At 56.0% G+C, this 137193-nt stretch overlaps 5 protein-coding genes across 14 annotated transcripts; 3 read left to right on the forward strand and 2 right to left on the reverse strand.

The window, feature by feature from the left end:
- Nucleotides 1-2796: 2796 nt before the first annotated feature.
- On the forward strand, nucleotides 2797-33694 carry RILPL1 (Rab interacting lysosomal protein like 1). 6 transcript variants are annotated; one of them, XM_036014718.1, is made up of 8 exons: nucleotides 2797-3268; nucleotides 9235-9385; nucleotides 14954-15072; nucleotides 15872-16093; nucleotides 23492-23664; nucleotides 25471-25563; nucleotides 30019-30106; nucleotides 32100-32188. In XM_036014718.1, the coding sequence occupies exons 1-8, from the start codon at nucleotides 2966-2968 to the stop codon at nucleotides 32103-32105; spliced, it is 1155 nt and encodes a 384-aa protein (XP_035870611.1). In that variant the 5' UTR covers nucleotides 2797-2965; the 3' UTR covers nucleotides 32106-32188. The 6 variants fall into 6 exon arrangements, 4 of the variants coding, with proteins under 4 accessions (XP_035870611.1, XP_035870612.1, XP_035870610.1 ...); XM_036014719.1 differs by lacking the exon at nucleotides 32100-32188 and adding an exon at nucleotides 30412-30429; XM_036014717.1 differs by lacking the exon at nucleotides 30019-30106 and adding an exon at nucleotides 30412-30435 and having other exon boundaries at nucleotides 2799-3268; nucleotides 32100-33694.
- A 2051-nt stretch (nucleotides 33695-35745) lies between these two features.
- On the reverse strand, nucleotides 35746-39607 carry SNRNP35 (small nuclear ribonucleoprotein U11/U12 subunit 35). The gene is made up of 2 exons (XM_028528695.2): nucleotides 39151-39607; nucleotides 35746-36725 (listed from the first exon to the last, which is right to left on the reverse strand). Exon 2 carries the CDS (start codon nucleotides 36720-36722, stop codon nucleotides 35976-35978), a length of 747 nt encoding a protein of 248 aa, XP_028384496.1. The 5' UTR covers nucleotides 36723-36725; nucleotides 39151-39607; the 3' UTR covers nucleotides 35746-35975.
- Nucleotides 39608-51911: 12304 nt separating this feature from the next.
- On the forward strand, nucleotides 51912-62275 carry RILPL2 (Rab interacting lysosomal protein like 2). The gene is made up of 4 exons (XM_028528116.2): nucleotides 51912-52726; nucleotides 56090-56241; nucleotides 58162-58281; nucleotides 61792-62275. The coding sequence occupies exons 1-4, from the start codon at nucleotides 52400-52402 to the stop codon at nucleotides 61820-61822; spliced, it is 630 nt and encodes a 209-aa protein (XP_028383917.1). The 5' UTR covers nucleotides 51912-52399; the 3' UTR covers nucleotides 61823-62275.
- A 2807-nt stretch (nucleotides 62276-65082) lies between these two features.
- KMT5A (lysine methyltransferase 5A) lies at nucleotides 65083-81863 on the reverse strand. Its single transcript, XM_028527741.2, is given in 9 exon segments — nucleotides 65083-66071; nucleotides 66754-66944; nucleotides 68335-68394; nucleotides 72275-72362; nucleotides 72672-72840; nucleotides 72843-72884; nucleotides 75586-75748; nucleotides 76859-76986; nucleotides 81768-81863. Coding segments are annotated over 9 exon segments (1062 nt in total). The 5' UTR covers nucleotides 81778-81863; the 3' UTR covers nucleotides 65083-65860.
- A 5025-nt stretch (nucleotides 81864-86888) lies between these two features.
- Nucleotides 86889-133260, forward strand: SBNO1 (strawberry notch homolog 1). Of its 5 annotated transcripts, none has more exons than XM_028528164.2 (32): nucleotides 86889-87114; nucleotides 95327-95458; nucleotides 96649-96753; nucleotides 98054-98366; nucleotides 101426-101526; nucleotides 104708-104804; nucleotides 106214-106374; nucleotides 107202-107335; nucleotides 107540-107630; nucleotides 108776-108937; nucleotides 109790-109925; nucleotides 110005-110110; nucleotides 110242-110395; nucleotides 110833-111015; nucleotides 112018-112115; nucleotides 113947-114098; nucleotides 116486-116683; nucleotides 117072-117239; nucleotides 117334-117509; nucleotides 117944-118075; nucleotides 119669-119804; nucleotides 120385-120497; nucleotides 120589-120660; nucleotides 121084-121183; nucleotides 122551-122625; nucleotides 123644-123790; nucleotides 123875-123969; nucleotides 124062-124154; nucleotides 128141-128278; nucleotides 128881-128957; nucleotides 130485-130678; nucleotides 131738-133260. In XM_028528164.2, exons 2-32 carry the CDS (start codon nucleotides 95327-95329, stop codon nucleotides 131878-131880), a joined length of 4182 nt encoding a protein of 1393 aa, XP_028383965.1. In that variant the 5' UTR covers nucleotides 86889-87114; the 3' UTR covers nucleotides 131881-133260. The 5 variants fall into 5 exon arrangements, with proteins under 5 accessions (XP_028383965.1, XP_035870209.1, XP_035870207.1 ...); XM_036014316.1 differs by having other exon boundaries at nucleotides 104711-104804; XM_036014314.1 differs by having other exon boundaries at nucleotides 98057-98366.
- Nucleotides 133261-137193: the final 3933 nt, after the last annotated feature.

The raw sequence follows: 137193 nt of genomic DNA on the forward strand, positions 1-137193 counted from the left end.
GAGGTGGCCCGTCCCTTGGAGCCTCCCCAGGGAGCTCAGCCCTGTGACACCTTGGTTCCAGACTTCTGGCCTCCAGAGCTGGGAAAGAATAAGTTTCTATTGTTTTACGTCACCAAGCCTGTGGCAATTTGTTACAGTAGCTGCAGGAAGCTAACGCCCCTCCCTGCTCCTCACTGTCCACCTTCCCGAGCTGCAGTGCATGGATCTGACCTCTGACCTGCGGGTGGCACTTCCCAGCTGCCTGGCCTTGGGCAAGGGCTCTGATCGCTCTGTGCCTCAGTTTCCTCACTTGTAAAATAGATAATCATACTTCTTAGGATGTTGTAAGGCAGCAGTTTTCAAACCTTTGGGTCTCTAGAACCCTTTTCTAAGGGTACTTTTAAGAACTATTGGAGTCCTGGCTGGTGTGGCTCAGTGGCCTGAGTAACAGCCTGAGAACTGAAAGGTCGCTAGTTCGATTCCCAGTCAGGGCACGTGCCTGGGTTGTGAGCCAGATGCCCAGTAGGGGGCATGTGAGAGGCAACCACACATTGATGTTTCTCTTTCCCTGCCTTCCCCTGTCTCTAAAGATAAATAAAATCTTTTTTAATAAAAAAAGAAAAAATTATTGAAGACCTTTGAGATTTTGTTAGGTGCCTTAGATCTATAGATATCTGTTGTGACTAGAAATTTAAACTGATTTTAAAAAATATTATTTTAAAAATAGACATTATGCCCTGGCTGGCATAGCTCAGTGGACTGGGCGTGGCCTGCGAACCAAAGCATTGCAGGTTTGATTCCCAGTCAGGGCAATGTCTGGGTTGCAGGCCACGGCCCCCAGCAACCGCACATTGAGGTTTCTCTCTCTTTCTCTTTCTCCCTCCCTTCCCTCTCTAAAAATAAATAAAATCTTTAATAATAATGTCTTTAAAAAATAGACATTATAACATGTTTTTTATTTTTTAAATAATTCATTCATTTTTTTTCGAGAGAGAGGGGAAAGGAGGGAGACAGAGAGGGAAGAAACATCAATCAGTTGTACGCACTCTGACAGGGAATTGAACCCGCAACCTAGGCACACGCCCTGACCAGCAATCCAACCAGAGACCTTTCGCTTTGCAGGACAATGTCCAACCCACTGAGCCACACCAATCAGGGCTTACGTAAATATTTTTTTAATAAAAATAACTTTCCCCCCAAACAACAAAGTCCTGAGGGCAGAGACATTATTTATGTACCTGTAAATCTCTGTGATGCCTGGCCCCTTATAAAAGTTGGATCCTCCAATCTGCTGTGTCTTCAGTCTATGGCGATACACTGTTTCCTGCTGAGGACGCGAAGAACACACCTAGCCTCTCGCTCATACAGCGGACAAAAGGGACGACCTCAGGGAGACCCGTGGGTACTGGGGAACCTCAACAGTCCTCTGTCGTACTTTGAGGACGGATGGAGTAAGGATTCACTGAGGAAATATTTCGGAAGCACTTAGAATAATGCCTGACACATGGCAAGGATAAGCATTATATATTTTTAAATCAAAATAAAGCAAATGCCCTACACGTTTAAAAAAATTTTTTTTTAAGTTTCAGTCCACCTGCGTCAGGTCGCAGTGGGCTTCACGGCTCCAAGGGCGGGAAGGATTTCTCCTGCCCTCAAGGAGTTCCCAGGTTGCTGGGGGCGCCGCGTGTGTAGCCGCGCCGGTCACACATTGATGGGACCAGGCAGCGGGCTGTGGGCGCGCCGCAGGGTCCCCAACCCCTGCGGGAGGGGCAGGAAAGAGGGGCGGGGTTGCCGGTCCCGGAGAGGCTGTCTCGGTGGGGGTGGGATCTGTGGTGGGCCAGAGGATGTAGCCAAGTCAAAAGGCCCGGGGCTTGGGAAAAGGGAACTCGGGGTGCGGAGATCCAAACCCCGGCCTCGCCTTCTCCGTAAAGTGGCCTGTGTGTCACCAAGACGCCTCGAACCCTGCGCCCACCGCCGGGAGGTGGGGGTGGGGCACACCTCTCCTGGAGAGCAGGGCCCGGCGCCGCCAGGTCCGCCAGTAGCCGGCTTGGCGGGGAGGGTCTGCGGGAAGGGGGTGGCGGTCCCCGCTTCCTCCCCAGAATGGGCGCCAGCCTGGAGTCCACCTCACGACTCCCCCATTGCTCTCCAACGCAGGGGCCGCCTCCCGACCCGGCGAATCCTCTAGAAATGAGAGACCGCCGTCACCGTCGCCGCCGTCCCCCACCTCCGGGCGAGCCCGGACCCCTCCGGGCTGGGAGCCGGAGGGGAGGAGCCAGGATCCGGCCGGGGAGGGGGCGGCGCGTCGGGACGCGCTGGGGGCTCGGGTGGGTGGGGAGAAGGAAGGTCGGCGGGTGGAGCCGGGGTCTGCGGGCTGCGGAGTCAGCAGGTGAGAGGGGTCGTTGCCCGCGGGGACCTCAGGGCGCCTCCCGGAGGCGGAAACCCGGCGCCCCCCCCTCCAGGCCGGGATCGGGGCGGGGCGCGCGGCATCCCAGCGGGGGGAGCCGGCCACCGGGTCTCGCCGCCGCCAAAGTTTCCCGGAGCAGCGGCGGCCGCCCTTCCTCCCCAGGGCCGGGACCGGGCGACGACCCGCCGGCGGGAACTGTTTCCGAGGGCAGCGCGTCCCCGTCTGCAGCCAGACCCCGCGCCTCCATTGCTCCCAACTCGGATTCCCAACTTGGGAGGCGCCGCCGGCCTGCGCACGCGCGCCTTCCGCGCCCCCTCCTCCTCCTCCTCCTCCTCCCGGCTCTTGGAAGCAGGATCCGGGCCGAGCGGGCGCCGAGCCCCGCACCCGGCGCGTGGACCCGGCTCCCGGTGCGCCGCTCCGCCCATGCCGACGCCGGCCGCCCGCCCGGGACGCCCTCGCCTGAGGGCCAGCTAAGCGCGGGCCGGCGCGGGGTGGGCCCGGCCGGGCGCTGCCCTCGACAGCGGCAAGTTTGGGAGTTGCACTAGTTTGCGGGGTCGCGGGGCACAGGCCGCGCGGGGGGCTATGGAGGAGGACCCGGGGTCGGCCGCCGAGTCGGTGCTGGACAAGAACGTGGCGGAGCTGACCGTCATGGACGTGTACGACATCGCGTCGCTGGTGGGCCACGAGTTCGAGCGGGTCATCGACCAGCACGGCTGCGAGGCCATCGCGCGCCTCATGCCCAAGGTCGTGCGCGTCCTGGAGATCCTGGAGGTGCTGGTCAGCCGCCACCACGTCGCGCCCGAGCTGGACGAGCTGCGCCTGGAGCTGGACCGTCTGCGCCTGGAGAGGATGGACCGCATCGAGAAGGAGCGCAAACACCAGAAGGTGAGCCGCGGCCTCCGCCAGCCCCCGCGGGCCGCGGGGCCGCCGGACCCGAGGGCCTTTCAGCACCGAGCGCACGCCGGGTGTCCCGGGACTAGGTGGGAGGAGACCCGCCTGGGTGACGGAGCTGAGTTCCAGCCCCACCTTGACCATTGAGCAGCTCTGTGACCTCGGGCGAGTTCCTTAACCTCGCTGTGCCCTATCCCTCACCTGTCCAGCGGTGACAGGAACAGGACCCACCTTAGAAGAACTGCATGGGGTATTATCTAACGCGCCTACCTAGATAAGACGACCTTTTCTCAGAAACGAAATCGGCTTCCTGCCCTTCAGTGTTTACCTAAAAGACGGCGTCATTCCAGGCCCCTTTTCTCATTTTCCCTCTGAACCCCCCTCTCAGAGCGAAGGGACGGTGACCGCCAACCACTGAGCTCACCGACCCCCACCCCCCATCCCTGGGTTCTTGTTTGCAAACTGCTTGTCGGGGTTCCTCCTGGCTCAGTAGCCTGTGCTCAGAGGTGCCTCCCTCTCCCTGATTTTGTCTTGAATTCTCGCAGAACTCTGTGAGGGACGAGAATTGTTATCTTCATTTCACAGATGAGAAAACTGAGGGTCTGTGTGGGTGAGGGCATTCGCCGACCGAGCCCCCTGCCCAGGGGAGAGAGCTCTCCCGGCCCTTCCCCACCCCTTTAAACTGCGGGCAGATTGAAAGTTGAGCCTCTGTCCTGTGACCAGCCTGCCTTTCCCTGGACTCATGAATCAGGGCCGCCCCCCCACCCTGGGCCCGGAGTCCTGATGAGGTGCCTGGAGAAAAGGAAGTGGGTGGCTGTGGCTTCCTGTCCCAACCTCAGCCCAGGGAAGCTCTTGTCAGACCCTTCCGACCCGTAATAGGAGGAAACGCCTTTCCTCGGGGAACCGGGTGCCCGACAGGCTCTGGCTTGCTGTGTGGCCTCAGGAAATACACGTAGCCTCTCTGGACCTCCCGGGGAGGGCATCACCTGTTGTGCAGGCACCCTAAGGTCCCGGAGTTTTCACAGACAGTAGCCGGTCTGTGTCTGCCGTCCTCACAGGGCAGGGTAGGGCGTGGGTCGGGCAGGGCAGAGCGTGGTCGTGAAGGGTGGTGGGCTTTGTGAGGCTGGACTCTGTCCTCACGGGTCCCTGTGCCCTGGGGTCAGAAAGGAAACTCCGGCCCCGAGAGCCTTCGGCACCGTTTCCCAGGTCCCCGGGGCAGGTTCTGAACAGCCCAGCCCTGCAATCCCGGTCGGGGTGCCCAGGAGCAGGGACCTTGGAGCTAGACAGCCTGGTTTCCAGCCCCGCCGCTCACGGGCTCTGTGATGTTGGGCAAATCACCCCGCCTCTCTGTGCCTCAGTGTCCTCAGCTGTAAAATGGGACGGTAGCAGCACCCATCCTGTCGGGTGGGGGTGAGAATTAAAGTAGGGGCATATCCTGAAGTCCCCAGGACAGAGCACAGCTCACTGAGGTGGGGGTGGGCGACTTATAAGTGTTAATACTGCTTTTAGGTCTGGAGAGGCTGGTATTGGGGACCCCACCCCCATCCCAGGCACCCCCACTCCTACCCTGGATGCTTTCCGTCTCTCAGGGTGGGAAAGGATCTTTGAAACTCCCTTATGACTTTTATAAGCAAAGATCAAGGGGCCGAGCCCAGGTCACGCTGGTCCTGGCACCCAGGTCCCCACCCCTGGCTTTGAGTGCTGCAGGCGGGCTGGGAGGCGCCCCGTGGAGTCATCGGAGGCCACTGGGCCTGGCCTGGCCTGGGAGGGGACGGGATTCCCGGCCGGCTGCACTTGTCGCCTCTGGAACGCCGTCAGCTGGGGAGAAAACACCAGCGAGTGAGCGCAGAGGCAGGGATGGCAGGGATCGTTTGTAAACAGGAGGGTGAGCGCTCCTAAATCAGACAGCTCTCTCCCTTCCCCAGCCCAGCCCCCTTCGCTGTGTTCTTGGGGAACCCGGAGAGAATCATCTGGTCCGTCCCCCTGTGTCCCCACTGTCTCAGAGACTCTTCCAGGTGTTATTTCCACGAATGTGGAAAATGTCCTTGGTCTGATCTGTTTGTCCCTTCTTTCCTTCCTTCCTCCCTTCCTTTCTTCCTTGTTCTACCTGGGTATGGAGTCCAAAACCCCACAGACGAGCCACGGCATGCTAAGTGCCCTCCTAGGTGGCGTGGGCAGAGAGAGGAGAGGAGGGCCGGGCCCCCACCTCGGGCAGGGGGTGGGTGACGGGGGTGGGGGACAGGAAGCACACACAGATAGGGGTTCGAAGACAGCGGCTGTGTGGGTACAGTTGCATATAATGTAAATAGCATGTGTTGCTTACTTGTTCATTAAACAGATGCATTTACTGAGGACCTACTATGCACCGGGCACTGTTCTGGGAGACCAAGGTGACCGTAGATGAGGTCTTGGCCCTCAGGGACCCAAATTTCTAGTACGGAGCTGTCCCATAGACATAGAATGTGACTTGTCACACGAAGAAGGCACAGATGAGGTTAATTGTTAACATATCAAACCCAGTCCATCCAAAATACGGGAGGGGGAGCAGAAGCAGGGTGGCAGTGGTGAGCGGCATTGTTTCGAGTTCCCGGGCCGTTGTGAAAATCCCGACAGCCCTAACCTGGGCGTCTTTCTCTCCGTCCGAACAACCTTACACCTACCTCTGCCCACTCCTTTACGATTTCGACACATAATCAACCAACGTATCGAGTTCTTTTTATTGAGCTGTAACTGACCTACTGTGTCAGCGTCAGGAGTACAGCGTGAGGATTTGATGCATGTGTAGGTGGTGACATGATCACCAGAGTAAGTTAACAGTCCTCACCTCTCATAGTTACAAAACATATTGTTCATTAGATAGCTTGCTCTTTTGTTGTTGTTGTTGCACTGTCTCTCCTAAACCCAGTGCGTGTTTCACTCCTGTTGCCCGTTTCAGGCCAGCCTGCCCCAGCTGGTTGCACTGGCTGGTACGCGGTGGGGCCCTCCATGCGCTCGGCCAGTGCCAGGCGCGAGCGGAGAGGACCGGGACATGAGAGCCCCACCTCTCCCGGCCTCCCCGGCGGCGGCGTGCGGCAAGGTGGCCTGCCCACTCCATCCTCCCATCGCCACTTCCGCCCTCGGGCCCTGCCCTTCACCTCTCCCGCCGACCTTGAGCCAGCTGTGCGAACACTCGCTCATTACCCCTCATTTCCCCGGTGCTGCTGCGAGCCTCCGGACAAAGGCGGTGGGATTTAGGGGCTTATTTAGGAGAGGAACAGCGGGGGAGGCCGACGTCCGGCCGCCTGGGCGGGGCTGCGGGAGCAGCAGGAGTCCGCTCTCGCGGCCTCAGCCCCCTCCGGGTGCCGGGCGCTCTTCCAGACCACCTGCGTCTACAGACCATGCCGCCCTCGGAGGCAGCCGTCCCACCGCCTCCCCCATTTCCACGGCTCCCGCAGGCTGACTAACCTGCCCCAGAGCAGCTAGTGGGCGGCAGAAGCGCTTCGGATCGCACCCACGCCTCCAACGGCAGCGCAGCCCACGCAGGCACGGGCGATGATGCTCTCTCTGTTCAGTTCGGGGTTGCACAAAACACCTCTTTTTTTTTTTTTTTGGTAAGAGCTTTATTGAACATAATTTGCATGTTATGCAATCCACCCCTTGAAGGCATACAGTTCAGGGTTTTCAGTCCGCTCACAGGGTTGCGCCACCACCACTACAGACCGTTTCAGAGCGTTTTCATTCCCCGGGAAGAGCACCCCACACCCCTTAACAGTCGGTCGGTCGCTCCCCAGCGAGCCCGGCCCTCGGCCCGAGACGGCTGCCGTGGGTTTAATTCGCCTGGGTGTCGCACAGCAGTGGCACCCTGCCGCGTGTGGCCCTTGCTGTCTGGCGGCTGTCACTTACTTAGTATGACGTTCTCAGGGCTCATCCACGTGGTAGCAGGTGTCACTGCTTTGTTCCTTCTCACGGCTGAGTCGCAGTCCGCTGTGTGGGTGGATTACACTTTATTCACACGTGCAGCGCACCGATGGATGTTTGGGTCGTCCTGACCTTTTGGCTGTTGTGCGTAGTGTCACAGTGAACATCAGTTCACAGTACCTGTCTTCGTGTGGCCGTGTTTTCATTTCTCCTGGGCAGGTCCTAGGGGTGGACCTGCTGGATCATACAAGGGGGGCGGGACCCAAACAGGCGGAATTCATTTATTAAAAATTATGTATTCTTATATGTTTAAACTTCAGTCACCTTCAAAGTACTCTCTCCATTTGATGCAATACACCTATTGAGATTTTTTTCCCCACTGCTTAAAACTGTTATTTTTTAAGATTTTATTTACTTTATTTTTAGACAGAGGGGAGAGGAGGGAGAGAAACATCAATGTGTGGTTGCCTCTCACGTGCTCCCTACTGGGAACCTAGCCTGCAGCCCAGGCCTGTGCCCTGAGTGGGAATTGAACCAGTGACCCTGTGGTTTGCAGGTTTGCAGGCCAGCGCCCAATCCACTGAGCCACACCAGCCACAGTCAAAACAGTTTTTGAACTCATCAATTTTGATACTTTTTAGTGTTTGTGCTGGGTTTTTTTTTTTAAGATTTTTTTTTAGATTTTATTTATTTATTTTTAGAGAGGGAAGGGAGGGAGGGAGAGAGAGAGAGAGAGAGAGAGAGAGACATCATTGTGCAGTTGCTGGGGACCATGGCCTGCAACCCAGACATGTGCCCTGATTGGGGATCGAACCTGCGATACTTTGGTTCACAGCCCGCGCTCAATCCACTGAGCTATGCCAGCCAGTGTGCTGGTTTCTTGTTTCACCTCTTCTATGCCAGCAAAATGCTTTCCTCTGAGGACTTGTTTCATTCAGGAAAACCAAAAAAAACTCGCTCAGGGTGAGATCGGGTGAATAGGAAGGGTGGGGCACGGGGGTCACGCTGGTTTTGATGCAGAACTGCTGACCACTCAGCTCTGTGTGGGCCGGTGCGCTCATAAACCGCTTATCACAAAATAGGCAAATGTGTTGAAAGCCTGAACTACAAGGGGCCCACCCTCCGGAAGAGAATGCCGCTTTTGGGGGGATCCCCCTCGTATGCTAACTGTTGAAGGTTTTGAGGACCTGCCAGACTCCCCCCCATTTGGCACTCCCCCAGCAATGCACCGGGTTTGCAGTGTCTTCCTAGCCCTGCCGGTACTTGTTATTATGTTTCTTTGATGACAGCCATCCAGGAAATTGTTTTTTTACAGATTTATTTATTTATTTATTTATTTATAGACAGAGGAGAAGGGAGGGGGAAAGAGAGGAAGAGAAACATCCATGTGTGGTTGCCTCTTGCGCCCCCTACTGGGGACCTAGCCTGCAACCCAGGCATGTGCCCTGACTGGGAATCGAACCAGTGATGCTTTGGCTCACAAGTCGGTGCTCAACCCACTGAGCCACACCAGCCAGGGCCTGCAAAATTATTTTAATGGATGAAGCTTGTTTATCTTCCCATCACCCCGTGAGCCTCCGTGTGAGCCCCCTCACCGGAGGGGAACCGAGGCTCAGTGGTGAGGGGAGTCGCCCAGGACGGCTTGGAGCGATGTCTCTGTGAGGCGCACGAGGGGCTCTGGGGGCAGGCGGCCACCCCCGGGGTCCTTGCAGCCTCTGTCTCCCCTGGAGAGAGGTTTGTCCTGGCGGAGGGTCTGTCCAAAGGTCGGAGAGGATGGGGACGTGCGGGTCCCCACAGCCCGGGGCTGCTCGCTCCTCTCTGCTGTCTAGGCGGTGATTGACGGGCAGCGTGAGCTCGAGTGCTGCATTGACCTTGGGCCCTAACAGGGGCAGGGCACCTCTGTCGCTAGCGGAGTCGCCATGCGGGCCAGTGGTGGCTGCTCGTGGGGAAGGGGGTGTCCCGAGCCCTGGCAGCCCCGAGCTGCTCCTGAGGACTTGGGGCGGGGGGGTGGCTGCCGCCCGGCCAGCCGGCTGCCCCCCCACGCCAGCCCGTCGCCCCCGCAGGAGCTGGAGCTGGTGGAGGACGTGTGGCGGGGGGAGGCGCAGGACCTGCTGTCCCAGATCGCCCAGCTGCAGGAAGAGAACAAGCAGCTGATGACCAACCTCTCGCACAAGGACGTCAGCCTGTCGGAGGAGGAGTTCCAGAAGCACGAAGGTAGGAGCAGGGTCGGCGGCGGGGGGTCGGGAGGAGGCCGTTCCCGCCGTCCTCCCCGGGCGGGCGGGCGGTCGGGCAGGCAGCAGAGGCGGGCCCTGAGCTGAGGGGCTGTGCCTTCCAGCCTCCAAGCCTCTGTCTCCGACTGTCCCCACCCCCCCACCTGAGGGGTGCTGTGGTGCCTAGGTGACTCGTGCTGACAGTGAGAGGTCCGTTCGTCCAGTCGCCGCAGGTCCCCACCTGCCCGGGCACCGGGGCTGCACGGCGGGCTGGAGGCACCACCTGCCCGCAGGTAGCCTGTGCCCGTGCAGAGGGCACAGGTGATAAACCTGTACACGGACGGCGGGGGGACCCGGTGCCAGGAGGTGGCCGGCAGTGTGGGACAGGTGACACGGGGACGTGATGGGGGCGCTTTGGTGCAGGTTTTCTTTGCGTGCGTTGATCGGGGAAGCCTCCCGGAGGAGCGACATCCCAGCCCTCATGAAGTGGGTGGTGGCATGAGCCGTGCCAGTAGCCTGGGGGGGAGGTGCGTGCAAAGGCCCTGGGGCATCCGTTTTTATGGGAAACCAGGGCAGGGCCAGCGTAGAGGAGAAGACGGTTGAAGGTTCACAGAAGGGTCAGCAGGGGTCTGGTCGCACAGCCTCTCAGGGGCTCAGGCTCAGGTTTTACGCCAGGCACTTGTCCCGGGCCTGCGTGTGGCGATCAGCAGCCGGGCTCCGAGTGGTGCCCGAACTTCCCGCGTCACTTGCTCTCCCACAGCCACCCAGCTCCTCCGGTCCTGGCCCTCCGCTGGCGCTGGGGAAGCGCACAGACAGTGGGGTTTGGGCTCGGCCCCCCGTGGGCTCCTTCCCGCTCGGCCGCCTCTGATCCCCGAGGACTCTCAAGCCTGTGTCTTTCGTCCGAGTAAACGCCCTGGGTCCCTCCCCCAGCCCCCTCCCCATGTTTGATGATGTGGCGGGTGGGCGGACTTTCGTGGGGTGCCCGAAGTTCAGCACTGGTGGTTCCGACTCCTGGAGACGAGAGCGGCTCACCAGCGAGGGGGGCAGGGGCCTCGAGAAAAGGGGGCGTCTGGTGCAGGTCCTGCAATTTCTTCACCCCACGTTTCCTTTGTCGAGATGTGGCTCACGCAAGGAAGTCAAAGGTCTCGGTGGCCGTGAGCGTGGGCCCCACAGCCCAGGGGCCCGGGTGTGAATCCTGACCCCAGTATTCCCCTGCTGAGTGACCTTGAGGAAGCCACGTGACCTTGGTGTGCCTAGGTGCCCCCGGTAAAAATGGGAATAACCGGGTCTTCCTCGTGAGGCTGCCGGGAGGATAAAGCGGATTAACATGTGTCAGCAGATTGGCCTTGTGCCCGGGACACACACTCAGCAAGTGGGAGCTACCGTTACTACGAGTTACTGTATCCAGTCCGACCCCCTTATTGAGCAGCGGAGAAAGGCTGAGGCAGAGAGAGTTCATTATCCCTTTCTAGGGCTTAGTAACGTTCCGTTGGCTGGAGAGACCACAGTTTGCTCCTGCCTCCGTCTGCGGGTGGACTTCAGGGTCATTTCCGACGTGGGGCTGTTGTGAGTAGTGCTGCTGTGGACATTCTGGTGCAAGTTTTTTTTATGTCTGGGTGTCCTGTGGTAACTGCGTTGAGCTCATTGGGGAACCTTAGCCATCCTTTCACCTGCGACGTTTCTGCAGGGCCCCGCAGGCCTCTGGGGGTGACTGGGAAGCTCAGGGTCCCTGGGCTGCTGCCTTGCACACCGTTGCTCCGCGGGCACGCGGCTCCCCCTCCGTGGCGGGGCGGGGGGCTTGGCTCAGCTTCCCGCATCCTTGCCGAGCTTGTCGTGAAACCGCCCAGGTGGCGAGTTTGAGACGCACACACTTCACTGGCTTCTTGCGTGGCCCGGCCCCCGAAGGGTTGGCTGGGGGAGGCTGGGGTTTTCGCTCAGCAGCAGCCCCACCGGGTGGAGAGGCGGGGCGGGGGCTGGCGTGCCTTTCACGGCTCTTTGCATTTCACACAGAAAACCACGGGGATGTGAGGACAAAAGCATGTCCTCCTGTGGGAGGAACAGGCGCTGGGGCAGAGGGTCCCTGGACGCAGGTGTGGCCTGCAAAGTTAGATCGAGCGCCTCGGGGAGACGGAGGACTTAGGGGCGCAGCCATGAGGCGGGGTGAGAGGAGCCGGCCCCGTGGGCCCCCGTGTGGCAGAGCGCTGCCTTCTGGGTAATTAAACACTGGGCGCCACGCTCGGAGCCCCCGCGGCCTCCTGCTGCCTCCCACGCCCTGCCCTGCTCCAGGTTCAAGAGCATTTCCCTGCCCCCGTGTCTTCAGAAATCTGCCAGCCGGAGGGCAACGACGGGAACTACTTGTTAGCACACGCGGAAGTAAATTACAGGCGTCCGGGCCGTGGGCCCGGGCGGTGGGGGTGCTGAGATACACTCACCGGCCTGGGAAATCCTCGAGTTCTGGGCAGACAACTCCACCACCGGCCCCATCCCCTGCGGAGTGGGCGCGGCAGCTCCTGACTCCCGGGACGGCTGCGGAGAGGCATCAGACGCGGGGCCGCCCAGAGCAGGTGTGCCCGCGGGCCGGGACGCCGGCTTTTCCTGCCAGTGGCAACTCACTCGGAAGCCGAGAGCCCGTGGTGGGAATTTCGGCTCCATAAAAAGTTGCTGTGCACCCTTACCTCAAAAGGAGAGAAAGTAAATTTTTTCCATGTGTACTAAATTTACCGAGTGGCACAACCATGGTGACAGTCTAATTTTAGAACTTTCCAGCGCCCCCAAACGAAGCCCGATGCCCACGTACAGGCTGCTATTCATCGGCTTTCTGTCCCTATGGATTTGCCTGTTCCGGGTGTTTCCGATAAACGGAATCATAAAATACGCGGTCTTGGTGTCTGGCTGCTCTCACTCAGCGTCGTGTTTTCAAGGGTCGCCTGTGGTGTAGCGTGAATCAGTGCCTCACGCCTTTTTGTGGGTGAGTGATAGTCCATTGGCTGGACCACATTTGCTTATCCATCCTGCGATGGACGGTCGTCTGGGCTGTTTCTACAATATTCGGCCCCTGTGAGTGGTGCTGCTATGACTTTGTCACTTCCCGTTCCCATGTTACATTGTATCTCAGTCTTCGAACTGGCCACCTGGCGTCCCACTGTGTGGAGGGCCTTGTTTGTCTAATGACTTCCTTGCCGGTGGTCACTTAGATTGTTGCCATTTTTTTTGCCACTACAAAGGTGTCTCAACCTCTCTTTAAACCTCTGCGTCCAGAGTTGTGGTGGCGGGAGGGGCTAAGTGATTGCTGAGAAGTCTTCCAGCTTTTAACAGTGTCTGCGAGTCTGTTAAAGACACTTAACCCTCCTCTCGTTTTTCAGGGCTCTGTTGTAACCACTGCCAGACTTAATCTTAGCGCCGCCTTCGCCTCCGGGGCCGGGAGGCCTGGGATTTCCATTTTACGGGTGAAATGACAGCTGGCACTTGCTCCGTGCCAGGCCTTCCGCACGATTAGCCCGTGCACCCTCACGAGAGCGCCCCAGGTGGGGGACCCCACAGGACGCCCATTTGCAAGGACTGAGGCCAAGAAATCCAGCTTCACACACCTCAAGCTCTTGACCATTTTGTTTGGCACCTCTCGGCCGTCCGGCCACAGACGCTCATAAAGTGGGTGACGTGTAGCTGGTTACAGAGCTGGGGTTCCTTGCTTGGGTTCATGCTCCCCCCGCCCCCACTGAGCTGTTTTTCCTGCCGGACTTCTCCAGGAGTGGCACCTGCCCCCGGCCGGATGAAGGGAGCTCCGCCCACAGAGCCCCACCCAGAGCCTGCTGTCCAATGGGGGCTCAGAGGGCAGACTGCAGACTCCGCCCACAGCCCGTTCCAGCCCCGCCCCATGCAGTGCACACTGCGTCCCAGAGACACTTTGCAAGGGGTGTTAGCAGTGCCCTCTTGTCCTCCAAGCCATGGCCCCGGGGGTGTTGGGAACGCTCCTTCCTGGTGGCCACCGCCTGCTGGGGACTGTCCAGGGCAGGAGCGGGGAGGCCAGCGGGAAAGACACAGATGGGCGGGCAGCCTGGAGGAGGGAGTCACACCTGGGAAGTAGCTGAGGAGTTGCCCCCGTGGCCTGGCTGATCTGGCCAGGTGTCCCTGAGTCCCAGCGGGGAGGGAAATGGGGGGTGTCCCTCCCTTCTGCATCTGTGGTTGAGCCTGACCGCACCCCCAGCCCCGGTCTCCGGGGGAGCAGGGCTGGCTGTGCGCCCCAGCCTGTAGGAGGCTGCGTGATGGCCCCCAGCTTACCAGGTCCTCGTCCCTGGGACCCGTGGATGCTACTTTACATGGTGAAGTCTTTACGCACGTGATTCGGTTCAGGATCGCGAGGTGGGGAAGCCGCCCTGGACGACGGGGGTGAGCCCTCCGCGCCGTCCTGGGCACCCCTGTAAGAGGGAGGGAGGCGGAGTGATCTCGCGCAGACAGAAGACAGGTGGTGTGGCCACAGGGGAGGCAGAGCCCCGAGTGATGCGGCCACGGGCCAAGGCCCGCAGGCAGCCCCGGCCGCTGGGGGGCGGGCTGGGGGGCAGGAACCGACCCTCCCCTGGGCGGAGCCTCCAGAGCGACCTCGGCCCTGGCGACACCTCCATCATTCGGGACTGATTTAAACTCTCAGCTTCCGAAACGGTGAGAAATGAGTTCCTGCTAATCCTGAGCTGCCAGGCCGTGTTGGTCGTTTGTCCCAGCGGCCACGCGAGCCCAGTCCAACGCCCACGCTCCCGGCTCCTTCATCCACCCAGGCCCTTCGCGGGCACCTCCCGCGTGCCAGGCACTGCGCCAGCCCGGGGAATGGGCAGCGAACAGGCAGGGCGAGGACTTGCCTCCCGGGCCAGCCGTGCACTTGGTGGGTGGGGGGCAGGCGGGGCGGACAGTGAACGGGCGGCAGACAGCACTCCACGCGCCTGCGCTGGGCCAGCCACTGTTTTCCATGCTCCGTGTGTGTGTGGACGCGATCAGTCCTCGCAGCAGCTCCGTGGGTCCTGCTGGTCTCCTTCCCATTCTGTCGATGTGGAAACTGAGGCAGGAAGAGGAGAGACCTGCCCGGAGCCTGGCGGCAGCTGATGGTGGGGGAGCAGCCTCTGCTGTGTGTCACTCCGCGGCAGCGCCGCCTTTCCGTGGAGGGAAGAGCGAACACGACACCTAGCAACCGCGGCCCACGCCCGGAGGGTACTCAGTGGGGCCGTGGAGGGCGTTCCGTGGGGGTCAGGGAAGGAGCGGCCTCGGTGAGGAGGTGACGATCGGGCCGAGGCCCCGGGAGGAGGGGCGCCAACAGGAGAGAGGCTGGAAGGGAGTTGTAGGCACCTGGAACAGCAGCGGCTAAGGCATGGAGCCGGGAGGATGAGGTTGGAGGGGTGGAGGAGCGGGAGGCCTGCGCCGGGGGCTGGGGCGTGAGTAGGACTCGAGGGGGTGCCGGGGTCCTGGGGTCCTTTCTCATCTCAGCAGGATGCTAGCGGATGACTCCAGCAGGGCAGGGAGGTGGGCTCATCCGCCGGTCTCGCCCCCCATCACCCCCCCCCCCCCCCCCCCCCCCCCCCCGCCCCAGGCATGTCGGAGCGGGAGCGGCAGGTGATGAAGAAGCTGAAGGAGGTGGTGGACAAGCAGCGCGACGAGATCCGCGCCAAGGACCGGGAGCTCGGCCTGAAGAACGAGGACGTGGAGGCCGTAAGTGAGGAGCCCCGACCCCGTCCGCACCCATTCTCCGGCCAGCAGGTTCTGGCAGGAGACAGGACCCCCCCCTCGGGAGGTTCCTCTGTCCCCCCGGTCTCATTCTGTGGGCTCCGTGAGGCGGGGGTCCACCCGAGGCGTGGCAGCAGGGGTCCCGAGACAGCAGGAGGGAAGGTGGGCCCGCCCACTGACCTGACCCCAGCTGCACCCGCCCTGGGGATGTCCACAGGCCCCAGCAGCCTTTGCTCTGACCCTGAGGCTCCCCCCTTGAACACATGGTTCCCGGGGCCCACCCACTTCATGCCCACCAAGCTGCTCCAAGAGCCTATACAACGTCTTTGCTTGAATTAGAAAAAGACCCCAGCCCCTGGCCGGGTAGCTCAGTTGGTTAGAGCGTCGTCCCCATACGCCAGCGTTGTGGGTTCAATCCCTGGTCAGGGCACATACAAGAAGCAACCAATGAATGCATCAATACGTGGGATGATAAATCAATGTGTGTGTGTCTCTCCCTCCCTCCCTGCCTTACTCCCTCTCAAATCAGAAGAGAGAAAAGGACACCCCTTTCTCAAGGCATGTTACTTCCATCTGCTAGGGAAGTGTCCCAATATACTCACAAGACGCTTACCTTCCATCTGCCTTGAAATTGTCATAGTAAATACACGGACGCCCCACCCCTGGCGCCCACGCAGCCATGGGAACAGACGTGCGCAGTGCGCGTGGCACACACGTGCCGAGGGTGGCCGGCCCTGGGCCGCGTGCCGCCCGACGTGCAGCGGCCCCCCCTGTGTCTCTGCAGCTGCAGCAGCAGCAGACCCGGCTGATGAAGATCAACCACGACCTGCGGCACCGCGTCACCGTGGTGGAGGCCCAGGGCAAGGCCCTGATCGAGCAGAAGGTGGAGCTGGAGGCTGACCTGCAGACCAAGGAGCAGGAGATGGGCAGCCTGCGGGCCGAGCTCGGGAAGCTGCGGGAGCGGCTGCAGGGAGAGCTCAGCCAGAACGGCGAGCAGGAGCCCGAGGTGAGGTGGGCGCGCTGGCCCGCGGGCCGGCCCGGGGCTGCCGGGGCTGCCGGGCTGCCTTGCGTTCCATTGTCCCTGTTACACCTAAAGAAATGGGGCCCAGAGACAGCAAGCTGCTGCCTGGAGGACACACAGCAGGGGGAGGCAGACCGGGGCCCGGCACCCGGGACTCCCAGGGCGTTCTCGCCCCAGAGTGTGAGGCTCAGAGAGGGATCCAGGCCCCCTGCTGTTCATTCTCCGTTCGCTCGTCCAAGTCATCGCAGGTTACACTGCAGGTTCAGAGCAGCACCAGTCATGGTGGCCAAGAGGTGGAAACACCCACGTGTCCATCAGCTGATGAATGGGTAAACGAACATGGTCCGTCCATCCAGTGGACTGGGACCCAGCCACAAAAGGAGTGGAGCTCTGACCCCTGCCACAGCCCACACGAACCCCAAAAACATGCTACGGGGAAGCACCAGCACAAAAGGCCACACACTTTGTGGCTCCGTTTATTCGAAATGTCCAGGACAGGCAGGTCCACAGAGATGGACAACAGACTGGTGCGGGGGAGGGGGCCACGGAGTGGCTGCCACTGGGGGTAGGGTTTCTTTGGGGTGATGGAAATGTTCTGGAATTAGTGGTGATGGTTGTACAGCTGAACATACTAACAACGCTGAATTCTATACTTGGAAAGAGTGGATTTTCTGGTGTGCAAATTGTATCTCGATTTATACGGAGTCAGTCCGTGCTCAGCAGAAGGGCATGGCTCCGGTAGGCCCCATGACCGAGGGAGGGGCCGTGGCCTGTGGCCACCTGCGTGGGCTCCGGGCAGGTCTGTCTCGGCTCCAGCCTAGCCTGTCACCACCTCCACGACCTTGGATGAGTGAATTAGCCTCTCTGTGCCTCAGTTTCCTTCTCTGCAAAGTGGGAGTCATAGTGCGAGAACAGTACTTACTCCCGGGCTGCTGGAAGGAGAGCGGAACGAATTAGCTCATGTCAAGTGTCAGCTGTCGTGATCATTGCCACGCTAGTGTGGGGGAGTCGGAAAGGCTCCTCCGAGGAGGCGGTGGAAAGAATGAGTGAGAGCAAGCCAGAAGAAGGGGGGGAGTCCCGGGCCGGAGCCGGGGGTGGCACGCGGGAGGCCCCGTGGCAGGAGAAAGGCCGTGCAGCGGGGAGTGGAAGACGGCCAGGTGCCTGGCGTGCAGGGGGTGGGGGCAGGGCCAGCCCTGCAGGCCGTGTGGGCTGTTTCGGAAAAGCGCAGTGAACCGTGGGGGTCACGGGGGACACTCAGGGCTTGCTTTTCCTTCCAACAAATTACGGATTGTGTCAGGTCTGCGGGCGCCCAGGGTCCAGGTGTGGGAGGCAAGGCAGACGAGCTTACTGTCAGGATGGCTCCGGTCCCAGCACCATCGTGAGGTAGCGTCTGAGTTCAGGCCAGACACTGCTGGGTTGTGTGAAGGACAGGAACCTGGTGGGCAGATAGAGAGGTGAGCGAGAGAAGTCTCACAAGGGAGAGGCTAGGGCCTGCTTTTGGCTGAAAATGACAGAAGGCTATGTTAAAATGAGTTAAGGATTATTTTTTTTTTTTTAAGGAATTTTTAGCTGTGCGACTAAAAGCTCTGAGTTAAGGATAGCTTCAGGTATAGCTGGTCCCAGGCTCCCAAATGATGCTATCAGGAATGCGTTTCCAGCCCTCTCTCGGCTTTGCGTTCCTCTGTGTTGGTGTCATGTTCACGCAGGCACTTGCCATAGGGTGGCCCAAAGCTGGTACTCGCCCAGCTTTGCAACCCCAGCGGAAAGAAATGGCCTCTTCTCCAATTCCCAGCAAAAGTCTCACGGAACCTTCTCATTGGTCTACCACCGAACCAATCACTGTGGCCAGAGATCTTGAGTGTACATGTTCTTTGTTCTGTGGTCACGTGGTTACCCCTGGTGGCACCCACCCATCCCAGCTCTATGCACCGAAAGGGAGTGAGCAGGGTTTCTCCGGGAGGAAATCGCAACGGCTCAGCCCCCAGAAGCGTGTGGGGACGGAGGCAGGCCAGGTGTCGACAACAGCTGTTGTCTGCCGTGCCAGAGTCAGGGCTGAGACGGCCACACACAAAACCCTGAGCAGTGGGGGGTGTGGGTCCCTCCACAGGGTTTCAGCAGGGACTGACAGGACCAGGTCTGGGCTTCTTGGGGGGCAGGTTGACCCGGCGAGGAGCTGGCAGCCGACAGGGCTGTGGGGAGCCCTCACAATAACCCAATAACAATAACCCAACAGGGAAGGTGAGGGCGGGACCAAATCTACGGTGGTGGTGGGACAGAGGGGCATGACGCCAAATACGGTCACTCGGCGAAGCTGGGGGTGGCCACCCTTCCAGCCTCCTGGGCCCCACGGAGCTCAGGCCGGCCCGCGCCTAGGCCACAAGTCTTGGAGCCCGGCTCCAGGCGTCTCTAAGGACAAGGACACTTCACACCTCCTTGGCCCCACCGCCTGTGGGTTTCAGTTTCCCGTTCTGGCACCGGCGGGGCGGGACAGGACAGGGCGGAGGAGTGACATCAGGTAGCAGCGATGACTGACCCGCTGACTGAGCTGCTCCCAGCGTCTGTCCCCGAGCCCCGGGCAGCCTCGCCGGGTTTGACTCTGTCCCTCGGAGCGCGGTGGCATTCAGGAATCCTGATACTCCAGTGGGGCAGCCACCTGTGCTGGCTTCACCACCTGCTGCCCACGTGACCTGGGGCCCGTCCATCTCCTTGGTGGTCAGTTCCCTGTCTGACCAGGGAGGGGAGTGGACTTGACCTGACCTGGCAGATCCAACAGTGTGGCTGGGGTCGAGGGCGCTGGGAGCGGAGGGGGCCCAGTGGGCTCTGAGTGGAGAGGCGAGGGGGGTGCGGGTCTCCAGACCCGGAGAGGGGTTTGGTGGGACGGGCAGGGGTGGAGAGTGGGGCCCGCCGTTCCAGGCGGGAGGAAGAGGGCGAGCCGGACTGGAGAACTGCGCGGGCTGCGGCCCAGCCGTTGGGCTAGAGTGGCCGGGGGAGGCGGGAGCGACAGAGGGACCTGGCTCGGTCCGGCGAGCGGGGGAGCAGTCCGTTGCCCCGGGCACTCTGATTTGCCCCCTCGATTCCTGCAGTCATGTGTGTGTGTGTGTGTGTGTGTGTGTGTGTGCGCGTGTGCGTGCCGGGTCCCTGCCGGTTCGGTGTGGTCTCCGGGAGACAAGGCTCCTTCCGTGTTGTGATGACGTCTTCGCACAGCCCGACCCCCCAGTGTGCACCATTGAGCTGTTCTAGTGCACACTCTCTGTACTCTGCAGTCATCACCTCTATCTAGAACATTCCCATCACCCCAGAAAGTCCCTGTGCGCGCCGGCGGTCACCCCCCTCTCCGCGTCCCCCAGCCCCAGCCATCCCGGTCTCCCTCCTGCCCCCGCGGGGCCACCCGTCCCGGGCCTTTCATGGGAGCGGAACCGGACGCCGAGGGGCCCTGGGGCCTGGTCCCCACGCAGCAGGGTTCCCAGCTCGCCCGGCTCCTCCTGCCTTAACCGCGGGCGCCCACGGACGTGCGGGCCTTTGGGGAAGTGCGGGGGACCGCTGTCCGAAGGGCTCCGTGTGAAACCGTAGGAACACCGGGCGGTTGAGGGTTGCCTCCTTGGGGCCCCCGTCTTACAAGTTCCCACAGCAGCCATCCCGTGACGGGGGTTTCGGGCTGAACTCCGGAGTGGGAGGCCTGGAGACCCCGAGGGTGACCAGAGCACCGGCAGCCAGCGCCCCCCCTTGCCGGGCAGGGGCACGGACCCTGGCCTCAATGAGCCAGGTAGCGGGGAGCAAGCCCAGGGGGTCTGGCCTTGGGATGGGGGCCCCAGCAGAGACTCGGCCCCCCCAGCGCCTCCCTGGACAGGCCCCGTTGCTCGTCAGCCGACTCTTAGACCTCCCCGGGGAGCCGCTGGGGCCTCGGGGCATCTCCCTGAAGCTGGGCCTGCAGTCCCTCGGGGGACCGGCGGACAGTCTGAGATAACCCAGGCCACCTCCCTGTCCCTGGTGCAGTAAGCCTAGAAGGGCCGCTGCCGATGGGCCTGATCGCCGGGCTGGGACGAGACTTCCCTATCTCTCTCCGGCTGGCCTGGCCTGGCGACCGGGGCTGCCCCAGGCGCTGCATCGGGGCCCCAAGCCGTCCCTCTTCTGCACTGCCAGGCAGTGGCCCCACAACTTGGTTGCAGAACTGTCTGGGAAGCCCCACACTTCCCAGGGAAGCCTCAGGGGGTCACACTGCTCCCCCACAAAACAGTGCCCCCCCACCAGAGAGAGAGAACCGAGGTTCCGAGGAACCCTGTGCTGTGCCGGGCAATCACAACCTGGGGGGCGAGCAAGGAAAGGCTCCGGCTTACAAATCGGAACTTATAGGGTCCCCACACATCTGGGGGACGGGCCCTCGGAGACCCTGTTGGTTCATCTGGGGCTAGGTGGAGAAACACCACACCGGTCTGCAGAGGAGCAGGCCGGCTCGCCCGAAGGCCTCCTCGGCAGCAGCAGCGAGGGGCAGCAGCGAGGTCTGGGGAGCCTTGTGAAGGGCTTTTCCCTGCCCCAAGGCCGGTGGCCGCCTGTCAGAAGGCCCTTCCCCAGACAGGACTTGGCCCCGAGAATGGCAGGACCTGAGATGTCTGGGGGGAGGGGCTGGAGGGAGTGTGTGAGCAGGGGCCGAGGCAGGGCGGGGTCGGGGAGGAAAGGTGGGGAGTCAGCAGTCGGGAACGGGCGATAACGGCCCTGCGGCACCAGCCCCGCATCGCCGTGTGGGTCCAGTGTGACCCCCCACCCTCCCGTTTTTATCCAAAAGGAAGCCCCAAGCCCAGAAACCTTGAGATGTAAACTTTTTGATCAAAAGTTTTAGAATACAGTGAGCGCCTAGTGAAATGGGGGTGGGAGGGGCCGGGGGAACAGAGTCCCTAGCAAACTCCTACACGTTCATCGAGGCCCCGTGCATGGAGACCCCGTCGGCAGTCACTCCCTCTGTGACCCTCCCCAGTTCAAGTCCGAGGTCCTGGCACCTCTCTCACCCTGTCACCTGCTGAGCGTCTGTTGGCGTGTAGCGTCCCCCCACCTGCCCGTCTGACTCATCTCATAGCTCCGTGACCACCGGCGGGCACAGAGTTAATGCCTACTGGGTGGTGAATGCATACTGGCCATCAGGGACGCCCCATGGTTGACCCGGGCAGGGGAGGAGAAGTGAACCAGTGCTAGTGAGCGCCTGCTGTATACCAGGAGCCTGCTCTACGTGGTCTTAGTGGGCGCACTGTCCAAGCATGTGGCTGTGCGGAGGGGTTGGGCACCCGACCGACCACACAGCCCACCCGATGGGGGCGTCCCCAGATGCCTGCAGCACTTCCGGGGGTGGCCACTCCTCCAGCGTTTCCTGCCCCAGTTCTTGAGTGGGAAGAGGCCCCACCCGCTCTGTGGCCCAGCTGGCCTGGCAGGGGGCGGCTGTGTCGGGCCGGCTGCCCCGGTCGCTGGCTGCTATCCGCTGACCGGGGTCACGCCCCCTCCCAGCCTCCTCCCCACCCTGCCCAGGGCTCTCCTGTCACCTGACCTGCCCTGGTGGGTGGTGTCTCCTTTCAAGTGTCCTTCCCCGGAACAGCCTGTGCCGACTGTCCCAGGGTGCCTCCCGGAGGCCTTCAGCATCCTGACCTTGCGTCACCCGTCTGGGCCGGGTCCCTCTGTCCCCGTGCTGCTGTGCGGGTTTTTTGGAGGGGGGGTATGGGAGGGTCTCCATTTCGGTCCTTCATTGTCCTGTTCCAGAGCTTCCCCTCTGCCACCCTGTGCTCTGTCCACTCCTTCTCACTGGTCCTGGGACGTCGGCGGCTCAGCACGGGCCGCCTGCAGGCTTGGCTGGCTGACTTGGAGGCGGCTTGAAAACCGTCCTCGTTTTCAGAAAATGAGGGCAAATATGTGGGCGATGATGTGGCGAGTGTGGAGCCCCCCCGCACTGCGGGTGGGGGCGTGGGGCGGGGCAGCTGCTGTGGGAGGCAGTCGGGTGCTTCCTCGGAGAGTTACACACGGAGCGGCCGTACGGCCCAGCAGATCCGCTCTCAGGTGCACGCCCCAGAGAGTTGGAAACAGGCGTGCAAACAAATCGCTGTGCACAGATGCTCCTGGCACGTCCATTACAGTAGTCGGAAGGGAGGAGCAACCCCCATGCCCGTCAGTGGGTAAGAGGATACATGAAGGGTGGTCTGTCCATCCAGAGGAATATTACTCAGCCGTGAAAAGGGACGAGGCACTGGCCCCTGCTACAGTGTGAACGAGCCTGGAGAACGTGATGCCGAGTGAGAGGTGCCAGACACAGGTCACGTGGTGTGTAGTCCCACTGATGGGAAATGTCTGGTGGGTGCCAGGGACTGGGGGGCTGGGGAGTGACTGCCGATGGGTGTGGAGTTTGTTTTGGGGGTGACGGAAATGTTCTGGGACTAGACAGGGGTGGTGGCTGCACAACATCATGAGGGTCGTAGATGCTGTGGAATTGTAGGGCTTAACAATAGTGAATTTTATGTTGCGTGTATTTTACCACTTTTAAAGGTTTTTATGTATTTCTAGAGAGAGGGGAAGGGAAGGAGAAAGAGAGGGAGAGGAACATCAATGTGTGGCTGCCTCTCATGTGGTCCCCACTGGGGACCCAGCCTGCAACCCAGGCATATGCCCTGACTAGGGATCGAACCAGCAACCCTTTGGTTCAGCAGCCTACGTCAATCCACTGAGCCACACCAGCCAGGGCTATTTTACCAGTTTTTAAAGCTCCTTTCTGTGGCAGCGGGTAGGAGGGCCAGGTTTGGGTCTGGCTGCGATCAGGTGATACAGCATGCTAGGATCCATCCGTGGGACAGCCCCCGCCGGGCGGTGGCTGAACTTGAGTGAAAATGCCCTTAGCCACTGGGGAAGGAAGGGCTTGGCTGGAAGGCCGGTAACAAAAAGGGACAGGCGTGTGACTTAATGTCAAGGGAAAAGGAATAGAGAAGGACTCGCCGGCTCTGCTTCCAGCAACTTCTGCCGAGCGGGCAGTGGTCTCGGTGAGACCTCAGGAGAGCACAGTGGGAGGGGCGAGCGGGCGGGTTTCTGAAGGGGACAGCTGGGTGGGCTGGGGGGCAGGTGCCGTTTCTTCTGCTTGGCCACCTGTGAATTGCTGCTTGTGATGAAACCCTGAGTCAGGTGGGGGGGGCTCGGGCTGTGGGCCCGGCGGTCCTGAAGGCAAACAGTGAACAGGTGGCCGCCGGCGCAGGGGGACCGGCTGCACAGAACGTGAGCAGAGGCCCCCGCGAGTCCCTGAAATAGCGGCCTCGGCAGGCTGCGGAGGCCCCGGCGGGGTGGGCAGGTCCGTGTGACAGGATGCCGAGGGGGAGCCGGTGGCGGCCGCCAGGAATTCGTCAGCAGCATCTCTGCCCCCTGCAGGCGGAGCCCGGCGGGGAGGAGAGCGTCTCGGAGGCGGAGAAGGCGGCCATGGAGCTCAAGGACCCCAACCGCCCCCGATTCACGCTGCAGGAGCTGCGGGACGTGCTGCACGAGAGGAATGAGCTCAAGTCCAAGGTGTTTTTGTTGCAGGAGGAGCTGGCGTACTATAAGAGGTGAGCGTCCCTGGGAGCCCCCAGGCTGGCTCCTTCTGGGGGCTGTGCAGTTTGGGGACCGCTAGCTCCTGCCTGGGAGACAAGGGTCGTATCTGTGTCCATTCCGGGGACTCGCAGTCCTTTCGTGACATCCTCAGGTTCAGGTGCGTTTTATAGTCCAGACCTTTCCCGCTGTTAGAGAACAATATATTCTGTGTATAGCCTGCCACCACCGGTGAGGTCTGGGGCCGCCCCCCAAGTAAAATATATGAATACATCCGCAGCAACAGGTACTAAATGGGATGAATTAGGATTGTAAACACCCTCATGAGAGAGCGTGTCAGGTTTTGCCAGCCACGAATGTCCAGAGAGTGAACTTCGATGTTTAGAACCTTTTTGGGTTTTGGAAGTGCAGATGAGAGATGGGGGAGCCGTGCACCCTAAGTTCCACTCCGTGGTCATTGAACTACTCCTTGCACATGTCAACGCCGCGCCGTCCAGTACGGGAGCCGCTCACTGTGTGGCTGTGTAAATGAGCTCAGTTAAAGTGCAGCTCGAAGTTCAGTGTCCCCACTGCACTCGCCCCGTGTCCAGCGCTCAATCGGCGCTGTGGCCAGTGGCTGCCCCATCGGACATTCCCATCACCACAAAGTTCAGGGGGCAGCACTGCCTCTGGCGTGCACCCCCAGCCCCCCGCCAGGGCCACTTCACACTCGCTCAGCTTCGTACACGCTGCCCTTCCACGGGTTCCTCCGAACACGCCGTGCCCGTTGCTACCTCAGGGCCTTGGCACGTGCTTCTCCTACACCTGGGAAAACAGTCCCCTTCATTCTCCCCGCAGTTCATCCTGGCCATTCAGGGTTCGGGTCACATGTCACCTCCACATGGAGGCCGTCCTGCCCCGTTATCCCCCAGGCAAAGGAGTGTCCGGCCCTGGTCGCTCTCACATTACCCTGTTTCACTCCCTTCTGAGCCCTTTTCACCATCTCCCATGAGCCCTGGTCCCTAACTTGCTTGTTTTCTTGTCTGTTTCCATAACAGACTGAACAACATGAGACCAGAAACCTCGCTGGTCTGGTTCAGGGCTAGGTTCCCAACGCTTCGAATGGAGCTTAGTGCAGAGTAGGTGCACAGCAAGTATCTGTGGATCGGAGACCCGGAAGGAAGGACAGGCGCACCAGATAGGGCCCCTGCTCCAGCAGGAACAGTAAGAGATGCAGGGAAAAGATGATGCCAGATGTTTTTATTGAAAACCTATTGTATGCCTGTCATAAGAACGTTTTACTGGTGCTGTGTGCTGGCTGTTCAATGAAGGGAGAGATCACTTCTGGTTTGGGGATGGGGTGGCAATCAGGAAGGCTTCGTGGAGGAGGTAGCATTTGAACTGGGCTTTCCCTAAAGGACAGGGTACTGTTCGAGTATGGAGATGTTGAGGGTGGGCGGCATATTCTTGAGGGAAGAAACCACAGAGGCACAGAGACAAGCCTTTGGCCAGCACAGGAAACAGGAAGTAGCTCTGTTTGGCTGGAATCGTCGAAGGAAACTGAAAATAGAGATGCGGGTCCTTTTCCTGAAAGGCCTCACATTGGACCGGCGGGGCCAAAGGGACCCCAGGCACCCGTGTCCATTGCCTCCCGGGCTGAGTCCTCCTAACTGGCCAGCCCCCCGCCGGGCGGAGGGAGCCCCCACAGGCCACAGGTGCCATCCTCCTAGGTCTCCTTATTCCAAGTCCAAGTCCTCCCAGACCCCCAGGCAGTACCCTTCTGGAATATTCCAGCTCTCATGGCGTTTTTAACTCTTTTGTCTTACACCTCTTCACCCCTCCAGCGAAGAAATAGAAGAGGAGAACCGAATGCTCCAGCCTCCGCCCGTCGCCCACCCGAGAATGTCCCCCCAGCCGGAGTCCGGCATCAAGCGACTGTAAGTGACGTGCTTCCCGCGCACGGGGCTGCTCGCTCACAGCTGACCTGGCGGTGCACACGGCCTCTTGCTCCCCCCCCATTCCCCAGGCCCCGGCTCCAGGACCAGGCTTGTCACTGAGCACCTCCTGCTGAGACAGGCCTAACCCTGGTGCATGGGACGCTGGGTCTGCTCTTGACTCTGAGTTCCTCTGACAGCCGGACGCCAAGTTCCTCCTGGGTGTCCCTGGGCAGAGGGGTTCAGGAAAGGCCCAGAGGGGCAGGGAGGCCTCGGGGCCTGTGGCTGCGTCCCAGGGCTTGCTTGAGTGTGTCGGGTAGGCTGTGTCCTTAAGAACAGCAAATAAGGCTGGTGGGGGGGCGGGGTTTGAGCTGCTTGAAGGCTTGGCGCCCCAGCCCCAGGAGGTCCGCAGTGGCCCCCGGTCCGCCCCACGTGTGCATTCTTCCGATGGCTCATCCACCTGTCCCTCCATCTCTCCATCGAGTTTTTACCGGTGCATAACGCTGTGCATGCAGAGTCGGGCTCGGGGTGCTGTGGGGGGCGCCCAAGGAAAAGCCACCCAGTCCTTGCCCTCAACTAGACTGAAAGCCCCTTTGGGGGTTCTGTGCGTCCGAGGACCCCTTTGAGATCATGTGGACAGCTTGCAGGCCCTTTTCCCTGGGTGGGGAGGTGAGGGGACGTGCACAATTTTGCAGACAATTTCAGGTTCATTGGCCCCTGCAGTCCTTCAGATAAAGGGTGAAGCGCTCCGGTCTAGTTTGCTGATGTGTACAGAGAACCTACTGTGTGCCAGGCCCTGTCCCTGCAGGTGACCTCATTGTGTCTTCACCGTGGCCCACGGGGCAGAGGCACTGCCCGTCCCATTGCAGAGTTAAGGAGACCGAGGCACTGAGAAGAATCACCTGCCTGCGGTCAGACAGCTAATGAGAGAGAGAGCCGGGGTTCGAACCCAGGCAGCCTGGCCCCCGAGCCGTGGCCTCGGCTCTTCACAGGGAAGCCTCGCGCTCACCGTCTGCCCGGCTCCCGGCCGGGATTCCGGCTGCAGCCGAGGCTTCCTGCAGAGGAGGCCTGGGCTCTTCCCCCAAACCCCAGCAAGAGCTTTGGAAGGCCAGTGTGGGGGGCGGGGGGGGGGTTGGGGGGAGCCACCAGGAGCATGTGGGGAGAGGCACTGGGGTGTGGCTCAGAGGCTTCCAAGGACAAGCAGAATCGATCTTGTGGGTTTCTTTTTTTTTTTTATTTTATTTATTTATTTTTAGACAGAGGGTAAGGGAGAGAGAGAGGGAGAGAAACATCAATGTGTGGTTCCCTCTTGCACACCCCCTACTGGGGACCTGGCCTGCAACCCAGGCCTGTGCCCTGACTGGGAATTGAACCAGTGCCCCTTTGGTTTGCAGGCCAGTGCTCAATCTACTGAGCCACACCAGCCAGAGTGGAAATTAGCTTTTTTCCCCACTCGTTTTTCTACCCACACCTTATTAGGCTGTGGTGTCTGATCCTCTTTTTGAGAGTGTTCCAGAAAGGACTCTGGGGCCCCATTTTCAAAGCCCTTCTCCCGCCTGCGTGACCTCTTGTTGCTCAGCAAGACCCGGACTGCGGGCCTGGCAGGAGGAGCAGCTGGGATTGGGGAGCCAGAGACAGACAGACAGAAAGGGACAGAGCGACAGATGGAGACAAAGCGGGAGGGAGAGCGAAACCGATCTCCCACCCTGGGGTGCAGGTGGCCGGCCCCAGGCCCTCCTGGATGGCTCGGCTCGGGGATCAGTAGCAAAATCAAACTGGCACAAAGGCCTTTTGACCAGCCCGGGCGGGACACTGGTCCCCTTTGTCTGGGCTGGCTGCAGAGCCGCACCAGCACCAGCGCGGGGGCCCCAGAGCCCGGGGCAGGGACGGCTTTTCCCTGGGGGCTGGGGGCGGGGAGCGGCTGTTCTTCCGAGGGGTCCACGCCTGTGTCCCTGCCCACCCCTCACGCCTGGCCCCTGTGGGGTCCGTCCGGCCCCTCGGTCCTTGCACTGCAGGGTGCGTGTCACATGGTCTGTCGCGGGCAGCTCACAGCTGCTTTCCACCTAGCCTCATGCCCTTGACCCGTGTCCCACCCACCCCCAAGTCAGCCGTAAGTGCCCTGGGGTCCGAGGGGGATTCACGGGCCTCAGGCACTAAGGCGTCTGCCCCGAAGTCAGAGATTCAGGGCTGGGACGTTGAGCCCCTTTTCCCAGAGGAAGAAAGGGAGCCTTCCCTGGGAAGCCCGTGGACTTCTTCGGTCCTGCTGCTGGGAAGGGCGGAGGTCAGGATTTAACCCTTGAACCCAGGCCACCCGGCTCTCTCGCTCTGCCTCCCCGCCCCCCTCCCCCACACTCATCGAGTGCCCAGCTCTGGGCCGACCGCCCGGTCCCCTTATCTCTCAAGTGCCTGTGAGCCAGAGATGCCAGAGCCTACTCTGGGCTGAGCAGCTCACGGGAACCAGAAACCCTGCTGCCAGTCACAACAGTGTGCCCAGGAGACGGGCCAAGAATAGCGTGTGACAGAGCAGCTGCTGGCCCGGGCGGCCGGGTTGGCACTGCCCGGGCGGGTCATGCGGGAGCGCCTGAGCGACTCCAGCCTCGTCCCCAGCGGGGCGCCAGGCACCGGCGTCCCCTCTGTGTGGTCACAGCTCTCTGTCGGGGTCTCATGGACGCGTACTCAGCTGCTCGCTTCTGAGTGGGGTGGAGGGGCTGAGCCGGAGGCAGGCGGTGGGGGCAGGGGGCGGCCAGGGAGGCTCTGGGCCAGACAGCGCGGCCTTCCACCCCGGAAAGGAAAGGCCGGCCTTGGGGTCGGCGCCGCCCACGCGCCCAGCGGCAGCAGAGCATTCTGTCCCTGCCCTCCTACCCGCCCCCCTCCCCGCTCCAGCCTGGAAATAGCCTCTCCGTGGCCCCACGTGACTGGCCCGAAATGCCACTGCGGGTGGCGGGTCGCTCGGCTCGTCTTCCCGACGTGCGCAGGGCGTCCTAACCAGCTGCACCACATCCAGGACGTGCGTGACCTTTTGCCAAAACAGGCCAGTCTCCTTCATGCAAGGCGCTGTGCCTCTGGAGGAGGGGGCTTCTGCAGGGGGGCTCCTGTGATAGGCAGGCGGGGGGCTGTCCGTCTAGGGAGCCACACAGAGTCTCTCAGCCCGGCCGGGACCCTCCCAGTGTGCGTCCCCCCGCCCCTCTGCGTCCGTCCGGCTCCCTTCACATCCCCAGTGGGGTCCCCCGTGTCCAGGTAGGCGGACGCCTCTCCCGCCCCTGCACGAAGACCATGTCTTTAGGGGCTCCCCGTCGTGCTGAGAGAGGGGTCCTGGCAAAGGTGGGTGTAGTACCGTGGGGCTCGGAGCCCTCGGAACCCTGGCCTCCAGGGACCGGGCCCGTTCATTCAGCAAGAGTTATATCCTCTTCTCGGTGTCACCGTGAGAAGCCACCCCGGTGGTTCTGCCCAGATGCCAGCTGCCCTGTGGGGCCCATCAGAGGTGACCCCACGTACAGAGAGTCCCCAGGCCTCACTGGAGACAATTATCTTGTATGTTTTCCCAACCGTCCTCCAAAAAACCAAACCAAAACAAAACAAAACAAAAAACGAGCAAAGCTATTCAAACTACAATGTAGTGGTTCGGGTGGTGTTTCCTCTTCATTGTCCTTGCCCCCCCGAGCGGCCGGCGCCCCGCTCTCGGCTCCGACCTCCCCAGCAGGCGGTGAGCGGCAGCTGTCTGCTTCAGCCCCGTCCGGCCTGGCCGTGCTGGCCACCTCTCCCGGCCGCCCTCCAACCCCCCCACCCCGGGTCATCTACGGGGCACGGCACTTGCAGCTCATGGCAGTTGGGGCAGATGTGCTGGAAGGCACCCGAGGGTGCCCCCGCTGACTCCCAGAGCAGGTGGGGACCCCTCGCTTCCCCGAGCCCAGGCTGCATCGGCACCATCTTCCCTTGGTGGCTGCCCGGGCCGTGGCGGTGTGCTGGCGGTGCCATAACAACGGTGCCGCAAGCCGGGCGGCGTAAACCGCAGAGATGCATTACAGTTCTGGAGGCTCGAATCCCAAGGCCAAGGTGTCTCAGGGCCCGTTCCTTCCGAGGCCATGAGGGACACCCAGTTCCGGGCCTCTCTTCGGGCCTCCGGCCGTTTGCTGGCCCCTGGAAGCATCGCCCCAACCCCTCCCTTCGTCTCCACACGGCGTGCTTCCTGGGCGCACACCTGTGCCCGCGGACCTGCTCCAAGCTGACACCACTTCACTGCTTACACCTGCACAGACCCTGGTTCCAGGGAGGGCCACATCCCCAGGCCCTGGGGCAGGGGGGGGGGGGGGGACTTCCACGTGGGGGTGGCGCGGGCCCCGTTCCACCCAGAACGCGAAGCAGGAGCGAACCCCTCAGCCGGTGCGGGAGTGGAGCACGTCAGCTCCCATGCCTGCCCGCTGCCGTCTTCTCTGAGCCTATCTGTGCTTTTCCGACCAGGATCTTTACAGCCATAATGCCCATGGTAGCGGCTGGACTGATCCTGGACGACCCCTCGCTGCAGCCCGCCCGACGGCTGGTCTCCCTTGTAGGCACTGGGGTGTGGTGTGGTGTGTGTGTGTGTGTGTGTGTCTGGTGTGGTGTGGCGCTCCGCCTTGGGAATGCTCGCCGCGGCTGCCGCTGGGCTGGCCCGTCGCCTCTGGCCGCATCAGCTGCATGGCCCTCGCCCGCGGGCTCCCGCCGCCGCCCTGGGTGCCGCGCACGCAATTGCACACACGCCACGCACGGCGCCCGCGCTGCACGAGTGAGGCCGTGGACGTCTCGGGCTCTGTCACCGATAATTCTTTCTGTCTTTTCTGTTTCCGTTCTAAATCCACCTTGCCCATGATCCAGTAAAGAAGGTCCTTTAAGTGACGGGTCAGTAAGCCACGCCCGCTGTGACACCCCCGCCCCCACCCCGAGTGACACTAACTCTGTGTTCTCCGTCTTCGCGCCCCAGCTTCCTAAACCGCTGTTTTGCCAAGCCGTCGGTGGTGGCGAGCTATTTCATTTTGCTTTTTTTAAAAAAAGGAAGAGCGGAGGAGGGGACCAATGTGTTGATTCCGTCTGTGTCCCCTGGGACAGGAAGTGGCAAGTGGCTTATCTGCTGGAGTCAGACAGAGGGGAACCCTCGCGGCGCTGAGCCGTGCCGCCGCTGTGCTGTGGCCGGCTCTGCGAAGAGCTCCCCGGTAGCCCGGGACGCACACCGGCCCTTCGTGAGCCGCCACACGCACCTGTCGTAGCGGAAGCAGCCCTCAGCTGCTGGGGAGACCCTCCCCAGATAAACGGGGCGTGCCCCAGCTTCACGATGAAAGACCACCTCCCCCCTGGTAGGAGGTGATGGTAGGACCTAGTGGCCACAGAGCAGGGAAGTCATTTCACCCAGATTCAATTAAAACTGGACTCCTCGGGCTACACGGCCGCACACGGGTGCACACGAAGCTAATGGGGGAGCAGACGGGGGGGGTGGGGGGGGGGACTAAAAGTAGTTGGTCTGAAGCTTGGATTCCTCCGTGGTTCACTCCTACCCCTGCCCCCGGGAAAGATAACACGGCAACTCGATTACTTACCAAGGTCAACAGCCAACAAGCAAGGGTAGGGGAACTTGGGCAGGATAAAAGGAACCTTACGGAAGAGCAGGAGAGGACAGGTGGCAGCTGAGAAGGGGTTTGGGGAAATGCTCAAGGAGGGTGACCTCCCGTCCGCCGGCCAGGGCCTGCGTCTCTGTTCCGGCGGAGCTGCAGCAAGCCTTGTTGTCAAGGGGCCGCTTTCTGAGCTCTTGGCCTGGGGTGTGTACCTCGACCTCTGAGGCATCGGATGGTTCACTCTGACCGATCACTGACCAACAGTCACAGCCAGTTTCAAAAGACCTCTCGGTCTGCATCCGCTGTTTCTGATGGAAGCGATAACTCCTACAGGCTTTCGCCAGCAATCCTTTTCTGACACTCCCAGTGATGTCTCCCAGATTCCACTCACACGCATAGTCGTAGTGTCTGTCTATCCGGGGAGCCACGGGGGTCCTATTACCGTACTTTGTAATCCTCTCATTTTCCCGCATCACCACGCTCGAGGCCGCCTCAGCGGGAATGCCCACCCCTGGAATCCGGGCTCCGCGGTGCCCCTTACCTAGCTTCCTGGCTCACTAAACGCACAACTGCACACGAGCGTTCGCCCTGCACATCAGGCTCCTCCCACCTGCCACGTGGCTTTCGCGTGTTAACCTTCTCTGCATCCTTGGGGCGAAGAAACCCACGGTGTGTGTCCCGAGTAGCTTTTTCCTTGCACTTGTGGCGAGAAGCCCCTGGCAGCGGATAAGGTAGGAGGTCACACGTGTGCAATCCCTGTTTGCACTGTCACCTCCAAGGTGCCGTGGCAGTGACACCTGGAACCCCTGCTGCTTTCCAGTGTAACTCTGCCCCGCAGCCCCCGACTTGACCTGCTCCCTCCCACCGTCGGCTGCTGTGTGTCCCCGGCATTGCAGAGCATGCTGATGCGTGCGCCCACGGCGGGCGGGAGCTCATTGCTGTCTCTCCTCCCGAAAGGTTTAGCTTCTTCTCGCGGGATAAGAAGCGTCTGGCCAACACGCAGAGGACCGTGCACACCCAGGAGTCCTTCGGCCAGTGGGCCAACTCCCACCGTGACGACGGTTACACGGAGCAAGGACAGGAGGCCCTGCAGCACCTGTGACCGTGGCCCTCGGACCCGAACCAGCCGCCGCCGCCGCCGCCCGGACGTGACCTGGCAGCCCCGGTGTCACTGCCTCGCACGCCTCTCGGTCCGGGCGCGCCCTCAAAACTGACCCCTCAGACCCGCTGCTTTGAGGAAGCACACTGAAAACCTGACGCCGAACTCTGCAGAAACATTTATTTATACCCGGGGCTACCGCCGTTTGTAGTAGATGACTTGGATCCCTTAGGATACATATTTAATGAGACTGGGAGTGAAGGCCAGACTTTTGCATTAACTTCAGTAACACAAGCTTCTTGAAGCCAAATACGTCACTCGCCGCCGTGTAACGGCTGTTGGGCTGCTCGGTATGAAACTCTGTGGCCAGAGGTTTTGTTACCGCATTTGACCTTCTTGAGTGGGAGCGGTAGGTGCTCATTCCTTACGTTCTTGAGATTGTCACGGGGATTGCATTTGCGTAGGGTGGACCCGGGAGACATGCGGGGCCTCCAAAGTCACAGGACGAAGACACAAAGCGGCAGAAAAGGTGGACAGGGTTCCTCCCGCCCAGAGACTGGGAACAGCTTTGCAGGAGCCAGTGCTTCCCTCTGGCCCCTGGTCACTGATCGTGCCTGAGCCGCCCAAGGCCGGGGCTGGGGGCCTGGGATCCGCTGGGAGTTACACGCAGCACTAACCAGCCAAACAGTTGCTAAGGATGAGATTGCAACATTTCTCGTGTGGGTTTTTTTTTTTTCACTTGGCATCTTTTCTCCTTTTACCCCTCACTACGTCAAATACCTAGCCCCCGCCTCCCCCGCCCCCGTGAGGAAGACAAGTGTCCCACAGCAGGTTGGGAACAGGGAGCTAGAGCCCGGGGTGGAGGATGGTGAGTGGGGGAGACCTGTGAGAGCGGGGGCAGGGGCGGGTGAAAAGTGGGAGGGTGGTGAGTGGGGGAGCCGGCGGCCCCCTCTGCAGCTGGCGAGTTGGGGCTCTGCCCAAACGATGCTCTTTCCCTCCACCCACTGAGCACGCAGGGCGGCGGGCTGGGTGCTCGCGGATGGGGAGAGGTGGCATTTCCTGACGGGGGACACACGCACATGGGACGAGGCCCCTTTTTAACACACTCCACTCTGGTCAGCTAAGAAACAAACCGTGGGGTCAGCTTATCGTAGTCTCCAGGCTGTTCCCGGCTTGCTGACGGCACCCGTCAGACAGGATGGCGTTGCTGGGCAGCAAGGTTCTCAAAGCTGACTGCCCGTTAGAGTCACAAGTTTGTTCTCAGAAGCGTGTGCGCTGAGGAATCCCGCCACCCCCCCAGCCCCTGACCACCTTTGGTCACCCTCCCAGGGGTAACCAGGATTGCCAGTTCCTTGGTTGTCTTTTCTGAAATCATTTATAAACCTGCATGCAATTGTGTAAAAAAAACAAAACATATATTTTCATTCTTTCACATAAATGGCAGCATCCTCTAGATACCTGCTTGCTGTCTGGTACCTTTTTTCTTAGCATGCCCCGGACCGGGCTTCCTGTCGGTGCACAGACCCTGGGTCTCAGCCAGGAGCGGTTCTGCCCCTGGGGACACTTGGGTTATCACACTGGTGGTGGCTGTAGCGGGCCGGCTGCTGTCATCCAGGGATGCGACCACACACCCTGCACTGTGCAGGGCGGGCCCTGCACGAAGAACTGGCCCACAGGCCCCCACCAGCAGCACTGCTGAGGTGGAGGCGCCCTGGTCCCCCTGGTGGAGACGGAGTCCTCCCAGTCCTCCCGGAGACAGCATGGCAGGCTTTCACAAGTGCGCGCCCGGCTGCCGAGTAAGCTGGAAGCGGATTGGCTGGGTCAGCGCTAAGTGCCTTGGTCACGCAGACGGACTACTTGAGTCCCTGCCGGGCGGCGGTCCACTCTTTTTTTTTTTTTAAGTTACCAGGGTTCGAACAAGACTAAACCCAACCGTTCAGGGACGGGGTCTGAGAGCGTGTTTTTTAATCCAGCGGTCCCTGACCTTTTTAGCCCAGGGACCAGTTCCGTGGAAATTTTTCCACGGATGGGGGGGGGGGGGGGTTAGTGGGTTACCGGAGGCGGAGCTCAGGAGGCAGTGAAAACGCACCCCCTGCTGTGCTGCCCCGGTTCTTGTTAACAGGCCAGGAAGTGGTACCAGTCCGCGGCCCAGGGGCTGGGGACTTGCGACCCATCCGTATTTTGGCACCCGGGGTTGACAGCACACCGCAACTGGTTTCCCGTGCTGTCTCCCAACACCTGCTTCCCTAACGGGTTGCACTCTTGCTCAGCTACAGCTCCTGCCGACTCACTTGGTGCCGTAATGGGGAGCGCGTAGTAGGCAGAACACGGACGAGATCGGGCTGGTGTTCCTGCACAGCTCTCCTCTGAGCCCGGAGATTGTAGAGTTCTGTGCTGGCAATTCGCAAAGACCACATTCTTTCTAAAACCGTTCTAACAGCTGACAGCAATTTTAAGACCCAGCGGGCTGCCTACGTGACGAGATTCATGCTCTTAATGCAAAAACCTGGTAACGCATGTGTGAGCCTTGATGTTAAATGAGACATTTGTGTTGCGTGAAGTATCCTGAATTGTAAGAGCCTGAACTTTCAAACCAGAAATGCTAAATGTCACTTTCATGGCACCACGTGAACGGGGTGGCACTTACTCAGAGCCCCCAGGAACTGAGGTCGGTGCACCCAGCTCGACAACAGAGGCCAGACGGCCAGAGGGAGACGGCCACTCGATCCATCCATCCGAGCCGGACACAAACCTGTCACCGGTTCATCTCCACTTCACTCCCTTTTGAGCTCTCTCTGTCTCCGAAGGACTGGAAGGCTGCCAGAGACCGCAGCCCCATAGCGCTGCACCTTCGGTGTTTCATGTTTCAATTTGTCTTAAAAGACTTTATTTACTTTTAGAGACAGGGAGAGAGGAGACAAACACCCATGTAGGGGAGACACACAGACCGGTTGCCTCTCGCACGCCCTCTGCTGGGGCGCTGGCACGTGACCCAGGTGCACGCCCTGCCTGGGAACGCAACAGGTGACCTTTCAGTGCTCGAGCCACTGAGCCATGCCCCCCACGGCTGGTGTTTCATCTTAAATGTCAGACTCCCATCCAGAAAGGAAAAAAAAAAAAAGACAAAGGCAGCATGTAGCTCAAGCACAGAGTAGCATCTGCTCAGGAGCAGCTGGCCGCCGCCTGGATCACGGCTCGGGCCGGCTTGGGTGCCCAGTCTCTGGACGTCCCTCCTCCCTGGACTCGCTTTTCCGCCCCGTCTTTATGGCGGTTCCGCCACCCCCTGCTCTGTGCACACGGAGGTGGAAGACACATGAGTTACTCTGACCAGGGCTGGGCTCCCAGGAGTCACAGATCAATACAAATGATTTTTTGGTCATGCCTTCTTTTTGCCAAGCACTCGAAATGGTCATTTTCCAAGAGATGGGAGAAAATCAAATTCTCCAGATAAATTCCCTACTGCCAAATTAAACACCAGTACCAGACCATTACAGCCAAATTGAACACCGGTGGCCCCTGGCTGCGCCCTTCCGTGCGGAGGCCGGCGAGCACAGAGCTGTTCTCAAGCTCGGTCAGTGGTGTGTCCCGAGCGCCCCACGGTGAGGAAGAGAGACTCCCAGCGTCGGCATTGAGCTGGCACCTGCGCTTCATCAGCACCGGACTCATCCTCCGTGTAGAAGCCACGCGGGCCCCTCCGCCCTGCTTCGGGCTCTGTGACCGGGGGCGTCGAGCCTCTACTTACCCCTGTCCTTCTTCTCCCTGCCCTTGACCCTGTCCTCCCGGAAGTCCCTGTCCCTCTCCCAGTCGTTCTCGGGCCACGCCCGGGCCGGCTCCCGCTCCTGCCGCCTCTTCTCCCGGCCCCGGTCGTGGTCCCGGTCGCGGTCCCGGGGCCTGGACTCCCAGCGCCTCTCTCGGGACCGGGACCGCTCCCTCTTCTCCCTCTTCCCCTCTCTGTACGGGTCGTTTTTAATAACGGGCAAGTTAATGGGCTTGCGGAAGGGCCGGTCCCGCCCCCCGAATCTCAGCTGCCCGGATTCCTTCTTCCCCCCCAGACCTCCTCCGAGCCGCCGGGGGATCCACCCTTTGAGGGTCCTCTCCAGTTCGTAGTCCACGAAGATCTCGTGCTGGTCGATGACCAGGCCGTCGGCGTCCCGGTACGCCTTGAGGAGGGCCCGCTCCTCCTTGTACTCGATGAAGGCGTAGCCTTTGGAGAAGCCGGTGACCAGGTCCCTCACCAGCCGCAGCCGCCGGATGTCCCCGTAGCGTGAGAACACTTCCCTCAGCTTCTCCTCTTTGGTCTGCAGGTTGAGTCTCGCCACGAACAGGGTGAGGAGGGGGTCCCCCGCGACGCCCTTGTTGGGGGCGTACCGCGCCAACATCGCCCTCCAGACTGCACGGTCGTGGGGGTCCTCGTCCGTGCCATCGATGCTGCCGGCTTTCAGGGGGTCGTACTCCTTGGCGATGGGCACCCAGTCGTTCATGTTCTAGGAGAGACCACAGGGAGCGTTTGTGGAGCGCCTGCTGTGAGCGCCGCCTCTGGGCCCGTGAGGCGGACCCCACCACGCACCCCTCCTCCCCGGGGAAGGAGGTGGGGTCCCGGAGGCCGAGGTGCCCAGCTAGAAGGTGGGCTCCGGAGAGGCTCTTACCCACCCTCCCCGTCCCCACCCTCCCAGGAGGCAGCAGCGGACAGCTAGGCCCGAGTCGGATGTGTATCATCTCAGTGGATTGAGCTCGGGCTGCGAACCAAAGCGTCGCAGGTTCAATTCCCAGTCAGGGCACATGCCTGGGTTGCAGGCCACGGCCCCCAGCAACCGCACATTGATGTTTCTCTCTCTCTCTCTCTATCTCCCTCCCTTCCCTCTCTAAAAATAAATAAATAAAATCTTTAAAAAAAAAAAAAAAAAAGCCAAACACTACAGAAAATCAGAAGTCGAGGGACTCGGCCCTCTGACCTTCACTTGGCCTGTCTCCATATCCCACCGCAAAACCCGTCCTGCCCAACGGGGCCCCCCGTGGCTCGCACGTGCCCTAACCCGCCAGCCCCATGACTCGGCCCACGAGACTTCCTCTGCTGGGAACATTCTCTTCCTTTCCGCCTCCCACATCTCCACTTGCGGAAATTCTGCCGGCCTTCCCAAGCCCAAGTCTAGCCTGCAGCCTCCTCCCCAGGAAGCAGACCCGTCTCTCCCACAGCTCGTGGGGCCTCCTGTGCCGCACTCACCAGTGTCCCCGCCACACACAGTGAGCACTGCTCTTCCCCCGGGGGCTGCTCGCTTCACCTCCGGGCCCTGGGGCCCTCCCTGACACACGCTGGGGGTCTGAACCAACTGCAGCCCCAATCAGACGGAAAGGAGCACTTCACTGAGCACCGAGAGGGACAACACAGCCCTGTCACCATTTTGTAAAAGGAGGGCATGTACATCTGTCATCATTAACAAGCAACTCGGGAGAAAACCCCTCAGGAATCCTCACCCACAAAAGGCTGACGAACAGCCGGAGCAATGGGAGGAGCACCGGGCACAGTGGCACAATTGTGCTGGGTCTGGGCTCTGCCCCTGGGCTACTAAGAAGTAGCCCAGCATTTTTCAGCTCCAAAGCTTGAGTTCTTCACTATTTCCTTAGATGGCCATCATAAAATATAACCCTTTGGAGATGGGTATAGAGAAAAAACTATTAGGGTTCTGGGAGTTGGAGGCTGAGACCCTTTCCCCATTCTACACGAAAAGGTCACAGAGCTCCCTCAGATAAAAATAATATTACTGTAACCCTGGCTGACGTAGCTCAGTGGATTGAGCGCGGGCTGCACGAACCAAAGGGTTGCAGGTTCGATTCCCAGTCAGGGCACATGCCTGGGTTGTGGGCCAGGTCCCCATTCCGGGGCTTGTGAGAGGCAACCACACATTGATGTTTCTGTCTGTTTCTCCCTCCCTTCCCCTCTAAAAAAAAAATAAAATAAAATCTTTAAAAAAATGTTTTAAATTAAGCACAAAAAATATTGTTATTGTTATTGTACACAGAGCTTAAAGAGATTCTCAAATTAATATCTGGGCAATTACAAAGGGATAAACACGGCTTTTGTTTTCTCCCTCATCTGCACAGGCTTCTAGCAACACCACATAGGAGAGAACTGCGTTCGTCTTTCTGGGTACACGTCCTCCGTGGCAGCATTATGTCGGCATTTCCTACAACCTCTTTGGCGTGATAGATCCTCGCCATTATTTTATAAGTGGGGATAGGATGTGAGAGACGAACGGTGTGTCGGGTGGAGGTGGGTGGGAGGTTTAGCTAACCACTAAAAATAAAAGCATGGAAAGTGAAAAAGAGCATTAGACTGGGAATCGGAACACCCAGGTTTCAGGCCTGGTCTTACTTTGGGCAAAATGTAAATCACCTGGTAAAATGCAGCTAAACGCCACTCCACTAGGCTTTTGTGAAGACTGGATAACTGTCTCTGAAAGTGCTTTATAATTATAAATTATTATACAAATAAAAGTTGTTATTATTAAGCAAACAAAGCACGTCCCTCCTTACTGAGTCTGCAAAACAAGACGTTCCCGCGCTTTCCACCCAAGTGGGAACAAAACTGAACCCCGGACCTCGAGCCCTGGCGGGCATGCGCAGTGGCGCCGCGGACGCTAAGGCGGAAGTGTTCGTGGGAAGGCCTGTACCCCCCAAAACCCCGAAGTGCCTCCGCCTTAGCCGCCGGCCCCTCGCCTTCTATCGAGCGGCAAGGGCCACCTCTCCAAAGCAGTTATTGTCCCAGCCCCCCGAACTACAACACCGAAAGGTCTTCCTCCTTTGCCAGGTTTCAACATGGCGGCCATAGGCGAGCGGACACAACGTCCGGGCCGAAATACCTGAGTCCTTCCCGCCGCGGGGCCCAGCTCCCTCCACGCCTCTCCCACGCACCTTAGCTAGGCTCGCGCTTCCTTCCCCACGGGAACCGGCGCGGGCTGGAAACGATGGAAGCCTGCCTGCTTCTTGGTGCCTGCCTGACCGGACCTTTACATTGGGAGAAGCAGATTCGTCACGGACGCTGTTTTTTGGGGATTTTTTTTACTTCCGCTTTTGTTTGAAGATATTTAATCCTCTGTATTGAGCATCGGAGGCGTATTCTTTCCGAGGAGAATAAAATGTCTAATTTTTTTCCACGAAGGCAAGACTTGCTAAATTGCACCGTTGAGTTGAAAAACTATCGAATGTGCAGTTAGGCGTCCGGGACCCGCCGATTCCCGGTGCGTCGCGCTCGGCTCGGTGAGCGCCGCGGGCGGCTGTCCGCAGACTCCCGTCTGTCGTTATTCACCGTTTCTTTCAATTATGGTTTCTTCAGAACACGCGTGTGCCGGCTCACATGAAATCCCGTACGTTTTCCCCGCGTTTCCCTGACTCCTAGGTGTCATAAGGTCGCTTTCCCACGAGCCAACCCGTTCTTCGCAGCGCGGGGACTCGGGAATCACGTGGGTTCGTGTTACAGTGCGGTTTCCGGGGCCCCGCCGGGGTCTGCGACCCCAGATCTCTGGACATTCTCATTTTCTCCCCAAGTCCCAGGGGATTCTGGGAGCTAGTGAAGGACCCCTGCCCGTTCGTGGGAGGGGCCGGAAAGGACCGCGTGGCCAGTCCATACGTGCAGAACGGGGACATGGGTGTGTTTTGGTTATGGGGGTTTTGGGGGGGGATAGGTGAAGGTATTCGGGTAGATGAGGGCTTCTCGCGCCCTTTCTTAACTTTGGTGGCGGGTGTCTTGTGATGTCCATACGCCTCTCATTTTCGGATTAATCCCTGCAAGTGGGCAGTTTCTGCAAACACCCCATCTCATTTTCACCCTAATCTTATTCTTGGAAGGTAAGCTTGTGTCGAATTACTAAGGGTGTAGGACCAATACCGGGTCTCACTGCATCTCGGATACATAGGTGAGACGTGGGCTCTAAGTATCTAGAGCTTGTCTGAAGTACATCTTCTTGGAATATATTAATAAAAATGTATTTTAAAAATACATTCTTGAATAAAAAAATAAGCAGTATCTATAGTTTACATTTTTATGTTTAAAAAGGTATGTGGTGTATGTAGGGTCTGGCACAAATAACACCCCTCGATTACAAAATCTTTTATTATGAAATCACAAGCATGTCATTCTGTAACATGACAATAAGCACACTGAAGCGCACCATGTGACATTTTAGGTGAACATTTATGTTCAGATGAAAACTGTAAATTGTCACACCCATGTTATTACCCTGCCAACCACACTCAAGCAGGCCTTCCCTCTGCCGGACCCTGTGTACATGCAAAGGAATGCTGTTCAGCCCCGAAAAGGAGATTCTGGTCACTACGGCAACCTGGACACACCTGGAAGGCCAAGTCCTGTGTGATTTGCTTTACACACAGGGCCTGGTGAAATTCGTAGAGGCCGAAGGGCAGTTCCCTGGGGCTGTGGGTGTTGAGGACAGTTGTTCGGCGAGCACAGGGAGGATGGAAAAGCTCCGGAGATGGGTGGCGAAGGCCACACGACCTTGTGACTATGCTGAGTCACGTTCATGCGCTGCACTACACACTTAGGAGCGGTTACAGTCATGACAGTTGTGTGTTTACCACAATAAAAAACAGTTGGTATGTGTGCACCCCAGGAGCACTGAGCACAACCGAGCGCCCAGACCTCAGTTTCTGGTGTCCTTCCCCGATCAAGGTGACCCATGCTCCTTGCAGAAATGACTGATTCTAAGACTGGGCCGAGGAACCCACGAGATGAGCTTGGAGCAAGCCGTGGTGCCGGAAGTCGGAGAAGTGCTGAAAACCACGGAGCCCGCCAACGACAGCACAGTCAGGGTGCGACGCACTGACCGGAGGCTCCCCGGGACCGAGGCAAAGCAGCTGTTGCGGCAGCCTGGTGTTAGGTGATAGCCCAAGATATGAAATGAACCGGGCAGAAGAGACAAGCCTGCAATGCCAAGTTCCAGGTCATCTGTGCAGCCAGCTCCTCTGTGGGGAGGATGGAGTGCAATCTTCTACCCCTTACGTGTGGGCCGGGCACAGTGACCTCCTTCCGAAGAACACAGCGTGGGAAAGGGGAGTGAGGAGGGACTCCACAGGACCCTGGCAAACATGCGTCAGCCGGGGATCAGGTCGATGTCTACAGTGTAAGACGCCTCTGGTGCAACGTGAGACGTGATGCACATGGCACTTTACCTCTGTGAGCTTCCCCCCCAAAACCCGTGCCCCAGTCTAATCGTGACAGAAGCACCAGGCAAATGCCAAGGAATGTTCTACAAAACAGCTGACAAATCCTCAAAACTGTCAGGTCACGGAAAGCAAGGGGAGTTGCAAACTGTCAGGGCCGAGAGAGACCCACACTGTTACCGTCAGTTTTGGCTATGTAAATTTCAACTTAATTAAAATTTTAGGCCCTGGCAGGTGGCTCAGTGGGTTGGAGCGCCAACCCGTACTTCAAAAGGAGGGTTCAGTCCTTGGTTAGGGCATATTACCTTGGTTGTGGGTTTGATCCTGGGGTGGGGTATGTATGGGAGGCAACTGATTGACATCTCTCCCTCTCTCAAAACAATAAGCATATTTTGGGGTGAGGATTTAAAACAGCTTTTTTAAACTCAGTTGTGTCAGCCACATTTTAAGTATTCAGTAGCCACAAGCAATTAGCTAGTGGGTACCATGTTCGTCTTCTTTCAGCATAATGTTGTCCATGTTCACCCAGGTTGTAGCCTGTGTCAGAATCTCCTTTTTCTATGGCCGCGTGATATTCCACTGTGTGGGTGGATCACATTTTTCCATCCATTCGGTCGGGGGCATTTGCGTGGCTTCCACCCGCTGGCTGCTGTGAACCCTGCTGCAGTGAACGTAGATGTCCAAACATCTTTTCCAGATTCTGCTTCCAGTTCTTTAGGTCGTGCACCCAGAAGTTGTTCTATTTTTAATTGATTGAGAAACTGTCAAACTGTTTTCCACAGCAGCTGCCCCATTTCACACCCCTACCGACCATGCATGAGGGTTCTAATTTCTCCCTGTAGGTCCTCACCAACACTTGTCTTTTCCTGATTTTTTCTTTTAATAATAGTCATCCTAACGGGTGCAAAATGACATCTTCACGTGGGTTTGATTTGCATTTCTCTAATCAGTCATGCTAAGCATCTTTTCATATGCTTGTCAGCCTCTTAAAGGGTCATCGGAAAGACATGACCATGACTGTCACATCTATATAATTAAAAACTACTTAGATGCAAAATTAAATATGTTAACAGCCCTGGCTGGTGTGGCTCAGTGGATTGAGCCCCAGCCTGCGAACCAAAAGGTCGCCGGTTTGATTCCCAACCAGGGCACATGCCTGGGTTGCGGGCAAGGTCCCCAGTTGGGAGCATGTGAGAAGCAACCAATGGATGTATCTGTTGCATATTGATGTTTCTCCCTCTCTCTCTCCCTCTCTCTCTAAAAGTAAATAAATAACTTCTTTTAAAAACTCATAACAAAATATAAGCCAAGCAGAAGCCCTGGAGGGTGACACGGCCAACTCTACTGGAGACTTCTCTAGAAGTTTCACACCGATACAATCTTGGAGCAACCACTCAGCACTGGGCTCTGGGCAAAGCTCATTTTATTCTCTTAACAACTGTGTGAGGGGCATATTATTACATTCCAAAGTGGAGCACCAGCGGGCATGGAGGGTCGGGTGGAGGACTTCAGTCCCTCCACCGCCATAATCTCCTTTAGTGCTCCCCCAGCTCTTTCCCGTGAATAAACAGTTCGCCTGAGTTTTTGTTGTTTTTTTTTTTAAAGTGGTTCTTACACAAATACAGAACTCAAAGACGTGCCCTTGGCACCACCCTTCCTGCCTCCGGATTCTTTCTAAAGATCTTTAACTCCAAGAGATGAAGTCACTGACCCAGGACTGCAGGCAGTTAACCCAAGCTGGGAAAATCTCCAAAATCTTTGTTGTTTCCGTGCAGGGTATGAGCGTAGCAAGACCAGAAAGTCCTTGAGAGAACAGGAAGAGAGCCGCGCCGCATGTGCCACTCAGGAAGTGAGCGGTGCCACCCATACGCAGACGGGCGTGAGGCGTACGGGGCTTGATGCACCAAAATAGGACCGGCAGGTACCTGCTAACGGAACTTTCCTGTTGGGGCACTCGTCTAGCCGCTAAACGTTTGTACGGGTCTATTTTTATGAAGTGTGACCCACCCACTTCTTCTTGTTTCCCAGTTCAGTTTTTCCTTTGTTTAACCATGAGTAAGCCATGAGTTAACCTTGGGCTCTCCGGTACAGTCACTGTGGTTTCTACTAAAAGAAAAGAAAATGCAACTGCCTATTACTGCATGCCTATCTTCAACCTCAGGGGAAGAGTGTTTTTGAAATTATTATTTTTTTATTTATATTCACTGTATTTTTTCCATTACCATGTATCCCCCTTATACCCTCTTCTACCTCTGCCCATCCCCTCCCCCCGAATTATTTTTAAAACGTCATACAATCATGCACCACTGGGACTTTTTGAAAAGCTTTTTGTAGACAGTCCCTGTGTGTCCGTGGGGCAGCTGAGCTCGGAGCAGCCTCATTCAGTCGCCTGATACAACTCAGCTTGCGAGCGGCTGAGCCAGCCGAGGTCTGAGCGCGTGGGGTCCGGTCCGGGCTGGAGCCCCCCGTGTGAGCACTGTGCTGTCACTCGCTGCTTTTCACACTTGAGCGTGCATCAGGATCACCTAAAGGGCTTGTTAAAGCAGATTGCCGGGGCCCACCCGCAAAGTTTCTGATTCAGTGGGTCTTGGATTTGCATTTCTAAAATGTTTCCAGGTGAGGCCTGGCTGGTGTGAGTCAGTGGGTTGGAGCTTACTCATATGAACCAAAAGGTTACAGGTTCGGTTCCCAGTCAGGGCACAAGCCTAGGTTGTGGGTTTGGTCCCTGGTTGGGGCACTATAAGACGCAGCCCATTGGTGTATCTCTCCCACATTGATGTTTCTCTCCCTCCCTTCCCCTCGGTCTAAAGTCAAGTTAATAAGCATGTCCTCAGGGGAAGAGTTAAAAAGACAAAAGTTTCCAAGTGATGCCTAAGTGGCTGGTCTGGGGCCATTTTCTTTATCCATTCATCCATTGTGGGGGAGCTTTTCCAGCAGAGCCCACCCCCCCCCGGCCCCCGCGGATGAGAGTAAGTCTACCAAGACTTTATCTGCTGGGGAGGACAGATAGTCAGTCTCTCAGAGGGGAAGGGGCTTGAGCCTGTTCCTCAAGGGGCTTCTACTGGGTTCGATTTGCACAGGAATACAGGTAAAGCTCATCAATCCTTGTCAGGCAGCAAGGATCAAACAATAGATAACATTCAGAGAACTATGAGGGCTTGTTCTGAGTCAGGGTCAGATAGCTAGAGGGCCATAAAACTTTGGGAAACAAACTCATTTGATGCTTGGACCCTTACCACTTAAATTGAGGGCATTCTTAGCAAAGCAGGTTTCTCGGGATTTTACTCATTCTTCCTTAGCCCTGATCTCCCTGGGGACCCGCCCATTCCTGTCCAGGGCTGTACCACCCTCGGGCGGCATTGTTTAGGGCTTAAGTCAGGTGGGGGAATAAGGCAGCCTAGAGATTAGGAGACTTCTTACAGGCAGAAAGAGGACTCAGGCTATGTCAAAGCTGAGGGGTGAGGGCCCATCACCCCCTTTTTCTATAGTCCCCCAAGTCCTTTCCTGATGGCCCCTTCGTGACCATGCCTGTCTTAGGTCATCCCTCCCTTGAGGAATCTTACCCGTCATTGGCTAACCAGTCATCCACCTGGGGCCAAGCAGGGGGGAGTAAAAGAGGGCAGAGGCTGCGCTCCTGCTCAGATAAGCTTTATCTCCTTAGTGGCTTATGGTCTCAAGGTCCTTTACTCGGCCTTAGCCCTGGGCAGGGTAGGGTGGTGGGGGGTTACAGCTTCTGAAACCAGGCAGGGAGGTTCTCAACAATCTGTGGATGGACATTTGGGTTACTTCCACCTTTTGGCTGTTGTGAATTAATGGAGCACACTTTAAAAACCTCTACTGTAACTTATAATTGGTTTCACAATTTCCCAACAGAGAAAGAAGGGTCGTGATTACCTGCCAACAGGTGGTGGAATTGTAGGAGGGTCCAAGAGTTAAGGTCATTAACACTTACTTTGTAATAATGGCCCTTATCTATTAATCCTTATTATGTGCCAGCAATGGGAGCAGGCACTTCCGATGCCTTATCTCATCTAGCCCTTACACCAGTCTTGGGGATGGCTTTTATTTTTCCCAGCTTCCAGTGAGGAAACTGGGATTTGGAGAGATGAAGGAACTTGATCTGGCCGATGTACCAGCAGGCCAGACTGGGGAGGTCCAAGTCGAGACTACTTGAACTCCATGTCCCATTGGCTGAGACCCTACAGGCTTTGCACACAGTAAAGGCTCAGTAAGTACTCTGTTGACCAAAAGAACAACAGAATCTTCTACAGCAAACGCACAGCTTCTCGATGGAAGACCTTGACCCTTTAAAGGCACGATGTACAGGTTGCACTGTGTAGCAAAGGGTGTAGCAAACACAAGGAAGGGAGATCCGGTGCCTTGGAGGGTGGACTTCTAGAGAAACCATAAACAGAACTTCGGATGCCCACGATGGCTCTGACGAGGCTGACGCCAGTGGTGGTGGCCGAGGACAGTGACGGTAAAAAAAGCAGTTTGGCAGCATGGAGCTCTTTCTGAGAGCGTCGCTTCGCTTAGCAGCAGCAAAACACAATTCCTGTGTCAGGAGATTAACCCGTCCAAAGGGTGCGATGCGGTGGCTTTCAGGCGATTCACAGAGTGTGCAGCCATCACCACGGTCCAACGTCAGGACATTTTCATTGCCCCCAAAAGAAGCCCTGTCCACATTAACCGTCACTCACCAGCCGTCCTCCCCCAGCTCTAGATGATGGCTGATCTGCTCTTTCTTTTCTTTCTTTTTTTTTAAAGATTTTATTTATGTATTTTTAGAGGGGGGAGGAGAAAGAGAGAGATAGAAACATCAATGTGTGGTTACCTCTCACGTGGCCCCCACTGGGGACCTGGCCCGCAACCCAGGCATGTGCCCTGACTAGGAATCGAACCTACTACCTTTTGCTTCTTGGAACAATACTCCGTGACGGATACCAGGCCAGTGGCATGCATCGCGGCTGCGGATGCTCATTGAAACACGAGAAAAACATACACACGGACAACTGAGTCCTGTGGGGAAATAAGGACAGAATGGCCACTCTCTCTAGTGGGGAGCACCATGGCCACCCTCCCTAGGGGAGAGCCCCGTGTTCTCCCGCCCGAGCAGGCTTTTACTGGGTTCCTTTACACAGGAATTCAGGTAATACTCATTAATCATTGCCAGGAAGTAAGGATCAAACAATAGATAACAAAGAAGTCTGAGGGCCTATTTTGAGTCAGGGTCAGACAGCTAAAGAGCTGTAAAACTTTGAGGAACAAACTTACTTCTTGCCAGGACCCTCCTCATTTCATTGAGAGCATTCTAAACAAAGCAGGTTTCACAGGATTTTACATATTCTTTCTTAGGCCTGATTGCCTGGGGAACCCGCCCTTTCCAGCTCAGGGCTGCACCACCCTCTGTCATTGTTTCAGGCTTAAGGTGGAGCAAGGGAATTAAGGCAGCCAAGAGATTAGGAGATTTCCTTGCAATGAGGACTCAGGTTTTGTCAAAGCTGAGGGGTGGGGGTCCATCACCCCCTTTCGCTGTAGCCCCCAAAGTCCTTCCTTGGGGGCCTCCCACGTGATCGTGCCTGTCTTAGGTCGTTCCCCTCTTGGGGAATCTTACCCGTCATTGGCTAACCGACCAAGCATTGGGGGCCAGTTATGAATGAAGTAAAAGGAGCAGAAGCAGCGCTCCTGCCAGGGAGATAAGCTTTTGTCTCCTTGGTGGCTTATGGTCCAAGGTCGCTCCCTCAGCCTCAGCCTTGGTGGGGGTTACAGCTTCTGATACCTGGCAGGGCGGTCCCCAACAATGCTCAACCAACGGAGCCACGCAGGTGAGGGCCGATCTACTTCCTGTCTCCACAGATTATATGTGCCATTCTGCACAGTTCACGCAAATGGCATCACACTGTTCCTGGCCTTTTCTGGCTGGCATTTTTCACGTAGCAAAGAGGGGTCAGGGTTTATCCACACTGTCGCACATGTCATTGCGTCTTTCTTGCCTCCCCGTCCCCACCAGCACTTTATCAAGGTATTTACCTGAAAGAAATGCGCAATATTGCCTGCAGCCCCTCAACTTTTTCCTGTGTGTGTACTCATTTGACCTCCACTGCAATTGCGATATGGCACATTTTCAGCGCTCTAGAGAGCTCCCTTAAAACTTGGGTCAAGTATACAGAGCATAAAATGTATCGCCTTAGCCTCGGCTGGTGTGGCTCAGGGCATAGAGCGCCAGCCTGCAAGCCAGGAGGTCACTAGCTGGATTCCCGGTCAAGGCACATGCGTGGGTTGGGGGCTGGGTCCCCAGCTGGGGGCACATGAGAGACAACTCATGTATCTCTCCCACATCGCTGCGTCTCTCCCTTTCTTTCTCCCTCCCTCCCTTCCTCTGCCTCTGAAAGTAAATAAATAAAATCTTTTTAAAAATTCACCACCTTAGCCACTTTGAAGTGCGTGGTTCAGTAGTGTTGAGCATGCACACGCCATGCAGCTGGTCTCCAGAACTTTCTCATCTCGCCAGCCCCGAGTTCCGTGTCCATGGAGCAGCCGTTTCCTGCCCTCCTCCCGGCCCCTGTGACCATCCTGCTTTCTGTTTCTAAGTTTGCCTCTCACGCAAGTGAAGTCCTACGGTGTTTACCTTGTGACCGCTGTTTTATCTCAGCCAGCATAACGCCGTCAAGGTTCACTCGCTACAGCCTGTGTCACGATTTCCATCCTTTAAGGCTGATTAAGATTGTTGTGCGCTATGTGCATATCACACTTGGTTTACCCGCTCGTCCGTGGGTGGGCGTTTGGGTGACTTCCACCTGCTGGCTCGTGGGAGTCCGTGCTGCCGTGAACAGGGGCGTGCCGATCCCTCTCGGAGACCCACTCTCAGTTCTTTGGGGAACGTGCTCAATGGCGTTGCTGGACCGCATGGCGATTCCGCTTTCAAGTTTTCGAGGGACCGCCGTGCTCTTTTCCTTGGTTACTGCGTCTCCCCTTCCCACCAGCAGTGCACACAGGTTCCAGCTTTTCCACATCCTCGCCAGCACATGTGATTTTCGGTTTCTTAAATTTTTTTCTTTTTGTCCTTTTATTAAAAGTAGTGATTATCCTAATGGGTGTGAGGAGGCATCTCACTGTGGTTTCAACTTGCATTTCCCTGACAATTAGTGATATTCAGCATCTTTTCCTGTGCTCGTTGGCCACTTGTACGTCTTCTTTGAAGGAATGTCTGTTTAAGTTCTTTGCCATTATTCTTTTATTTTTTAAATAATGAATTATTAAAGTATAATTCACATACCATATAACTCACCCATTTAAAGCGTACAATTCAAAGAATTTTTGGCAGGGGGGTGAATGGGTGAGGGTGAAAGAGGGTAAAAGGGGGATAAGTAGTAATAGGAAAAATACAATAAAAATAAAAAATTTTGCCCTGGCTGGTGTAGCTCAGTGGATTGACCACAGGCCTGTGAAGCAAAGGGCCACCAGTTCAATTCCCAGTCAGGGCACATGCCTGGGTTGCAGGCCAGGTCCCCAGTGGGGACACGTGAGAGGCAACCACACACTGATGTTTCTCTCCCTCTCTTTCTCCCTCCCTTCCCTTCTCCCTACAAATAAATAAATAAATAATTTTTAAAATAAAAAAATAAAAATAAATTTTGAAAGGGCTTTTGGTATATTTACAGAACTACCACCATAATCAGTTTTAGAACACCTGTATCACCCCACACAGAAACCCCACACCCCTTGGCTAACTCCCCGCAGGCCCCACACCCCTCGGCCTGCCAGTGTTAGGCAGCCACCGTGCTGCCCCCGTCTCTGTGGACTTGCCTGTTCTGGGCGCTTCCTGGACGTGGAAGCACACAGGGCGAGGTCCTTGTGATTGGCTGCTTTGGCTCATCATTGCCGCCTGGCAGGAGTGTGGCCCACGTGTGAAATACCGTTTCCGAGGGCAGCCCCTCAGACACTCTATGCTGAAGCTTTCATGGGGCTGGTCCTGCAGGCGCCCTCTGCCTGGCACACACCCAAGGCCCAGGCTCCCAGGAGGACAGCCGGGACGTGCCACAAACTGTGGTGTTGGCGCACAGAGTTGAGGCACAGTGGGCCACTCTCACCGGTTGGGGTGGTGGGGACCCTCCCCAAATCAGGCTCCCAGAACCCGGCCAAGGGCCAGCCCCGCAGGTCGGATTTCAGATGACAGCACTCTCGGGCCTGCCGTCATGTTAGCTGTTTTCTGCACTGATCTTGACGGGAATTCTCCTGACTCTGGATCGGTTGGAGATGTCACACGGAGAGTCACCGTCTCAGCCGCAGGCAGTGGCCCGGTGCACAAGGAGGACGTCTTTCCGTTTGCCGGGGCCTTTCGCTCCGCTCGGTGAGGTTTCCCAGTGTCCGGTGTACACGCTCTTTTGTCAAATTTGTTTCTTAGTCCTTCATTCTTTTTGATGTCATTGTAAGCAGAATATTCTTAATTTCACTTCAGATCATTTCTGGCAAGTGTATAGAGACACAGTGAGGTTCTGCACATTGACCTTGTATTCCGCAACCGTGAGCTCCTTCATCACTCTAGCAACTTCTACGCCCTAAAGAGGGCGTAGACTCTTTAGCCTGGTACGGCGGCAGACGACATAGACTGATTTCCTTTAACTACCCTTGCGTCCCCGTCCCCGGAGTAAGCCCCTGTTGGTCACGGTGTATAGCACTTGTTGTGTTGTGCCGAACTCTGTTTGCTAATAGTACGTTGCTGGGGATTTTGCATGGAATTTGTCCTTTGTCTGTTACTTGGGTTTTTGTTGTTGTTATTGTTGTTGTTAATGCATTGTGTTGTTCTTCATATCCTCTCGATACTAACCCCTTGTCCACATGGTTTGCAAACACTGTCCCTCGTTCTGTAGGTTGCCTTTTCACTCTGTTACTTGTGTTCTTTAATGCACAGGTTTTACATGTGCATTATTTTTCCTTTTGTTGCTTGTGGTTTTGAAGAAATCCAGTTGCATAAAGCTGTCCCCCTGTGTTTTTTTTCTAAGTTTTCTTGGTTTAGGTTTTTGATCCATTTTCAGGTAATGTTTCTGGATGGTATGAGGCAGGGGTGTCAAACTCATTTTCGCCAGGGGCCACAGCAGCCTCGCGGTCGCCTTCAAAGGGCCAAAGGTAGTTTCAGGGCTGTGTAAATGTAACCACTCCTTAACAGTTGAGTGAGAGCTTGGCTGCCGCCAGGTAGAAACAAGGTGCCGCCCGGATAGAACAAGGGGAGGGCCCGTGGGCCTTGCGTTGGCCGGTCTGCCGCCCGTGCTGTAAGGCAGAGACCCGGCCCACACTTTGACACGCGGGTGTCCAGGTGTCCCAGCACCATGTGTTGAAAAGACTGTCCCTCCCCCAGGGAACCGTCTTGCGCCTTGTTGAAAACCATCTGACCGGTTTATTTCCGGGCTCCCTAGTCTATTCCTGCATTCCTGCTGCTGCCTTTTTTTTTTTTTTAAGATTTTATTTATTCATTTATTTTTAGAGAGAGGGGAGTAAGGGAGAGAGAGAGGGAGAGAAACATCCACTGTTGCCTCTTACACGTTCCCCAGCTGGGGACCTGGCCCGCAACCCAGGCATGTGCCCTGACTGGGGATCGAACTGGCGACCTTTCGGTTCACAGGCCAGTGCTCAATCCACTCCTGCATGGCCTGTATGGCTGAATGATACTCCATTGTGTGGCTGTACCATTTTTATCCCTGGGAAGCCTAGTGTCTATGGTACCTGGGCATCTACCCCACGGGCGGCAGCACTGGGCGGAGAGATCACTGAGCCCCTGCCAGCGCCTCCCTTCCACCAGGCACGCTGCACCCTCTGGACACAGTGTCTGCTGTGTCTGCTTGCCTTGTCCTTTCTTTCATCCTCGTCCGCTCTGCAGGGCGATTCTGGAACTTCGGTGTGGCGAAAGTAGGGGGCAGCTGCCTGGAGGAAAGCTGGCCGTCCACCCCTGGGAAAGACAAGCTCCATCGCTGGGTCTGCGCCCTGGCACGACCCACCCCCCAGCACCGGCACCTGGCCCGTAGTCCGCGGGCTAAATGCTCGCTGTGCCCCGCACAGCTGTGGGTGCTCCCTGGTTTCACAGGCGACTGAGTGTCGTCTGGTTTACCACCCCCCGCCCTCTACCACCCTTGTGCCAAGCTTCCCGCACGCGAGATTACTGGTTTTTATTTCCTATTTTTTAGGAAAGAAGAATACTAGCTGACGTTTTTGAGCTCTTGCTAAGTGTTTTTCGGTGACACGCGCCATCTCATGGTCTCATCTGGCAGGCTCCTGGCAGCAGCCCTCCCACTTGGGGGCGCTGTTACTGAAGGAGGAGGAAACTGAGGCTCGGAGGACTTAAGTCACTAGGCCAAGGCCACGACGCTGGTTGAGGGACCAGCGAACGCACAGCGCGGGGAGTCTCCATTGCACAGAGCGGCGACAGTGGGCCCGGGAGCTTCGTGGCGGCGCAGACCCCACTGCTCTCTTTTGTCGCCGACTTTCAGAAATACCCCAGAGACGCAGCCTCTCCCCCGGGCGCAGCGCAGAGTCTAGGACTGGGACGCTAGCGTGTGGGAAGGAAAACGCCGGTGCTTTCTGCCGTCCTTCCCTGCCTCGCGTGGGAAATTCCGCCGTGGTTGCCCTGGGAGTAGCGGCTGTCTCCAGGGGCGGGGCCCCGAGCCGCAGCTCCGCCCCCAGTTTGCAATCGCTCCCAGGCAGGGAGCCAGCTCCGCTACGCGGTAACCTCTCCGTTCCTCTTTTCGGTTGCCCAGCCTTTCCGAGGACCTTTGGTGCCCCCAGCCTCATCCTGGAGGTGCTCCCCTGCAGCGGGACAGCGCTCGGGGCGCCGGGCACCCCTCTATCCGCGGGTTCACCCCTCGGCCGTGCTGATTGGCCGCCCCGGGACCACCCCCGCGGACAGGCAGGGTCCTCCGCCGGCGGAAAGTTTTCTGTGTCCGGAAGAAGTTGCACGTACGGAGACTCCGAGGCTGCAGGGCTCCGTGCGGCCATGGAAGAAGCCCCTTTGCGAGAGGAGGAAGAAGAGGAAGAGGAGGGGGACGAGGCTGGGCCCGAGGGGGCCCTCAGCAAGAGCCCCTTCCAGCTAACCACCGAGGATGTGTACGACATCTCCTACGTGGTGGGCCGCGAGCTGATGGCCCTGGGCAGCGATCCCCGGGTGACACAGCTGCAGTTCAAAATCGTCCGCGTCCTGGAGATGCTGGAGACGCTGGTGACCGAGGGCAGCCTGACCGCGGAGGAGCTGAGAATGGAGCGGGACAGCCTGCGGAAGGAGGTGGAGGGGCTGCGGCGGCAGGGCTCGGAGGCCAGCCCGGAGGTGAGTGCGGAGAGGGGGCGGCCGCCCACCGCATCCGGGGCGCGTGGGGCAGCGCCCACGGGCGGGGAGGCCCCCTTCCAGCCTTGAACATCCGGGGCCCTCCAGGTAGATCACTGTGAGGGTCCAGCTCTCGGACTGGAGACACTATGCTTGTAGACATTTACGGAGCCCGTACTACGCGTGCGTGCTGGGCCCTGTGCTGAGTGTGTTCTGAATCGGTGGCCTGTGGCCTTTTTGACCATGACCTACAGCAGCGGTTCTCACGCGTTAGCAGGCAGCGCAATCACCAGGGTGTTCCGTAAAACTCAGACTGCCGCCGGGCCCCAGTGTCTGATCTGGAAGGTCCCCACTGCGACCTGAGCACAAGTTCCCGGGTGATGCAGATGCTGTTGGTCTCGGCATCGCACTTTTGAGTATCCTTGACCTTGATTAAGAAATAAGATTTTCCCTGGCTGGTGTGGCCCGGTGGATTGAGCGCTGGTGCCTGCAAACCCAAAGGTCGTTAGTTCGATCCCTAGTCAGGGCACATGCCTGGGTTGTAGGCCAGGTCCCCAGTAGGGGGCATGTGAGAGGCAGCAGATGTCTCTTGCACATGGATGTTGCTCTCCCTCCCCTCCCCCTCCCCCTCTCCCCCCCCCCCCCCCCCCCCCCCCCCTCCCCTCCCCCCCCCCCACACCACCCCCTCTCCCCCCCCCCCCCATTTATCTAAACAAAGTAAATAAATAAAATCATCTAAAAAAAAAGAAATAAAATTTAACTGAAGAGAAATGAGTGATTATGACCACAAAAAGACACATGCAAGGATATTCAGAGTAGCTTTCTTCATAAACGTGCTGAGCTGGAAAGAATCCAAGTGCACCAAAGGCAGGCGTGGAGTTTTAAACTGTGGTGTAGCCACACAGCGGAATACTGCCCAGCCACGGGAAAGGACCGTGCTGCCGCTCTCGCCACGTTGCACTGAGAATTAGGGGCACAAGAGAGAGCCTACTTGAAGTGACATTCAAGGACGGGCAAAGTAACCTTGACTTACAGAGGGCAGGTTGATGCTGACCCCGGGGAGGGGACAGTGAGAGGGAGCGGGAGGGAGGAGGTCGTGGCTGCAGGGCTGTGTACACACGGCCGCCACCAAGGAGAACCCGAGATCCGTGCACTGTGCTGTGCGTGTGTGACACCTCCACTGCACACAATTACATCTCAAGGAACAGTTTACCCCAGTGCACCATGGTGCCCAGTCTTACTTTCCTGGTTTATGAGTTTTTAAACTCTATGTGCGACTCACTAAATTAACATCCTACTCTGCAGTGGGTCTCCAGCCGCAGCTTAAAAAAGTTCTGCCCTGGGCGGGCTCTCTCGTTTAACCCCCCTCCCCCACACTATATCATCTCTGTCTCCCAGAAAGGGAGGCTCAGGACAGGTGAGTGGTTTACCCGCCCAAGATCAAGTTGGTGGTGGAGGCAGGGTTCGAACTCAGAGATGCTGGGTTTAACCACACTGTACTCCAACAGGCCCTTGACCTTTTCGTTGCACTGACACTTGGTGAGTGACCGCACCGTGTGGCTTGGGGGGGCCGTGGGAGGAAACCAGACCGGGCCCCTGCCTTTGCAGAGCTCCCGCCTGGTGGGAGAGGTGAGAACTCCCACGGTCTCTGGCAGCCTCCCAGGTGCGCTGGTGTCCCTCCTCCTCATTAGTCATGGTGACAGCTGCGTTCACAGAGGAGGTTCTGCTTTTTGCACCCATCGCATCACGATGAGTAGTGGCTTTTGAGAGCCGAGAGCAGCCCCAGGACGCGCTCCTCATCGCTCGGCTCACATCCGTGCTCCATCGTCCCCTTCGAATGCAGGCACAGGGACGCAGACGAGCCCCACGGCGGACCGTGGGCAGTGTGGCCCGCCCAGGGGCCGGTGGCTTCCCGCTCGGGGCGCAGTGGGCGCCCCACCAGCCAGCAGAGGGTGTGGCACGCTCCGCCCCCCCCAAGCCCAGCCTTAGGGACAGTGCCGGGAGAAGAGGCAGCGAGAACGAATGTTTACTGCCTCCAGACCGTTCGCACAAGTATGCCTCGTTTGTCTTTCTTTTTCAACTATTATTTTTGCTCGTGATAAAGTACGCACAAAACGTGCCGTCCTAACCATTTCAAGATCCAGTAGCACTGAGCACATTCCAATGGCTGTGCGACCGCCACCGCCTCGGCCCCAGAACTCTTCATCCTGCAACACTGAAACAACAGCTCCCCACCCCCACCCCCCACCCCCAGCCTTTGGTAACTATTGTTGTACTTTCTATTTCTATGAATTTGCCTATTTTAGGTACTTCCTGAAAATACACTCATATAACATTGTCCTTTTGTGACTGGCTTCTTTCACTCAGTGTAACGTCCTGAGGTTCTCCAGGGCCTCCCACGTTGCAGCAGGTGTCAGAACGTGCTTGAAGGCTGGACAGTATTCCAGGGCAGGGCAGGCGGGGGCGGGCCCCATCGGTTGATGGACAGCTGGGTGGCCGCCGCCCCTTGGCTGTTGTGAAGAGTGCTGCTGTGAACGCCGGTTTGCAGACACCTTTTCAAGTCCCGGCTTTCGATGCTTTTGGGCATATACCCCAAAGCGGAGTTGTCGGACTGCATAATCACTTTATTTTTAGTTGTTTAAGGAGCCGCCGTCCAGGTTGCCATAGGGACGGCGCCATTTTTCCATCCCCGCTCCCGGCGCAGGGCCCCAGCCCGCCCGCGTGCTCGTCGGCACTTGTTACAGTTTTGTTCCCTTTGTCTGGAGGAGCCACCCCAGCGGGCGGGTGCCCGGCAGTTTTTTCCGTTTTTAAAAAACTTTAAGTTCAGAATTTAAAAGGGGCAACCGTATTTGCCTTGAAACACCCCCTCCCCATCTCTCTCCCCCTCCAGCGCCCGTCTTGCCCTCCCTGGGAGAATGTAAACGCTCAGTCTCTTGCTCGTCCTTCCAGAGACACTTCGCGCAAACACAAGCAGACATGAATGTGTTTTCCATATCTTACACAAATGGTGTTATAACACGTAGTCTGTTCCGCCTCTCGCTCAGCTTCACTTAACCATAGCATGGACCTCGTACCAGCCCCCATGGAAAGAGCCTCCTCATCCTCGAATGGCCTTTGAAAACTTCCATTGCACAGTGTTTGCTACCAGTTGTTCAGCCGAGGGTTCTGGGGTTTTGGGGGGGTGTCAGCCAGCTCCCCAGGAGCCCTGGTTCTTTTCTTGGGGAATGTACTTCTGCCTCTTGACGACCAAGCAAACACTTGCAACGCCAGGGCCCAGGGAGTAACACGGCCAGAGAACGTCCCTTTCTGGGACGGAGAGTCCACCCTGGTGAGGGAGAGCTGCATGCGCGCCGTCTTCTCCCGCAGGTGACCCTGGGGCCAGACAAGGTGGTGGTGGACCTGAGGGATCCCGGCCGCCCGCGCTTCACCCTCCAGGAGCTGCGGGACGTGCTGCAGGAGCGCAACAAGCTCAAGGCCCAGCTGCTGCTGGCGCAGGAGGAGCTGCAGTGCTACAAGAGGTGGGCCCCACACCCCTCCCTTGGCGTGTCACGTGTGTGTTCGTAAGGTCACTCGACTGATTCACCCGAGACCCGGGGTTCCTGGCGGTGGAAGCCTGCGGCAGACCCTCGGGCCCCTGGCGGGAGGGAGTGCTCCAGAGAAGATAAGACACGGGGACAGGACCCCCACGGAGCGCAGAGGGAGTTGGGAGAGGGGCCCTCGGGGGCAATGACGAGAAGCAGCCAACCATGTAAAGACTTAATGAGACCAGAGTGGAGCAAGAAGTTCAAAGGCTGGGGGCGGGGCCGGCAGGGCCCCTGTCTGAGACCCAGCACAGCGGGACGGGAAGCGCAGGGTGGGGTGGTCAGGAAGAGATTGGGGGGACCACAGGAAGGAGCTCCAATTTTAGTGTAAGTGTGACGAGGAGCCACCTGGAAGTTTTAATCAAGGGAATGACGAGGTCCGATTTCCTGTTCTAAACGATCGATGTGGTGATTTTGATACCCGAACTATTTGGTTATGTGAGAGGATATTCTTGTCCTTGGAAAATGTGCACTGGGTTCTCCAGGCATAAAGGAGTAAGGTGTCTCCTACTTACTCTCAGGCGTCCAGAGAGACAGGCGTGTGGCGGGGGGGGGTGTGGAGGGGGGAACAGGATGAGTAGACAGTTAGGGATCTGGGGAAAGTATTGGAGAAATATTGTTTACTAATCTTCCAACTTCTCTGTCAGCTTTAAGCTGTATAAAAAGTAGAAGCCAGCCCCGGCTGGTGTGGCTCAGTGGATTGAACATGGGCCTGTGAAGCAAGGGGTCATGGGTTCGATTCCCAGTCGGGGCCCGGGCCTGAGTTGTGGGCCAGGTTCTCCAGTGAGGGGTGTGCAGGAGGCAACCACACGTTGATGTTTCTCTCTCTCTCTTCCTGTCTGTCTAAAAATAAATAAATAAAATCTTTTTTAAAAAAAGGAAAAATTCTTCGTTGTGGTCAGGCTTCTTTTGCTTGCAAGTGACAGAAGTGCGATTCAAACTACTAAGGACGAAAGGGAATTACTGGCCTTCACAGCTGGGGAGGATCCTGGGGTTGCTCTCAGAAGTAAAGAAAAAACTGCGCCTGGGGCCGCAGAGCTGGCACCGGGGGCCGGGGGCCTCTCTCTCTGCCCTGTGCCTCTCTCTCTGCCCTGTGCCTCTCTCTCTGCCCTGTGCTTCTCTTCGTCCTCCTCTTGTGGGACAGATGGCCCTTCTCTGAATCCTAGTGAATGTGACTGCTGGCGGCCCCAGCCCAGCAAGCGAGAGAGAACAGCTTTCTTCCAGCTTCCGCACAGTGGGTCCAGGGAGAAGTGCTCTGGCCCCCGTGGGCCACCTGACCGCAGCATCTCGTCACTTGACAGCGATCTAGCCCTTACTGCCATCTGACTTACTACACATTTTCTATTCTACTTATTTATTTTTCACTGACTGTTTTCTTCCCTACTGGAATGTAATTTGCATGAGAGAAGATACCTTCTCTGTTTTGCTCACCGCCGTGTATCCGTGGCACCGTGGAACATTGTGGAGCTTGATAAATATCTGTTGAACGGAGGAGTGGCATGTGTCCTTGTCTCACTTAACCCCTCAGTTCTAGGAGGTTTGTGCTCTCGTCATCCTCATTTTACCACTTAGGGAATCAGAGCTTCAGTTAGAGAACTTATGCGTGTGGTCATGTTCCTGCAAAGTGGAGAAGCCCGAACTACCGGCCAGTGCAATCAGACAAGAGAAAGAAAGGAGAGGCGTCAACATCGGGGATGTGGAGGGGCGAGTCTCCTTATCCGGGTCAGAATCTTTCTGACTCCAGAGCTTTCCGTGCTAAAATTATTAAACGATAACATTAAGATTCTCTACTTTCAAGGGTGCACAGATGAGAATGCAATAACACAACCCATTGATTTGCCCCCCCCCTTTCTCCAGTGGCCTGATCCCACCCCGAGAAGGCCCAGGAGCAAGAAGAGGACAGGAAACTCTGGTTGCGGTTGCGAGGGCCAGCGGTGCCAGGAGGAGCAAGGAGGAGAAGACCATCATAGGGAAGCTGTAAGTCACCTTGCTGCCCCGCTGCCACCAAGCAAACGCTGGAGGGCGGAGTGGGGGCGAGCGGAGGCTGGCCAGCTGCCCAGCCTGGGAGGTCCTGCTCTCCCGGTGGTAGGGCGCCCACCGATCAGCAAGCTCAGTTCCCGTGTGTTGTAACAGCCTCCAGGGAGTGGTCTAAGCACTGGGTGTCCATCTGCTCATCGGCTCATCACAATGACCTTGTGAGGCAGGAGCCGTTGTCACCCCCACTGTGTCGGTGTCCGCCAAGGGGCGAAGCCGTGCGTCCAAGGTCGCACAGATAGTAAACAGCGGAGCGGGATTTGAACCCAAGAAGGTCCAGATTCCACACTCCCACTGCCTCCCTCTGATATAATAACTATAGCCAAGAAATAATAATAATATTCCAAGAAAAACAATAATTATTGGAGTCTAAGGGGCTGATCCATCGCCTCTCTCCTCCTGTTCTGGAGGACCCCGTGTGTCCCAATGTTGGGACGGGCGATACAGCTTCCTGTGAACACTCCCCTCAAGTTCACGCACCATCGCCGACCCCTCGTGCCTTCAGGTACGGTGCCTCAAACCGTAGCGTGTGGGGCGCCCATGTAAAACCCAGCGTGTCAGACGCCACGCCAGTGGTTCGAGGACGTGCCTTCCCAGTTGCCGGGTGTCGGTGTAACGAGACGCCCCTTTCCTCCAGCCCCTGCCCCTCAGACAGAGAGACCGCCTTGCTTGCTTTCCGACTGTTCCGTCCCATCCGGGGGCAGTTTTCCAGCCCCTGGTTTCTTCCATGGAAACTTAGACACACGTTTGCTTAAAGATTTCAAGCTCGAATGCCTTCCAGGCCAGGCCCTTAATGCAGATGAGTGACGGGGGTGCGGGGGGCATGGGGGGATACTCGTTCCTTCCTCGGTCCTCTCTGGCCAAGGGGTGACGTGCCGCCGGAGCTTCTGAATCTCAGGGCAGGCCAAGAAGCCAGATTTGTGCATGGACTCTGACCCCCACATGCTGGCAGATAACTTAAAAAATAAAGACTGTGCGACCCAGAGGGGCCCTCCACAGGCTTCCCTGGGCCCCCGTGCGGCAGGCTGCCCCCTGCCCTCCCTCCGCCAGCCCCGCCTCTGAGGGAGGGGCGCTCAGCCAATGACCGAGGGGACCTTCCTTCAGCCCTTGTGGCTCACTCAGGAGGGGTGACTGAAGAGGTCGAAAGAAGGGGCACCTCACAGGTGTGCGGGCAGGGCTAAGGAAGCCATCCAGGGGTGGAGAAGCAAGCACCCAGGGTTTGGCAACAGAGGGTGCAGGGGCCTGGTGGGGGGCAGTCAGGGGTGCAGCCTTCCGAAAAGGGGCTGCAACTAGTGAAACCAGGCCTGGCAGGGGCATAGCCGGGAGTCCCGGGAGCAAACCCCCCACCTCCCCTCCCGGCTTCTGCTGGTGCCGGCCGCGGCTGAGCCCAGCCCGGAGCTGGAGGACGGGGCCCGTGGACAACACCACAGAGGCCAGCCTCCTGGAGCAGAGCAGGGCGGAGAGGCCCGGAGACGGGTCTCAGGGGCCGACGGCCTGGGGACTGGGCACCCGCTGCAGCCGCGCACCGCCTGGCGCTCGAGGGACGGCTGCGGGGGGCTGCCCCGTCAGACAAGACCGGCCCAAACCGAACTCGGCCGTCCCTTCCGCAAGTCGATGCTGAGGGCCACGTGCGCGGGGCGTCCTTCCTGGGGCTGGACACGCGGTGAGCTAGGAAGAGGCCCTGCCCACACGGGCACTCTCACTCCAGTGGGGGAGTCAAGGGTGAGGGGTGGGGTATCCGGATAGTTTTAGCGGCCGTGCGTGCTAGGAAGCAGGGTGCTGGGGGGGAGGCTGCGCGGGCTGCTGAGAAGGGGGCACCCTGGAAGGCTCCTCTGAGGAGGTGACGTTGAAGCCGAGCCCTGGGAGCCCGTAACCGCCCGAGGCTGGAGAGAGCTCGGCGGACAGAGACCTTCGTTGGTCGCTGGGCGGCAGGGAGAGGTGAGGTCGCAGAGGCCGAGGGGGTCGGAGTGCGGGGTTGTCGTGAGTGCCTTGGGGGGTCTGGAGCTGGGAGGGGCTTGGCTGTTCTCCCTGTAAAGGCCCCGTCGGGCTGCTCCGTGGGAAGGGCTGGGCACGGGGTCCCAGCGGGGCCTCCGGGGTGCGGCAACCCCAAGGAAGGGCCTCCTGAGGCTGGGCTCACGTGAGAGCGTCCCCACCCACCCCGGCGCCAAGTGCAGGGGTCCGCCGAGCACTGCCGTTGGCGGAGTGCCCTGCTCTGAAGGCTCCTGGGGGGGGGGGGGGCGTAAATGGCGGGTTTCCTTCGGCCCCTTCTGGGGAGGTTCTTGGGCTCCTTCCTGGAGTTCAAGCCGGATGCAGCAAAAGTAAAGTGCTTGTTCTGGCCACTAGCCAGCCTGTGAGCACGCGTATAAAGAGCAGGAGGCCGAGATTTCCTGCTCAGACGCTGTTGTTGAGCCAATGAACGAATGAATGACTTTCTGGAGAATCAGGTCACGCTACGGAGGCTTCTGGCCTTTGTCCTGCAGCCCGGAGCTGTGGGGGCGCTGGAGGGGAGACTTAGCTCTACGTAGTGACAGGGTGTTCTGGCTGCTACGGGTGGGTTGTGGGGGCGACCGGGAGGCTCTTGCGGCTTGGCCTGGGGGTGGCCACAGGGTGAGGAAAGCGGTGGGATCAGGGACAGATCGGGATCACGGTGAGGGGCCTCAAGTGGAGCAAACGGAGGGAGGGAGGAGTCTAGCACGACTCCCGGGTTCCTGGCTGGAGTGACCGGGTGGCGGGTGATGTCACTTCCAGGGAGAGGGCACCAGGTGGGGGAGGGGTGGCTGAGCACCAGCTGCAGAGCCCCACCCCAGTCAAGGGCTGGCTCCCATGTTACTCACGGGGCCGCCCACAGCCCCGGGCTCGCGGCGGGAACGGCTCCCAGACGAGACTGCACTTTGTGGTCAGCCCAGATACCTCCTCCTTTCCCGAACTTTGTTGCCTCGGGAACAACACCGAAAGTTCGCCCTTCGTGTCTCGGGCGGACACCTCTGTGTGTTCTCTCTGTCTCATCCCAGAACTTAAATGTCAGTCTTGGTTTTTTCAAAGGTCTGCTTTATAATTTTAGGTAACATCAAGAAGCTGTTGTGTCCTCTGCAGTAAAACCACCTAAAATTAAAAAACAAAATGTGGCCTAGTCCATCTGTTTGTTAGTAGAGGGCAGGGGTTGGGTGGACTCTGGGTCCACAACTTTCTGTGTGACCCCAGCCTGGTGCTTGACCTCATGGAGCTGCAGCTGGCTCATCTGTAAGATGGGGGCGCTGGCGGTCCTCACCGTCCGGGGTCGGCACGCATGTGCTCTGAGCTGGTGGGCGAAGGGCCCCGGACAGCCCCTGTCCATGGTGAGAGGGAGTGTCCGCGTCAGGGGCCTGCCCGGGCTGCGTCCAGGCCTCGCTGAGGGCCCTGTGCCCCCTGCTTTGTCCTGCCTGTCCCCTCTGACCCCTCTCTCTCTCCACCCAGGTTCTCTTTCCGGTCCGGGAAGCAGACATAGATCTAAGGCAGCGGTTCTCAGACTTGAGAAGGCAGCCCAGCAGGAAAACCTCAAAATCCGCTCAGTGCCACGCAGACCCACGCACTTTCTGCCTTGTTTCCCTCAAAGCCACCCGAGGAGGAAGGAGGCAGGGTTCTCACGTTCGCTGTCTCCTGGCTGCAGAACTGGACATTCCCGGGGGCCTGGCCAGGGCGGGGGAGCGGCCTCAGGAAAGCGGGAGAAAGCACAGCCACCACCTGCCCACGCCAGCCGCCCGGAGGAGCTCGGGGCTCCGCCCCTCCGGCCCAGCGCGGCCCCGCTCTGCACGGCGCAGCGGCCCTGCATCGCCCACGGGGAGAGGGCGGACGCCAGCGAGCACGGCGCTGGCATTCCCGGGACCTCACCGACGTGCCGTGGGGTCTGACTTGGCTAACGTGACTTTTGTATTAAAGCAAGATGACTTTCCTACTTTAATCACTTTGGAGTGGTCTCTTGGAGTCGTGTGGCCTTGCGTAAGGTACTTGCAGCTGTCAGCGTCGCGGTGGCCAGACCCGCAAACCGCGTGTATGCGTGGTGCGCGTGCACGTCATCGAACCTGAGAGACGTGTTACTGTTCTGGGTGTTGGTACGAGAGGGAAAGATGCTACAGATTGTAACGCTAAGGTACCCGATTTTAAGGCTCATTCCGATTCCAGAGGTTGGATGTGGGAAGTGTACGTGCAGGAATCAGTGAAACACAGTGTGTAGATTAGTGGGTGCGCGCACTTTGCAAAGAAACTGACGGCGCCCGTGAAGCACGTGTCCTTGGTGAGTGCCACGGGCCCACTGCCGCACGGGCCTGTCATTCCTCTGGCATCACGGGGAGACGGGGACTGGTGTGAGCCTGCAGGACTGGAAACCGCAGCTCGAGAAGCCGAAGCAGCTCGCACGAGGTCACGTGGCTCGGAGGCGGCTGCCCAGGACGCAGACGCAGGCCTGAGTCTAAGGCCCGGTTCTCGTCCGTGCAGCTGTGCACGCCCAGTTCTCCAAAGAGCGCTGGCATTGATGATGAGCATGACTCACGCACGCCTGGCATGCACCATCGTAAGCAGGGGTCCCCAACCCCAGGCCACGGGCTGGAGCCCAGGGACCAGGCCGCACAGCAGGAGCCGAGCAGCGGGCCAGCCAGTGGGCAAAGCGTCCTGCTCCCCACTGCTCACGTGACGCCCTGAGCTCTACCCCCCACCCCAGTCCATGGAAAACTGCCTCCCACGAAACCAGTCTCAGGTGCCAGAAAGGCTGGGGACGGCTGAGGTTAAGCACCTCTCACACGTTATCTCACCACACCCCTGCAGGCCGGGGAGTCTTGTTCTGGTGGCACCCCCAGGTCATAGCACAGTGCAGGCGAGGGGTCCCGTCCCAGGTCTCAGCCCCCAGCCAGAGGGTGGTGGGGGCAGGGCGTGAGCGCAGGTGCAGGCTCCACAGCAGCCGGGGCTTCAGCCGCCTGGCCCTGGAGGAGAGCCAGCCACATGCAGAGAGAGTCTGGCCCAGAATACCGCCTCCACGTGCTCAGGTCGGGCGCCCGACCCCTGACTTCACGGGACACCGCGGCCCTGACTGGGTACTCCCCCCCTCTCAGTGTGGGGCGGGGGTTCCTGCCCTTCGGGGTGACGGCCGACTCGGGAAACAAACGCGTGTGCCGACTGCAGAAGCACACGGACCAGACCGGGCACAGCGAGGGCACGGAAGGGGTGGGGGAGGGGCAGCACGCCTCGCAGGACCGCAGAGCAGGGTGGGGTCCCGGGACCGCCGCTTGAGGCCCAGCCCTGGGACCAGTCCTCCACGGCACCGGCCCCACGGCCCACGGCCCAACCACAGTGGCTGGCAGCCGACCTCCAAGGTGATGAGGATGCGACAAGACACGCCAGCAGACGCCGGGCGACACCCGGCAGCCGGAGGCGGTTCCCACCTGACGGACAGCTTCCCGAGAGGGTAAGTGATTTGTCCACAGTGACGGGCTGACCACCTCTCCAAGATGGTGCGGGAACCAGGTGTTTCTTCTGTAAACCAAGGACTCCACCCACAGTGCCCATCTGCTGCCAGTGCCGGGGCCAAGACAACAGCCTGTCTGGGGTGGGTGGTGGGGTGTGCAGTGAGGACGGATCGGGGCTGGCAGGGGGGACGGCAGCACCGGGCAGGGGCAGGCGCGGGTGATGACCCGGAGGCGCCCGAGACCAAGCCTCGTGCCTTAGAAACCAGTGACAACCACGGAGCTCACGTTCATGTTAACTGCGAGCCAGGTCCCCTTCTCAGGGTTCAGTGTACATGAACTTCTCATCCTCACAAGCACCCAGTGACCCCGTCATGCACACGAAGTGACTGTCCCACAGGACGGTCACCAAACCCGGAGACCCAACGCTCTTCTGCCTCCACCTGGTACAAAACAGACACACGGGTAGCCTTGCCTGGCAATAAATATTTTAATTTTTGTTTCATTTTTTTATGATGACAAATAATTTTCAAGTTTATTTCCTTTTTTTAAATACAAAGCTAAACCACAAACAGGTACAACCAAGACATTCTATCTCACATTGACACACTCCGTCGGATCCTCCTCCGATTGGCTGACCACTGACCAGGCAAGTGTGGGCTGGGGGAAGACTCCTTAGGTAGCACCGTCATGAGGCTGGGGGGCGGGGCAGGGTGGGGGGCGGTGGGTGAGGGGCTGGAGGGCGGGTTCTCACACCTGTCTCCATTCACAGTCACCTGGGTCCAGGGGGGCGCTAGGGGGCCCAGGTCACGGCTCCAGGGCCCAGACCCCGGACCGCAGGTTAACAGAGTGAGAACCAGACCCCCTTCGGGAGGGAGGAGGCAGCTGCCCATTTGCTCCTCCTGACGTCACAGTCAAGGTGACCGCTGTACCCTTAGCCTTGATCCCCGGGTGCTGACCGCCCTGGGGCGGCGGCCTGCACTTCAGGGCTGCACGGCCTGCGTTTCGCAGGAAGGACTCCAGGTGGTGTGACACAGAAAGCCTGACAGCAGGTCTGGAACTTTCGACCCAGCAGAATCTGGTCGGGGTGGGCGGGGGGGAGGGGGAGGGGCAGGGAGTACTGGATAAGTAATTTCTGGTCCCACTACAAAACTTATTTTTGATTAGAATAGAGTACCATCTCGAATCTCCTCTACAAAAACAAACCAAAAACCAAACCAAAAGTAAAAGAAAAAAAATGCAGCCACTCCACTCACTTGAAGACCTATGTACATGTAAGTTGTTTTCTGTGGTTTTTTTTCTTTTTTTTAATATCTTTTTTGTTTTTTTTTTAATTTGTATTACTTTCCTAAAATAAATTCAGTGTTCACATTTCTATAAAGAATCACCCCAGTTTTGGGAAGCCCCGGCCCTGGCAGGGCCAGCTAAGCAACGCTTTTCCCTGCCCACGACTCCTTCGACGGCCGCCCCGGCGCTCCGGGGTGCCGGCACGGCGGCGGCCCGCGGAAGAGTAAACCTAGGCCCGGCCCGTGCCCAGGGGCCACGGGGGCGGCAAGCTTTCGAGAAAGCAGAGGGGAAGACTAACGTACTGCGAAACCCTTTTAAAAAATATTCATACACTTCCGTGTGCGCCTGGCGAGACGTCAGGGAAACAAGAGCTTACATCCCGTCCAGGCCGCCGGGGGGCGCGGCGCCTTCCCGGCCACCGGCGCTCGGACCTCGGGGAGCCGGGAAGAGTCCGGGCCCTGCGGCCGGGGGCGGGGGCGGCGCCGGGCTCCCCAGCTCGCGTGCGACTCTGTCCTCGGAAACCCTGCGCCGAGCCTCTGGCCCGCGTGCACGGGAAGCCCGGACGTCCAACTCGTATGCAAAAAAGGTACAAAAACAACTAGAATAGAAAAGTTTTGGTAATATAAGGCCATCTGTTCAAGTCCACCTTGGAAACCTGTAACAGATATTTAAATACTACAGTGAAAAGGCATCTTAATATACTTTTTAAAAACATCTGAAGTAATCTGCTAAGATTAAGTGTGTAAAAAAAAAAAAAATCAATTCCCTTCGAGGGCACTTTGTCCACGGCGGGGGAGGGGCGGTCAATGCTTCAGCCAGGGGTGGGCTTCGATGGACGCCCGGCTGCGGTCGCCGTAGTCGTACAGGAGCTCCTCCCCGGCCTCGATGTCGCGGGCGGCGATGAGGATGAGGTGAGGCACGCCGTCGATGTCGTGCAGCTTGGTTTGGCAGTTCCCGCACTTGCTGTGATTGATCAGTCTGCCCAGGCGGTTGGTCTCGCGGGTGGCGTCCACGCTGGCGGGGGGGGGCGGGGAGGGCGGGCGACAGAGGGTGGGTTAGTGCGGCGATGACGAGGCTCTGGAACGCGGCCGGGTCCCCGCGTGCTCTCGCCTCTGTGGGGAGGTTGATGTATGGCCCCGTTTGGGGGGAAAGCGATTTGACTCAAAACACTGTCTTTAAGAGCCTGGAGGGGCACCGGGTGGGGTGTCTGGTGGGGGGGGAGGGAGGAGGCGGGAATGCAAAGGGCGCTTTGTGGAGGCCGGGGAGCAGGGCAGTGGGGTTCTGCACAGCAAAGCACTGAATGGGAGGCAGCTCCGCAGGGTGGGGGAGGCTGCGCGTGGGGCACGGAGTGTGGGGACTCTCCGTCCCTTCCACTCCATCCTGCTGGGAACTAACCTGCTCTAAAAGAGTCTGCTTTAAAAAAAAAAAAAAAAAAAAAAGCCATCAGCTGCACTGGCCATATGGAGGACGGAGCAGCCGGCGAGTTGCAGAGCCGCCCTGGCCACGTGCCCTGAGAGGGGGAGGCCAGGTGAGCCTCAGAGCCCCGCTCACGGGCCCGCTCCCCGGCGGCCTCCAGCACAGCTCCGACCCCAAAGGTGAAGAAGGGGAAGGGGGAGAGCGGCTCCCCAGTGTTGGGAAGCCCACCGAGCACTGCGCGGCCCGTCCGCTCTGCCCCGAGCAGCGCCCGCGGACTTACCAGTAGGTCTTGCTCAGGTACTGGAAGTAGTACATGTAGCAGCCGGTGGAGGGGTCTTGTGCGTACAGAGCCTCCCGCTTCTTGGCGTCGGTGATCTCGATGAGGTCCCCGTGGTACTCCACCACGAACTCGCCCCGGGAGAACTGCTTGGTAGCGACCACACCCCTGCCTTTGCCGTCGATGAGGTCGATCTGTCGGGAGGCGAGGAGACGGAGAAAAGCTTGGTTCGTCACAGCCAGAACGCCGCCACGCGCGGCCGGCTCAGGGTGCCCGGGACCGCACCGCTCCCACGACTGGCTTTCCTGCGGTCCGCCGTAGAGCCCACTCACTTTACACGGGCAGGGCACGCGTTAAACATATACATGTGTGCAACTTTACACGGGCAGGACACACATTAAATGCACACAGGTGTGCGACTGTTGCCTCGACCCACCCCCCCTCGTGAGAAGTCTGCCCTCAGGCGGGTGTCTCCCCACCGTGCAGGTGAGAAAACTGAGGCTGAGAAGCAGAGCCATGTCCAAGGCCACGCGCCTAGGACACGGTGTAGCCCAGACCGAACCCTCCGCAGGCGGCCCTCTGGAGGGCAGCAGGACCCAGGGCTCTGAGTCCCTCCTTTATGCCGAAACTCACCCTCCCGGGCCCCTCCTCACTCGGTTACAGACGCAGGGGAAGGTGCTGGGGCTGGGCCCAGACTCAGGTTCAGGTCTCCCCCAAGGGACTACACCCAGCACAGCCCTGGGCCTTCTGACCCGACTCCCACCCAGACCCGCCTGGCCACCAGAGCGCCCTCCTTCTCGTCCGCCCAAACGTCTTTGAAATTTATCAAGACAAAAGCGTATTTCGTGGGCACTGCCATTTCCCAGAAAAACAGAGTTCGGGAAAAATGTATTCGTTTCTCCCTTTAAAAGTATACCCAAGTGTCCCAGGTTCGATTCCCAGCCAGGGTACATTCCTGGGTTGCAGGCCATAACCCCCAGCAACCGCACATTGATGTTTCTATCTCTCTACCTCTATCTCTATCTCCCTCCCTTCCCTCTCTAAAAATAAATAAATAAAATCTTAAAAAAAAAAAAAAAAGTATGCCCAGGCATCGTACTGACTGAAAGAAGCCAGACACAGCAGCCATCTATCCGACGGTGCCGTCTGTACGGAGCGTCCAGAACAGGCCACCCGTGGCAACGGCGGGCAGCGGAGCACGGGTGCCGGGGCTGGGCAGGGGCCACGGGCGGGGACCGGGCGTCCCTCCGCGAGGACACGGGCTGCAGAAGCGGACAGGCAGCGCCTGTGCGGCACTGAGTGTGCGGAACGCCCTTCGCCATAGACCGTGACGTGGCCGACACCCCAACTTGCATGCTGTGTGTGCTTGAACGCAATTTAAAAACCGTTCCCTTGGGGCCACACTTCCTAGACGCCACCCACCTGCCTCCCTCACCAGACGGGGTCTGGACAAGGGTTTCGGCACTGGGCGCCACGGCGACCCCGCAGCGTGACTAGCTAGTGCTCACCGGAGGGTCACAGCCTCCTGCCGTCGCCCTGACCGTACCCGGTCCTTAGCCCCCACCCGGGCCCTGCCGCCCTTACCTTCATTCCTTCTTCCTTCCCACTTTCGATCAACTCGTCTATTCTCCTCCTCTCTTCAGACTGGGAAGGAAACGAGACCCGCGTCAGCCTTCTCTCCCCGGCCACGCCGGACCCACCTGGGCCACACCACGAGGTCCCCCACGGCTGGCCTCTGTGACACCGGTCCCCAAGGGTGCCCGAGCCCCCCAAGCTCCCCCCTTGATCATTGCCCATCTGTCGTGGACTGTTTTGCTGCTTGGGTTCACCCGGGGCCAGGAGGGACACAGAGGTGGCCCAGGCAGAATTGGGGGGCCGTTGAGCCGTGTTTGGACCACGCTGTGTTTCAGAGAAGACTCTGACTCGATGCCAAACCGCCAGGGCTGGCCACGGGCTGCGCCCATGAGACGGGCATGGCTGGGCAGGGGGCCTGGCCCCAGGGAGTCCACACCGCCCTGACGCAGAGGCTGGGGAGGAGGGGATGCTCTGGGCCCACCAGTCCCGGGGGCCGCCCCTCCTGGCCCCACCTCCACCCCAGGCCCTGGCCCCACCGCTTGGCCAGCACGCAGGGAGCTGGAGAGAGTTGAACAAAGACACAGCAGGGGCCCCAGCCCACCACAGTGGGCAGCACCGTGGGAGCTGTGGGAGCAGCAGGGCCACCACCTGCAGCGGAGCTCGGACCTCCCCACACAGAGGGCCACCTGGGGAAACACCTCGGCCAGTGGAGACGGCCCGCGGCCCCCGGGGGACCTTTCTAGTCGCCAGTCCACTCGGGTTTACTGAGCGCCTGCGGTCTGCGCTGCAGACACAGCGGTGAGCAAGACCAGGTTTCTGCGACCTTAGGAGGGGTTTTCGGGCACCGCAGAAGACCCCCCACCCCACCACCTGGGACAGCCCCGAGCCCAGCTGCTCCCCATGTCCCCCGCAGGCTCGCAGCTGAGCCCGCCGGTGCCGCCCAGACACCTGCAGCCACCTGCACTCCCAGCTGCCGCTCCGCCCCGCCCCCCACTCTGTTGTCCACACAGCAGCTTCCACAGGGGTCTTTTAGAGCCAGAGATGAGGTGAGCTCACGTTCCCTCCTGCCCAAGGCCTTCTGGTAAGTTCTCTCAATGCCCTACTTTCGCCCACCCCTGCACTTCTGTGCCAGCAGCGGTGTCCCCTAGCGTGGCAACCGCGACAGTGGGGAGGCTGTGGAAGGGCCTGCGGGGACACTCCGTACTGTCCTTGCAACTCCTCTGCAAATGCAGAAAATCACCCCCAAACAAAAACTTTGTCTAGCAAAAACGCAAGCCTTTCCTGCTACAGGGATGGGATCTGTTTTTCCAACGGCCTGTGGCTTCCCGTTCCTGTGACTCCTGGGGCTACTGTGACTTCCCATTCCACAGAGACCGGGCCTGGCCTCCGGAGCCCCGCCCCTGCACTTTGGCCTGGGTCAGGCCTGCTCCTGCCGCAGGGCCCTTGCACACGCTCCTCCCCTCCCCCGGCCTGGGGTGCCCTTCCCCCAACCCATCCCCCTGGCCTGCTTCCTCCCTTGCACACGGGCTCTGCTCAGAAGGCACTCCCTCGCAGGAACGTCCCTGGACACCTGGCTCAAGTAGCTCTGCCTGGCCGCACGACCAAACTACTGCTTTACTCGAGTCCAAGGGCTCCCTGAAACTGTCTTGCTTTCTGGCTGTTTTTATAAGCTGCGCCTGGTCTCACTGATTGGGGCATCTCCTGGCCCAGAAGAGCGCTGGCACATCAGCCCTCAAAGCAACGCCCCCCACCCCCAACAACGTGGACTCATTATTAAAGAACGAGGGTGCAGCCTGGGGAGGAGCGGCAGGGGGGCTGAGCCCATGGAGTAACCGGAGCAACACCGCGGCAGACGCCTGGGGAGTTTCCTGCTGTGACTGAGCGTGGCACCGAGGGATGGGTGGAGGGAAACTGGGACCAGCTGGAGGTCCTGCAGGCAGAGCCAAAGGGATCGAGTTTCGTTCTGAAGGCCCCATGGTCGGGGCATGTCTCCACCGAGCTCGAGGCTTCCTAGACCCACAGCGGTCCCAGAGGCAGACCAAGCAGCAGGGGACAGAAGTCAGACATCCCTGGCTGGAGTCCGCAGGCTGTACGGTGCGCACTGGGCCCAGGGCCGGGCTGGGGATGGAGCCGGGGCACGGCCAACCAGTGCAGCCCGGCCCCTGTGCTGGCTGTGACCCCCTTCCCCCCCCTCCACACACACTGCCAGGCCAGCCAGCCAAGAGCCCCCTTGGCCTGGCAACGCTCCGTTCAGGGCGGTTCTGCAAGGCCCAGGTCCCACCCTCCTGCCCTGGCCCCAGCCCCCGCCCAAGCCACCTTCAGACCCAGAGTTGGCCAGGCCGTTCGTCTCAGTATCAGCCCTGGCTGCCCACACCCCTGGAGACAGCTCGTCTGCCTGGGCCCCGGTTCCCGCTGCCCGGAAGGGCAGGCAGGCCAGCACTCCACCCCGGCCCACTGCCTGGCCAGCGCCCCGCCCCTGCCCCAGTGTTTGCTGGGCAGTGCCAACGCAAACACGAGGACACAGCGCGGCTCTCCGTCCAGGGCCAGAGTGGCTTCCCTGGGCTGTGGACCGAGCTCTGGGGAGCAGAGGCGCCGGCCCCCTCCGCGAGCCCGCTGCAAGGCTCAGCAGACCTGCATCACGGCCCATCATGGCCTTCACTGCCCGGACAGAAAAGCCCTTGTTTTTCGTTAAAAAGGCCAACTCAGCTGCCCTGCCCTGCAGCGCGGAGGGCCTCCCTGTGGGGGTGCTCGGTGACGGCCCATGGGGGCTGGGGGCGTCTGGGCCCTGGGGCCTGCCTGCCACCCACCTCGATACCCCCCTCGAGCTCCTCACACCGCTGCCGTCCCAGGCTGACTCAGCACAGCCCCCCAAGGTGGCCGTGCAGCTGCTCTGGGCCCCAGACACACCTTCCCGAGGGCACAGAGCCACAGTTGCTCCCTGGGGGAGCGCACGGACTCTCGGACCCTCGTCTTGTTTTCCTGGTACACGAGGCCCCGCCCACGCGAAGGAAAGAGAGAGGGAGGGCACACCGGACTGCCATATCTGCACACCGCAGAACCAACACAGAAATCGCCGAAGGGAACCAGTGAGGCGTGGGTCCCCCAGCTCCCTGCGGGGGTGGCAGTTCTGAGCGCTGCTCCTCCACCACCTTTGGGTGGCTCTGGGTGTGTGGGAGGGCGGAGGGGCTGCCCAGACACCCCGAGTGGAAGCCACTGGGGGGGAAGCAGCCGGCGGCTGCAGGGCTGACCACGCCCGGTGCTTTCCTCCGCGGCCAGGTGCTAACCACCTCCCACAGTGTTAAATGCCAATGGCCTCTGCAAACACAGCAGCGGGCGGGGCCCCGTCCAGCTGGCCTTCCTGTCTATTTTTCAGGGCCCATAGCCGAGTGGCAATGACCAAAGAGGGGCCCTGAGACGTGACAACGCCAGGGGAACACAGCACCTACTGCGTGCTGGGCACAGTTCTAAGTGCATTGGCATTTAACCCTCCCAGCGACCCCACAAGGTGCCCCCTCTTCTCATTCGAGAGACAGTGGAGGCTAGACACCGGCCCGGGGCGACGCGACCAGTTGTAGCACTGTACCACCCGAGACCCAGTGCGGGGACTGCCGCACGGCAGCCAGGCCAGGCCGGCCTCGGGAAACTCGAGGCCTTCCCGTGGTCCCAGGCTCCCTGGCCCCGCCCACAAGTTCCGGAAAAGCCCCCAGGGCAGCACCTGGCTCCCCAGCCACAGGTTCCGAGGCTCCTTCCCAGGGCATCTTAACCCAGCTGCACGGTAACCCCGAGCGTGACGATGGCCCCCATTAGGCCAGGGAGCCGGCCGAGGCCACAGAGGCTGGCGCTCGCCCCAGATGACAGAGGGACAGCTCAGTCCGCACGCCGAGTGCCGCCCGCCGCACCGCCCTGCCCCTCGGGGAGCTGGCGTGACACCACGCGCCAGGGACTCTACCTGCAGCTCCGCTTTGCTCTTCCTGGAGCTCCTCCGCACCGGGTAGAAATCTGTGAGTTTGCGGTTCTGCTGCGTCCTTCCTGGAGCTCTGGGGTGGCGTAGGGGGGAGAGAAAACCACACTCGCACCGGGGCACACACGCTCCCGAGGGGCAGCTCCCTGGGAACCGTGTCACTTGAACACCTGTGGTCGCGTGGGACGTCTCGGAGACAGGCTGCCTCTCTCCGTGGGGAGGGGAGGGCGCTTGGGCTCTGGGACAGACACACGCCAGGCTGAGACGCTGGCAAGTACTGGGGCCACTGGGGGCGACTCGAGAGAGGGCAGCCTCCCTGGGGGGGCCTGCACGCTCCGGGGGGCCTGGGAAGACCGCGCCGCCGCAGGGTCCCGGGAGCTCTTACTTCTTGCGCGAGGCCTGCTTGCCCTTGCCCGGCTTCTTCAGGGCCGGCTTGGCGAGGGCTGCATTGGGGGAGTCGCAAGACGAGGTCGGGGTTTTTGGAGGTTCTGCTGCTTCAGATTTTTGGTTTGGAAAGGGTGCCAGGGGGCCTCTCCTGGCGTCTTTGATCTTAGTTCCTCGGACTTCATGGTGCTTCGGAGGGCGTTTCCGTGGTTCTCTTCTCTGAAGGCAGAGGGTGGGGAGAGGAGGTTTCTTCTAGGCGCCGTCTCCAGATTGCCAGCCCGAGGGCTGCGCGCTAGGACAGGGGCGTGGGTGTGCAGGGCAGGAGAGCCCTCTGCCTACTCAGCCCAGTGTCCGTTACCAGCTACTGGCTACCAGCTACCGGGGGGCGGGTCCCTATCTCTACTTTGGACCCGGACGCCGGGCAGAGCCTTCTTCCCCAGCTTTCCCGAGATGTGACCGGACAAAGAGCGAGGTATTTAAGTGGGTCTAGTTCATTGACACAGCTGGTCTTCTGCACCTGGAGGGGGTTAGACCCCGAAGCAGAAGCACCAGGCAGCCATCCCGGCACAAGCGCCCGGCCAACAGCCTCCAGGACCAGGGCTGCAGGCCCCCAGGAAAAAGTGAGCTTCCCGAAGCGAGGGCCAGTGTCGTTGGCCGGGAGTAGGCTCCCTGCAGAGGCTCCTCCCCAGGTGCCGCCTCTAGCGGGGTCCCAGCTGGGCGGTCACCCGGTTCTCAGCTCAGCTCCGGGACACTGGTCAGGGCGCCGAGAGGCAGGGGCGTTGAAAATGGGTTGCTACTGAAACAATTGTGGAGCCTCAGGACCGGAGAGCAAGCCACTTTTAAAAAAATGCCTTACTTTTAAAAAAGTTATTTATTTTTACTCATTATTTATTAAATTTAGAGAGGGGAAGGAAGGAAGAAAAAGAGGGAGAGAAACATCAATGTGTGGTTGCCTTTCAAGCAGCCCCTACTGGGGACCTGGCCTGCAACCCAGGCCTGTGCCCTGACTGGGAATCGAACTGGCGACCCTTTGATTCACAGGCCCATGCCCAATCCACTGAGCTACACTAGCCAGGCAAAAAACAAAACAAAACAAAAAAAAAAACCTTACTTTTTAAAAAATAAGTCAACAACACCTGGCTGGTGGGAATATACCATGGTGCGCTCATTTTGGAGAAGCGTCTGGAAGTTTTTCATAAACTTAAACATAACCCTGGCTGGGTGGCTCAGGTGGTTAGAGAGTCATCCTGATACACCAAGGTCGTGGGTTCGATTCCCCGTCACATACAAGAATGAAGCAATGAATGCATAAATAAGGGGAACAACAAATTGATATTTCTCTCTCTTGCTCCCTCAAATCAATCGATTAAAAAAACGTAAGAAAAGGGAATAAGACATGATGCTCAGTGACAGAGGCCGGCTCACAAGGCTACATGTTAAGTGGTTCCATTTACAGGACTCGTCCATAACACGCAAATCCACAGAGACAGAAAGCAGACTGGTAGGGGCCTGGGGCTGGGGGAGGGGAGACATGGGGCGTAGCGGCTAACTCCGGGTTTCCTTTGGGGGCGATGCAAAATCAACAAATGCATCACAACCGCTCCAGGCCTCCCTCACTCCGCCCGCGCCCTCTCTGAGTGGAACCGGAGGGAGTGAGGGCCAGGACGTCAGGCACGGGCCCAGGGTGTGGTGCCGTGAACGTCCGCCGTCAGGACAAAGGCCGAGGATCCAGACTGAGAGCCTGGCCCTCGGCGTCCCCATCCAGAGCACATTCGGCCCAAAATGCCACTCGCTGCCATCTAGTCTCTGTCGGAGCCAAAGGAGCCTGGCTGGGCACCACGTCACCACGGGCGGAGGACCTGGACATCCCACCCACTCCAGAAGGGAGGAGACAGGCTGGCCACGTGTAGAGAGTGCCCCTCCCCCACCCCGTCCCTCCGAGGGAAGGGGCTGCCCTAAGGAGCCTCTCGCAAGGCCCTTTGCGCCCACGCTTTGACTGCTCTTCGAATAGCCCTGAGTTCTCCCACTTCACAGAGGGGCAAGCTGCTGCAGCCTTGTCCCCAGCAGTGGCAGAGCGAGGGTTCGAGCCCCGTCGCCTGAAGACCACCCAAACAGCATCGCCCTGGGCGGATCAGGGTGGGGCTGGCTCCGGCCCCTGGCTCTCAGATCTGGCCCTGGGGCTGGCCTACCCATCACATGTGGCACTTCCTGTTACTAAAGACAAGGCTTCCTTGTACGGAGTGGCTCCTCTGAGACTACTTTTACGAGAAGGGAGCGGGGTGACTGGGAGAGCCCACGCGCCCCAGGGCCGCCTGGAAAGGGAACACTGGGGCTGAGAGCAGATCTCTGGCTCTCCCCCGGGCTTCGGCTGGTTTTGCAGGGGCCGGAGAGAGCTTTCAGTGTCCATACATCGTCTTGCTCAATATTTTAAGTCACTGCAGACCGCGTTCTTTAGAGAGTGGCTCTGAACGCGTGAGTGGAAAGAAACTTAGAAATCAGGTCAAGGCCAGCTCATAAAGGGAAGGAAGTCAGGGCCCGGTGTTCGCACAACAGTCAGAACACAAGCGTCTGGTGTTTGACCCAGACTCGTAATTTCTGCACGCCGGCGCCCGTGAGCCTCTTGAACGGCAAGCCAGGGGTGTGTTATCGCTGCGGTTCGGCGGGGCGATCCCGCCTGAGGGACATGCCGCCTCTTGTGAAAGCAGGAGAACCTGTTAGACCGACAGCACGTGCGCCCCGGGAGGGGCCGCCCTCTCCCCTGGGCCTGTGGTCCTTAGCAACAGCCGAAAACATGGCTCCTTCCAAGCCCGGGTGTGAGCAGGCTGGACTAAAAGGTACCAGAGGCGTGTGCTGACGGCGGAGAGAGGCTGCCGCGGCCCGGCCAGCCGTGGGCAGCGCGCGGGGCCACCTCGGACGCTTACCTTCCCGTCTCCGGTAGATCCCGGCGAACGGCTTCCCCTGGCATCGGACTTCGTGGTGCGCCACCGAGTTCTCTTCCTGAAGGGGGGAACGCATTCCGGAGCATTTGTTCGGGCTCATGTAGGTGTAGATCTTGGGCTGCCCGGCGAACACGTTCTCCTAGAACGACAAACGCGGACTCTGAAGCGGCTGTCAGGAGGGGATCCCGCAGCGTCTCGGGCGGGAAGGGGCAAGCAGAACACAGACAAGACCCCGACGTCACCGTCTCTCCGAGGCAGGGCTACCGGGGCCGCCGGCCCAGGCAGGGCAGCGGGAGGTTTGGACCTCCCGGGCCGAGTCGGCCTTTTCCTGAACAAATGTGGTCTCCAGTTCTGGTCGCTAAGGGGGCACCTGGCCAGTGGGAGAACCAGCCGACGCAAAGGTCTCTGTCAGGTGGAGAAACCCACCAGCAGCAGGAAGTCGGGAGGACCGGGAGTGGACAAAAGAGGACCGGGGAGGGCTGGCCTGTGGGCAGGAGCCGCAGGGACGCTGGCTGGCGCGGAAACAGGCCTCAGGGAAGCTGATTAACCACTTCTTGGTCTAGAGGTCAGCTGGTCGGGCTTGTCACAACCGCCCGGGCCTTCTGTGTGCCAGGTCTGGCCCCTCTCTCCAACCAAAGCAGCCCAGCAGTCTCCCGGGACCGCAGACGGGACTGCGGCTGGAATCCTCTGGGGTAACTGCGGGTGGGTGGGGGTGGGGTGCTGAGGAAAGCGGGGCCTGCTGCCAGCGCATTCAGGGCGTCACTCTATTGCTAATGGCAACATTGGCACTAACGGGGGTGGGCAGGCGGGTGGGGGTAGCCAGGTCACTGCCGGTGTTTGTGGGTGTGGGGCCTCACCTCTGAGTAAGCACAGCCCGCGGGAGAGCTCCCCAGAAACAATGCCGGGGCCTTTCTGCCTGGGGAGCTATTCAACACCGAGTCAGCAACACCGCACACCCCGGGGAGTCAGCCACCTCGGGAGTAGCTGGGGTCTCAGGTGTGGAAATGCCATAAAGACACAAACTTTTCCGAGGTCAAACACAGCCCGGGTCATGGCGGAGCAAGGGTGGGACGCCACTCCCAGGCAGGCAACAGAAAAGGAAGCTGCCGGCTGGGCGTCCCGCCCGCATCCCAGCCCAGGGCGGCGGGCGGGGGCCGCGGGGCAAGCCCACGTGCTTGCGGAGCGGGGGCTGCGGGGGCGCCCGGCCCTCGGGGCGCGCTGAGTGAGTGCGGGGAGGGTGCCTGCTTACCCCGTTGGTGCGGGGCCTCCCCGGGCCCCTCTGCTCCACAATCTCCGGGCCCGGGGCCGTCGCTGCCACCGCCACCGCCGCCGCCGCCGCCGCCGCCTCCACCGCGCGGGGCTTGGACATCTTCCTGCCTGGAGAGGGGGACCCGGGGGAAGCGGGGGAGGGGGCGCTCAGGGCGCGGCGGGGCGGGGGAGCGGGGCCGCCCGGGCCGGGAGCCGCGGCGGAGCCTCCCGCCGCAGCCATGTTCCGAGGCCCCGGCGGCGGCAATGGGCCGCCCGCACCACCGGAGGCAGGGGCAGGCCGGCGGGCCAGGCCGGGCCCCGCGTAGCACTCCCGCCGCCCGGCCAGGCCGGGCCCCGCGCGCCGCCCGCCCCCCGCGCGGCGGGCCCCGACACACCCACCTGCAGCCCGGCCAGGGCCCATGGCGGCGCGCCCGGCGCCCTCGCTGCGGCCCGGCCACCACCGCTGCCGCTGTCGCTGCTGCTGCTGCTGCCGCCGCCACCAGCGCCGCCGCGGCGCCCCGGGAAGGGCCGGCGGCGCCCCACGGCGCCCCCTTCCCCCATGGCCTGCGAGGCAGGGCCCGGCACCCGCGCGCCGCGGCAGCCCCGGCCGGCCTGGGATGGAGGACGCAGAGAGGGAGGCGCTGGCGGCACTTCCTCCGCGGTCTGCCCGCTTGCCCCGCCCACCGTCCGGCTCCCGGCGCGGGGAGGGGCTGGCAGGGGCGGCGCTGCGAGGCTCCGGGGGAGGGAGGCAGGGCGGGCCGCGCGGCCATGACGAATCCCGACTCGGGGCGCGCCCCCTCGCGCGTGTCCTCAGCCACTCGCTGGGCAAGGGGTGGGTAACCAGAGAATGACAGCCCAGGCTCCCTGCCTGCCAGGCGGTTAGTTCGCTGGCTCACGGATATTTGGGAGACCCGTCCGTGCCAGGCGCAGTCAGCAGCGGCGTGCCCCGGAGCCTGGGCTCACGAAGCGTTTTTGTGGGCATTTAATCCTTCCCGCAAGCCCATGGGCCAGGTGCTGAAGCAAACCCGTTTAAGACGTGGATACGGAGACTCGAGGGAGGTGCAGGGCTTGCCCAAGGCCATAGAACTAGAAAGTGACAACCCCAGGTGATCTGTACTTGACAGGTACAGACCCTGAGGGGAGAGAGCCAGGGTTACAACGGGAAGTTTGCTGGGGCTTCTCTCGTGCGCGTGAACCCACTCAAACACCGCAGCAGCCCTAGGAAGGCGGCACTGTTGTTATCTCTTTCCACAGGCCGGGAACATGAGGGTCAGAAAGATGAGCAGGGCGGCCAAGTTCTTGGAACCAAAGTGAGTTTCCAGGCAAGTGACCCCACAGTCTACACTCCCAGCCACTACCTTCCTTGTCCCAGATGAGGAGATTACAGTTGGGAGGGGCACATGGCATTACAGAAGGGTGTAGCAAGTCCCCAGGTTCCCTTGTCCCCGCGCTTCCTCCCCAGGAGCAAGTGCTCAGTAGGCAGGGGGTCCAGGCACGCTGGCGTCGGATCCCCCCCAGCTCAGTGCCCAGGGCAGTCCCAGGGCGGGAGGCCAAGGAGTCCCTGTGTTTATGCAAAGTCAGATGTAAACAAGACACCTCTGGGCACCTCACTGGCGCTGCTGGGGTCACGGCCAGGGAGCCAGGATTGAGGATTGGGTTTCCCTCCCTGCCTCAGCCCAGAGGGGCTTTGCAACCATGGCCAAGTTGCTGTCCCAGTCTAGGCCTCGGTGTCCTCACAGATAGAGGTCAAAGACCTTGAATTCCATGACCTAGCCAGGGCGCCTTCCAACAACCACAGGTTAAACGAATAGCTGTCACTTTAAGTAGCTACACCTTAGAAGGAGTAAGACCGAGTGGGATTAAACGGGCAGGACACTGCTCAGGAACAAGCCTCTCAAATCTGCTCAGGGTGTAGCATCCTTCAGGGCAGGGCGGGGCAGGGGACCACGCCCCCACCCCCAGCCACGGCGCTGCCCCCTTGAACACCACTGAGGCCCTGCTGAGAGTGAAAGAGGACGCTAAAGTGACACTCGGGCAGCCGTCCAAAACGGCGCCTGTCACATCTTTGGGGCAGAGAAGGTTTTTCAGCCGCCAAACTATTAGGAGAATCACGGTTTGAGAACAGGAAGCACCTTGTCCACTTCGTACACTGTTTTAAGCCCCACCCCATGCTCACATACCCTTGGCCACAGTGCTCTCAATTTCGGCCGAGTGCAGGGGATGCAGTAAACATAGGTCTGGCACCAACTCCTCGCCACTCTGCAGCTCTAGGGCCTAGGAATTCTAACGTGAGTCATTCCATGTAAGTTTTAAAACAGTCTTTCCTTTCTCTGTACACAAGGTGTTCTATGTACATAATATAACAAATACACCCACCAGCAGAGAGAAAAACTCTTCAACATTGCCCAGGGTCTCGCAGAAATAGAACTCAAAAGCCGTGATACCAAGAGCTGGCCCTTATCGAACGTTCACTGTAAGTTCGGGCCTGTCATACGCATTATTAAGTCGAGCCTCCCCAACCCCGTATGAGAAGGTGCTGTTCCCATTTTCCGGATGCAGAGACGGAGGCTCAGGGAAGAGAAGCCTCCCCTGCCGAGGGTTCTGGGCCCGGTGCCGCCGCACAAGGGCAGTTTACCGGCGGGATGGACGTCGCTTCCCTTGAGCACAGATGCTAACCTGGCAATTCACTGATTCTGCAAACATTTTCTGAAGACCTACTCTGTGTCAGGCCCTGTGGTGAGGTGAACACAGAGGCCGATGGGGGGCAGTGAGGACAGAGCGGTCAGTCGGGACAATGGGCCATGGTGGGGCCTGCGGTCCTAAGAGCAATGGGAGGCTGGGGGTGGGGGCGGAGTGGAGGCCACGCGGTAAGAATCTGTGTCCAGGCTGCTGAGGGATGGTCAGGAGGAGGCGGCAGAAGAGCAGAGAGACCAGTAAGCAGGCCCTCCGACAGTGCGGTCGGGGGCTGGTCCTCCTCAGACGGACACACTCAAGGTCGGAAACGTGTACACAATTCTGAAACTTCAAAACCAGGGAGGAGTTGCCTGTCTCCGAACCTGTAGTTGGTGGGGCCCAGTGGGCCTCTCAGAGTGAACTACAAGTGGCCTCTCAAAGTGGTGTTTGTCCCAAAGACCACTTTTCTAGAAGAAAAAACAACAACAACGAACCCCTTGTTTGAAGTGCTATAGATGATTTGGCACGTACGACACCCAGTGCCCCATGTAATAGTTTGCAAGAGCAATGCAGCCTAAGAGATAAGTAACTACTAATTTGGGGGTCAAGTGAGACCGGGGAAATCAATAGCCAATAAGCTACAAAGGTGGTACGGAAGCCCACCATGGTAGCGGCCGGGAGCCCCCGTCCTCTTTGGCTCAGATGGGTGCCCAGGAACCGGCAAAGGCACAGGGGCTAGAGAGCGACTTTGGACTGCAGCTCCCGCCTCCGAAAAATGGAAATGACCATTCGTAGAGATTAACTGAGATAATAAAGTGCCTAGCCCTCAATGGTAATTATTAAGTATTGGTAATCAATAAGTATTATTTGGCCCATATGAAGTATTTCAGTATTTCTATGGCCAAGGGCTTCATTTTGCCCCTCCCCCCCTGAAAAGATTAATTAAGTTAAACTATTTTTTTAAAATGCTCTACTGTTGAAATAGGTAGATTAAATGATTTTACTGTGATGGGAAAATGAATTGGGGAAGCATATTTTATTAATGTTTGTCAGATAAATTAGTCAGATACTATTAATATGCTTTTAGATGCTTAACACTTTTCTGGAGAAAAACAGTCGTCTTAATTTCCTCTGTGGACTGAGTTATTAAGCGCAGTAACTTGAAGTTTATTATGCCTCATTTCTTAACTAGAATCTGGGTAAGTCTTATCCCAAAAGGCCCTAGAGGGACGCTGGGAGAGTAAGCGATGCGGCTGGGTGCAGGGCCTGAAAAACAGAGGGGCCCGATAAGTGTTTGCCGAGGGAGTCCTTATTGTATTCACTATTCTTGCTCTCCTACGGAAATGCAACGCCTTGGAATATTGAGAAAAGTGTAAAACCTCAACTTGTTTTTTAAAAATAGTAATGCTAGTCAACCGTCAATCACGCTCAAATGTTTGCACGAAGGAGACGCAGCGGCTGGAAGAAATGACGGGCAGCTGGGGGTCACTTGGCTGCATAACGTGGGTCTCACAGTCCTGGCAGCAAACTGAGTGTGCAAAGAAGGACTTCGGGGGGGCAGGGACTTGCCTCCCGCAGCTGTGCTGTCCCTGCCACCCAAGCCATCTCATATGGGCAGGAGCCCTGCCCAGCTGCGGAACGAAGGGCCTCCCCGGGAGGTGCCAGGGCACACGCGTCACCCCCAACTGGACCAGCGGGGCCGGGTCCCTGTCCCGGAGGCGCAGGGCTGACTCAGGGCGTGAGGTCAGAAGGCAGGCGCCTGCCGCGGCGTCCACTCGGACGCGCTCCCCACGCTGTGGGTCCCCGACCTGAGCCCTCGCCGCAGGGTCACCTCCTTTCCCCAGCAGAGAGAGCGCCCAGAGCGAGCGAAGCCTCGCCCTCCCCGGTCTTGACAGCAATGACAACCATTCCCTGGAGGTGACCTGCGCTTTAGTTTCCAAGGGGCTTGACATATGGACCCGCTGCCTCTGCACAGGCAGGCCTGCTTGTGCCCACACTTAGGGGAAACTGAGGCACGGGAGTGGGAGGGGCTTCTGGAGGCTTGAGCCGGGGGGGGGGGGTGAGGAGCCTGGAAGGTTCCTCAGCGTCCCACACCTCCCACCCCCGGTCCACGCGCTCCAGCGGAGCAGCCCGCAGGAGGGAGCCTCCCCGCCGCCGCCGCCCCTCCCGCCGCCCCGGTCCCCCTCCAGCGCGACCCCCACCCCAGCAGCCCAGGCGCTGAACACCTGGGAAAATACCTCTAGCCATGACCCTGGTCTGTCACCGCCTAGGATCTCCCGGGAAACGCAGCTTTCGAAAAAAGTTGCAACAACTGTAGCCAACTGCTCCACAGGGCACCGGCTGCTGCCCTGATTGGCGCGGTCGCCCGCCTCTCCCCTTGCTGCGCGCCGTGATAGGCGAATACGAGGGAAAGCCCGCCTTTCTCCCCGCCTCCCCAGCTGGGGGCGGGGTGAGCGGCCGCACTTTCTACAAACGCTTTCGGGACAGGTCCCGGAGGAGGAGGCGGAGGGGTGGATGTTTAAATTTTACCGTCTCCCTGCGCTGATTGGCTGCGTTGGAAGGACACCCGCGCTGCCATTGGAGGCCCCAAACTCCGCCCTCTCACGGTGCTGAAACTCAGCCTCTAGAGGTTTAGTCACGTGGCTGGAGGACCCGGCTCCGAGCGGACTCCCGGGACTTCCGGTTTTTTCTCCAACTTGACCAGAACCCGACTTTGACCTGCTGCGTCCCCATAGGACCTGGGAAGCCTGACTCGCAGCACTTGAGCATCTCCAGCACCTTGACCTCTCCCAGCAGTTTGATCCATTCCCTCCTAGGTTCGAAAGGTTTACTGGAACAGTCTATTATGCCATTACAGTCAAAGCCCGCTGGCCTAGCTCCGACCAGCTAACCGAGTCAGTGGCTAAGCCTAGAACCTCAGCGAGCCGTAGCCCACCTACCATGCCCACCTGTCACAGATGGGGAAACAGGACCAGAAGGAACAGCTAATTTACTTGTTGCCCACGGTCACCCAGCAGTTTAATTGCAGGGCCCTGGATCAATCTTTTCACTATCAGCTCACTGGATGATTGCCTGAACCCCAGGGAAACACCCCTGCCGTGTTCCCCACCCAGGGGAGCCTCCCTCGGTTTGGTCCCAGAGAAGCACAGGTGTCCTGGATATTTTCTTTAAACGCAGGGAAAGGGATCCAGCTGCAGCTCTTCCCTTGGGGTCCCTTCTGGGGATGTTGACAAAGGTCACCTACTCATCCATTCTCCCTTTGGTCCCCAAGAAGGTTTTGGCGATCTCGACATTTCTCAAAGAGCCTAGCACGGAGGGAAGCAAAGGAGGGTGATGGTGCGTGTGAAAGCACCGGGGAAAGGGGCCCGGAAGTGCTGTGCGGTGCTGGTGTATCATTTCATCGCTACGGCCCTCAACGTCCCTACCTGTCCAATGCTTTTGGAGTTGGGTAAAGGGTGATCTTTAAGGTTTCTTCCAGCTTCCACGAATATAGAGAGGTCCTAACTTTCCCTAAAATTCATCAATGCAACATTTCCTTGAGCTGTATACCTGGCATTATCTGATCCCCTGAGGATAACACAGTGGCAAATAAGACACACACCCATATTTTTTTAGGGAAGAAATTAATAAGAAACCACTTAAAAAAGATTTCTATTTATTTTGAGAGAGAGGGGGAGAGAGAAAGAGGGAGAGAAACATCAATGTGTGGTTGCCTCTCATATACCCACACCTGGAAACCTAGCCCACAGCCCAAGCATGTGCTGTGACAGGGAATCCAACCAGCAACCCTTTGGTTCATAGGCCAGTGCTCAATCCACTGAGCCACACCAGCCAGGGCCATTTTTAGTTTTTAATTGAGTTTGAGAGAAACATAGATTTGTTGTCCCACTCATTTATGCATTCATTGGTTGCTTCTTGTATGTGCCCCGACTGGGCATGGAACCTGCAACCTTGGCAGTTCAACCTTAGTGTATCATGGCGACGTTCTAACCTATAAAGCTACCTGCCAGGGCCTGGAAACTTCTACTTCATGCTCTTGGGACCCCTGAGCCACCATTTAAGAACCACGGAGAGGCTGCTGGGGAGACCACATGTAGAGAGAGAAATACAGCTGTCCCAGCATTCCTGCAGAGCCCAGCTCACAGCTGATCCATCAGTGGTTATAGTCACACAAGTGACTGTCAGTGAGATCAGCAGCAGGACTGTCCAGCTGGCAGATTCGTGAGAAATAAGAAAACGTCATGTTAAGTCATTACATTAAGGGGTCATTTATGTTACACAGCAATAGGTAAGCATATTCCCCACACCTACAGCCAAGGGCAGTCCTGTTTGCCTTCCTGAAGTCATAGTTTCCGTTAATGGCACGCAAGCCAGAGCCACAAACAGAGATGTCACCCTCTAGCCCTTCCTCCCCCCACTCCTATCCAACCAGCCGCTGTGTCGTGCTGGCTTGACCGTCTAAATATGTCTTGAATGCGGCCCTCTTCTATTGCTCAACAACTTTGCTCCAGTTCAGGTTCTGTTGTAACTTCTCCCCACCTGTCCGTCTTCATACCTGCGGCCCAGTTCTCGGATCTGCTAGACCGCTCCCTGCGATCCTCCAGCAACACACACCCAGCCACGGCGGGGCCCTGCAGCCTGAAGAATGAAGCCCAACCCACCCAGAAAAGGCCCTTTGAGAACGGCCTTCACCTGCTTTTGCAAATCTACTGGTGACTACTTTCAACTTGCTACGTCAGTCAAGGTTCAGGCGGGAGATAGAAACCACACCAATTATGTAATGCAGATAACTCAGTATGAGAAATTGTTAACTGCGTATCAACTGGCTAACTAGGTAGCAGACAGGGCAAAGAGAAAACCTGAGGGCATCCCAGAGGTAGCATCAACAGGAAGCAGCTCTCACCACTGCGGCTCAGGGAACAGAGGGAAGGGAGGGTTGGTGTGATTTTCACTCAGCAATTACACCAACCCCTGACTTCACGGAGGGGGCTCTTGCTAGTCCTCCCGTCTGGGAGGCTGCTGCTCTGGGAAGGAGACAGCTGTCAGGGGGGAGTGTTGCTGGGATAACGCTGGCAGGAAACTTGTCGCCCTGCAGCCCCGCAGCGTCCCTGGAGCACTCCCTGTGGCAAGAGTGACCCCCGAGACAGCTGCAGGGGCAGAATCGTGGTTGTACTGTGCATCACAGAGCGGGGCTGGAGGCGGAGGTGGGGAGCGGAGAAACAGCGTCTGTCTGGGTAACTGACGCGCTTGCCTTGTGACTGCTGCTCCTCGTTGCTTTGGAAGTGCTGTTTCCCCTCCCAGGAATGCAGGTGCTGCTTCTCCCTGCCAGGTGCACGCCAACTTGTCAGCTCCGTCCTCACTCTCTCAAGGAAGCCTTCCTTGACTCTTTGATGAGGTCAAGCGCCTTTACGATGGCTCTGTTGGCGTCTCTGTCCCACCATCAGTTCCAGAGTTAGACTTTGGGGAATGTTTTAGTTAATGCCCACTGGACTGTAAAGGCATTAATCTCAAGGACCGGGACAATCCACTGTCATCTCCTTGATTTGTTTTCCCTATACTTGTGTTCCTAACCTCCAATGTAGTCGCTGGCACAGAGCAGCGGTTTGCTAAACATTTGTTGAATAGAGTGAGAAGAGTACGTGTATGTGTCCGTGGATGAGAGGCAGGCAACACCACCCCTGAACGGGGGCTTTCCCTGAATTGCTTCAAGTAGCGTCTCAGTTCCCATCGCAACGCAACTTCTTGTGCACACAAATGTTATGCACAAATATAACAGCAGTACTATAAACGTCCACTGGCATGCCACTCTTTTATGTTGGTTCAAGGTAAAACTTCCGCAGAGATGGCTGCAAGGATCAGGCTTGGATGCTTAGAAAGTAACGCAAAGGGTGTGAGTTTCTGGACCAGACCTCTGCTTTCGGGGTCTAGTACTCACGTAATCCTCGTGTGCAGCTACGGCGTGGGAGCCGCTGACACTGAACTGTTCCAACCGGGCTCGTAAGACGCTGGTGCGTGAACTACGGTGTCTCAGATTTCTTTGCTGCATCCTGCCATATTTTTTTCCTCCTTTCACAACGTGACAGATTTGTAATTGTTGTCACCTACACCAGGCCATAAACTAGTCTAGAAGATAGTGAACACGACAGATGAAGGTCTTATTCTTAGGGAACTATTTTTAACTTTGTAGATTTTCGTGTGAGAATTAAATGAAATAATGGAAGTAAAGTTATGAGCAATTAGTTTAGCTATGCGGGTACACATGTACAATACGCATTTATGTGTATGAACGTTAGGTTGGAAGATTCATAATCACCCTGGCCCTGACTACTCCCCGCCCCTTTTGGCCTGAAGAGCTCACACCTTAACCTCCAAGCGTCCCAACGCCTTGGTTTCCTTTCAACCAGGCGAGTGCGAAGCGCCGCCAGTAGGGGGCAAGAATTAACCAGGCATGCCTATTACCTAAGCAACAGAGTCAAACAGCGTTCTCAGAATGACTTTACAAAAGGGTTACCAAGAAGTAAATGTGTTTATTCTGTTAGGTCATTGTAAGAAAGGGAGAGGTGGTAGCGACAAACTAGAGGCATTGCGTCAAGAGACTCGGCAGCAGTCACTGCGGGCAACGGTTTCTCCGGGTTACCGGGTGTACGGGCGGCAAAAAGTGGGGCTGACGGTGCCCACACTCCTTAGGACAGATAATGGCAGTCGCCCTCGTGACAGCCCCGGTTCCTTGCGGTTTCATCCTGAATAAAGTGCTTTGAACACCCGAACAAGCAATGCATATGCGAACACTTTTTTTCTAGGGCTGACTACGTAATGAAGAGTTTTCCAAAGTCACAGGGAAGCCAGTGGGTAACTTCCCGGGCCGAAGACGCACACCAAAGGGGGTTCGAAAACAGCTTCGGGCCCCTCCTTAGCCCGACTTTGAAAGCAGGTGCGGAACGCATGCGCCCGGCCCACACGCCGGCCTGCGCGTGGCACCCACAGCCCCGACCTTCTTCCCGACAGCCAGCGGGGTAGAAAGGGAGGGGAAACGGAATTCTCGCGAGGTCTTTCGAGCGCCGGCGGAAGCAGTAGACACGTGACTCTGCTCAGCGGCCTTCGCCTTCCCCCTCCCCCTTCTCGGAAACCCGGCCCCCTCACCCTCTCCCACCCTGGAGCCGCGGTAATGGACCGGTTGGGTTCCGGGATTTCCTTGGATCCAACCACTGGTACCAGGGCGACGGGAGCCGGCGGAGCCCGCGTTCGGCGGCGAAGGCAGGGGGCGGTCAAGATGGGGGGGGCAGATCATCTCCTTTCGCCTAGGAGGGAGGCGGGGCGGAGAGGGGCGCGGGGGAGCGAGGTGGGGGAGGGAGGAAGTCACGTGGGCCGCGCGGCGCGCGCTGCGCCTCATCCGTCGCCCCACCCCCTCCGCTCCTGGCGGGGCGGGGGGCCGGGGGGAGGGGCGTCAAGATGGCGGCGGGGAGGTAGGCAGAGCCGGACGCCGCTGCCGCCGCCGCCACCGCCGCCTCCGCTCCTGTCGCCCGTGGTTCTTCAAGCTCTCGCCGCCCGGGAGAAGCTGTACCGGCGTCGCATCCCGCGGGGAAAGTGAGTCCTCTCCTGAACCCTCTTCTGCTCCTGCACTCGCTCTCCCGGACAGCCTCCCACTCCCACCCTCCTTGGGGAGCTGTGCGGGGCCGGGCTGGGGGGGGCCGCCACCTCACCCCGGTTTGGGGCCTCCCTCGCCGCTCCCTCAGCTGCTCGTCCCGAGGGCCTCGGGGTCACGGTCCCCGCGGCTGCCCCGCCGCGCTCGCTTCCTCTGCCCGTCAGCGCCGGGCCCTGTGGTCGCCGCGCGTGGGGCTGACGGGCCCCCGCTGTCCCGGGCCGGAGGCACCCCCTTTGGGCGGGGAGGCAGGGTGTGCGCACCCCGGCTCAGGCTCCACTTGGGTCCCCTCTCTTCCTTGCCCCGTTCGACACGGGGTCTGCGAGGTCCCGGACCCGCAGGAAAGTGAGCTCCGCGATCCTTCAAAAGTCCTGCTGCCGGAGCATTGCTCCCGGTTTAGGGCGAGTGCGGGAGGCGACAGGGTCGCCCCAAGTCCGGACCCCGCACCGGCAGTTTGTGATCACCCGGCCCCCGGGGCTGTGGGGAAGGTACGCGGGACACGTGGGGACCCTTTCACGCCTCACCCGGTCTTGAGGGCAGTTTTGCTTCCAGCGAGCCCGCTCGTCTCCCGGCCCGTAGCATCTCCGTGCAGGGGAAGGGCGGCTCGGGTGTCCTTACTTTGAGAGTGTTAGGCGTAACTGGAACCCAAAGTTCCCCAAAGCAGCGTGTGCGGGTGGTTTCCCAGAAGTGGTTTGGGGTCGGTTTAACCGCTGAGGAGCTGTGGATGTTCCCGAGCTTGCGATTGTTTCTCTCCTGGCCGTGCAGCCCCTCCCCTTTCCACCCCGGCTTTGTGCCTCTGTTTGGGGAGTGTTCGCGGACCACTAACTTGATCCTCGCCCGGAGCAGCTCTTCTCAGGGGCGTGCTCCGTTTACCGGGGGCGGCTTTTGTTTGGGGAGTCGCTGGTGGAGAAACGTGGGGAGAGATCGGGCGAGAAAATGGGAGTCCAGGAAAGCAACGTTTTTACCCATTGAATTGCGCAGCCAATTGTAACACCACCCGGAAGTTTGTACTGAACACGTGTTGATGAGGGAAGGTGGAAAACTGGGTCCCCTTTGACCTTTGAAAGTTGATTATTGGCAGTTTACGTTCAGCTAAATGTTTCGTACTCTCTAGACGATCAGAGTTACAGACGGCATGGGGCTGCTAACGGGGTCGCCGGGAGGGCGCTGCGCGCTGTCAAAGCCCGAGCTGCCCCAGCGCCCGCAGCCCGGACTCTGCAGACACGCGAAGCCAGCTAGCAGAGGGGAGGGACCGCATTTTTTCCAAGTTATTCTCGGCAGATCTGAACCGGTGGCCAGCAGAACTGGTTTTTTGTAAGCTGCGGGGGAAACCGTCATCGTTCCACAAAAGATAGTTGCTACAGCATTTCTAGGATAAAATGCAGGATTTGGTGCCAATGCCTGGAGTGGGACGTTAGTTTTGTAAGCAAGGGAATGCGATATTTTCGTGTTTAAAAAGGTTTCCGAATTGTACCTTACCAAAGGTAAGACATTTTTCTTTCTTTTCTCTGGCTTTTGTTTTTTACCTCCCAGTCTAACTTGATGCCACGTGATTCTCGTCACAGTTTTAAGTAAGTTTTACATTAGTTGCTGGGTAAGCCTTGAAAAGAGAGGCTTAGTGGCTTGCAGTTCTTTCATTCATTCATTGGATGTTGTTGTGTCAGGCAGTTTTACACGTATTTTTATTTTTTAAAAGACTTTATCTTTAGAGAGGGGGAGAGACATCAGTGTGAGAGAGAAACATCAATTAGCCGCCTCTCAAACTTGTCCTGACCTAGGGTGGAACCTGCAAACCAGGCTTGTGCACTGACCAGGAACCAATGGGCAGTCTTTGCTTTGCGGGACATTCACCCAGTCGGGGCTACGTGTATTAAAAAAATAATTTACTGATTTTTGGTGACAGTCATCGATTTGTTCCACTTCTGGACTCATTGGCTGATTCCTGCCTTCGCCGGGACTGGGAGTTAACCTGCAGCCTTGGCTGTTGGGTTCATGCCCTGTTAAACAGCCGAGCCACCCAGCCAGGGCAGTTGTACGTGTTTCAGAGGCTTTGCTGAAATCACTGTTTTCATGGGCAGTATGGAGATTCTTTTACCAGCTTTTTAAAAAATGATTTGTGGTCCTGGCGGGATAGCTCCATTAGTTAGAGCGTTGTCCCTGGTACACCAAGGTTGCAGGTTCTATCCCAGGTCAGGGCCCAAACAAGAAGCAACCAATGAATGCATAAGTGAGTAGAACAACAGATTGACGTTTCTCTCCCTCTCTCTACCTCTGCCTCCTTCCCCCTTCCTTCCATAAAATCAATAAACAAATTTTAAGAAAAGGTTGGCCTAAAGCTACAAATGCGTGTTGCCATCTCTCAGCATCTAGGTTGAGCTTTGATCTCAGACCCGCCACCTGTGAAGGGCACGCGCGCTCAGGGCCGAGGGGTCTGACTTCCCACAAGGCTCCGTGGGTCCCCATGCTTTGCCTGCCAAAAGTAAAGACACTTTTGAGAGGAATTGCTTTCACATTAAATAGTAAATTAATAACCAAGATGATGTAATCCTAAGGTTTTTGCAATGTTCTTCGGTTTTTTAATGCTAATTGACAGATTCACTTTGTGGTTGAATTTTCTGTAGGTGGAAGAGAGAGGCTCTTTAAGAGTAGAACCTATTTTGTGAATAAGATACAGCACAGAACCCATCAGCCCTGACTGGTGTGGCTCAATGGATTGAGCATCGGCCTATGAACCAAAAGGTTGCCAGTTCAGTTCCCAGTCGGGGCACATGCCTGGTTGCTGGCCAGGTCCCCAGTATGGAGCGTGCGGGACAACCACACATTGATAGTTTCTCTCCTAGTCTTTCTCCCTCCTTTTCCCTCGCTCTAAAAATAAATAAAATCTTTTTTAAAACACCATCACATTAATTTGCTTATTTAGTTTTTGGGAGGCAGCATATAGCACAGGGCATTTTCCCCCAAGCCTTTTTATCGCATACTACAGTAAGAAATACGTTTTACATTATGACTTAGTATGTATGTATGCATGGAACTGAAAAACTCATTTTATGAAATAACATCGTCTCTTGCTACATGCTGTGCACTAATTTTCAGTTTCTATGCTGAAATGTTTAAAAATACTGGTTGTGGTTCGCTGAATTGATTGGACAACCCACTGTGTTGTGGCCAGCAGTTTGAAAAAGACTGCTTATAAGTAAGGTTAAGAGGACAGAATCTCAGAGGGATGTGGTGTCAGACCCTCCTGGGTTTGTAATTCTGCTTCAGTCGGGCTTTGTCGTTACCTTGTTACCCGTCCACCCTAGGCCTTGGTTTCTCATTTGTGATGGGGATAATGGGCAGCATTTACTTACGGGCTATGTTGAGGGTTAAAAGAGAAAAAAAGTCCAACCTTATAGTAAACCTGAAGAAAGCTGCTGCCGAGAATGTGATGGAGGTGATCAGTTTCATTTCCTCACCTGGTTCTTCTGTTTCTTTTGTAAAGAGTTTTTGGAGAGTTATTCATGATGTACAGATCCTTTGTGAACCCTCGCTTCCTATAGGTTTTGCAATGAGAGTGGGAGGAGGGGCACTTTGAGCAATTGCTCCCTTGAGAATTAGGTGTTTAAAAAATACAAATTATATCTTTTTAGGCAAACAAACCCGCTCTGAGAAACTTTATCCTGACCCTTTTTCTCACGTTCTTAAGCAGCACTCAGTAGCCACTTAATAATTACTTGTGGATGGATTATATCAGCTAAATTCTAAGTGGATCCTTATCCTTCAAATTTTTTTTTTTTAGGATTTTATTTATTTATTTTTAGAAAGGGGAAGGGAGGGAGAAAGAGAGGGAGATCTCTTGGTCACCTCTCACACACCCCTGCCTGGGGACCTAGGCCCGCATTGTGCCTTGCCTGGGAATTGAACCAGCGACCTTTCAAGGTTTGCAGGCCTGCACTCAATCCATCAAGTTACACTACCCAGGGCCTTTCACATTCTTAAACTATATGTCAGTCATCACATCTGGGCTGCATAAAAGCAAAATTGAAGCTGAATCAAAATCAGACGTGCTTACCACTATTAAATAAGGAGAAAAAATGTTTTTGTTATTCTGGCAAAGGTACTTACTAAGTGGTATTTTCTGTGTACATTTAAAGGTGTCTATTATTGTCCCTAAGACACTAACTGATCAAATAAATAAACTGGATGTGTGACACTTTAGGTAAAACAGGAACTAGTATTTTATAGAACTAATGTAGAAGTTAGTTATTGAATAGATTGCCAACAAATAGTTTGTATTCTGGGAAATACCGTTGCATCAGCAATATGGAAGAAGACATTTTTTGGACGTGATGCTGATGTTGATCAAAACGATAGTAGCTAACATTTATTTCAAATTAGTACAGCAGTCCTGTGAGGTAGGTTCTATTTTATTCCCATGGAAGTTGAGGAAACTGACTCACAGAATATTACTTGATCCTGGTGTACTGCTTGTGGATGATGGAGCCGGTATTGGAACCCAGATATTCTGACTCCCCAGTCTCTTCAACCTCTGTTGTGTGCCGCCGCCGCTGCAGACTCGTCCCTTGTACCTGTCTGGCCAGCGCGCAGACTAGAAAGATCTGTGTTAGGTCTCAACAAGGGAAACCTTGTCCCCGCTGGTAGGTTTCGGTGCTGGTCTTCTCAGAGGGAACTGAATCCTTGCATTCTTCCGACTGGCTATTGTTTCCTGGGACTCTCTTCCTGCCAAGGATGGCTCTTAGTTTCTCTCTGCTCCTGTGTCCTTGTTTCTTATTTGTCATTGTTGCTTTCATAGTGTACTGTTTTGAAATAGGTGATATTTTCAAATGTATTTGTGATAAAAAATTGAGTCATTTTGCTGTCCGTTGTTTGCGATGCCATAGAATCACTGCTGTTAGTAACTTTTCAGTTTGTTAGACTGCTACAAGTCGGAATGTCATCTGAGGTCTGTGAATTCCTTTCTGACACATTGTAACACAGTTCTCTTACACCTAACAGTGTGTGCATTTATGTGGTACTTGTGTATTTATATGTACTTGTGTATATTTACACGTGGGTGTAGAGTGAACATGCTTCCCTTGGGAGTAAACCCTACTCATTTGTGAACTGAGGAGGAGAACCCTGGGTGGGCAGTATCGCCTTTTAAGGGCTCTCTCAGCCTGAGCATTTACATTGCGTGAGTGCAGTTTCAAAACGGGAGTACGATTAAATGGGATGAGTTTTGCCTAATGGAGTTACACGTTCCTTCTCTACCCCTTTCACTCCTCGGTGCAGAAAAAGTGCAAGCAGAGAATTTGCACCCACCGGGCTAGGAGAGAAGGTACCCCTAGACCGTGTTCGTGTGTAAAACGCATGTGCAGTGGAAATGTCTTTTATCAGTAGCTTGTGAAAGAAAATGTCTTTCTGGGCTCCGAGGTCTCAGCTGTGGCTCCTCGGAGTGAATGGTGAGTAGGTGACTGAACTGGGGCCATCACAGACTCTGGTCTGAACGCCAGCAAGTTTCTCCCCGAAATTCCTCCCTTCCGTGAAAATATATTTTTAATCATATGTTGTCAACATGTGAAAGCAACTCTCAACTAACATAAGCAGGGCTAAGTTGATTAGCAATTTCGAATTCTACTTTTCATGACAATTTGGTATACTCTACAGGTAGTCTTAGGGTTTGGGTTGTTTTAAAGATTTTATTTTTATTTACTTTTTGAGAGCGAGGAAGGGAGACAGAATGAGAGGGAGAGAAACATCAGTGTGTGAGAGAGACATCAATTGGTTGCCTTTTGCTCGCCCCCAACTGGGGACCTGGCCTGCAACTCAGGCCTGTGCCCTGACTGGGGATCAAAACGGAGACCTTTCTATTCGCAGGCTGGTGCTCAGTCCGCTGAGCCACCCAGCTAGGGCAAAGATATTTTTGTACTTTGAATGCTCATTGTTGAACAAGTATATTTCAGAAAGCTCTCATTAATTCAGTAACAGTTTTCCGTGAATTTTTTTTCAGTAGTAACGTTTCTGTACTTTTGAGTATGAACAGATAAAGCTTGGTGCGAATCTGATGAATTAACGGGCCCTGGGACCTCCAAGCATTCTGTGGTCTGTAGTTTACCAGTCACTGGTTTAAAACAATGTGCTTTTGTTTCGAATGTAAATAAACTATTTCCAGTATTTACTTTTAGAGGACGACATTTTGACAGTCTCAAGTTCTATTAACTTAGGTCAAGATTAGCCAGAGCAAGTGGGCCAAAGGCCCCCTGTTCCCATGGGTCCTGATGAGGTGTTGTATGGATTGAAATTGTTTTTTAAAGGTTGCTGAAGCCCTCATGGAACATATTTTTACTGTGTACTTGGATAATTTGTAAACTGTGGTCAACTATGTCTATGCTAGAAAAATGGATTCACTTTATTTTAAGTCCATCTTGGGACATTTCTGCCGTTTGTCTCTGATGGTCGGTTCTTCCATGCTGCTCTCATCTTGCTGTCTAAGACTCCATCCTCTTCCGATTTTAAGTGTTGAAACTTCAAGGTTACCAACATCGACTTCTTAAATTTTTGAAAAAATCGTCACCTTAAAAAGAATCAAAATCGTTACTGATTTTTAGAGAGAAAGGGAGGGGGAACAACAGTAATTGGTTGTTTCCCTTACGCTCCCTAACCTGGGATCGAACTCACAACCTTTCGGTGCTCCAACCAACTGAGCCACTTGGCAAGGCCAGCATTGACTTCTTGATCTAAGCATTGAAAAGAGAACCAATGGGCTTTGAGCCATCTAAGATGCGGGCGGGTGACACTGGCCAGGTAGTTTGAGTTTTCTGAGCCTCGATTTTTTGTCTCACTTCGGGCTGTGCTCTTGAGACGTGCGTGAAGAGCCTCACACCGCGTCAGGCGTGTGCGAGACGCCTCATCACTGCCCACCCCCTCTCCTTCCGCCTTCCTGCCCCAGCTGTGGTCTTCTCCCTGAGGCTCCTTTCCCTTTCTCCGGTCAGTCTTCGGGCTCTCCGTCCTTCCGTCCATCCTTGAAGCAGTGGGTCTGCCTTTCGGTTCAGTTCTGGGTGTCTGCGGTTCCTGTTCGAGAGGCATTCATGTGTCCGTCACAACTCTTTTCTGCGTGGCACACAGGCACGTGGGACATAGACCTGCCTAGTGAAGGGTTTCTCGGTTAAATGTCATGATTTCATCTAATACCACAGTCCTTGCGTGTTGGAGTCATGGTGTTCTTGGCTAACAACTTCCCTTTCGTAGGGCATAATGAAACACTGGCATTTAGTTCTGTTGTATAGCCTAAAAACAAATGGACCAGCTGAAAATCAGTATATTCCTTCTATAACGTGAAATTAGTTTTCTGAGAGAGACGACAGATTTCCCATAAGTACTTTTGTGTATATAAATTGGTTATTTTCAGTACATTAAAGAGACAAGTTAACATTGAGAAGGCTCTGTTGGGGCTTTCTCCTCTGTTGGTGGCAGAACGCTTGGAGTTCTCGCCCCTAAGAGGACAGTCGGAAAGCCCTGCCGTAACACGTGGTCGCTCGCTCCTGCACAGGCATGGACTTCCCCTGACGTCATGTAACTCATGTTTCCGGTCTCCTGGGCTCAGCTTCTGATGACTTTTCTAATGACCCATCAACTCTTTTTTTAAAAAGCTCTCCCGTTTTGAGCTTTTATTTAAATCTGGTCTTAGGGAGTCTCCTTTCTGAATACCTTGAAATCCGTGCCCTCCTTCGTCTTGGCGCCCCGGTGCAGCGCCGCGCCCTCCTGGCCTGCCACGGCAGTACCTCGAGGTACCCCCTGCTGCTGGTCCTGCAGAGGGTTAGCGTCGATCAACGCCTCCAGGAGACCAGGTCACCGTCCAGAAAATCCCGGTCCCCTAGGCGGTTTCTTCGTTGTGACTCAGTCCATGGTCATCTGCGACCTCTCCCCCAGGCAGAGGCAGCGCTCCCTTCGGCTCCCGCACTGCCGCACGGACACACGCCTGCGGTGCTCTGCAGACGGTCCATCCTTCCTGTCTCAGCGTGGGTTCGGGGGTCAGCGGCTGTTTTCATCCCTTCTGCCTGACGTGCATCGAGTTCTTCGTAAAAAATGAACGGGTCCGGTTGAAAATGTTGGTTTGTATGTAGAGGAGAGCTAATTGTCATTTTAAGTTATGCTAATATTTAATATTTTGTTCTAAAGATGGTGGAGCCAGGGCAGGATTTACTGCTTGCTGCTTTGAGTGAGAGTGGAATTAGTCCAAATGACCTCTTCGATATCGATGGTGGAGATGCAGGGCTTGCAACTCCAACACCCCCACCTCCAGTCCACCAGGTAAGTGAGAGTTTTCCTAAGCCTCTGAAAAGTAGGAGTTTTCTTCATTTTAATTTGTACTTATAAAAGTAGGTATTATTAAGCCTTAATTTTAAACATGCATATGAAGTTTTTTTTTTAATTTTTTAAATATATATATTTTTAAGATTTTATGTATTTATTTTTAGAGAGGTAAGGAGGGGAGAGAGAGAGAGAGAAACATCAATGTGCGGTTGCTGGGGGTTATGGTCTGCAACCCAGGAATGTACCCAGGCTGGGAATCGAACCTGGGACACTTTGGTTCCCAGCCCGCGCTCAATCCACTGAGCTACACCAGCCAGGGCTCATATGAAGTTATTTTTAAAGATTTTATTTTTATAGAGAGGGGTCATGAGGGAAAAAGAGTAGGAGAAAAACATCAACATGTGATTGCCTCTTGCGTGCCCCCTACTGGGAACCTGACCTGTAACCCAGGCATGTGCCCTGACTGGGAATCGAACCGACAACCCTTTGGTTCGCAGGCTGGTGCTCAGTCCACTGAGCCATACCAGTCAGGGTTGAAGGATTTTTTTATGCTAGTATTAGTCTTAACTCATGAGGTGGAAGAACTTTGCTTTGAAAACTGAACATTTTTTGTTTTGCTATGCCGTCTATGTAAAAGAAAGAGATGAATTGTTCATAGAGTTTTCTAGGAGGATGGTTAATCTCCTTGAGAGTTTGTCTCTATATACTGAATAGGAACATTTTTCTGAGTTTCCCCATACACGGTTTCTGAAAGCAAAAGGGAGATTGTGGCGTCAATGTGATTCTGTGAAGAGGCGGTGCTTGCAGAGGCGGCGGTTCTGACCTGGCGTCCGTGCTCCTGCATTCTGTTTGACAGTGAAGGCTACGCTCTTTGTTTTCATTTATTTGTGTTTAAGGTGTTATTTACTTACTTTCAGAGAGGGAAAGGGAGGGAGAAAGAGAGGGATAGAAACTTCAGTGTGTGGTTGCCTCTCGTGCGCCCTCCACTTGGGGACCTGGCCTGCAGCCCAGGCATGTGCCCTGAGCGGGAATCAAACCGGCAACCCTTTGGTTTGCAGGTGGGCACTCAGTCCCCTGCGCCACACCAGCCAGGGCTCTTTGTTTTAATAAAATAAATACATCTCTTGTTCTTGAAATGGAATTCACTGTGTCATTCTTTATTTTTTTCGATGTTGTTTTCTCTCCAGTCAGTGCCACTCAGTACGTTAGAACTAGGTTTGGAGACTGAAGCGGCAGCTCCTGGTAAACGAGAACCAGAGACGGCCCCTAGCCCAGCACTGTTAAATGTTAGGGTAAGAACTACCTAGACTTGGCATTGCTCCTGAAGTAGCTCAGGAGCGTAGCGAGAACATAAGCTTGTGCACGAAACAGTTTTATCTTAGTCGTTCTGCTTTTTGCTACTTCTTTCACAATATTCTGCTCTCATGTCCTACTTTGTAAAAACATTTGTTCCATTCTTATCATGGTTATATTGTTCAAAAGATAATTTGAACAAAACAAACATTACTGCAAATGATACACAATTTATGAAATAAAAGATTAACTGTGCATTATCCCACTGCACTTTTCAATTTTGCTTGTTTATTTCAGCTTTTGTTCATTGGTATATGTAACTTTTTTCCTTTTTTATTGCATTTTATTGATTATGCTATTATAGTTGTCGGTATATATAAGTTTTACATAATTATAATCATGCTTTAAATATAGATTTTTCTCTGACTTTACCTTAAATATAGCAGTTATTAACTTAAGTCGAGTGGTATAAAATTATTGGACAAACTGGTTAAAATCTGACAACTCATGGTAAATTACTGTTTTGAGAGTGTTATGTAAAATTGATAAATAGTAGCTAGAAGATTCTTGTTGTAGGTGTCATGGAGAAATAAGGTAGCTTGAGGAGGAAAGGAAGTAGAAAGATACTTACACTTATAAAAGTATCTCAGTTACACTGTAGTTACTTGCAGTCCACAGACATCCCGTTACCCTTAAATCCTGACCTTTTCCCGCTCGCGTCCAGCTCCTGCCCCTCCCCTGTACAGACTCTGCGCGGCTTTGTTTGCGGCGCAGAGGCAGCGCTTGAGTTGTCGCCAGCGTCTGTGATTTACATAGCTGGGTCGTTTGTGCGACGTGGGAGTGGAAAGCCCTGCCTGACGGTTTGGTCTGTTAACCCTCGGCTGGTCCGTGCGAGCCGGGCGGAGCGCTGGGCGGAGTGCTGGGCGGGAGCCGTGCAGTGCTGGGAACGGCAGGGGGTCCGCACAGAGCCCAGCCTCCGGAGGCCTTGGCACTTTCCTGCTGTCGTCTGCCTCGTGGGGCGGCGCTGGGATGTTGCAGTCCTGCTCCCGGCCCTCGTGTTCTGGAGGGTCGCCGCACGCCCCGTGTGGCGTTTGCTCGCCCCGACAGTTGTGGAAGAGGTCACACCACCCCGTCCCTTCTTTCCTCAGAACGGCGTACTTTAACTTGGTAGTTTACTGTGCTCGTATTTAAGGTTGGGTTTTACATGGCGTACTGTGTTTGTGGGTATAGGCTATATGTGTGTTGAAGAACAAAGCATTTTTCGGTGGTGTGATGCGTGTGGTTTTCTCTTCACTATAGCAGCAGCCTCCATCTACGACAACATTTGTGCTAAATCAGATAAATCAGCTTCCGACCTTGGGATCTACCATCGTAATGACTAAGACACCGCCTGTGACAACGAGCAGGCAAACCATCACTTTGACAAAGTTCATCCAGACCACTGCAAACACGCGCCCTTCGGTCTCAGCACCAGCAGCACGGAATGCCGTGACCCCCGCACCTCCGAAGGACCAGGTTCAGCTGAAGGACTTGCTCAAAAACAACAGTCTGAACGAACTCATGAAACTGAAGCCACCGGCTAATATTGCTCAGCCCGTTGCAACAGCAGCTAGTAAGTCCGTCTGTCCTCGGTGGTGTCCGTTGTCTGCCCGGGGTGCTTCGTCTTTGTGCCGCTCAAGAGAGGCAGAAGTTCGGAAGCCGTAGCGTTTAGCTTTGAAAACGAAGTCTGGAATCACCAGGCGGCTTCGTCAGCATCCTGAGAGCTCAGTTTTATGCATTGTGAATAACTGGCGAACCCTTGTCTCGGTCCTTTAAACCAGTGCTTCTCAAGCTTTACGTGCCTGCAAGTCACGTGGGGACCTTGTTCAGAAACAGTCGGTCCAGTAGGTCTGGGAGGGGGCCCAGGAGTCTGCACTTGTAACAGCTTGTTGGAGGTGCTGTTGCTGGTGGTCCTTGCACCATGCTTGCAGTTCACAGGCTTTTACACTGGTAGTTTGATGCTTTAGCTCAGACCCTCCCAGTTTCATGGTTCACCTGTCATTGGCTTCATTGCTTGTGGGTAGTCGTGTTTTTAGGAAACTCTCTTTCAAAATGCATGCGCTCTCTCATTATAAAGTAATACTACGTATTTTTTGAAGGGTGAGCTCACATAATACTTTTTAATAACAGCTTTATTGTTACCCACTCGTTAAAGTATACAATTGAGTGGATTTTAGTGTAGTCACGGAATTGTACAACCATTACCGCTAGCTGATCCGTAATACTTGAAGGATAGGTTTAGATGCGGAGGGAAAAGCGCAGCAGTGGTTTATCACACCTTTTTAGGAGTTCATTTATGTGAGTAAGGGATGTAGAGTTCGCAGTTAGTTTTCTTCCCTGGAGCGGTTTTTGTGTTGATGCCCATTCAGCAGGTGTCTGTCGAGTCCCTGGGTGCCCGGCACTGTTCGGGGGGTTTGGAGGCTGTGGCTGAGAGGGAGACCGTCCAACCCCCGCTCTCGTGGGGCCTCTGCTGTGGTGGGGCTGCACTGGGCGTGCGTCACGTGGGGCGCCGGGGACGGGCGCTGTGGGGAGAGCCGGGCAGTGGCCTGGGGGGCGGGAGCGGCCGCAGGTTTAGTGTGGCGCCCGGAGGTGGCTTCACAGTCAGCACAGTTCGGTCATTGTAAGGGTAACGTAGAATGGATTTGTCTTTTTTAACTCTGGCTGTATCACGTTTTGGTAATACATTTTTAGAAACAGAAAGATGTGAGTTCTTAAGAGGGATATTTTTTCCTTGCCCGTTGAACTACATAGTCTTTGTGTCCCTGTCACGGACTCAAACCGCGATGGGCTCTGTCGGAGACGCGCGTTCTGACCTCGGTCATATCCTGAGCTGACCACTGTCGCCTGCTAGCACATTCCATCAGGCTTCTGGAATGAGGTGATGGGCTTTGAGTAGGACAGCTCCTCCTTCCAAACAGCCGCTTTATTTTTCTGCTGGGGGAGGTAAGTTTTCATACCTGCTGTAGACCAGTGTCTGATTCTGGGGCAGAGCTGACTGCTTGGCAGTTGAACTGTGCTTGTGATTATAGAGGAGAGAGTGGGGGGCGTTCCGAAGGAAGGGGTGGAGAAAGGGTTTGCAGGCTGATGTAGAGCTGTCTCCCGTGACAGGCAGCTCCAGTGCCAGACGCTCCCATCTCTGTCTTTGGGTCTGCGCTGCTGTGCGTGCTCTTTGGCTGTGGTCTTACCCTCAGTGTCATCGTCCTGAACTAAATGGTTGTGAGTCCTCTTAACTGTCTTCAGGCTGGTGGCCGTTTTCTGCCGTGCCGAGGTGCAGGGCAGCGTCCGAGTCGGCTCCTGGGAGACTTGGAGGTGATCAACTGCTGTTCGGGAATGTTCTTGGGTTTCACGAGGAGAAGGACGCTGCCTTTCTGGGAGCGGCCCGGAGGGTGGCCCCCGCTCCTTCATTCAGCGTGAGTTAGGGCAGGGGCGCTCGCGCCGCGGGGAAGGCGTCGGAGGGCACAGCGGGACACGGGAGAGCGCGGGGCTGCCTGCGTGATGGCGGGGCAGCAGCTGGCCCCCACGCAGGGCAGGCGTTTCCAGAGACAGAAGACGGCAGGTCAGCGCGTCCTCGTGTGGAAGCCGGGAAGCTGGGCCGGGCTAGGCCAGGGCTGGGAGAGGGGAAGGGGACGCTGACGATAAGCAGACGTTTGTGTTGGGGAAGGTCACCCTTTTACTGAGGGGAAGCACGTTCAAGTGTGAGACTGCAGGGAGCATGGTGCTGCGTGCCCTTTGTCTCCTGTGTCTCCTGTCCGCGCCCTCGCCCCTGTCAGAGCCCCGAGCCGTTAGCGCCTCCCTCCGGGTTCCTGTCTGTCACTCTGCGAGCTGTCCGCTGGCTCTCCCACACCTCCGTGGCACAGGCTGTGCCCCACCGTGACCCCACTGCCTCTGTCCCCAGCGGTCCTCGTTCGTCCACACTTCAGTCTGGTCATTTCGGACTCCCGAGTGACGGGCCCCCAAACACTCCCCGTCTGTCGGAAGACTAGACCAGATGCTCACAGTGTCCCCGGTGTGATTTTCACACTGATCTCAAGAACCCCGGGTACCCGGGTGCTCCCGGGACACCTAGAGATGGAGGCTAGGGAGTTACAGAGGCTCTGGGCGCCGTGACCAGCCGTTCCGCTTTGACGGTCGCTCGCACGAGGGTTTCTGTTGCTGTGCGTGGGAAGAGTGTGCAGAGAAAGGGAAACAGAGCTCCCGGCTGTCTTCTCCTTCCCCCCTGGAAACAGTTCTTTAGCCTTGAGGCCAGTAAGGGCCGTCAGATCGGGTGAGACTGAGTCCGTCTGGTGAGAGCACCAGGTTTCGGTGTGTTTCTACTGAACCGGGTGAAGTGTCTTCACGTAACGCCAGCTCTTGGCATGTGTATTGCAATGAACTATCAGACAGTTCTGGTTAAGGTGTCTTCTTGATAAATGGTTTTCATATTTTCTGCGCACACATTTCCTTTTAAGGTTAATTCTTCCATAATGGTACCCAGCTTTGAGTGTTTTCATTCTTACGCTTAATTTAAGATAGTGATAAGCAGATTGGTGCTTTTCAGTTTGGGAAGTGGGTAAGCTACTGAATTTTTAAAGAAATTGTAGGAAAAGAAATTGAGATTTTTGTTGTAAAATATAAATTGCCTCTCTCCTTCAGCTGATGTAAGCAATGGTACGATAAAGAAAGAGTCTTCTAATAAAGAAGTGGCAAGAATATGGATAAATGACATGAAGATGAGGAGCTTCTCCCCGACCATGGTGAGTGTCCGAGCGGTGTCTGTGTGTGTGTGTGGCGTGAAGGTGCTCTCGGCTAACAGCTCTCAGGGCACCTGAGGGCAGCTGGGCTGGCGAGAGCGCCGCCCTGATGCGCCGGGTCGCAGGTGCGGTCTTCTGTCGGGGCACAGACGGCGAACGCACATGCACGTGGAACAGCGAGTTGGTGTCTCTACCTCTGACTCACTCTCTCAAGTCAATAATAAAATAAGACAACCCTGAGAAAACTTTCTTTGGGTGAAGGCGGGCTACTCAGTGACGTAAACGAAGCTTAAACCTCACTGGAATAAACGAATGTGTTCTCACCAAGGTGGTTAAAACTAGCAGAGGTGACAGGATGGACGTAGCATTGTGCGCACCACCGACGTCTTTCTCTTGGGACTGACCCGCACGGGAGGAGCCGCAAGCGTGGAGTTGAGTGCGTGGTGACTGCTCGTGTTAGGGCTGAGCCTGCGTGCGCAGCTGCTCACGAGCTGCCGGGTCCCGTAGTGGTCTAGGCACGAGCAGTCACATGACCGTGGTCTTCTCACGCGTTGGGCGCGCTACATGCTCTGAGTCCGCTGATCTGGTGTATCGATTCAGTAGCTAAGCAGTGTACAGTACTGAGTGTGTGGTAGGTGTCTATAGGAAGCGTCCTGCGTGGCTTCCCCTCAAGGAAACATTCGGTTTGACACATGCGTGTTCTAGTAGTAAGTTACAGCGGAAGGCACGTGGTGCTGCTCACAGCAAGGGCTGTGCGCCTGGAGCAAGGTGAGGTCGTCCCGACCTGGGGAGGCTTTGTGTCCCAGAGCAGCTTCCTGCCCTGCGGCGGTCCGTGCTGAGTGTGCAGCGACTCTGAGGGGCATCTCCGGAGGGGAACTATGTTAAAGCATCAGTAGACGCGGGGGTGGCCATGTGTTAGGTGACATGGAGCCCAGACCCTTGGTTTGCAGGAAGATGGGGTGGTTGGTTTGGGCTTTGGGGGGCCCTGAGCTGAGTTCGGAGGACTTTGGACTTGGTGCAGCGGCCCTGGAGTGTGGAGGGGCCTGCTAGTGGTTCAGGATGCGTTGGGTGGGTGGGAGAGATTGAGAGGAGGCTGGCTGGGTAATGCAGGAGGGAAGCAGTAGGGGTCTGCCCTGGGCGGTTGGGAAGGGTGAGGGGAAAGGAGGAGAGGAAGGCAGGGTGAGATGGCTGCACATTGCGGTGTCAGAGGGTCGATGGCACTTGGGGGTGGGCCAGGCGTTAGAGACGGCAGTGCAGCTGGGCCTGAGGCTGTGCTCGGGGACCAGGAGGACGTGTGCTGGCAGTCCGCGGGACGGAACGCTTGTGTGCCAGCACTTACTGGAGAGGGGTTTTCTGGAAAGTAAGAATGCACATTTCTCCAAGATCCGTTGTCTGTAGTCCGTGCTCAGGTTCACAGTCAGCCCGTGTTTGCCCGTGATCTGCCACAGTCCTGTGTTGTGCTGGCAGTCCGGGGAGCAGAACACGTTGCAGACCGGTAGCCTGTGGGCCAGGACCAGTGAATGTGTGTGTTCTGCTGGGTCTCCACCGTCTTTGAAAATTCTTGAATTCTTGCTAACACGCAAAAGTCTTGATATCTAGGTTCCCTGAAAAACTAGGAGTGCCTGACGGCCGTGGGCCCGCGTTCCCCGTCTGGCGAGGTGTGCCCGCCGTTGAGCAGCCAGCATGAGCTCGGTGTGTCGGGCGGGTCCGACGGGCTCTGCGCCCTCCCTGCCTCCCGTGTGTCTCCTTGACCCTGAGCTTGCTGGCAGCTGCCCTTTTGTATCCAGCTGGCTTAGAAATGTTGCCAAACGTGTTTAAGATTTTGTGACCCTTTGGTATTACCACCTTATCTTCTAATTATACTCCTGGTGACTTTTTAAATTTTATTTTTTAACTTTTTAAAAAAACTTTTTTAAATCCAGGGAGAGAGAAGGTAGAGGGAGAGAGAAGGAGGCCAGTCACCTAACGTGGCGTGCGTCCCCGTGGAGGTGGAGGTGGAGGTGGGAGGGCCACGCGGTGGAACGGGAGCAGAACCGGGGCTCAGGTCTGCTGCGTCGGCTGGCCCGTTTTGTCTCCCGTTTCTGAAAGTGGGTTTCATTCTGGCGTGCTTGCTCGGGACATTCGGCGTTTTTTTGGATTTTTTCCTGTGCACTCTGTGGGTTGATACTGATTGGATGTTTATCTCCCACCGCCCTTTTTCCTCCCACGTTTATTGAGCATCCATGTGCCTTCCTGTTCGGCTCTAGACTCCATAAAAACGGACGAGGCAAAGGGAAAGAAGAGCTGCCCCTACCGTCCAGTGCCACGTTCCCTCAGCTTTCTCCGGAGGTCCCGCCGGTTCCCTTCCTCCTCCGGCCTTCTTGGTGCACTGGCCTTCACAGCTGCCTCTCTGTCCCCGGCCTTGAACCAGCCCGTGTTCGTAAAGAGCTTTCCTGGGGGTTTTACTGGTAGCGAACAGTGGCTCGTTCAGGGTCTGTCTGTCCCCGCCCCTCCCCACCCTGTCCTTTCCACACTCTGGAGAAACAGAGGGAATGCGCGGTGCGGGTGACCCTTCGCTCCGCTCGCTGGGACGGTCCGGGTTCCTCCTGCTTCCCGGGGGTAGTCACTGGGGGCTCGGGTTCACTGTCGGATGGCCGTGGCTTACACGGGACCCTGAGTGTTGCGGCGGCTGTGTCTGCGGGGCACAGGAGTCTGCAGTACACTCTGCGTTCCAGGGGGCCCTTCAGACTCCCGCGTTTGCTGGGCCGCTGGCGTGGGGCTCAGGGCGGAAGGAGACGGGTCGGGGGGTGGGGTGAGCTGAGAAGAGGGTGCGGCCTGACACTTAGACTTGCCGCCCCCAGACCCCTCCCCCGTCCTGGCTCCGGCTGGGCTGCGGAGTGAGGGCGGAGGTCCGGCGGAGGGCATGAGGAGAAAGGGGCCAGCATTTGAGGTGGTGGAGGGGAGGCAGAGCCCTGTGGTGACCCCTTTGTGTGTTAGGGGTGCAGGTAGGTCATGGATTGTCTGTGCTCATCGTTGGAGAAGCAGGGAAGCCACAAGGTGGGACCCCAGCTTCGGGGACTGCAGAAGTGGCATGTCATGCTTCCAGGACTGAAGATTGTGGGTGTTTTTACAGCAGAGTTTTTCTCTGCCGGCTGGGCCTCCGGTCTCTGGAACTAGAATTCACGGTGCTCTCTCTGTGCCGCAGAAGGTTCCTGTTGTAAAAGAGGAAGAAGAGCCAGAGGAGGAAGATGAAGAGGAGATGGGTCACGCGGAAACCTATGCCGAGTACATGCCGATAAAATGTACGTGTGGGGATTTGCCAGGCTGACGGACGATGCCCTGGTGCCTCCTGAACATAGACAGCTTCTTTCCCACGCACGTCGGGGTCTGCCGGGCTCTGCCAGTGTTGGGCGGGCTCCGGGTTCGCCGGGCTCGGGCTGGGTGACGGCTTAAGCTGCGGCGCACTGGAAAAGGTCTGCAGGGAGGTTTCACTGTGGGTTTTTTCTCTTTCCCGCACAAATTTAGAACTTTGTTTTAGGTTGAAGTCTTTTAAAACCAAGAATAAAAGCTTGGGTTTTATTTTGTTTCGAGTAAATTTTGTTCATGTTAACAGTGATTATAAATGTGTGTCTTAGCTTTATGTAGTCCCCAGGGCTTATCTAAAGTGAATCATGAAAACGTGGCAGTCATAAAAATAAAATGTGCCATTCACATTCAGTGGTTTACAATAACATCATTTCTGCCTTTTTCGCACAATGGCCATGAAAATCATTTGTGTAAGATTTTTCTTGTTTTCATTAAATTAAGTAATAAGATGGAAAAAAAGCTTAGGGCTGGAATTTGTCTTCTGTATACTCTGGGTTTCTATAAAAAGCCACTAATAATACCACTTAAACTAAAAATCTCTATTTACCAGCCATGTATTGGCTCTAAGATCTTATACTTTTCTGGTCATTTATAACGAGTTTTAGGTTGTACTTTCTGAAATGTTGTGTCCCTCCCTTCCAGTAGTAGTCTCTTCACAACAGGATTGACATTTTTTCGATGGCCCTTTAAACCAGAGGCCGTCAAAGTAAATCTGAACCACTGCCTGTTTTTATACAAAAAGTTTTGTGGGAACGTAGCCACGCCCGTTGGTGTGTTGTGGGCTGCGGCCGCAACAGCAGTGCTGGCGGGTGCGGGAGAGGCTAGGTGCTCTGGGAGCTGCGGGTAGTGAACTCCTCGCCGTTGGATAGACAAGGTTGGTTGGCCCCTACTTTAAACTGTGTTCGCTTTGTACATTTTGGAGAACTAGTTACTGTTTAATTTTGTGCCAAAAGTTTTTTGGTTTTAATTTTTAATACCATACTTTTCTAAAAAATCTTCACTCAAAGGTGTGTTACTGGTTTTTTTAGGAAGAGAGGACGGGGGGAGGGGGAACAGACGTTGGTCCCTTGCCTCCCCGTGCACACGCTGCTGACCGGAGCAGGCCCGCAGCCGGGGCGGGAGCCCTCCTGGGGACGGGCCGCGCTCTCGCCAGCTGAGCGGCCGCCCGGGGCTCGGTCAGACTCAGACAGCACTCTGCTAGTCGTCAGTGGCTTCTCCTGGCGTCCCGGACTGCGTGGTGACTTCTTGACTCATACTCTCTGTCGTGGGGAGAGCGTGCAGGACCTTAAAATACAACTGGAAATATTATCTAGAGGAATTAAAGTATTTTTACATTTTCGTTTAGTAAAAATCGGCCTACGTCACCCAGACGCTGTGGTGGAAACTAGTTCTTTGTCCAGTGTTACCCCTCCTGACGTTTGGTACAAAACGTCCATCTCCGAAGAGACCATCGACAACGGCTGGCTGTCCGCCCTGCAGCTCGAGGCCATCACGTATGCAGCCCAGGTAGGCCGTGCTCCCCGTGCCTGCGCGCCCTGCTGGTCCAGTCTCAGTCTGTGCACCGCAGTCGCTCTAGCCCCGCGGGAAGCTTTTCTTGCATGAAAAACTTGTGACTGTGATTTTTGTGGGCGTTCTGTGTGTTGGGAAAGTAAACGGAGGTAGCACGGATGTGGGGAGTGTGCTGCTCGTGGAAATGACAGAGGCTGTACGTAACCTTCTGGAATGCACGGGGAGCACGTTTTCCAGCTCCACTGCACATGCCCCCTGACCCAGCAGCACCGAGGCTGGGGGTCCAGCCCGTAGAACACCGGGGAAGAACCACGCGTGCAGGCTGTTTGTTGCAGCTTTTCCCCACAGTGGCTGAAAGCTGGGCAAGATTTGAAGGCCCGCAGCCTTGGGGATGATGGAGTAAACCGGGGTGTTACTGGTCGGGTGTCGTGTCTGCTTTCCAGACAGTGGGTTAGAGTTACGCTGGTGGTTTCTAAAGGGTTTCTGTCACACTCTGTCTTTGCAAATCAAATAGTGACCAAGTAGCCACCCCCCACACACACACATATGTGACGACGTAAGGGTTCGTTTTTGGTTAAGCGAGTGTGGGAAAGGGCGTGGAGGAGTGGGCGTCAGGTCGTTAACGGTAGTTACTTGGTGCGTGTGAGGGGAGCGAGCCTGAAGGTGTGGTCAGATGGAGAGAAATGTCCGCACTGAACCAAACCGTACGCCATTTATGTCAACGTAGGTCGTGGGAGTGTAACCCCAAAACCACATGTGAAAGACTGATCACCAAAATATTAAAAGGATTAGATTAATTGGCAGCCTTTTCTGTTTTTTTGCAGCAACATGAAACATTCCTACCTAATGGAGATCGTGCTGGCTTCTTGATAGGCGACGGTGCTGGTGTGGGGAAGGGCAGGACGATCGCCGGCATCATCTACGAGAACTACCTGCTGAGCAGGAAGCGGGCGCTGTGGTGAGAGTGCTGGTGGGCCGCGGGGCGGCCCTGCGCGCCGGTCTCCTCGGCGCACGGGGCGGGCTTTGCATGCCCGGGGGGGGGGGTGGGGTGGGGCGGGGGGATTGTTCGACTTGTCAAGCTTGGTTTTGTTTATTCCTGAAAACTGCCAGAATGATGGGACCTGCATTTGGTTATGCATTTGTTTGTTTATTTTTGTGGCAGGTTCAGTGTTTCAAATGATTTAAAGTACGATGCGGAAAGAGATCTGAGGGATATTGGAGCAAAAAACATTTTGGTCCATTCATTAAATAAGGTATGAAAGTTTCCTGTTCAGCCAGTCATTCAGTAAGTGTTGCCTCTTGCCTACTCCGGAGGGTTGTTACAAGGATTCAGTGAGTCGTGTCACAGAAAACCTGCGAGTGCTGGCCTCTGGCAGTGCGTGGGTGCCTGTGTGTCACATACAGTGCTGGTGGGGTGGTAACACAATAACCCCAGGTGTGCTGTCTCTCGCCAGCGTTCATTCTCCAGTCCTCAGTGTGACTTTGTTGCTGTGCACGGGTGAAACCCATCGCTGGGAGAGAAAGGGCGGGGATGTAACCCAGCTGCAGGGACGGGGGCGCCCGTTGCAGCGTTAGAGGGCCCGAGCGGAGGGGAGGCCAGTGGAGGTGCTTGTGCACCCAGTGGGCTTGCGTGTCCGCAGCTGCGTGCGTGTTAAGACAGTTCTGTCAAGTGGAGGAAAACGTGTCTTAGTGTCTGAAGCACAGTTTCATGGGATTGGAATCTTAAGTTTCAGTAAATCTTTGCTGTTTCCCATCTATGCACAAATCGAGGGGTTACAGGGCAGGACAGACAGACATGGGTCTGTAGGTCCCTTCCTTTGGCCCCTTGAAAATAAGTCACACAAGTCTACTTGCCACGGGAGTCCTAGGTTGGGTCTGTGTTGCCCTGCTCACCAGAGCTTTTTGGGGTGAGCGTTCCTGATTGGACCCTTGGGTCAAGTTCTGCGGCTTGAATGGCGACTGACTGCTCAGAACAAGGGCATGTGACTGGCACCTAAAGTGGTTCTGATTTCCGAGTCAGTGTAACTGAAGAAGGAGGGCACATTAACTATTGATCAGTAATTCTTATGTTCCCCTCAGAACTTAATTACAGTGCTTCGTGTATTGTAGTTAAATGCATAAAAAATATTTGTGGAATAAATACGACCCTTGTAGGGGAGTTGGTTTGTAATCTGTTTTTGGTGGTGGGCTTTTTTGGAACCTGGAGAACTGGACCCTTGCACCGTCAAGTTGTGCGCCTTTGCGTGGGTGCGTGCATTGCGTGTGTGCACTCACGTGTGTCAGACATTGTGCGTGTGGTCGCCTTCCCTGAGCGGCCCCCTGCTGTGGGAGTGGGAGTGGGGTAAATGTTTCAGAGAGAAACGTATATTTCCTAAATGTTTTCTCTTTTCCTTTTTAGTTTAAGTATGGAAAAATTTCTTCTAAACATAATGGGAGTGTGAAAAAGGGTGTTATTTTTGCTACTTACTCTTCCCTCATCGGTGAAAGCCAGTCCGGCGGGAAATACAAAACAAGGTTAAAACAGCTTCTGCACTGGTGCGGTGATGACTTTGACGGCGTGGTATCCTTTGCAGCAAACGTTTTTATGTTCATTAATGCCACAAAAGGTAGTGTAAGGGCGAACACTGGGAAGCCAGGAGTCCCGGGATTAAAGAAGCTGCTGGGGCACCGGCTGAGTGGTCAGTCACACCGAGTCCAGGGGTGTCGGAGAGTGGAGCCTGTCCTCTGCTTCAGAGAGGGCCGGCATTAAGTTCCTGGTGGAGGGGATGTCCACAGGAGTGCAGAACGCCGGCTGCTGTCCTCCCCTCCCGGGGGCCCCCACTGCACGTCTGCGTGGCAGAGCACCTGGGGGGGGCCGGCCTGAGTGCTTTCGGGGCTCGGCTGCCCCCGGCACACCTTCCTGCCCTGCAGGAGGGGCTGCGGCATCTGGAATGCTGGCCCCGTGGCTCACTGGTCAGGCTTCCACCGACAGAGCCGGCCAGAGCTGCCTGTGTGGCGGACCTTTCCCTCCGCTCTGACTGTGAGTCGAGTGTCTGGTTACGATGGACACCAGAGCGTGTGGATGCCGCTGAGGCCGCGGGCGGGGCGTGGAGTCGAGGAGAGGCACACGGAAGGCTCCACTGACAGTTGGGGTCCTGGTGAGAAAGGGGGCGGAGTGGAAGCAAGTATGGCAGAAGGTCATGGTTTGGCAAAGCTGGACGATAAGGTACATGGGTGTTTTTACAAACCAGTTAATGCCCAGGGGCGTATTATCAACAGCATCCTTTCCCCTAATAATCTTGAATTTTACCCCAAGGCCATCACCCCAGAAATCTCGGACACTTCCCAGTGCCTCAGGGAAATAAAGCTAACTTCCTGAAAGATTGCAGATACGCGCTACCACTGTGATCCATTCCTTAATTCACCCTCTCAGATAGTGTTTGATGAATGTCATAAAGCAAAAAACTTGTGTCCTGTTGGTTCTTCAAAGCCAACCAAGACAGGCCTAGCTGTTCTAGAGCTTCAGAACAAACTGCCAAAAGCCAGAGTTGTCTATGCTAGTGCCACTGGTGAGTAGCTATTTATTTAAAAGAAATATGTGTAGGTTATCTTTGCAGCTGTAACATGTTTTATTTTGGTGTCTTCCAGGTGCTTCTGAGCCACGAAACATGGCCTACATGAACCGCCTCGGCATATGGGGCGAAGGGACTCCGTTCAGAGAGTTCAGCGATTTCATCCAGGCGGTGGAGCGGAGGTAACGCGGCCCAGGGCCGCCCTCAGGGGCAGCCTCAGAGACGGGCGGGCGCTGCCGGGCCCTCTCCCACGTCTGGTAAAGCCCTGCCGTATTTAATGAGCGTTAACTGTGTGTGTTTTAATTTTATTCAGAGGTGTCGGTGCCATGGAAATAGTTGCTATGGATATGAAGCTTAGAGGAATGTATATTGCTCGACAGCTGAGCTTTACTGGAGTAACCTTCAAAATTGAGGAAGTTCTTCTCTCTCAGAGCTATGTAAAAATGTATAACAAAGCAGTCAAGCTGGTAAGAATGTTTTTCTTAATTCCTACTATTTTTAACGCACCCGCTAATGTTTCTGTTAGTTTTGTTCAGTGTAATGTGGGTCAGCCCGCAAGAGTACGTTTCCGCTAGAAAACAACAGGTAAACCGCCAGCTTCTTCTTTTTCTCATACTCAAAGCCTTCTCTTTGCTAATTTATAAAAGTCATTGTTTTAGTTGCATAATTTCAAAAGTCACAATGTCATTATTTCCTAAAATGCCTACGTTAGTTAATAAGAATTTTGGGACAGCTGTGTGTAAGCATCGAGGAAAAAGCTGTTAAGGATCCCGAGTTACTGGTTGTGCTTCGTTCAGTCGATGTTAAGTGGTCCCGCCCTCAGCACTGTTCTGTCGGAGCTAGCTTACGCGCCCGCACTCGCTCCTCCGGGACGCACCCTGAGGCGCCGGTCGTGCTTCCCCAGTGGGTGGTCGCCAGGGAGCGGTTCCAGCAGGCGGCGGACCTGATCGACGCTGAGCAGCGCATGAAGAAGTCCATGTGGGGGCAGTTCTGGTCGGCGCACCAGCGCTTCTTCAAGTACCTGTGCATAGCGTCCAAGGTGAAGCGGGTCGTGCAGCTGGCTCGCGAGGAGATCAAGAACGGGAAGGTGGGTCGGGCCGCGCGGCGGGAGAGCGTTCTCCGGTTGTGTGTGTGGGGGGGGGGGGGTTCTTTCCGTCTCCTGGGTGTTGGGGCTTTCTGCTTGTCAGGCCTGTTTCTGAAGGGTAGTTGCCAAACTAGTAACGTGGTTAAACCCGTAAGAGATGGTTTTTAAAGTAATGGAAGCAGTGCCTGGTCATAAAGAATTTTGATAGCTCAAAAAATGTAAAAAAGTAAACATGACCATATTTTTTCAAGGTTTTGTTTACTTATTTTTAGAGAGGGGAAGAGAAGGCGACAGAGAGGGAGAGAAACACCAGTGTGTGGTTGCCTCTCATGAGTCCCCACCAGGGACCTGGCCCCCAACCCAGGCCTGTGCCCTGACTGGGAACCGAATTGGTGACCCTTTGGTCCGCAGGCCGGCCGGCGCTCAGTCCACTGAGCCACACCAGCCAGGGCACATGACTGTATTTTGGTCATACACAGGTAAAACCAGCGATAACATGCGGGGAGATAGGTATGTGATATGTGATATATATACATATTTTAAGAGGGATTGGAACAGAGCAGGGGAGAGAGAGACATTGATGTTGTTTTGCTTATTCACGCATTCATTGGTTGCTTCTCACCGTGCCCGTGTCAGGATCGAACCCAAAACCTTAGTTTATTGGGCCAACGCTCTAACCAACAGAGAGCTACCTGGCCAGGGCATGGATATGTACTTCTCAAGGTTTTTTATTTTTCTTTTCGATGAGTGTGTCTCTACTTGAAGCACACAGAAACGGGGGCAGGGGCTGCAGCCACGTCCATGCTGTGATCCCGTTTTCCTAGCTAAGTTTGCACACAAAGCATCTCTCAAATATACCTGGTCTAAGTGAGCACACCTGCACAATGATGGTCATTTTTATTTGAAATCTTTTTTTTAAATATTTAAAATGTCTTTAAATAGCCACATGCACGTGTTTGTGTATAAGTGCCACATAAAATTGTGTGTCATTTTCTTCTTCCCCAGTGCGTGGTCATCGGCCTGCAGTCGACAGGAGAAGCCAGGACCCTAGAGGCCTTGGAAGAGGGTGGCGGGGAGCTGAATGACTTCGTTTCAACTGCCAAGTAATGTGTTCTGGTTTTGAGTGTTTGCTGAGTGATTTTCCACCTTCTTTATCTCATGGAACACATAAACTAATTACTAGAATTTCGCAGTATACCAAAAACTATTATACAAGGGGGGACCCAAATAAACCCATAATTTATTTATAAATAATTGTGTATTTACCACGTTTAAATTTCAGTCACCTTGAAAGTACTCTCCATTTGGTACGATACACCTACTGAGAACCCCCCCCCCCAAAACAGTTTTTGAACTCGTGGAGTTTGATGCTTTTTAGTGCTTTGCTGTTTGTTTCTCTTCCACACCTCTGAGGGCTTTTTTCATTGGGGAGGAGGAATTTCTCAGAGTGGGATGGGGTGAATAGGGACGTGGGGCATTGGGGCATGTTGTTTTTGTTTAAAAACTGCTGAACATTCAGCACCGTGTGGGTGGGTGTGCACATAAGTCACCTACCATGAAATGGACTTCAAAAAAAATTCGCTGAATCCGAATGCAGCCTCTCACAACAACGCCAGCTGGTGCACTGATGCAAATGGGTTCCTAAAACACTCAATAGGGAACCCTGTACTGCAAGGGGACCCGCTCTCCAGAGGACAATTCCAGGATATTTTTGGGTCCCCCCATAGTATTTTTTCTTGATCTGACAAAAATATGTATAATTTTGATTCATTTGCGCAGGACACCTATTGTTGTGTCGCCTGTTGTCATTTTTTTGTTTGGCAGTCTAAGGGAAAAGGAGTTCATGCCCCTGATGAAATAGTCAGGTATTGCGCATTTTAAAATTTTTTGTGGCACCTTGGTTGAAAATCCCTGACTTGGATTAGTTTAAATGTTGGCATTTCCTGGAGGCAAAATATTTTGATTCATCTATATTCTCTTTTTAAGTTTTTCTGATGTTAGTTTTTCCGTTCTGTGTGGACACGTAAGTGTGTCTGCTGGAGACCACAGCAGCGCTGAGATGCGGGGCGTCCTGACAGTGGTGTCCTCGGGGTCTGCGCCGAGGGGGGCTCGGGGTCTGTCTGCCCTGCGCCTCGTGGGCGGGCACCTGTGACAGCTGGGCCTCGGGCCCGTGTCAGGGTCACGCTTGTGCATTGGGGATCACAGCTTCAGTGATTGTGAAACCGCTGACAGACAAGTTTACTTTGCCTCAGTTTAGTGAGCTCTAATGTTTGCAAGCAGTCATAAGACAGTAAAAAATGAGTTCTTAAAAAAATTTTGGTATTGTTTTTCTGTTTGTTTGCATCGCCTGTTGTAATTCTGGTAGTAAAATTAGCAAAATGATTTTCCGCCATACTATGTCTTCCCTTAGGGAATACATTCAAGTGGCTCCGTTTAAGATACAAATAAAAACTGCTTTTAAAAGCTAAACAGGCCCCTGCTAATCTGTGCTTTTCTGTCCTTGTGAGCCTAGCACTGCCGCACCTAACGTGATAGCCACTAGGCACATGGGGCGACTGAGCCGCTTGTGGGAGCGCTGTGAGCACAGTAACACGCGCAGCAGGGCTCAGAGACTGCAGGCGAAACAGCGTGAGACAGCGCCCTGACCACACGCCGAAGCAACCTGAGCTACCTACAGCGTTGTTAAAACGGTGTCAGCGGTTTACTTTTTAATACGGAGCTACTAAAGAGTGTGCGAGCTGCCTATGTGGCTCAGCTTACGTTATATTGCACTTTCCCTTTGATTATTAAAGTTCATTTGAGTTGGATAATCAACATTTTGTAAGATTGAGCAAAGCACTGATTTTTAAGAAGTATCGTAGTGAGGTTTTATACGTAACAAGTTACTTACAAACTGAGCCGCTCCCATCCCTCTCCCCCTCCCCCCGCAAACAGAGGGGTGCTGCAGTCGCTCATCGAGAAGCACTTCCCCGCCCCGGACAGGAAGAAGCTCTACAGTCTGCTGGGGATCGACCTCACGGCGCCGAGCAACAGCAGCTCGCCGCGAGATAGTCCTTGTAAAGAAAAGAAAATAAAGAAGCGCAAAGGTGGGTGGTGGTTGGTTTGTTTACGTTGTTGAAAATAGCATAGATTTGAGCACTTTGAAGGTGATTTACCTCCGGACTCGACTGCCTGCCCTGAACCGGCGAGCGGCTGCGTGTCTTCACCGTTGCCCGTGCAATTCCGAGTGCACGAGAAGGCCGTCTCGAGTCCGAGCTGGAGACGTTCGAATGGTGCAGGGCACGGTGTTGAACACCAGCCACACGAGGCATCCACGTGAAAGAGCGGGTCTTCGTTTTTCAGCTTTTTTTAAAATTATGTTTTAAAAGACTTACCTGTTTTCAGAGAGAGAGAGGGGTAAGAAGGGAGAAAGAAAGGGAGAGAAACATCTGTTGGTTACCTCTCGCTTGCTCCCAACTGGGACCTGGCCCACAACCCAGGCCTGTGCCCTGACCCGGAATGGAAGGGGTGCCCTGTCCGTTCACGGGTCGGCCAGCACTCAGTCCACGGAGCCGTACCCGCCACCAGTGGTTTTCAGTGTTGCAAACAGGAACTCAAGGCACAGGAGGACGGAGGGGTTGCGGAGTTTTCCCTGTTCGTACAGCCAGTGGTGGGGTACGTGGGAACCCAAACCCGGGCCTTCCTGTCGTCAGCCCGCGTTCCCGTGTGTCTTCACATCCTTGTCAGAGAGGCCGCTGCTCGTCTGTTTTCTCATCCCCAGGAGTGCACTGGCCCACGTGTGTTAGACCTTCCATAGCAGCTCAGACTGCGGTTTGTGCGCAGGTGCTTACTGCGTCTGAGAGGCTAGCTTTTCAGCCTGTCTCTGTTCATAGTGAGGATGACACCGTGAGGCGCGTGGTGCAGTGTGCTGTAAACCCAGTGCGCGGCGCTTGGGCCTGAGTTCGTTCATTCTAAGAAGGACGTTGTTCACACTTTCCATACGCCCGGAACTGGGTGGTGGTTATAGTATAGCCGGCAGTGTTTTTTTGTTGTTTTTTTTTTTAACCTTATTGGCACAAAAAGTAATGTCTTAGGATTAGTGGCATCTTAAATATGTGAACTTTAAAAAAAAAAAAAAGATTTTATTTATTTTTAGAGAGATGGGAAGGGAGGAAGAAAGACCAGGAGAGAAACATCCATGTGTGGTTGCCTCTCGCAACCCCCCCTGCTGGGCACCTGGCCTGCATCCCAGGAATGTGCCCTGACTGGGAATTGAACCTGTGACCCTTTGGTTCGCAGGCCAGCACTTAATCCACTGAGCCACACCGGACAGGGCTAGAAATGCAGTTTTATCCATTTTTTGTGCAGTTGACCCTTGAACAACACAAGAATGCAGGTCTCCAACTTCCTGTGCAGTCAAAGCCTCTGCCCCTTTTGAATCCCCCGAAACCTAACTACTAAAGAGCCTGTCTTTACATTGGATTTATTGAGGTGACACTGGTTCATAAGATCACAGGTTTCAGGGGAGCGATCCTGTAACACCTCATGTGCGTGTTGTGCTGTGTGTTCACCAACCCAGTCGAGTCCTCTTCCATCACCGTGTATCCCCGCTTTCCCGCGCTCTCGCTTCCCCACCCGCTTCCCTCGGGCAGTCCCCCTGCTGGACAGGAGGTCGGCTTGCTCTCGGGTTTTGCCTGGCCCCTTGGCCCACGCCCAGCCCCTCCTCCCTCCCTCTGGCAGCTGTCAGTCTGTTCTCCGTGTGCCCTGTTGTCGGTTGGAAGCCCGTCGGTAACAGAGTCAGTAAACACACGTTTTCTGTGCCGTGTGTATTATATACTGTGTTCTGACAGTAAACTAAGCTAGAGAAAAAGAAATGTTATTCAAGTCGTAGAAAGAGAAAATACATTTACAGTAATTATTGAGAAAAATCTGCGTGTAAGTGGGCCCGAGTAGTTCAAACCCATGCTGTTAGGGTCAGCTGTATTCCATAAAATCATCTTTTTTTTTTTGAGGTTCTTTTTTCACAGGTTTTTTGTTTTTGTTTTAAATATGCTCGCCCAAGGACATATTTATTGATATTTTTAAAGTATTCTGCAAAACTCTATAATTGGTTAGATCTTGTCTCTCAGCCTGATAGTTAAACTGTGACGGTGGCAGAGATCCTGATTGTTCGATTTCTTCTGAATTTATTTTGAAACTGGCACACTTGGAGGCAGTTTTGAGTTTGTATTTATGTCTTTAATTTCTTCAGAATAATTGAACGTGACCCAACTTCTATGAAAGTTCAAAATGTTAGCGCTTATTTGTGAATTTTACTTGTTGTTGCATACTTACATAAATGCTGTCCTCCTGCCGGTCTCCTTTGAACCAACTGAGGAGCTCGCGGTCCCTTCCCGGGTCCTAGAGCCCTGGGTGCGCCGGCCTGAGTGACCTTCCGGGGCCCTAGAGCCCTGCGCTGGGCTGACTCTCTCGTTCCCCCGGGCTCCGCGGGCAGGTGAGGAGACGCCGCGAGAAGCCAAGAAGGCGCGGAGAGCGGGCGGCCTGACTGGGAGCAGCTCCGACGACAGCGCGAGCGAGTCCGACGCCTCCGACCGCGAGGAGAGTGACTACGAGAGCTCCAAAAACATGAGCTCGGGGGACGACGACGACTTCAACCCCTTCCGGGACGAGTCCAGTGAGGACGACGAGGACGGTGAGCAGCAGGCCCAGCAGCCCGCGAGGGGGGGACGGGGGAGACGGGGGGGGGGGGGACGGGGGGCGGCTGCTTCTGTGCATTCTCAGGTGCTTCCTCTTCCGCGACGTGCAGGTTGTTACACGGGTTGCAGCCTCTGGTCTGTCTGACGGAGGCTGTGCTCGCTCGGGGAGGTGACGCCCTCGGGGCAGCGCAGGGACTTCCGACCTCATCAGACCCCCGACTGCACTGGGTGTCCCTCGCGGCGTGCGGGCGGAGCGGGCCACGGGGTCGGCGGGCAGTTGCAGGCTACCAGCCAGCAATACAGAGAAATCCAGTAATTGTTTCCCTTTGATGGTTCTCTGCTTGTTTCAACAAATGGTCCGACATAGCTTTTCTTACCTTTCAGATCCTTGGTTAATCAGAAAAGACCACAAGAAAAACAAAGACAAAAAAAGAAAGAAGAGCATAGATCCAGATTCCATTCAAAGTGCCTTACTAGCATCAGGTCTTGGCTCTAAGCGACCCAGTTTCTCGTCCACACCGGTGATCTCGCCTGCTCCCAACAGCGCGCCAGGTACCCGTGGGCACGCTTCCTTGTCCACGAGATGTGCTCTTACACGGAATGAGCGAGCTCCGTACCGGTTTGTAACCAGTGTGTCTTTATCTAGCTAACAGTAACACCAACAGTAACAACAGCCTCGTAACAAGTCAGGATGCCGTGGAAAGGGCCCAGCAGATGAAGAAGGACCTACTCGACAAACTAGAAAAATTAGCCGAGGACCTGCCCCCCAACACCCTGGATGAACTTATTGACGAACTGGGCGGCCCCGAGAACGTTGCTGAGGTAAACAGGACTTCAGCAGGGGTGTGTCTTGTTCTGCTCGTTTTTGCTGTTTGTGAAACCCTGTAGAGTGAGCGGTGTTTTGGGTATCCCATAAGGGTCTGTCTAGTTTACTCTCGGATCTCAGCAGCCTTGCTCTGCTCCAGTCCTCGTCCCAGAGCCCTGGGTATCCGAGTGTCTGCTCCGAGACGCTTGTGTCAGTCCCTGCACCTGCCAGGTGGCCGCTGGGGCTGTTGCCACACGTCTGCTGCCTTCACTGGCACCGGAACTTTCCAGAACCAGGGACCATGTTGCGGTGCCCGTCTCCTGCGGTGCCTGGCACAGCGCAGGTGCACGGGGCGCGTCGGCCCTTCAGCCGCACTGGGTCCCCCAGTGAGGGCCCGGGGCCGAGGCCCCGGCACCGTGGAGGTAAGGGCACCATCCATCTGGCTCTGCAGATGACTGGCCGCAAGGGGAGGGTCGTGAGCAACGATGACGGAAGCATTTCCTACGAGTCAAGATCTGAACTTGATGTCCCTGTGGAAATACTAAATATCACGGAGAAACAAAGGTTTATGGATGGAGATAAGGTATGCCTTTCTGGGATTCCCCCCACCCCCACCTTTTTTTGGGGGGGGGTGCTTTTTAATTTTTTGAAGATCGTATTTATTTTTAGACAGAGGGGAAGGGAGGGAGAAAGAGAAGGAGAGAAACATCGATGTGTGGATGCTTCTTCCATGCACCTCCCTGCCCCCAGGGGACCTGGCCCACAACCAAGGCACGTGCCCTGACTGGGAATCGAACTGGTGCCCTTTCAGTTCACAGGCCGGCTCTTGATCCACTGAGCTCTACCAGCCAGGGCTGGACATTCTTCGATGATAAGAACATTGCCCGTACTTTCAGACCTTTAAATTAGTCTTTGGAAGGTTCTTTTTCTTTTAATATAAATTACACCTGTCGAATGTTGCATTCTATATTTTGAAATAATTACACACAACCACTGAACACTTACATACTTTATTTTCTCCTAAGATGAACGTAATAAGTGTTCTGTGCTGTGCACAGAATTCGATGTGGTTCGTGGTGGCTTCGGAGGGCTTTGCAGTCTTGAACCCGAGCAACTGTTAGAATGCTGCATTCTCTCGGTCACCCTAGGGGCCGTGTGTGATGCCACCCCCCGCCCCGTCTGATTCTGCATCTGGGCGTGTGTGCAGTGGGCCCGGGGGACCAGGGTCCTTTGGCTTGGTTGCTGCTGTTGTTGCCCAGTCGTGTTGTGTTAGCTTTGTGGGCTCTGGGTGACTTGGGGTTGAGACTCCTTGCTCAGCGCTCAGTTCTTCTCCTTCTGTCGAGTTGGAGTTGCTCTGAGTATTTGCTGATGAGGTTTTTAAAAAACAGGCAGCACCACTCAGTGCCGTGTCGCAGTCTGCATGGGGGGGGGGGGGGGGGGGAGGAAATCACCTGTGTCTACCTGCAGTTTGCATTGATTTTTCTGCTTTGCAACTAGGAAGTAGATGACAGAGTTGTCAAAATTGTGTTTCAAATATATTTAAAAGCTCACGTTATATATTATACAGGATCTAAATAGACGTGGTATCTGTTATTTTGTCTTTGTTTCATGAGTTTGCCCCTGTGCATTAGGAATTGTGTTCACTGGAGCTAATTTTGGCTATTAGGTGCCAGAAAACCCAGTCGTACCGACTTAGTCAAGGCGGAAGGTCGTTCTCTCCTGTGCACGTTGTCCTGAGTGGCAGACGGCCGGCGTGGCGGCTTGGAGAGGAGGCCTTTTCTGTCTCGTGCTTTAATGTGCGGGTCGCCGTTTCCAAGTCTCCCCCGATGAGACGGCTGTTTGAGAGTCCTTCATTACACTCTGCAGCTCGGCCAGCAGGGAGGAGAGGCGAGGGGAAGGGCGTGTTGTCCATTTTAAGGACCTTTTCTGAACCTTGTTCACATCACTACGACCTGCTGGCTGGAGTGTGTCCACCGTAATCTGCGAGGGAGACTGGGAAACGTAATCCTGATTCTGGGCAGCTGTGCATTCAGCTGAAACTGGGGGCTCGTAATTTAGGAAGAAGAGAAGAGTGGCCGGCGCAGACCCCCAGTCTTTGACCTAAGGACTTTTGTCAGGGTGCATCTGTGTTTGTCTTTGTGCAGAGACAATCTTTTCCCTCTTACGTTTGGTACAGAACATTGCCATCATATCAGAAGCTGCCAGCTCAGGCATCTCGCTGCAAGCGGACCGGAGGGCCAAAAACCAAAGGCGAAGGGTCCACATGACGCTGGAGCTGCCCTGGAGCGCCGACAGGGCGATCCAGCAGTTCGGTGAGTCCCCGCGCCGAGTTTCCCCCGCGGGCGGGGGCGCCCTTGGGCAGCCGTGCACGTCCGAGTCTGTGACTGACGTCAGATGCCCCAAAACTGGACAGATGCAGGTTCTGGAGGTGCTTCTGGTGTGCGTGTGCCTCACAGTGGCGAGTCCTTCGTGGACTCAGACCTGTATCTGGAAACGGAAACAGGCGGCAGTGGGCTTCCACAGGGCTTGTGCCGGAACAGGGCTCTCAGGCACCCTCGTCACAGACCCGCGTGGGGTGCACTCACGTCCTTTTCAGCCCTGGGGGCCTTCTCGGGGGGCCCGGCACTGGTCCCTCCCTCCCGTCTCCATGCTCCTGGTACCCTGTGATCGCGCACAAGACTTGGGAGAGAGTCCAAAGGAGATGTGTGCGTCAGCGACACCATGGTTCACTGCAGCGGGGTAGCAACAATACATGCATGTGGCGTTGGCCGGTCTTGTGTTTTTCCTCTTGTTTCAGGGTGTCTGGATACCGTCTTCGTGTTAAATTCTAGGAACTGATCTCAGAATTCTCTCTGGTGAACACAGGCTGATTTTTTGTCAATGTTGTTACAGGACGAACTCACAGATCAAACCAAGTCACTGCGCCCGAATATGTCTTTCTGATTTCTGAACTGGCAGGAGAACAAAGATTCGCATCTATTGTTGCTAAAAGACTTGAGAGTTTGGTGAGTCGCCGAGCTGTGTGGCTGTGTGTGCAGGACGGTGGGGGGGCGCCTGGCTTCTGTCTCCTTGACTGGAGGCCCTGTGTTTCGGCAGGGGGCACTCACTCACGGCGACCGGAGAGCGACAGAGTCCAGAGACCTGAGCAGGTTCAACTTCGATAATAAGGTACAGCTCGGATTTCAGCTTCTCCGAAACCGTGTGGGGCCCGTTTACAATTGGAAACCGCCTCCTCGTAGGGTTTTGCTGTAAAATTGTGGTTCCCCATACCCAGTCAGACAGGGTTTCACGTATCAGTTGGGTCTTTAGGGATCAACTCCGCAGTACAGTCTTACTGCTGTTGGAAAATGGGACTAGAATACATTTTGTGAATGAATCAGGTGTGAGTTCCTGGAAGTGAAGTTACTCACTGAATGCTGTGTGCAAAGGTGTAAATTAAGCAAGCACTCAGTACAAAATATGTGTAAAGATAATTTAGTCCTATTGTTTTTGAATCTTTGTTATAATAATTGTTTTTATACTGTTCAGTTGGTCATATGATTGAATAGTACCCAAATGTTAAAACTGGTTTTGTTTTTGGTTTTATTGCAGTATGGAAGAAATGCATTAGAAATTGTCATGAAATCCATTGTAAACCTAGATTCTCCTATGGTATCACCACCTCCAGACTACCCTGGAGAATTCTTTAAAGGTAACTTCTTAAAATAATCACAACAAAGGGAAATGAGTACTGGTAGTGGTATTAAAATTCATTTGAATGTGTAGTGTTGCTTTAGTTTTTAGTTTTCTTTGACCATCCATTGCATAAAATTCAGAAATTAAAGGTTAGTAGACACCTGTGTTGACCAATTACAATATGCAATACATCTATTAAATTCCATTCAAATGAAGTGCTTTAGCCCTTGACAGTATACTGCATGTTACGACTAGATTAATAAAGGAAAGTCATTTTGTTAGATAAATTTTCAAAAATTTTTAAATTGATTTTGGAGGACAAGAGGGAGCTAAAGAGAAATCAATTTGTTGGTCCACTCATTGTTGCATTCGTGGCCTGATTCTTGTATGTGCCCTGACCGGGAATCAAACCTGCAACGTTGGTGTCTCGTGACGATGATCTAACCAATTGAGCTACCCAGCCAGGACTCAGAGTTTTTTCTTTAATTGTAGTATTTTCCATGCGAGCAGCTGTTAACTTTTGCCTCACCCTCTACTGGTAATTTTGGGGGATAAAATGAGTTCTCAAAAGGAGGAGGTTTTGTAGAGACCCTTTGCCCCGTAATGGTTACCATAGAATCCAAGCAGTTTCGAGTGTGCAGCAGAGGGCTCGCTTGCCACACGGAAGCGTGAATAAGATGTCTCCGTGCCTCCTCTTGATTCTTTCCTCTCGCTTGTTTCATAAGATGCGGGCATTATTTGTTAAAGCTCCACAAACTGCCCTCTGAATAATGCGACTCAGAAAATGCTGACTACACACACGTTGCTTTGGGGGGCGTCACCTTGTGAACACTGGTGGGTCACGTGTAGGAAGGAAGCCTGTTTCTGTCCTTATTTACACAGTTATGTAAGGTGGTATTCTGCTGCATGTTCAGAATGGTGTAAATTCCATGGGTGACAGCTGCGTGGCCAGGGATCTTCACTGCCAAAGAGTGCTTTTGGAAAGATGAGCCGTTTTTATGAAATAACAAAGCGCATTGTGAGGCCTGAGTCAGATGTTGGAGTGCCTGGGGGCCTGTGGGGACTGCGGGTTCCACTTAGTTCAGCTGATACGAGCTGTGGGAGATACATGGGCTGTCCTGTTCTTTTTCTTTTTGTTTTTAGATTTTATTTTAAAAGGAGGGGGAAAGGGAGAGAAGTATCGATCAATTGCCTCTTGCATGCGCCCCGTGGGGACATGGCCAGCAGTCAAACCGGAGAGACCTTTTGGTTGCAGGCTGGGGCTCAACCCGCTGAGCCACTGCTGCCGGTGCTGGGCTGCCGGTGCCGGAGCCCGGTCTGCTCTGGTCGGCCAGGTGGCAGCGGACTGGGCTGTCAGGTTTTCACGGGTTTGCTTTCTTCCAGATGTCCGACAGGGACTGATAGGAGTCGGCCTGATCAATGTGGAGGACCGCTCGGGAATCCTCACTCTGGATAAAGGTAACGGGGCTGGCTGCACTCTCGCGCAGCTGGTGCTGTGTCGGTGAGGCCCGTGTTGTCCTTTACGCCTTTGTCAGCCTGAGGTCCCGGTTCTCCACCCCTTCTTACCGAGCGCTCCCAGAGCACCCTGGGTGGCTTCTTTCTGGTCTGGTTACCGAGAGAGGTTCGCCTTCCGTCTGAAGAGCGGCAGTGCTCGCCGCGGTGGCCCATACGGTCGGCTGTGGCGCACGTATTTATTTATTTACTTATCGTTCAAAGATGTTATTTGTTTTTAGAGAGAGGGGAGGGGGGAGGAAGAGAGGCAGAGAAACATCAGTGTGTGGTTGCCTCTCGCACGCCCCTACTAGGGGCCTGGTTTGCAACCCAGGCGTGTGCCCCGACTGGGAATCACTGAGCCCTGCCCTCCAGGGCTACTTACATATTTTTAAATAGATTTTATTTATTTTTAGAGAAGGGGAAGGAGGGAGAAAAAGGGAGAGAAACATCAATTTGAGAGAGGAGCATCAGTTGGTTGTTTCTCGCATGCCCTGGACTGGGGACCTGGCCTGCAACATTCTGCTTTGAGACAGTGCCCGACCCACGGAGTGATACTGGTCAGGGCAGCTGTGAAGCTTTTAAAAAAAGTGAAATCCAGGCTGGAGCTCAGACAGTGGGTTACCTTTCAAAGTTCCAAAACATTCTAATTGTGCAGCCAGACCTGAGCTTCACCGACTTGTAGCATTCGAAACTGGACTAGCGGAGACTTAATGCTGGAGAACAGACATGCTCACGTCAGACTGAGTTCAGTCGCAGGAGCTGGAGGTGCAGAAGCCCGGCCCACCAGGCCCTGGAGCGCGTGCTGTGGGCGAGCTGAGCGCTGGAGGCGGACGTGGTCAGACGGGGGCTGTTCTGGGAGCAGCGCCCAAGTTGGGGCGGAAGACTTCACAGGAGCAAGGGAGGCTTTGGACTAAGCTTTGATGGACACAGTTCAATTGCCCATTGTGCCCATTAAGCCTTTCATGTAACCTCGTCGTTGCAGATTACAACAACATCGGGAAATTCTTAAACAGGATCTTGGGCATGGAGGTGCATCAGCAGAACGCGCTCTTCCAGTACTTTGCAGACACGCTCACCGCCGTCGTGCAGAATGCCAAAAAAAACGGAAGATACGACATGGGGATCTTAGGTGAGTGGGAAGCTTTTTAGCCATCACGTGTATTCCTATTAAAATGTTCTTTTTACATTCATGTGTTGCTTTTTCTTATTCAAGATCTTGGCTCTGGAGATGAGAAAGTGAGGAAAAGTGACGTTAAGAAGTTTCTCACTCCGGGATACTCGACGTCTGGTCACGTGGAGCTGTACACAGTGAGTGTCACAGTCAGACGACGCCCGGGTGCCGTCCCCGGTGGGCGCTCATAGAAGGGAGTGGCATTTCAGTGTCGCTGTTTCTCGGACAGATTAGCGTGGAGAGGGGAATGTCCTGGGAGGAGGCCACCAGGATCTGGGCCGAGCTGACAGGACCAGACGACGGCTTCTACTTGTCCCTGCAGGTGAGACGCGTCCCCTTGAGGGCGAACCCTCCAGACACAGTTTCCACCGCCGACACCGGGGTTCTCGGCTCGTTTCGTTCCCATTTTCCAGTGGTGTTTAACTTCCCACGGTTTGGTCACTTACCTCTGTGATTGTGACTGTTCACGTGCGTAAGCTTCCATGGACTGTGTGGAGAGAGATTGGTAGATTGAGTTTTTGAGTTATTACATAGTCTTTGTAAACTTGACCTTTTTCCCCACATGTACTAATCTTGTTTAGTCCTAGTGATGCTTCATGTCTTAAAGGTTCTTTCTCAGTTATTAGTGTACTTACACTCTTTTGTTTAGTGTTTGCCTGTGGAACGAGCCAGGGAGAGGAAAATGTGGGGCCGGGGGGTGGTTACATTCTGACCTGAGCACGCACACGTGCACGCCTGGTACAGGCCCCGAGTTCCTCTGTTCTGTTCCAGACTGGGGGGTGTGGGGGTTACTCTCAGCTCTTTATCTGTGTCTTCTTTCTCCTGTACTAACACTCCGTGCCCTCGAGGGCACACACAGCGGTGAAATGTTATGGGTTCTGTGACACGGTGATCCTGAAAATAAAACTTTTTAATTACTTTTTCTTGCATATTTCTCCCATTCTCTCTCCTTAAAAATAGTCGTGTCCTTTGTGCGTTGTCAGTGCATGGCAGTGACGCGGTGCGCCCTGTAGCCGTTGTGTCTCAGCTCTGCAGGGAGTGACTCACATTCAGCCCCCCCCCCACTAGTCCTTTGGTGACACTTTCTGCGGTCGCCAAGTTTGGGGAGGCCCCTTCTGCAGCAGGCCCTCCAGGGGGCCGCCCGCGGGGGCTGGGCTCCCGGGGCTCTGCAGGCCGGGCTTGTGTCTTTGTGCCCGGGAGCCGGTCTGAGGGCCTGCAGTCTGTGGGTCTGCGGTGCCTGTGTCCTTCCCCCGAATTCCTCCTCTTCAGTGTGCTGCTGCTGGCTCTGACGGAAGTGCTGTCGAGTTTGATGGTGTTCTGATTTGCTTTTTTCTTTTTTCAAAGTTTTGTTTATTTTATTTTTAGGCAGAGGGGAAGGGAGGGAGAACCAGAGGGAGAGAAACATCAGTGTGTGGTTGCCTCTCATGTGCCCCCTGCTGGGGACCTGGCCCGTAGCCCAGGCCTGTGCCCTGACTGGGAATCGAACCAGTGATCCTTTGGTTCACAGGCCAGCACTCAGTCCACTGAGCCACACCAGCCAGGGCTGCTTTTCTTTTTTAGTTAAGGTTTTTGTTTGGGGGTTTTTCTGGCCACCATGCCCAAAATGTCCCCTCTTGAAAGTTTTGTGATCTTGCTAGAGTATATGCTGCTATTACTCATTCTTGGTCAGTATTCTTAGGGTATGTGACATACTCTTTAAATATGTGGTTTTAAATTTTCATGTGAGAAAATTTTCTGAATTCTTTTCATTTGCACAGTTTTTAGTACTCTGTTTTCGTGAATTTCTCCTTTTATCAGGACCTTTTTCTAACCATACATTAGATCTTTGTTTCTAATATGTTATTTTTTCTTATTTTGATCTTTGTTTTTTAACAGCTTTATTGAGATATAATTCATATATATACCATACAACTCATCCATTCACTGTATAGTTATATGATTTTTCATATATTACATTATTTTTTACATTGTTGTAAAGTATGTGTAAAATTTGCCATTTTAACTATAAGTGGCATTAATTATGTTCACAGTGTGTTGTACAACCATCCCCACTATTTCCAGAACTTTCCATCATCCCAAACCGAGTACACCCATTAAACAATGAGCCCCCCGCCCCTTCCCCAGAGCCCCAGGAACCTGGAGTCCACCTGCCGTCTCTGTGCGGCTCCATGTCTGAGCAGGGTCACGCGGTCTTTGTCCTTCTGCGTCTTCTCTCGCTCAGCATGGTGGGTTCACGGGTCTCCGCTCTGTGGCCTGTTGCAGAACTCCGTCCCGCTTTTGCGACTGAGTCACATCCCGGGGTGTGGACGGGCCCCTCGTGCTGTTTATGTGTAAATGTTTGCGGAGGGGCCCGTTGTAAACGGAGACCTGGTGTGCAGTCCTGCTCCCCAGAGCAGAGCATCCGTGCGGACGCCGCAGGCGGGACCAGGCCGCAGAGGACCCGTGGGGAGCCGGGGCCCCGCGTGACTCGCTGAAGAGACAGGGAGGACAGTTTCAGGGTTTGCGGGCCGCGTGTGGTCTCTGCTTGTTGTTTTCTCCCCTCGCTCCCCCCATCCCTTTCTTCCCTGTTTTGTACTGTTGGACTCCGGGGCTGCAGGCCAGGTTCGGTCCCCAGGCCTGGTTTACTGGTCCCTGACCCACGTGCGGAAGCCCTTTACCTGGATCCGGTTCCTAGTTGGGTTGGTTTGCTTGAAAATCTTACTTAGATCATTGTGGGTTCATGTGAGGTTATAAGTGATACAGAGAAGTTCCTTGTGGAACAGTTTCCCTAGTGGTAACAGCCTACAAAACTACAGTGTAATATCACAGCCAGGACGCTGATACAATTCACCAGGTTTTATCCGTATTTCTCCCTCAGATGGGATGTTAATTGGTCCACATAGCATGTTGGTTTTGTTTCTCATTTGAAATTATTGCTAGAGTTGAAAACATCGGTAGATTTCAATGAACGAGCTGATGCCCAGCCTTCTTAAGTGAAAGGGTGTGGTGACCTCCACCTGGGTTCCTTCCCGTGGGCGGCCAGGCGGCCGGGGGGCGGCCCTGGAGAGGGCGCTGCTCCAGGGAGGCGCGGCTCTTTGACGCCGACCCCCACAGCAGTCAGGGAGCCCCCTCACGGGCTCTTCCCCTCCCGCGTGTCAGCACCAGGGCATCCGAGTCCGGTCACTGCTCTCTCCTCTGCCCTGTGATGGGTGGCGGGGGCAGGGCGTGGACTGGACACCGCCAGGTCAGGTCTCGCTGGTGCTTGCTGGAAACATTGTGCTTTCGGTTTAAGTTGATCGAGCGTTTTACGTCAGCTGATTAAAAAAATGGAAAATGTAACTTTCACCTTAATCATCGTTTTTGTAGACTTTGCAGAATCACATAAATAATGTTTCGGATCATTTGAACAAGTAAAAGACTAAGGAACTTTAATATCTGTGAAAAGTAAAACAGTAAGTCTTTTAGTTTTATCAGTGTGAGAATGACCTTAAAAACTTAGTTGTTCGGCAAAATGTTCATGTTGTTGAGAGGCTTGAAAGACGCCTTTATTTTGAAACTTTGCTTTTTCCTCCAGTTTTTCTCCAGAGGTTATTGCTTAGTCATTGTTCGCTACTCTTGAAAGGAGGTACTAACTTTCCAACCACACTTTTCCTTGAGTTAAATGCAACTTCCTGTAACCCCTCCCCTGAGGGTCTCTCCCGCGAGCCCGGCTCTCAAGACGCGTGCACGGACGCTCCCCCGCTGGGCCGGCGCGTCCTCCTCGTCCGCTTGGCGCACACGCTCCCGTCGTGCGCGGCCGGCGCCTGGCTTCCCCGGCGCGGGGCACCCCCCCCCCCCCCCCCCCCCCCCGTGGCAGGTGCACCCTGCCGGGAGAGGGGCTAAGAGGACGTGGGCGATCCAAGTCGCTACTCTGGAGGCTGTGTGTCACTGTGCCTTGAAGGAGAGGAAGGTTACTGTGAGAAAGCTCAGACGGATGGCAGGGGTCGGAGAGTTTTCCTCTGCACACCCTTCGCGCCCACCGTCTGACTCCTGCCTCACGGCCCAGGGCCGTGTGTGTGGGCTGTGAGCCGGGCACTTGCGCCCCGGTGCTGGCAGAGCTCACCCGAATCAGCACCCTGGAGGCCGTCCGGGCCCCCGGCCTTCATCCCCGGCCCCCTCGGAGTCCGGTCCCACAGCCTCGCTCCGGCACTCGGCCGTGCTCGCCGTGCCGGCTCCGTGCCCACCGCACGTGTTTGACACCCCAGCGTGTGCCGCGGGGCTGGCACCGGAACCGGCGGGCCTCACCGTGCGCGGTAACCGGCTCTCACGCGTTCTCACTTCTGTCCATAGATAAGGAACAACAAGAAAACCGCCATCTTGGTTAAAGAAGTGAACCCCAAAAAGAAGCTCTTCTTAGTTTACAGACCAAATACTGGGAAACAGCTGAAATTAGAGATTTATGCTGATCTAAAGAAGAAATATAAGAAGGTATTTTTTCATTTGTATGCTCTATTTATAAGTATTCATTTTATAATAACATCAAAACTACCTCTAGAAAAACTTTAGATTTATACATAATTATTTCATATTTGATTACTAGAAAATTGTTTTCAGAAAAAAAATTTTCAAGTTTTGTTATATTAGTATCCCTGTTTTAATGTTACCTACTTTTAAGAAACCTGTTAGATTATTTGAAATAGCTTGTGCTGTCAGAAAAAAGTTTTCAGTAAAATTAGAAGTTATCTTTTTTAAGATTTTACTTATTTTTAGAGGGGGACAGCTCGATTTGAATATAAACTGCAACGATTTCTAGATGTTTTTCCTGACGTTACTCTCAGTTATTATTTTACTGTTGGTGCCACCTTCTGCCCCTCTTCTAGTCACGGTCACTAGGGGACGGTTTTCATGAGGCCAGCTCTTGGAGAAACGGCTCCTCGCGGCGGGGCCTGACGAGTGGTGCTCAGGTGCACCAGGAGTAGCAGGGGCCAGGCTCTGCGTAGATGGGGTTCGAGGCTGGCTTCGCCACCGGAGAGGCAGCCAGTTCGTGTGCCGCATGCTGATTCTGTGGTGTTTCTTCCTTCCTTTCACAGGTGGTCTCGGACGACGCCCTGGTTCACTGGCTAGACCAGTACAATTCATCTGCAGACACTTGCACTCATGCTTATTGGTTAGTATTCGGCTTTTCTCTGCGTTTCCCAAGTGCCACTGAAATGCAGTTCAACGTGCCTTCACTCTGGGGTGCTCACTCTGTGTCTGGGAGCACGCGGGCACGCTGGCCCCGGTTCCGTGCGGCCCCCTCCAGCCGTCGGGTTCCTGCTGCCGAGTGCCCTCTGGTCGTGGGGGCCCAGCTGTCGCTCTCAGGGTCAAGACTCACTTTTTCCCTCCTGCGCTCCATCCTTGTCTTCCTTTCCTTTTTTCTTTCCTCTCTCTTTTTAAAAGACTTTTCTGAGTCCCAAATCAGTTTTTTATTCTGAAGGCTAGGGGGTTTGGGGGAGTCCCCACAGGTGCCTTAGGTAGCTAGCAGCGCCGGAAAGCTGGGCCGCTGGGCCCCCGAGGCTGCCCCGTGGTCTCGGCGGCGCCACGCCCGGTGCAGTGTCTCTCTGTCAGGGCTGGGGTGGGGTGTTCTAATACCCGGAGCTCTCGGTGCTCGTCGGTGTTTTCTTACCCACCGTCTGGTCAGCGGGGTGTCCGGCCCACATCATGAAAAGAAATACACAGATGCATTTTAGCTAGGTGTTGATGTTATTTGTACTTACTGTTTTACATACATGAAGTTAGATGAATCTGCTTTGATGTGGGCAATATTTTTGTTTTTGTTTTGTGAGTAATTAATACTGTTAGAAATTATGAAGACTCTTTAAGATAAGACGTTTTAAACATTAACCTACAAATCCCTCTCTAAAAATTTGCTTTGAGTTTTAGCAAGAAAAGTGAGTGCCCTAATACTGGATATTCATTTTGAGTTAATACTGGAAAGATATTTTTATTGATAAATTATGAAAATAACTTTAACCATAAAACTTTGATGTCTTTTTTCAGGTTTCTTTATAAATTTATATGTGCTTTTATTTTTTGTTTGTTGAAGCCTTTTCCAGTTGGCTAACACTATAGAAATAAGTGGCAGGATTTTTTTTCTTCTAGGATTTTATTTATTTATTTTTAGAGAAGGGGGAAGGAAGGGAGAAAGAGGGAGGGAAACCTCGGTGTGCCAGAGAAATGTTGATCTTCCCCTCTGGTCTGTGTGCCCTGACAGGAATTGAACCAGAAACCCATGCAATATGCCCTGACCAGGAATCGAACCAGGCGACTTGGGCTTTGTGGGATAATGCCCAGCTAACTAAGCCACACTGGTCAGGGCTAGCAGGATTATTTTATAAGTTAACATCAACGTATGTAGTAATGTCCACAGTAAACTAGTGGATGTTAAAATGGAAAATGTTCAAATGGATATCGAAATTGGTAAATAAGCCATTTTACAGGTAGGCCCCAGAAGTAACTGATTTTGAAGATCAATAGTGACAGCTTACATTGGAGGGTATAGTTCAGCATGCCGAAAGCATCGCGATCTAAGAAACGGCCGGCATAGGCAGATGATGTCAGGGCGTTTTCTGACTGGAAGTGGGGTAGGCTTTGCGAGTCTTGTGTGTGCGTGTATGCGTGTCACTTACCCCCCCCCCCCCCCCATCTCTCCTAGGCGTGGCAACTGCAAAAAAGCGAGCCTGGGGCTAGTGTGTGAGATAGGCCTCCGCTGCCGCACCTACTACGTGCTGTGCGGCTCGGTGCTGAGCGTGTGGACGAAAGTCGAGGGCGTGCTCGCGTCCGTCAGCGGCACGAACGTGAAGATGCAGATAGTCCGGCTGAGGACGGAGGACGGACAGCGGATCGTAGGCAAGTCTAAGAGGGTTTTGTTTGAGCTCTGGGAAAAGACCTCTTTTTGTATTCCTTTCTTGTTAATTTAATTTTTAAAATTTATTGCTTGGAGGCATGTAGAGAAACATAGCTTTGGTGTTCTGCTTATTTATTTGTGTGCTCATTGGTTGATCCTCTCGTGTGCCCTGACCGGGTTCAGCCCGCAGTCTTGGCGTGTCCGGACACTGGCCGACCGGGCGACCGGCCCGGGCCTGTTCTTTCCTCTTGGAGTCTCACCACGTCTTCCGGCGTGGGGCAGGGCACACCGTGGGTGTCCTTGCGGCGTGGGGCAGGACTTCAGCCTTCGAGCAGACACCGCGGGGCAGGGTCCTAGGTGACCTGCGCTGCTCTTGCCGCTCGCCCCCCTCCCTCCACGGTGGCGTGCGCGCTCCCGGCCTGAAGACTCTGCTCGGCCTGGTGCCCAGGGCCGTGTGTCCGCCGTGCTACAGTTGTGGGGCCACGCTGACACCGGGGCCACGGTGTGGAGGGTGGGCTGGGCCCTGCAGGACAGGGCCAGCTGTTCCCACCACAGGGTCGGTGCTGGGCCTCCTGGGGGTCCGCCCGGTGCTCGCATGTCCCCCGCCGGGCCGTCGCTGTTCCTCGGAGCGGCCTCCCTCTGTGTCGTCAGCTGCAGGTGGGTGCCCGTGGCCGGGGTCAACCCACGGACATTGTTTTGACCCTCAAGTACTTTTGGTTGCAAGATTTCATTTAAATTAGAGTCCAACGTTTACAATTCAAAAGCTTGAATTTTAATCGTCTTTAAAAACACACACTCGACAGCTACTCTGGAACGAACTTGACCTTCTGTTTCTCCACCAAGAAGATACAAAGATGCACGTGTACGCTCGGGTGTTTGTGGGCGCCGCCGCCGAGGAACTGGGTTTCTCCTGAGAGCCGTTTCAGTCGTTAGGTGTTTGTTTCTGTTTGTGTGGGGCCTCGTCTGTTACACTCACGTCTCGTGTGGAATTTGCCGTGCGGTGTAACATGCCGTGTGGTTGCGCCTGGTGCAGCCTGTAAAAGTCTCGTTTCTGACGGCAGGTTTGATCATCCCTGCAAACTGTGTGGCTCCTCTCGTCAACCTCCTCTCCACCTCAGACCAGTCGCAGCAGCTCGCGGTCCAGCAGAAGCAGCTCTGGCAGCAGCGCCACCCCCAGAGCATCGCCAGCTTGAGCAGCACTTAAGAACAGACAGGTCTCCACATGGATGTATCTGAAGTGCTGTCGAAGCATATCATTTGCATAAAAATCAGGGACAGTTTCCAAAGAATTATAATTTTTTTCAGTTGTGCTCTCTCTAGTTAAATTTTTTGGGAAGGAGGACAGACCTGGAATACACGGCAGGACTGAACCCCGCCGGCGCCGGCGGTGGCACATGTGTCTTTCCTTCGCTTTGCCTGTGGCACTTCCCGCACACTCGTCTGTGGGGGAGCAGCGGGGAGGGGGGGTGCGCGTGCGTGTGTCCGTCCGTCTGTCTGTCTGTGCGTCTGGTGATGGCTGCGAACCACGGTTGGCGTAAAAAACGCTTGGAACTTCCCCAACTGGCTTTACTTAACGTCCCACAGTGCTCAGGGTCAGTGCAGGGCGCCCCCGCCGTTGCCGGGGCGCGTCCCCCCGGGTGCACGCGTCCGGGTCTGTGAGTGCAGAGAACACGTATCGGTTCCTTTTCCCCGCTTACTGAACACTAGGTCATTACAGCATGCGATGAAAGGTTGCACACCGCGCATTCAGGTTCTTTTCCAGTTTCTGTTCTGACAGTGCATGTTTCCAAGAGCATGCGTAAACAAGACTTAACACAGATGTGACGTGCCGGAGAGAAACATTCGTAGGTGTAGAGCATCGGTCACTGCATTTTTATAACGTTTATACCTGGGTATTGCTTCTACCCTGTGACCCCGCCCCCCGCCCCCCATTCTCCCCGCCCCAGGTTTCTTGTTAAGGTGATAAGTACAAACTTTTTTTTGTGATAAAACTCTTAAAAGTTCATTTTAATGTGTTAATAGTATTCCTAATGAGTGCTGCAGAAATGGCTACAAGCCTGCTTTTCTCAAAGTTCCATTTTCCTTAACTTAAGGTAGTTTTAGAAAGGAGGACAACTTGGCTTCCATCTCGCAAACCATCTTTTTTTTACTTCGTATCTTAATTTGTTGGCCACTCACGAAAAGGAAACCTTACTTGAGCTGTAAAGTAGACGAGGAGACACTTGAGGCTTCTGCTGTATGTTTATTTCTTGTTATTGTTACCCAGTAACTTGAATATTGTTTAATGTGTTGTAAGACATTGTAGAGTTTATCTCAAGCTGTTAAAAATGGTAATGTACAAATGTGAATAGACACTTATCTATAATATGGGTAAGTTTCGTTTCGCCTATAATAGATGTTTTATAAACAAGTGAGGGGACAATTGGTCTTTTTGTTTCCTTTTTTTTTTTTCTTTTTCTTTTCTTTTTTTTTTTTTTTTTTTTGCACAGGTTGCACTATTGAAAAATTGAGATTGTACAAACCTGGCCGAGAGCTGCAAGATACCACCATCTTGTGGATGTTAAATAAAAAGTTACCACCCTAACCAGCAGTGGACTCGTGTTTAGGCCCTCAGCACCCCAGGGGCAGGCTGTGCCGGGGCGCCTCAGGACCCGGGCGCTGCTCCGCGTGGCCTGGCTTGGGGCCTCTGCTCGGGGTCACGTGGTGGATCTTCCAGTGCTTCTCCAGTCGACTCACTCGTGTTCCTTCGTTACCTTTCGGCTTCCCTCGGCGTCCGGGGAGGTGGACGCCGCGTGGTGATGAGCCAGGGCTTCTGCCTCTTGGGTTCTTCCGGCCTCCACCGCCGAGTCTGGCGCCCCACAGTGCGGTCGCGCCGGGTTTGGCAGAGGCTTTCTCTCTGCGGGTTCGTTCACCCCTGAGGCCTGAAGGGGCCGGCCAGCGGCCATCGCTGTTCTTGGGCGTGCTCTGCCCAGCGGATGCGACTTCTGTCCTCAGTCTAGTTCTTGCAGCTCAGGCAGCGACCCGTACGACTGTCAGCCAGTGTCCCCTGTCAGGGCCGACAGAGCCAGCTGGCGGCCAAGACCAGAGCTGTCCCGCCTGCAGCAGAACTTCCCGGGTCTTCCTGCTTTCAGACTACTGGCAACACACGGCAGGGACCTGGAGCTGGGGGAGGAAGCCTGGCGAGCCTGCCCGCCCCGGGGCAGCTGGGGGCGGAGGGGGCTCTCTGAGGCCGTCGGCCCTGCCCCCTTGTCTCCGTGTGGGTGGTGAGCCTGAGCAGGACGTGGTTTTCCGTAGGCACTGTCGGCACGAGGACTCTCGAGCCTGCTGTCAGTTGGCCCTGCAGCTCTCGGTGTGGTGTTTGCTCTGGGACTGGCTGCTTGGCACAAGAGGGCATGTGGATGTCCTGTTCTCGGTGGGACGGCTTTGTTTGGCTCTTTAGAAGTGATGTCCAGAAGTGAGGCCTCTGAACACTCTCAGGTAGACTCAGGTGGCAGCCCGTGTACACGCATGGGGCGCTAAGGGCCCCGGGCCCCTGCCCTGCGTAGGGTCGTGTTAGTGCGGGCGCCCGGAGCCTGCTGCCCACCCCCCTCCCTGGAGGAGAGCACGTGACCTGTGACCTTCACACCGTGCCCTCGGCCAAGTCGGCACGTCGAAGTTGGCCAGCCCGGGAAAGGCCTGCATTCAGGGCCCTGCTCCGTCAAAGACACACGTCTTCACCTCGGCCCCCTTCCGCACCGCAGCCTGTGCCTTCTGGGGCCTGCAGGACCCCCGCAGGAGTCCTCCTGGCCTCCTCGCTGCCTCTTCCCCCCTGTGGGCCGCACAGCCTGGAGCCCAGAGGTCGCCTGTGAGTCGCGTTAGTGATTTCAGAGTAGACAGCATCGGTGAAACTGGGAACCGCTTCCCGAGCCCCAAGCTGCCTGGGTGGTGACCCGGGGGGGGGGGTGCGTGCCCCCCATTCCGCCGCAGCCTGAGAACTTGAGCCTCTTCCTGCAGGCTAGCGGGGTCACCCAGCTCCCCACGCTGCAGGCTCCTGGAAGTATCCAAGTGTTTCTGTAAATGCAGCTTGATCAAAAAGCAAATCTTTTCAGCAGTTTTCTCTTTTTGCTGCTAAATTAATTGCAGGTACCTTCTTCAACATCTTTTCTTTATACCTGGAGTAAGTTGTTAGCAAGATCCTGCACCCAGAGCAATGCAGCAGGAGAGTGTGTGTGTGTGTGTGTGTGTGTGTATTGCAACCCAGTTAATTAGCACTTCAGGAAACTTGGAGCTGCAATAAGAAACCTTGTTAGTTTTGTTGTGTCTCATCTGTAAAGGTGGAAGGTCTGGGTCACCCAGCTCCAGGGAGACCGACCGCTGTGGAGCCGGGGTTTTCTGGCTGGGGCGCTTGGGGCATTCGTTTGCTGGAGGGCCCCCCCCCCCCCATGTGCTGCTCGCTCCTAGCAGGCGGGAAAAGGGACGGTGCAGCCAGCACGGGCGCTTGCGTGACGGGAGCTCCCGCCCCCCTCCCCACTCCACGCTCGTTTAGCAGGAGGGAGACAGCGCCAGGTTAGAAACGACGGATGCATCTCAACTTGATGATGAAAGTGGGAGCAGAGGCAGGCGACGGACTTTCCCTCTGGCTCCTTTTCTCGACGCGAGGTTGAGAGGGAGGCATCAGGACTCGCGGCCGCTCCGGAGTGGCCGATGCTCGGTCGTTCCTGCGCGCGGCGCTGCCTGTGTCTCGGCGAGCCTGGGGCCCCGTCGGCGCGCGTCTGGGCGGGTCGGGCTCCCAGCGACTCGCGCACGGGCTGCGATGGTGGGCTTGGGGACCGCCCCGCCTGCATCTGGGGTCTCCCCACCAGCCACACGCGTGCACACGCACCGGGCCCGTGTGGGCTGCTGGACGCGGCACGCGGTCCCTGGGTCCGTGGCTATAGCCGTGCACCGACACCCCTTGCAGGAACTGCTCCTGGGCTGCCAGTGTCCAGCACGAACCAGGCGTCTCTGAAAGGCACACAGGCGAAGGAGGCACGTCCGGGCGCCTGCAGCGCAAGCCGGCCAGTGGTTTTCTTCTGAGTCCGCACCCACGTTCGGTTTCGTGCTGGACTTGCACACGTACGTACATAGGTATACATAGAAGCATTGAGTTCTTTTGAATTCTCGGTGTAAATATCCCTTGTAGATTGCCATCCCCCTGTCAGCTAGTGTTCCTTTTGCTTCCTTCAGTCCTATTTATTCTTTCCTTGGCTTCTCATACGGGACGTCTTTTTTTTTGTAATGTGGAAATGTATGGAAACTTCTTAACTGAATTTATTCACGTGTTTTAGAATTCGGTTTTGCATTTTTTGCTTTGAATCCCAATGTGTGTTTTGTGTTAATATTTTCCAACGTGCCCGATGGTGTTCCGCGTCTTTATTATTACGGAATTTCGCTGTGTGCGATGCACTGTACTCGGGGGGAGGGAACCCGAGTGCAGCCTGTGACACTCGTCACACAACTGCTCGCGCTCACCCGTGCTGCCCTTGGGACGCTGCGCTGAGCCTCATGTTCCACCGGACTCTCCCCGAGACTTCCTTTCGGCTCCTCCACCTTCTTCGGTGCATTTGGGGTCCGGCGTGGCTCCTTGGCAGACCCCCGGCCCCCAGCCGTGCAGTGTTCGAGGCCTGTACTGCGGCCCCCCGTCTGCGGCGCTCCGGCTGGGAGGGAGCCTCGCAGGTCTGAACAGCGGCCCGTGCCCTGCTGCTGCTGCTGCTGCTGTTCTCTGTGTTTCTCCAAGAAGTCGGGCCTGCACTGCTAGCCCACAGGTGATCGCCAGAAATGCCCTTGGCAGTGAACCCGGGCCGTCCGCCTCTGCTCTCTCCCGGCAGAGAGAGGGACAGCCGACGAGGAGACAGGCCCGCTGCGTGCCCGTGCCTGTGCTGACGGGTGACGCCAGTGTACTGGAAGGAGCGGCTGTCGCCCCAGGGAGCAACAGCGCAGCTGCGGAGGCCGCGGCTCGTGGGCGGACTCCGTGCCGGGGGTGGAACAGGCAGGTGCCGAAGGAGGGACTGGCCCTGGGGTCCCCGAACGCCTGTTGCTGTCACTGTGCTGGAGAATCGCGCTCCACCGGGGCGGCCACACACCTGTGGGCCGAGCGGGACTGAGCCTCCTGTAACTGCTGGTGGTGCCAGCAGGCCGGCCCACGGGCGGCCCGTGGACCCACGTGGCGGGGCTCGGCACCAAGAGGCAGACGTTGGGTTTTCACCTCCAGGTTTTGCGCCTGGAAGCAGCTGTTGTCCGTAACTTCCAGGCCAGGCGGCTGCGAGCCTCTCTCGGGCCTCTCATTCGCGAGCATGTTTCACTCGTCCCTGTTGAACGTTTCCGAGTCTGCATTCGGCCGAGTCTTGGGAGCCTCGTGTGTCGTGGAGGGGGGCCTGCCTCCCCCAGCGCCCGCCCCGAGTGGGCGAACTGCCCTCGGCGGTGGCAGTGTGTCCTCTGCAGTGGTGCGGGCGGGCCTCGCGGGCAAGCTGAGGCTGTCCCTGTTCTGTGTCAGCAAGGG

This window comes from Phyllostomus discolor, chromosome 13, assembly GCF_004126475.2.
Source record: "Phyllostomus discolor isolate MPI-MPIP mPhyDis1 chromosome 13, mPhyDis1.pri.v3, whole genome shotgun sequence".
Taxonomy (NCBI): Eukaryota; Metazoa; Chordata; class Mammalia; order Chiroptera; family Phyllostomidae; genus Phyllostomus; species Phyllostomus discolor.

What these genes read in the sequence shown, in the direction of transcription:
- RILPL1 (XM_036014717.1), top strand. Translation starts at nt 2,966, where the DNA reads ATGGAGGAGGACCCGGGGTCGGCCGCCGAGTCGGTGCTGGACAAGAAC. An exon ending in AGGAGCGCAAACACCAGAAG is followed by an intron (nt 3,269 to 9,234) that starts GTGAGCCGCGGC and finishes TCGCCCCCGCAG; the next exon opens with GAGCTGGAGCTGGTGGAGGA. An exon ending in ACGGCGAGCAGGAGCCCGAG is followed by an intron (nt 16,094 to 23,491) that starts GTGAGGTGGGCG and finishes TGCCCCCTGCAG; the next exon opens with GCGGAGCCCGGCGGGGAGGA.
- SNRNP35 (XM_028528695.2), bottom strand. Translation starts at nt 36,722, where the DNA reads ATGAACGACTGGGTGCCCATCGCCAAGGAGTACGACCCCCTGAAAGCC.
- RILPL2 (XM_028528116.2), top strand. Translation starts at nt 52,400, where the DNA reads ATGGAAGAAGCCCCTTTGCGAGAGGAGGAAGAAGAGGAAGAGGAGGGG. An exon ending in GCTCGGAGGCCAGCCCGGAG is followed by an intron (nt 52,727 to 56,089) that starts GTGAGTGCGGAG and finishes CTTCTCCCGCAG; the next exon opens with GTGACCCTGGGGCCAGACAA. An exon ending in GAGCTGCAGTGCTACAAGAG is followed by an intron (nt 56,242 to 58,161) that starts GTGGGCCCCACA and finishes CCCTTTCTCCAG; the next exon opens with TGGCCTGATCCCACCCCGAG.
- SBNO1 (XM_028528164.2), top strand. Translation starts at nt 95,327, where the DNA reads ATGGTGGAGCCAGGGCAGGATTTACTGCTTGCTGCTTTGAGTGAGAGT. An exon ending in CCCCACCTCCAGTCCACCAG is followed by an intron (nt 95,459 to 96,648) that starts GTAAGTGAGAGT and finishes TTTTCTCTCCAG; the next exon opens with TCAGTGCCACTCAGTACGTT. An exon ending in CTAAAAGACTTGAGAGTTTG is followed by an intron (nt 120,498 to 120,588) that starts GTGAGTCGCCGA and finishes GTGTTTCGGCAG; the next exon opens with GGGGCACTCACTCACGGCGA.